General features: G+C 36.0%; 1 protein-coding gene across 1 annotated transcript; it reads left to right on the top strand.

The window, feature by feature from the left end:
• Positions 1–1,332: 1,332 nt before the first annotated feature.
• Positions 1,333–89,224, top strand: LOC129271992 (receptor-type tyrosine-protein phosphatase delta-like). The gene is made up of 45 exons (XM_064107137.1): positions 1,333–1,639; positions 2,936–3,187; positions 6,126–6,257; positions 9,768–9,920; positions 11,766–11,903; positions 12,830–13,135; positions 14,499–14,810; positions 15,433–15,759; positions 16,300–16,477; positions 17,388–17,500; positions 18,029–18,331; positions 18,807–19,103; positions 19,691–20,008; positions 20,528–20,818; positions 21,265–21,582; positions 21,866–22,174; positions 22,567–22,881; positions 23,550–23,840; positions 24,192–24,298; positions 25,240–25,365; positions 29,278–29,347; positions 45,225–45,331; positions 51,913–52,120; positions 53,960–54,056; positions 63,922–64,183; positions 65,144–65,183; positions 69,140–69,263; positions 72,825–72,877; positions 73,494–73,586; positions 74,284–74,510; positions 74,971–75,058; positions 77,126–77,202; positions 78,157–78,193; positions 78,707–78,804; positions 79,141–79,257; positions 80,123–80,277; positions 80,756–80,891; positions 81,310–81,459; positions 81,950–82,049; positions 82,765–82,841; positions 83,280–83,414; positions 84,357–84,485; positions 85,224–85,381; positions 86,052–86,187; positions 86,844–89,224. The coding sequence occupies exons 2-45, from the start codon at positions 3,178–3,180 to the stop codon at positions 86,916–86,918; spliced, it is 7,293 nt and encodes a 2,430-aa protein (XP_063963207.1). The 5' UTR covers positions 1,333–1,639; positions 2,936–3,177; the 3' UTR covers positions 86,919–89,224.
• Positions 89,225–144,179: the final 54,955 nt, after the last annotated feature.

Here is a 144,179-nt window from a genome sequence, read left to right on the forward strand (position 1 = left end):
TCCTAAAAACTACTCTGAAAACAGCCTAATAACACTTAATCACTTTAACGTAAGAAAAGATGACGAAAACAAGAATGATTTTCCGACATTCTATCTATTGCTTAATCATCTCTGATAAATCGCCCAGTACAGCTCACAATTTTAGGAAGTTTAGAATTTCCTCCATGTGGGCGGGGAATAGCTAGAAGTGGACTTTCAAGTTTCAGTTTCCATGGCAATGTGTAACTAAAGAGTCCTGCGTACACGGTTTAGTTGTTATCAATTTTCTTATATACAGTCTGTATGGCGCGATTGACGTAATACAAGAGGATGGAGACAAAATGATTTGATGGGGATGTTTCACAACTACGGGAATAGCTACACTTGTCAACTTTATCTATGTGTCAAGGTTACGCGATTCATGTTGGGCAATGCTTTAAAGTACTTTGTTCGTAATGTTGCTATATGAACAGTTAGATTTAGAATTTTACATGCTTAAAGATAAATGGAATTTAGCACTGGAATTTTGATTTTTTTTTTACAAGTCATGAAACAAGATATCATGACGGTAATCTTTACGATGATCTTTAACTTATAACAAGTTTCAAATTTGATTCACGTCCTTATAATGAGGATAATGATAATTAGTATTTATTTATTTATTCATATATTTATATATGTGTTTATTCATTTATTTATATATTTATTTATTTATTTATATATTCTAATATGTATTTATTTATTCATTTAATGATAATATTTTTTATGAAAACTATATTTGTAATAATGAAATTTTCTTGTAAACCCTTGAAACAAAAATGTCAAACAGCTATATAAATACTGTCGGAGGTTTCTATCAATCTTGGCCGAATACGATAGGCCTAAACATTTGACATTCCCCACTCCATGGGGAAGTGTTCCAGTCAGATAACGTGCATTGTGAGCGCCCGCAATGGTCACGTGATTTATGCCTCGTAAACTATGGACTGGATATCAGGGAGGCGTTTTATGAAAGGATCTGTCTGACGTTTTGTCCGACAAAATCTGTTTTATTAGATTGTTGAGATTGTAAAATTGTTTTTCAGCCAATCAAAATCAAGAAAAGTTGTTAGATATGACAACTGATGATAAAACACTCTCCTGTATGCTATATGTAGTCTCTCGGGATGATAGCGCCATATACGGTTGCGAATCGCTTTACAGACAAATATAGTTAGTCATCAGACTTGAAATATTAAAACGGACGGACTTTGAATTGATATCACCATTTGCGTATACCATTAAAGTCTCGTAGACGTTACTAAATAACTTTAGTAACTTTTTTTTATATTTCAATTGTATTTTCCAGGCAACCTATCACCACTTGCTAACTTCGTCTGCATCATCATACCAGCACTCAACAATCAACAAGTTAATCAACAAAACACACATTCAACAAGAGAACTTTTAGCTCTACGAAGCGGCGAATATATCAATTCAAATATCACGTTTGAAAGTTTAGTTACGTCTGGAGAGAGTAGTCTCGTAAGAGACGAGATTACAGGACAAGTGACCGGAGTAAGATTACGCGCTAATGTGACGTCAGGTCAGGCATATTCATGCGTGTTACAAAGTGGAGATGACACAACGAGAATTACATCGTTCGTACAAGCTTCAAATTGTAAGTAACGCTTCGTTTTGTTTATCCATCATCAATTCGCCCTTAACCGACCGTGGCAAAAAGACACGATTCAAATTATATTTTATGTCAAAGTGAACCAATCTGTCTACACAACTGAATTGCGATGAATTACTGTCAATGATAATCAGGTGATAATTTTTCACATCAATAAAGGTAAAATATAAAGCGCGCGCCTGTGTTTGCGTGTGTGTGAAAGGGGGGGGGGTGGAGAAAGAGAGACGAGAGCAGGGGCGGCGATCCAGGGGGGGGGGGCAAGGTGCCCCCACTTTTTGAAGCACTGACAAGTGTGCTTTTTTACACAAGAAAAACGCCCCACGAACGTGTACAGTGCCCTTTTCATAGGAAGAGGACCAGTTTTAGGTGTTTCCAAGTACCCTTTCTCGTATAAGTGCCAATTGTTTTCCCCAAGAAATGTCCCCTCATAGACGTGCTCTGTGCCCTTTTCACTTGAGAAGGACCCGTTTTATGCCATTAGCAAGTGCCCCTTTGCCTTCTTAAGTGCCCCCACGAACGTGCTTTGTGCCCCTTTCACATGAGAAGGACCTATTTTATGTGTAAACCAGTGGTCATTTGCCTTCTCATATAGGGGCCTGTTCTTCACATCAGTTAAGTTGTCCTGAAAAACACTCTTTTCATGCCCGATGAGCGTCCGGTTTCATTATTTAGATCCGTTCTGTTTCCTTCTGCTACTGCATAATGAATTAAAATTATTGTAAAAATAATCTTTCGTGCCTTAAGTTTCATGAGTCATGTGTGTGGGGGTAGAGAAGTCATTTTTTTTCTTTATTTAAAAATCATGGCCGTACGAAGCGGGGTTGCCCCCCCCCCCGAAATTTTGAAAATTCACATTTTTACTGCATATTTTTTACAAAATTCACCAAAAATATGCACAACATCCAACAATATCACTTATCAAAATGCAAAAGCGCCTCAATAATAAGCTCGGTTGCTTCGCTCCCTCGCTTTCGATTTTTTTCCAAAAAGTTTAAGCGGGCTAACCCCCCAACGAAAAATTCCTGCATACGGCCATGTTTAAGATAGTGTCCTTTTTCCTGTGCCCCCCCCCCCACTTTCAACTTCGCTCCGCCGCCCCTGGACGAGAAAGATAACATCATGAACATAGGAAAAAGAGGGAGCAAATTTACGCAAAGCGTTAAACTACTAAAATACAAAAAGAAATAATTTTTACACGTATAAACATGTTCTTATCATGATGTTCATTCTAATCCTCTACATTAATTTTTATTTCTTTACATTATCGCTTTTAATTTACAGTGCGTGTAACACCATTCAAAAAGACGATACGTGTAGGTTTAGGAGAGCCAATCAGGCTTTTGGGAGAAACACACAGCAACGCTCATGATAACGTGAGGTGGAGAAGACTTGGTGCTTCAGAAAACGACTGGAGGACGCACACATCTACCGTAGATATCGAACGATCGCAGGCGATCGATTCAGGACTCTACGAAATTGTGTTTGATGAACAAAACCAGGAAATTCATGGTATATTGGAAGTTATGGTCAGGGGTAAGTTTTTTGGGGAGATTTATCTGGCGGGTCTTAATAGGGCCTATAGTTTCTTTAGATTAGCGTTCTTTTCTTAAAAGAGGACTACGTGAAATAGAAATACCAATTGAATTGTTTGGTTAATCGTTAGCAAATGTTCAAAATAGTTTTCAAAAGTTCAACTCCTTCAGATATTTTGTTGTACGTCACTGATTAGATAGTACATTTCATACTTGAAATTATCATTTTGCTTGGCGATTGGTGAAGTGTATGATAGAAACATATATCCGATACATAACCATATTATATATGTATTAATCATGAAGCAAAGAATATTATTATCTTTTATCTGGTTTGTCTTTGCTTTGGTACATAATTATTTTCGTTTTTTCTTAAATTCGGAAATTTCCAAATTATTTTCGCTTTTTCTTATATTCGGAAATTTTCTACACAACAAGTAGTTTACTTCATAAAAATGTAAACATTAACGCCATTTGACAAAGAAGTTTCAACAAATATAGTGTTATACCACTATAGCACCATGCCCTCAATCTAACCCGGCCATGCCGGCTAAAACAGGTCGACTGTATGTATCGTTCCGTGCACTGATCTGAAGTGGATATTGAACGAGTACAGGTGTCCTGTCCGTCGGTCTGAGTTTGAGTCAGGGGGGGGGGGGGGCAACTTGAAATATGTGAAGATGGACATTTAAGGTCACATGCCAAGTATATTTGGTCACGTGTCCCCAGGGGCGGATCCAGGATTTTCCAAAAAGAGGGGGGGGGGGGCATATTTTTCGGAGGATTTTTTTTTTACAAGCCAAAAAAAAAGGTTCAACCACAAGTTAAGGATATTTCGTACCCAAAAAATTTGACAAGCAAAAAAAAAAAAAAAAAAAGGTCTTCAATTTCAAAAGAGGGGGCACACCTCGGTTTTAATGACATTTTTACATTACTAATTTTAATTTTGCTTCTCAAAGGGGGGGGGGGGCACGTGCCCCTGTGCCCCCCCCCCCCATCCCCTGGATCCGCGCCTGCGTGTCCCGTCCTTTGTAGTGGGCATTAATTTATCAGGTGACATTCTGGGTAATGAACTGTATGCTGGATAAATTACGAATGAATTTTAACTTACAATGGCTGATCGAGGATTTCTTCGGGCAGGGGGATCCCAAATGGGGACCACTTTTTCTTTAAATATATGCTTACATATTATAAAGACCCCATTCAAATCACACCCCTTGACATCTGGAGTGATATTTAGACACCTTTTAATTTTCCATCTATCATAAAAATGACTTATAATCTCGAGGTTAATTTATGAGAATACCACTCATTTTAACCGTGAGCCTGTGAAAAGGGTCGTGTGGTCTAGTTGTTAGAGCATAAGCCTCATGATCGTGAGTTTGTGAGTTCGAATCCCCGCTCTGCCATCGTCAGCACGATAAGAAGATCCGAGAGTAAGTTTTGTCGTATATAAGGTCAGTCATGTCTGATTAATGTTTCATATGTACCAGCTTAGCATTTACCAGCAAAAAGCTGCCTTGCCGAGTTCCTACGGGAGTTACCATAACAGTATAAGTACATTTAAAAGAGGATAATATATTTCGTGAAAGGTTGATGTACCCTTGAATCGTTAGCCACCCTAAATCCCCTCAGTGACTCGTATGAGAGTAAAGGCATTGGCTGGCTGATATCATCAGCATTGCACTTCTCGTTGACTCACCTCATTCTCTTGATTTGTCACGACAAAATGAAATCTAGGAAACGAAGTTTAGACGGATATGATCTGTTGTCTGGTAAATATGGTTGTAAGGGGTATGATCCATATTTTCCGATGCAGTAGAGAGAAGAGCAGAGAGGGGATGGAGAATAAAACGGATAGGCAATCTGGGGTTCAGGGACCCATTTCATTAAGAGTTAGAACTGTTGTAATGTTACCATTTAGGCAACTACCATGGCAACAGGGCCCAGCAGCCAATCAAAATCAAGGTTACCATGGTAGTAGCCGTAATGGCAAAGTTACAACAGTTTTAACTCTTTATGAAACGGACCCCCTGAAGGGACTGCAAGAAATCAAAACAACCTGCCAGGATCTTTGGTATCTAGATTCAGTCCACTTCAAAAGGGAAACAGATCTAATGTATACCCCATCACGGACAGTTCAAAGTGTTCGAAACCAAAGTATTCGACACCAAAGTATTCCCTGCCCTAACACAGTTTTGTTTTTATTCGTGGCGTCGCCGGTGTGTGTTTGTGTGGTGGATGAGGGAGGGTGAGTGTGTGTGTGTGGGGGGATCCCGTAACACAAAAGTTAGCAATTAATCGTACGCTTGATTTTTACGATTGATTGTACATCGTAGTCGATGCAATCAATCGTGGAAAATGTTCTACGATCATTGCTAAGCTTTGTGTTACGGGACACTTTAGATTATATAAAAAAAAACTATTACAAAATCATTTATTTATGTAAACATTGTCGATTGTCCAGCTGGTTCGCTTCATCCCATTGTAATTATTCCAATGCAGTGCACCACATCCAAAGCTCAACCCCCTCAAATTCCTTGCCTAAACTATGCCCTTGGTTTTATCTATTAGGATTGATATGAGTACAAGCTTTATACTGAGGAACTTTAAAATAAATATATTTTATTTCACACACCTCACATACTGACAAAAACCCCGAGCTGACGGTCTATGAATTGGGTACCTGTTTGTTGTTTCATGTGGTGGTTGATATTAGTACAACTTTTTGTTTTAAATGCACAAAAGATATCTCGTATGATCCTTTTAAAGTTTTATTTAAAAAAACGGATCAAGTTCTAATGTAACAGAGTGGCAAACGGACTCAATTACGATTATTCACTGAATATGGTTACCATGGTTACAAGTTACCAAGCATTTTGAGCTCCCCAAACACTATTGACATTGATGAGTTTTCCATATTTTTGGTCTCTCAACAGATTGCCCAGCTGGTTTCTGGGGACGAGGTTGCGATCAAGATTGCCCAAATTGCTTGAACGGTGGTATCTGTGATGACGTTACTGGGGTGTGTGTCTGCCCTCCCGGGTTTACAGGACAACTTTGTTCAAACGGTGAGAAAAACAGTATTGAATGTCATATAACATGGTCATGATAATATTTCAATATGTGCATGGCATATTTGGATTTTATGTTGACTCCTGTCCGAATTAATTCATAATCTTATATTAAAGGTAATGATTACTTGAAAGTAGACATCTAAGCTTTATTTTCTGATTTTAACGGAGAAAAGCATTAAGAGGTCGCGTGTACTAATATGATTTGTTTCAGTTTTGTCAGTAGAATGACGGGAATTATATATACCAGTGATTTGTAGAAGAAAAAAAATCAAAACAAAGACACTCGAAACTTCCCTGGTGTTATGGGGCTGTCAAGTTTGTGCTGCATGCACACATTACGCACCAACTTCCTAAAATTATTAGTGTTTAAACAATAATTCACAACAGCACATTAAATATTGATCAGTCTACAGTGCGTATCAAAAAAAAGTTTACACTTAGAAAAAATCCTGTAAAATTATACATTTGTAATATCCTGAAGATTTTTCCACATTTCAACATTGGTACAGATCCATTTAAGCAAATGACGAAATAACTGTCGAAAAATATTTCCGCTTGAGTGAGCACCACTTACTTTTGGAAAGTTAGTGAAAAATGATTTGCGCAGAATTTTGAAATAAATATGCGAATAATAGTAAACCTTAATCATGAAGAACACGTTGAATTTAGCTAGTAAAATTGATTTGAAGATATCTTTTACCTTTTTAACTTGTTTCCTTGCCCAAAACACTTTGAAGAGTGCATTGCGCCCCACCCCACTCCCCCACACACCGAGGCCATCGTGACGATATTTGCTTTACACTGAGCTGTGATTTACATGAAATGGCTTAGGCTTGATTTTCATTTTGTTATTCATTGTCAAGCTTGGAAAGGGTGTGGAGAAACAAGTATTAAATAAAAAATGAAATGTAAACCCACTTTAAATGATAACAACTTAGTCAAAAAATGCTGGAGGTGTCTGATATAAACTTTTGTTCAGATTTAGTTATGTCCTCAGATCCAGCTGGCACAAAAAGGGTAAAGGTTGTGCTTACTAAGTGTTGTAATTTCAATTTGGGTGGCAAAATTGTTACAAAATGCTTGAATGTATCTGTTTTATTTCAATTGACTAAAAGTGCAAGGGAAATGTGTGAGAAATGTTCGCAGGGTAAATTTGATTTCGCCCTTTCCCCTTGACACAGCGTGAAAACGAGCATTTCTGCGCAAACAGATTTCTGCGAGCTTTACAAAAATGGACAGTGCTCACTCAAGTGTAACATTCTGTCAAAACTTTTACTTTCATTGGATAGATGAGACCCAAACCTAAGATTATATGTGAAAGAATTACCCACATGTTGTATACTTTTTAATTTCCAGGGCTTTTTCAAAGTGTAAACTTTTTTTTTATACACACTGTATAATCTTACCTTTGTTATTTATTTGCTTCACCATAGACATGATTGAAAATCTGTCATCTGGAAGCCCAGTGGTTACACACAATTTTTTGTGTTTATCATTCATTTTTGTCAAATATTTATAAAAAAAGGAATGAAAAAAAAAACCTAACAATTTAAGTCGTTCGCCAAGTTATTTGATAAAGAATCCTAGTCATACTAGAAGGGAGTGATAGTGTTGGAAATATTCTAACATTAACCCGCACGATGAAGGTGTTCAAGAAGTGTCAGCCAAGTTTATAATCGTGTTCATGGCTTTTAAATAGCCTTGTGCATTAAATGAGTGTGTCAGATATTGAAAGTGTACGTGTCGTTAAACCATGATTTAATCACTATTTTACTTCAAAAGTAGTTTTTTATGAACAGTAAGACTATATATTAATTATTATGTGCTGTTTCGTACTACTGTAATTAACTGTCACTGACAGTAAAGTTTATGCAATGCTTGAACCGTTGTAATGTTATAACATGATGCCCCCTGGTAATGTATTTTGAATATCCCTCTATGTGGCAAAATGTGTGACTCGAAATAATTCATGCCCCCATTTTCAACATCAACAAGAGTTATCAACGGGCAAAGAGCCAGAGCTAATTAGGTTAATAGTTCTCTCATTAGTTACCATGGAAACGAAGTTAAGAATATAAATTAGAAAACATTAAATTGACTACATTCGTCTATCAGCGTGATAGTAGCGATTTCCTTAATCCAAACGCGAACGGTCCTAATCAAAGTAACTTGATCTATTTTAATCTCACATGTTTCGAAAGTCCTCTTCTCTGTGGTAAAAAAAGGGAAATCGCAACTAGCTATTTACCGTTCATTTTTGGAAAAGTGCCATGGTTGTAATTATCATAAAGAACATTAGTAATCGGGATAGTTATGACTTTGCCCTTGTTGTCGAGGGGGTCCCATTGCGTTTTAAAATGTCACAGAAGGAAAATACTATTGAAGTTCTGAGCAGTATGTGTTCATTGGTAACTCATTAGTCTCAATGTCCTGTAGGGGCACATCTAACACTTTCAAATTTCGTTAATGTACATGTATACTATTATGAGAAGTGGAAGGGGGCTGAAGCCCCCGGTTCCAGGACCCCTGGATAACAATATAGAAATCCATAACTTTCCCCCAATTACCCTTACCCTGCTAAGCTTTAAATTAATTTTAATACAATGATGGATAAATGGTGACGAGGCTTGAACCACGAACATTCCAATTCTGGCAACAATCCTCTAAGCCTCGACCGTCACACTTGCATGATACTATGTGTACAGTATATATAATAACACTATTAAACATGTATATTACACGTCGTTTACAAAGTAAACTAGTCCATATTTGGTAAAGGGGAAATACATAAACAGGTAAAACCCAAACAAACCTCATCTGGCCTCAGAAAATGAAGTTCAATTTAATCGGAAATACGTGTCTGGGGTCCGATCAAACGACGTACCCTCGCTCCATTTGAGTCACGGCTCTTATCTCTTCATAACTTCTCCCCCTTCATCTTCAACCATCAAAGAGTAATCAGGCTCTCTCATTAACCCAATGGATTAGGCTATAAATAGATAAATAGATTTCGTGAGTGGACTTTTCAGTCAAAGATAAATATATAAATCGTTCCAATTTCAAAACGATTTCTCTACAAATAATTGACGAGCTTAAACCATGCAAGGATTAGAGGGATGTGTATTTTCGAGTGCTAGACGATGTGTTCCAGTTTGCGTGGATTTGCCAAAAATATGACACAACTATTCTCATAATGTTCAGTAGAGTTTTTGCCTTCTGTAGAAAATACACTTGTATTTGTATCTTAAGTGAGAGAAAAAAAGATGAAACGAGGAAACTGAATTCATGAAAGAGGGTGGCCCTTATTATGTAGGCATACTCAGTGATGGCTTTAAGATGGGGAGGGATGTGATTGAGGGTAACATTTTAAATGGGGGGGGGGGGGGCACCTGTCCCCATGCCCCTCCTGATTAAAACTTATTTTTGTAAATACAGGCACACAAAAGTCACTTGGATTATTACATTTTAGAATAATTCATTTTCTTTCCATTTTTGTTGTTGCAGGTCTAGGAAAAGATACCTTTGGTCAGCTTGGCCAATTTCGGTGTAGTGAAGATATAGGTAACATCACAGATTGTAGAGGAGTTCTTGTATGCAACGGGCCTCCGTATGGGTGCTCGTGTGCCGCTGGCTACAAGGGTGCAGACTGTATGCAAGGTATAGTGATAATCACAGTTTAAAACCCATATTGCATTTACTTTTGATACAAATAATTGATAAGCTTAGATATATATTTTATTTATTTAGCATAATCCGCAGTCAACTTAATTTGTGCCTTTCATTTATTCAAGTAGGCTGGTTAAACTGTCAAGTCATACCGAAAAGTAACAACTGTCCGGGTATGTTGTTTTTCCGACATTAAAATGATAATGATCTATCCATTGTTACTATCATTACTATACTCTCGAAGATGGGTTAATCATCCTCTGGTTGATCAATAACCTCACTAGAGTTGGTATACAAAATTCCCACTCGCGGGAGTGGTTTACGGTGCACCGTGAGTTGAGTCCCAGAAGGACTAAAAATGGATAGAGATAGATGTGAAAAGGAGAGGCGAGAAAGTGGAAGGTTGTAAAGTATAGTTATTTTTTAATTAGTGTAGATATTCAATTAATAGATAGATAAATTAATCAACAAATAATATATGAAAGAAGTAATTCGTATTTTTCGTATAGTTTGAGTAAAATGGAATGCTTTATCTCAGCAGTTATTAAAGCTATATGAATATAGGTCGAAGGGCACAAACTTTGTGTTAATATTATAAACTTCTAATTAGAAATAAACGTATTCGTCTGATCACTTATAGAAGAAATTAGAACGAATAGCACCTGTTGGTTATCAACTGGTTAAAACAAAACTCAAAATTATTGCTTGTAGATTCACAAATACGATAAGGATAAGCCGTGAACACCTTTCTATGAAAGAAATAAAGTAAAATTATAGATGACTTGTTACGAGCTCCCGCGTAGATGTGACGTCATAAACTGACCATGACTTTGACCAAGGTGAACGTCAACGGGACACTGAGGTCAACATCTTCCTTATCTCTAATTTTGGCAATCTTATGGGAAATGTTTTATCAATCAAGAAAATTAAAAGTATCCTCCCCGTCTTAGATGGGTTCTCGAATTAACAAAAATGTTGACAAGGCTATGTAAATATATACCCGAATGATGAAAATAGATAATTGGGTGAAAATTAATATAGTCTTTAAGATAAAATGAATATAGTCTCTACGATACTACATAGAGTGTATTATCAAGATGCCAATAAATATAAAGAAGCGATATTTTTGTCATTTTGTCGGTAAACGAGTCCAAATGAGTGTGACATAATGCCTGGTGTTAAAATGCTACCTTATCGTGTCATTTTTCTCTGAAGTTAAAACAAATTGATATTTTCGTTTATATCTCTTTTTGTAGATTTCATTCTTTGGAGTACTAAGAAGATTAGTTTAATGCATATTTTGGTTATATCACACAACCTTGATTCATACAGATAGTGCAGACATGCTTTGGTTCACTATATACGTAAATCATATAAATTGAAGAAAGAATTCGAGCATTACGAGGGGTCTTGAAATATCAACTGGCTGTATATCGTAACTTTTTCAATAAAGGGACTATTGGAAATTATTCGTAAAGTTATGTATGATGTTATAATAAATACATATTGAATAGACACAACCACACAATAAAGTTGTAATTACAGATATTATTTTTCGATAAAAATCATGTATAACTAAGTCTTTATTTTTGGAACAATTCCAATACATTCACATTTTGTCAAAAATTAGGAAAATATTCAGGAATCCAGTTTGGCTCCCTAGTTTCACGTCGAGTCATTTGCAAATTCTGCGTAATTTTATGAATTTCACAAAATAATGTAATATGGAAAACTCCGACGGTGATATTTTCATACACAGAAATGTGAACTATCACTGGTCAGCCGTAATTTCATAGTTTCCATATTTCTTCCCCCATTTTTCTCCTTTCGATTCAGAATGCGAGGATGGATATTTTGGAGCCGATTGTGACCAGACCTGTCACTGTCTAAACAACGCACTCTGCGCTGGAGATACGGGACGTTGTGACCTTGCTGGTGGTTGTGAAGATGGTTGGGCTGGAGTCAATTGTCAAGGTTTGTTTCTTCATATTACATTATTTACAGGTCCGCTGCAATCATCAACAACCATTGTAAGTGTTACAGTCTTAGAAAATTTAGATCCTTTCTATGTTCCGTACTTTGAACCTTATAAGCTTCTTCAAAGAAACAGAAAAGGTTTCTGAACAGTCCTTTGATTTTTTATTCTACAAGAACCCTTAAAGATTCTTTATACAACCTGTGGGATTCTTGATGGTGTCATGAGCCCTGCCAAATTTAAATAGTAAGTATTCTTTTTGTATACAACCGATGTTTTTTTTTACATCAAGAACACCATAGGTTGTATAAAGAACCTTAAATGTTTCCATGTAGAACTAAACACAGTTCTAAATGAACCCTTTCTGTTTCTTTGAAAACCTTAAAAGGTCACAAATACTGCACAGTGAAAGATTTTTAAATTTATTAGAGTGTATAAATAGGCAGGAAAGCTTTGTTGGTGAAGCGGTGGTTTCGCTACCCAGTTTCGATTCCGAAAGCATTTATCTTCTTTGTCAGGTTCTCCAGAGTGGACCTGATGCCAAAGATGTTCTGGTCCTTACTGACACGACTTACTTCCTCCCCCTCTTTAGGAAAAAGTAACAACTGTCACATTAATGGCTACTATCCTGACTATACAAACAGTGATATGAATAAACCCATTGATATCGAAATCGATATTTGTTGTTAATGTATTTCAACTTTGGGTAAGTGTGAACTCGATTTTTTTTCAAAATTACATTCGTAAAAAGATAAGATTAAAAAGCATCCGTTTCTACTTCTTGTATATTGTTAGTCCAACACCCTGGATCCAACATTATTCAAAAGGTTTCTTGCTCTAATCGATGGTTCGAACTCTTTTAACTCTCACGGTGGGCAAAATGCAATCTGATGCTAATAGTACACGCCTTTATCTTTGAATACAGAACCCACACCAAGAATAACGTCATTCACCGCATCCCCATCCAACGGTTCCAACTTCGGCACCACCATCTCGTTCACCTGTACCGCCACCTTTAACTTCACCGACACATCGCTCACCCTTCAGGTGTACACCGGTACCCCCGAAGGAAAACAGATACCTTCTGAAGTCGCCTTGCGTGACGTCACAAAGCAGACCCAGACGACGGTTGTGGAGACAGTGATTACCCGCGCAGCTCAAGATTTTGAATGTCGTCTGTCGGCGGGCGACAATGTGAAAGATCAGGCCATCGTCAATGTCAAAGGACATGGTTAGTAAATCTAAGAGTGCTAAAATTAGCAATTCCTTTATATGTCTAGCTTAGAAAAATAGTCTCTTCACTTTAAAATGTTCCCCTATACGAAGTAGAAACAATATAGCACATATTGCAAAGTCTTCTCCAAGTTTTTTGCACATCTTGCAAATTAAATCGGATAGGAGGGGGTGGGTGGGCAGGCCACATATATAATAAGTACTGAGTTCCTAGAAGAGTTCCCCGCCCCGTCCCGTATATTAAAAATGTTCTTTTCGTTAATTTTTTGGACAGATGCATTGTTCTAAGGAAAAATTATATCGAAAATTTGTTGTTTTATCTGTTTCTTTGAAATATTACAAAGCAATCACCAGTATGGCATTTACTACACACGTGTCTTATTATGATAAGAACATAGTCACCCCTTTAGAAGACCCGCATTTCGTTTGTTAACATAGCAGTACTTGTGCTCACAAAACTTATTCATCAATAGCAAGTTGCAAGCCTCTGTTATCAAATACCGAAACAAGGCAGCTGATTGGACGAGAGTACATTTTGCCAAAGAATGGAATTTCTTGTTTTTGTCAAAATTAGTATCATGGAACATGGTTCCTTATGTCATGGATAAGAAGAGGAAAGTTGCCATCCTTGGTGTCTTCCGCTAACCCAGAGGCATTGAGCTATGAAGAAAGAAATGTCAGTCCAAACCTCCAAGGACAAGTTCACGGTGGACCAGACATGTTCCTATTCTATTTATAACCTGATTGTTGATATACTGTCTGGTCTGTCCATACAACCGTGAATATTGCTAAGGGAATAATATACATGCATCCGCAACAGCATGAACAGTGAGAATCATATCGGAAATTGTGACGTCAAATTATCACGAAAATGGGCTTTTCCCCGACGGCTACAGAAACATTTTAGTTGACAAGAAAATGAACTTTCTGACCATCCGTCAGCTCTTTATTAGTGCCAGGCAAATAAAATTAAGATAAAACGCCCAGATTTTTTTCAAACCCACAATAGATTCGCATTGACAAAAGTAATAGGTAAGAAAGAGGAAACATTTATTTTGCCTTTTAGTTCTAACTATCGTCAATTAAGATGGCATCGAATTATGAGGACAATTGGAAACAAGTCGAAAATTGAAGTGCTTTAGGATTTAATATGTGATCACACGGATCCACGGCTAAGAAGTGTATGGGAGTGGATGAATTTACACCCCATACCTTAGATGATCAAATTAGTATCATACCACCAACTTATTTTCATTTTTATGTCTATTTAAAAAGAAAAAATGTTCACCTAATCACGGAGTGTACAGTAATGTTTGAGATGTGAATATCAAAACAAATAATACAATTTATCCCTTTTCTAGAACAACCTTCATTAAGTCGACCGCCTACGATAGGAGTCGTTACCAGTTATTCGGTAGAACTTACCTGGGATGCTTGGAACGCTGCGGTTGATGCCGGGAGCGGTCCGGTCACGGCGTACATTTTGCAGTACAGAGAACATGGCCATCCCGGTTGGGAAGTCGCTGGCAACGTCACAGAAGAACCGTTCACGTATACAGTGACGTCACTGTCAAGTCGGTTAACCTACGACTTCCAAGTGGTTGCTGTTCGTCCCGGTTTGAATGGGGAAGGAGAACCAACTCCTATTATATCTACAACGACTCCGTGTGCATGTAAGTCTATTCAACCAAACATACATTAGGATATAAGAATTGATTTGATTTGATGTGGAATTTGAATTACACAGAATTAATCATTTTAAACTGACTATTCATGAATTTAAACACATTTTTAAGATCATGAAGATAAGGATAAAAATATGAGCAATTTTTTTAAAATTTAGATTATGTATTTCAAAAATATCTTAGTAATGCACAAGCCAGTCACTGTGTTTGACCTGTTTTTTCCCTCATAATTCATTACTTGACATTGCCATTGACACTGTCTTGACACTGATATTGCCTGTAATCATATAAAACAAAAGCCATATTAGTCTTTACAATGGTATTTTCACGAGTGTTCGGGGAATTATTCTACACCAGCTTTCTTCCTCTATCTTTCTTATTGCTTTCTTTCTTTCCTTCTTCATTTTTTTCTATCCTTGCTTCATGCCTCTGCTTTGTTTCATCTATCTTCACCAATCTTGACACCATTTACAAAATAACTTGTCACAAAAACAATTCTGTCTATCTGTCCAAGATTCTTGATAGTTAAGAATATGAAAATATTTAATTGCTGACTTTATCACGAATTGACTAAAAAATTCAACGTCTTTACTCTTTTTCGTTAACACAGCACCAGATCCAATCCCAACGTTGTCGGTCTCACCGACACCAAATAATCCGACTTCGCTTCTCGTGTCATGGGAACTGGATCCGAATCGACGATGCGATCCGTCATACTACATCGTCCATTATGACGTCACAAGTTTCGACCAATGTTCAGAGAGAAGAGCAACATCGGGGATTGAAGCCAGCCAATCAGGCACCTTCAATACGACCGAAAGAAGATTGATGTTAAATGGGCTCAATGAATATTCAACATACATCGTATCTGTGGCGCCGGGGTCAGAAGATAGCGTCGGAGAGAATATAACCCGCATTGCTTCTACTCTTGAAGATAGTAAGAGAAAATAGGTGCATGTACAAAAAAGCAACTACATCTACAAGAGGTTATTCCTTTAATCATTTAGTAAAATACAGGCACTTCAAATCCTTAGAACATTTGTTCCCGATTCTTTTCCTAAATGCAAAATATTCCTAAGTCTGTAACATCTTACACAGAGCTTAGTTGTCCAGGTACTGCAACCATTACAGTTTACTAGTTCTTGATGAGCTAGTAGGTGTTTCATAAAGTTGTTCGTAAAGTTAAGAGCGACTTTACGAACGACTTAAAGAAAATTATGTGCACCAAATGTTCATTGGTGTGGATTTAGCTCCTAAAAAAGGATCACCAGTCGTTTGTAAAGTCGCTCGTAACTTACGAACAACTTTATGAAACACCCATCTGGATCTGTGGACCACAAACCTGCTGCAAAATCATATTGGATGAAGCATGCTACCGTGTTGAAATAAAATACAATCAAATTAATTATATCAGCAAAGGGGATTGGCAGATGACTTATTACATGATAACTCTGTAAAGATTTTTTTTTCATCCTAGGGCCCACATCAGCTCCTGCTGCAGTAGAGGTCATCGACCTTTCAACCAACAGTGTGACCTTGAACTGGGGTCAAGTGCCATGCGGTCATCGAAAGGGATTGGTTAGTAACTATCTATTGATGCTCCGAGGAGCGCAACAAGGAACGCAGATCGTTTCTGCATCTCAACATTTTTACACGTAAGACTTTGGCTCCTTGAATTTAAAATCATGAAAACGGGGTAAAACATGGATATGATGTAGTGCTCATAAGTTGTAAATCGTGAACCATGACATTCATTAGATTTCACGCGACGTATGGATTGTTCAAGAAGAGAGAACATTTATTGTCAAATGCCTTTCGTGACAGAGAACAACCAAACAGTCTTTGTCGATACTTGGTGAATCAAAACAGCAGTTTCGTCCTGGACTCTGGACAAACGATATATTTAGGATGTTTTGTCAGCTCCAAAACTTAGAACAAGACTGTCGTTCCGGTTCACCGATTTTCGACAAAGACCTCCTAGCTGTTCTTCGTCATTTGACGGGCACTTAAGATACATTTACTGTGGTCTTGATCCCTCCGTAAGACGCGGAGCGAGAACTCCCTTTGATAACTGTGGACACGGGGTTATAGCAAGTGAAATAGGGGGTGTTTTATTCCATGAACGTGATGAAGTTGAGGTTAATTTAATAGTGGTAGATTTGCCATTTTGTAAGTTAAAAGTTGAAACCATAAATCTTTGTTTAAAAGGATCGTCCCATGGTGTATGTTATCAAAGTTGTCCATTATACTGAGATTGTCTAGTTTAATAAGGACAACGCGCCACAAATTCTATCCCGCCTTTAAACAATATATCAATGTCATCATCGCATGTATGATGGATTGCTTTAATAAGGCAAAAGAGGACGATCAATTGGAAATGTAATTTTAGTTTGCTTATGCACAAGATGATATTTAGTTCGTCGTTTTGTTTTCAGCATGAACACAAGCTCCGTTTTCCGATTGCCTGAGCTTCTCTTCATATGATAAGCCCTTTACTTATGACCTCTACATGACTAGATAATGACTTTTTTTCAAATCGATATCGACACCCTTTTTTGTTTCAAGGTTCCCCGATCTATCGGAGTGTGTTATGTATAACTTCACGGTAGCGGCTCACAACATAGCCGGGGTTGGTCCCGAGAGTCCACCTCTACCCATCATTATACCGGCTACAGTTGGTAAGTTGGCACGTCAACTAAATGTTTTTTTTTTACTAGTGTAAACATCTCGCTGAAAATTAATCACGTTATCTTTCTTTGTCTTTTACATGAAAGGGAAGAAAAATAATGTTGAATTTCTGGTCCTTGATCCAAAAGGAGATACCCGTAGATGGCATGCCTGTTTTGAGCTGATGAAGAAGAGTTTAAGAATTGTTATTAATTAGAATAACTTTACTGTTGGACTTTACTGTTGAAAAAAAAATCATACATGTATCAAGACTTTCTCATGTGGAATTTCTCCATGACATTGACTAATGCATTTTATTCTTCTTGTAAAATACGTGTAAATTATATTTAAAAAATCACAGGCAATAATGAATTACACTATTGCGTTCAAACATTAAGATACAATCACTGAAGAACGTTAGAGCCAGTGTTCCCATAAATGATTTGAAAAAAAATGACGACTTTTTCTGTAGTTGCATTAAGTACTCATTTTCCCAAGGGCCTACCTCTAAGTTTAGTCGTTCCTTATTCTGATGGCAGCACCCGGATCGGTTCGGAACCTTCGCTTCACCGCTACCCCTACCGAGATCCACCTCTCCTGGGAACCACCCTTGCAGTCTGCCTGTCAGCTAGAATACATCATCCGCTACACACCGCAGGTCCTGGACCAGTGCATAGTCCAGCTGGTAGAAGAACCCATCGTAGCAGGGAACACCAACACGACTACAGACTTCACTATTGCTGGACTGGTACCCTATTCGACGTACAGCGTCGAGGTTCTGGCGAGGAACAGTATCGGTTTTGGAGTACCGGAAAAAAGGACCATACAAACTGCCGAATCAGGTGAGATTTCAGGTTGTCAAACTAAATTAGAGTATGTAAAATCGAAATGAAATACGTCTTTACAGTTAGCATTTTAATCATGCTAATGGTGGAAAGGGAAGAGAACAGTATATTTTTTTTTGGTTGAGGCAACAGGAATGTGTAAATGATCGTTTGGTTTTAATTCTAAAGAAGCAGTTACGTTATATGGTGAGCGTGAGTGCGTAAGTTTGCCTTCTAAATGATGAAACGCTTCATTGACACCTCCTTTCTGTTTTATTGAGCCAAGTGGAAACATAGAAATGTATAAAAGAGTGATTTACCATTCTAATCAACCCTTTATGAAAGCAGTTGTGATTTAGTCATCAGGAATTCGATTTGGATTCATATTCATATTTTCCTTCTTATTTTAGGAATACGCCCTTTTAATCTTGAAATATATATATTCCCAATGTTTTAATCAATAATTTCGCATGTCATTTATTCGTTCATCCAGTACCTGAGAATGTGACCGACCTTGCTGTCGTGGAAACAACTGAAAACAGCATCTCATTGGCATGGGACTTACCCTGTGGACACACCCATGGGGGTGTACTTCTATTCCATTATGAACTGTCCAATGAGAACGTGCCTGTAGCTGCGCTTACCGAGGGGGATTCCCCTAACAATGTGACGTCATTGACGATCAACAATCTGGCTTCATGTACGCCATATGAGTTTAGGATCAGGGCTAAGACATCGGCCGGGTACGGTCATTATGCAAAACTCTACCATGTACGAACACAAGGAGGAGGTAAACATTAATAGAGGTTCTATTACAAATGAAGATGCGATAAGATTGATAACACGATTAATATTCTGTGAGTGTGGTTGGACAATTCATTTTAAGCTAATTTTTTTTTTACATTTTACATATTTTGGGCAATTGGTCAGTTATTCAAGTCTATATTAGTACATTTGTTATTTCGTCGAATTCGTATTCATAATAAGCCTCTTGTTCTAAATGGGTTTACTGTCTTTTTTGAGAAAGAATATAATCCACTCTTCACGGTAAACTCTTTAAGCTGTTCACATTTGTATGGTATCTGTTATCTGTATCGCGAGAAATTATTGAAGTTGTTTCAATAATCTTGAGGAAAATGTTTCAAAAATCAGTTTCCCAGTGATTATCACTACCATATTTATTCTGAACCTGTCAGTTACAAGTTATTCAGAAGTATGTAACAGCGTTGAATATGTTTGACAGATAGCTTCGTGGAATGCTGCCCAGTTATAGGAGAGTGGCAGCGGTGGGATATTACGACACGTCTTTGAAATGTTTCGTGTTTGGCTTGAAAATTCCGTTATAACTTCTTCATTTATGATCCTGTTATTTTCCAGAACCGGGTATGATAGAGACCATGTTCGTGCATACCTACGCATCCAGGCCATTTGAAGCCGACGTCACGTGGTCACCACCTGAGGTCAATGGATGTCCCATCATTCACTACCGGGTCACGTACGTTCTCACAAATCTCGGTCTGTGCGAGGCGATCAGCAGCAATATGCAGGTGCTTCAGTTTGCTGGGAACACTTCGCTTTGGTTCATACGATTGTCGAACCTGGAGCCGTACTCGAGATACGAGGTTAATGTCCAAGCAGTCAGCGATGCCGGTATGGCCCCAGTTGCAGTGAGAAGTTTCCAAACACAACCTGCAGGTATCGTTTAAAATTTCGTAAATGTTCATTGTCATTTAATAGGCTGTTCCCTCAGTTAATTACCAGACGACATGCTTTGGTCAGGTGCAGCACTTATGCTCAGTGGCGTATCTGGAAGGCCTCATCATTGAGGTATGGGAGTGAGAAAGTTTATCTGACAAATAAAGAAATATATCTTAAAAGGAACGCGAATGTTATCACCATATTGGGAAACATTTTCCTGTCAAAATAGTTTTGGTAACTTAAAAAATGGTCAGCAGAAATATGTAGGGGATACTCTCTCTCATTGCCCCCTCTTTCAAGTACGCTAGTGCTTCTTTCATTAGCAAGTATGTTCTATGAATAACATTAGCGATTAAACCTTTTACCCAGGACTACATGCTCTGGCTGAGACACTAAAATACTTATTGTAACTATAAAGACGATCGTTGTGTAGTTTCACTTCATAGATTAATTAAGAAACGGAGATCTTATAAAAGTTTGATTACATCTTTATTCCACCCTTGCCATCTTACACAGCCCCGGGACAGGTGCAATTCATCGACGTGACAGAGCGAACCCAAAGTAGTCTCAAATTCCGCTGGAACACACTAGAATGTGGAGACCGACATGGACCGGAAGTCATATACCACTACCGACTGGAGTCCCCTTCCGGGTTATACTGGTCCGGTCAGGTTCATGATCCTGTGTCCCTAGCCTCAGTGTACGGACTTCTTCCTTGTTTGACATACTCCTTCTGGGTCCAAGCGGAGACGTCTGCAGGATTCGGCGATCCTAGTAACGCACTTTTTGCTGACACTACTGCATCCCGTAAGTATTACAGGATGTCTGATTTTCATTTACGTGTGCATGATGATTGAATTTATTTTTCAAGTCCTGCAAAAGAAACTCCACTTTTAACAACATTGACAATATTGCTATAAGCTTTAACTGATAACCAATGTGAATCTTGCATTCTATTCAAGACATCCAACATTATCTACATCATGGTGAGTCGGTGACTTAATATGAAACGGATCTTAATAAGTATAGGTTTAATGTTCATGATGTTCGTCAATTACGAATTTATGACTGAGATTACCTTACCAATAATGAAATGACCTCCTGCAAGCATACCCCCCCCCCCTATGAACTTACGTCCATAAACCTCAGTGGCTGATATCAATCAATCATCTCGTAGTTTTTGCGTGCAGACGTTCTTGAATTATTCCCAAATAACTGAATGCATTATGTTCATATCTACCTCTGATCACAAGCTCCTGGTCCGGTGACGTCCCTCACCCTCCAGTCAATCAGCTCTGGAGAGATAAACATCACATGGAGCGCTCCTGCAGCTCAGCCGTGTCCGATTTTCAGCTACGGTCTCCGGTACATCCCAACCAACACCGACCAGTGTAGTGCAAACCTGAGACGATTGGCCGCAACAAGGGCTTTAGACGTCGAGACCCAGAGCACTTCTGCCATAGTGTCAGGGTTGTTGCCGTTCACTACGTATAGAGTGATGGTATGGGCGAGGACGGGTGCACCAAATGCCGGGCAGGAAGTGATGTCGACCGTAGTCACCCAACAAGCTCGTGAGCAAAATACTTCTTTCTTCCAAAAATTATTGATCTAAGTTCGCATTCAATTGCAGTCTGAAGATAAAAAAATAATCACTGATTTAGGAGGCTTTTCGTTTGAAGTGCGGGTTTTCTTCATGGTTCAGTGAAAGTGGATCAGTACGCTAAATGCAGTTCTGATGCAATATAAAGTTGTCTTTACTCATGTATTACATGTTCGAGCGTTCACTAACCCTTTCTAATACACATTCTCAATAAACCACCAAAAAAAAAACAGTACCTGTTCTTTCCTCCCCAGCACCGACTGCCTCACCCACTGTCAATGAGCCATCATCATTTCCACACAAACCTACCAAACTCAATGTCTCGTGGGAAGAAGTGCCTTGTGGACATCGTAGCGGAGACATCACCTTCTACGCCTACGAGCTGGAATCTCTTGATGACTCTACTCTCAATTCAAAGACAAGCAAGATTCCCGCGACACTTCGTTACGTGACCCTGGATGACCTCGAGCCTTGCGAAGTTTATCAGTTCCGGGTCAGAGCTCGTACCCGAAAGGGATGGGGACCGTTCAGCAGTTGGAAGAAACTCACAACAAATGCAATTGGTATGCTTTTGTCAATATAATAAGATATAAAATATCAGATGTCCAATGACATTATGTCATTTTCATGGTGTCACAAAATAAGATAAAAATGTATTTCCTATGAATATGAATTAAAACGAACTATGTCTCGTCGTGAAAGAACACAAGTTCGCTGTAGTTCCGAACGTGCAGAAAGCTAAGGACAAAAAGCCCTTTCGCGTCATGTTCTTGATGCATAGTCAACACACATATTCTTAGCATGAATGATCGCAGGTAGGAGGATCAACAATACTATCCATCTAAAACATTGAACATCTTTAAGCATTGCACCTTTGTACAACGTAGCTATAGATTCCTTTAAAAATGTTGTAAGTTTTAAAAAGGTTTGTTTTCTAAATTTTCAAATTTTTCAGTATCCGATGAGGTTAGCATTGTCCTCGCCGAAACAAGCAGCGATAATCCCACTTCAATCCGTCTATCTTGGAACGCGCCACCAAACCAGAAATGTCCAATTAACAACTACGTTGTAGCCTACCGTCTTGTGCGCCAAGACCGATGTCTCCTCGACGATGACTGGTCAATGCATGAGCTTGCCGTACGAGCTGACCATAGAGATGTCGAGATCAATTCGCTGATACCCTTTTCAACCTATGAGCTGAAGGTGTTCGCTGTGACGGAAGCAGGCAACGGATCGATGTCTGTGGTTGTTGTGCAGACGGGAGAAACGAGTAAGGATAAAATAAATCTTCCCTTCATTAGTTTAGTGCATTGTTTAAGTAGGCCTATCCATGAGGATGTATCTGCTGATTGGAACAAATGGAAAAACCTCATGGGTTAATTCAACATCAATGAAAATTTTGGATAGACATCTCCCAAGAAATAATCACCAGACGTGCGTAAAGTAAAGTCGGGCATAACGTAGTATGTAGGCACAGACCCTGATTGGAACTTTGATCAACAAGTGTGCCTTTACGCAAAGACTAGCACATACAAAACTTGCTGTTCCAATACAGAGGGCGAGAGGGCCTTCAGTACACAAGGCATGAGTAGGCTGCAATTCAGACCATTTACTCGAGTGAAGAGTTTTCCCAGCAGACTAGGAGTAACGTACGAAACGAACAGATTATATGAACAAATGAGAAAGTGCAAAATTTCGCACGGTGGTACTGAAATTACTGAAATCATAAAATCATAATTTTGATTACATGTTCAAAATTCAACGCAGACCTTTTCATTATCGATTTTATTCAAAAGTTGTCCAGACTGCATTTTTATGCTCTTTGTTATTCTATTTTGATTGAGTGCTTTTCGTCTGTTTAGATTAGATATTCCTTAATTCGCGTGTGAATTATTTAGGTTTGAAACCATATTTTTTTTCTCCATCTTTTCAAAATAGTACCGACTGAAGCACCAGACGCAATCTATGTCGACCTTGTAACTTCAAGGGAAATCGAGTTCTCCTGGCGGGAGCCCCCATGCGGTACTAGACACGGTGACATCGTTCACTACGAGTATCAACTCCTGGATACGAACACCAATCACACCTTGACGGCGACGACTACCGAGACGGTTGTACAGATCGGCTTTCTTACGCCTTACACGGAGTATCAGTTCACTGTGAGAGCTTCCTCGTTGAAAGGCTACGGTCCATTTTCAGAGCAGATTTCGGCCTCAACTCTTGTTGCACGTAGGTATTGATGGTGACGATGATGAACGTTGTTGTGCCGTTTTTGGTTTACTTATTTGTATTAACATTTAACTACCTGCAAAGTAAAAAAAAGTTGGGATTCTTTAAATAAACGGCATCGGGTTACGTCAGTATATTTTAAATGATAATCTTGAGGAAAAAATCCAACTATTTCTAAATGAATGCTAATGAGTATTGATTTTTCAAGAGCCCACTTTTTTACATTCAGTGCAGAATGAGCTTTTCAAAGGAGAAGGGGAATTAATGGAAAGGAAATTGTCTCCTCCCGAAATATTAAAGCTCTACTTAATGCAAGTGGGTTTTTAATTTTTTTTTGTTTTCAAATTGCAGCACCACCAAAGCCGACTGGCTTAGTAGTTCTTGGGATAGGGGATACCAGCGTTACCCTTCAGTGGATGCGACCCGATCCACCACATGGCATCATTAAGGAGTACAGGGTGAGATATCTTTAGAAATATTTTCTTTGATGGTATTTCCGTCTCTTTATCTATATGGTCCATGATGATGCTAATTGAATTGGTAATGAAAACCGTCATAATGTGTTGCCATCAAAGTACCTTCAGTCATGTCAGTATTGTTCGTCTGAATTTATTCTCATTATCGTCGTCGTCATCGTCGTCGTCGTAATCATAATCATTCCCTTCATTGTAATCATAATCATGATAATGATCATTGTTAGTGTCATCTTCATCATCATCATCATCATTTTCACCCTTCCTCCGAATGTACAATAGTTTTTTTTTTTTTTTTTTTTTTTTTTTTTTTAATAAGTGCACACCTAGTTACCACTAATGCATATAGCATTTCTATTTACTTGAAAGCAGGATAAAAGAGCATTGTAGATTAAAGACCTTGCTCACGGGCATGGGTGCCGCGGCCGGGGATCGAACCCGGGACTTTTTATGTATAGCCAGGCGCCTTAGACCACTCGGCCATAGCACATCCGAATGTAGTTGTTGCAATTAATAATCTAAATTTATTTCAGTCATTGGCGTCATAATTATGAGAAACACATGGTCGTCTGTGTATTGCCAACCGGAATACTCTACACGAGTAGATCTATCCCCAAAATTTAACATTGACAGTTATAAAATCCAAATCAGTAGGTCAAATGAAGCTAAAACAAATAAATAAAATGTATCATCTTCTATTATGATATATTAATTTCATAAGACTTTTTTGCGTTGAGAAAATATTTTATTTGTTTCTTATCCGGTTGCATAATGTTGGACGCGATATCCACCACATTGGTAAGTAGCCAAACGAGTAGTGTGTAGAATAAAGGATGGGCAAGCTAAACTTTGCTATTTCAATATAGACGTGAAAACGTCGGGAACATTATATGACTGAGATATTTCTTTATGATTGATATACACAGCTTCAGTACTGGAGACAGAAGGAACAGCAATCAAACTATAGCATTGAGGTCACCATCAGATCTGAAGATGAGATTGTGAATGGCACCCTCATCGGTCTAAGTCCGTATACTGCTTACGTCATAAAGGTAGGAACAATTTTACTTTTCAAACAAAATCAGGAACTCCTTCCTCTGTTTTGTTGTTACTAGCATCTGAAACGAGATTATGCTTTGTATGCAATAAGGTAGCGATGATATTGGTGTAGCTTGAAATGTTTTCATCCAAATCCAGCGAATTTGGATATTCTCGAAATTAAAATCATCGGGTCATTCATCGGTATTTGTGATGGATTAGTCTTGTCCATAATTATAGAGATTTTGTAGAAATAGTGGAATAGTATGTATGCAATTATGATGTTTAGCGTGTGAATTCTCACTCTTGAAGACAAATGTAGGGGCGCTTCACAATATATGTTAACGTGGTTACTGCATGTCCCATTTGTTTGATCGCAAATGAAGTAATTTTTAAAGTAATTTCTAATCAGATATTTTCGTTTTTAATTGTCTTATTCATCTATGCTCTCATTTTCCCTTTATAACCCACTAACGTCTGACCGCCCCTAAATGATTTTTCAAGTGGTAAAAAAAGAAGGGACACAAGAGGAAGAGCAAGCTGTAGAAGGAAAAAAAAGAAGTACAGACCCTGTAACTCTGCATTACCCCTGTAATTGAATTGAGAATAAATTTAGGTCTTCTTTTTCCCCATGACTTTGTGACAGGAACGCATAGTTCTAGTCGGGAACAGAATAACAGCAAATGATTATGATCAGGATAATGTTTAATGTGCAACATGTCACTGTATTCGAGTACTTCAATCATTAGCAGTCTTGCGCATTTTCTCATTTTGCTGTATTATCTTTTTTTATGTCACATTTTTGGACATGACTTAACATTTTCTTGTCCACATATCACGAAGTTTACTTGAAATTGATTCAATGACCGATATTATTGTGAAAAACTGGAACAGAGGAAAGCAGATAGTTGATTATCATACTTATAATGTTTGACATTTACATTTGATAAAGATGACGGGCCGGATAAATTAATGACGGATACAGGCCCCGTTTTTCGACACATTAACAGGAAAAGGGAACTATTTGACACACACGCCATGAGTCAGTATTACAGATTTTACCTGTTTGATAATGGTAATAACGATATACTGTATTTACATAGGGTTTCCTTATGAATGCTTCCAAGAGCTGCATATGACCTCGGCTTTGGCACTAACATGATATTTTGTTGGAACTGTTTAAACCTAAGCGAGTTATATAATTTGCACAGTTATAGTACTCAGTTTTGCTAGATTTAGCAGAGCCCTCACGAAAATAAAACTGCGACTTAAAACATAATCCAATGTAAAATAAGAATATTTGTGTACTTTCGTTTGATTTCACACGCCATGTTTTTTTTTTTAATCGTTATGCACCTTGGGCTTTATGCAAGATAGGGAATCGATGACGTCATCAACTCTCTTTCAATTTTTGTAGTCTATATCCTTGTGAATTAATTAATATTTTCCTTATTGCAATATAAAACATGGTTTGATTCCTCCTAAACATGTTGAATTTCCGCGTTAGTGTATTGCATTATCACTAAATGAAGAGCTTGTATTGTCAATTCTACAAAGAATAAATAATCTAAGTGATATTATGCAAGATGATTGTGTGAAATCATCAATTCTCCTATTTGCACATAATTATTCTTTATTGTTCGGGTCTCGCGGAACCGGGGGGGGGGGGGGGGTGGGGGAGGGGGGCTTCAGTCCCTCACTTTTTTCCTAAACAGTATATACGAAAATGTAAAAATTGACTAATTGATCGGTGACTTTTTGCATGATCAGCTGCCCCCTCCATTTTCGTGGCCCAGTGTTTATACACTTTTTAAATAGCAGAGTTTTTAAAGCTATGACCTTAATTTACATATGATTTTGATGGAAATTTTAGCAATTTGCTATTTAAAAAAAAAGTTTTTCTTTATTTATTCAACTATTTCATTTGTGAAAAGGAGAGTCAAATATCTTTGTCTAGAAAACTTTAAACGACATATTGATATTATATGTTCCAAAACTATTTCAAGATATTATGATGGGAATCGTTTTCCAAGAATCGAGGCATATCCCGACATATCGTATCAGTTATTGCGGTTTCTATTTTTAGGTCTTTTTGTGGCAATATTGACACTCGGACATGCATTCGGATCTATGTGATACAATGGTCCAAAATCTAAAGCATACACATTTCGTCTGCCCATGTTTACATGGCTTTCCAAATAAAGAAATGGTTTCGAGGGTGAGACTTTGTATGTTAAATTTATTCTTCAGAGTTAAAAAAGGAAAAATAAACCGTGGGAGGAGAGTCCAGAAATCAGAGATTTCCAGTGGAAATACGACGAAGCCAACAACTCGTCCTTATCTGAGACCTCTATCGGCAGGGTTGATGCAGGTGCCTTGATGACGTAAAAAATTATGTCCGCTTCGAGAACACGAACTCGCGCCAAAAGTGACTGGTTCCAGGTAATGGAATATGGAAGGGCTTTAGCAGACGACAATCCTGTAATTATAGAAACATGTTCCGTACTATCGATTGCAACCTGTGAGATCGTAATCGCGTTGGCATTTCGTCAAAATATCATTGGTGGACAAATTTCTAGTATAGCATGTTTAAAATGGCTGCATAGCTGAATATGAAATCATAAACTTGCCCGAGGTCCACAAATGTTCGACATTATGGTATCCGATAATGTACTTGTTTTTAGAATTGGGTCACCCCTCCCTTAACCTACATTTCTTATCTGGATCAAGCCTAATGTTTCCCTGATATCAGTTTATAAATAATTATATATGTGAAAATATGTACATGTATAAAATAGACTAAATGCACCCAGTGCGATATGACGTCACACTTATCAAACCGGGAAATAATGTGAAACCGCTTGTCAACAACAACACAGTTTTGTTCAAAAGTATAATGTTATTTCATTCAATTCATTTGACCAGAGAAATATGACTATACAAACTTTATAAATTCATATTAAGCTATGAACATAAAAATGTGACATGATCTTGGTCAACTTGTTTTAAATTGCTTATTTTCTACATGCAACTTTTGAAAAAGCGCTTAATAAGAAGTAATTATTATCATTGTTATTATTAAATCGTTAAATCTGGATCTACAACATGAATAAAGAGAGAAAATCGTATTTTGTTAGTTCCCCCATTCCTTTAATGCCCATCTGCATTATATAAAAGGCAATAACATTGATTAAAAGTCTGAGCTACAGGACCAACTTGTCACCTGTGTCTGTGATATGTTATAAAGATGGAGTCCAGAAAAATATCTCGCCCGTAAATCTTCAGGATAGTGAAACGTTATGGACCTAAAACATCTTAATCTTTATCCCCTTCATTAACATGTGTTTTAGTAATCTCTCTGGAAGATGTTTTTTTTTTTGTCAGTCACTGGTATCTTAAAGTGTCAGCATGGATTTTCCCCCTGGATGTTATATAAACAATATTAAAAACGACACAAATCGAAGTTCAATATATATATATATATATATTAATAAGACCTTTGTAATGTTAGCATATATGCCTTTATTTTTTTTGGATGTCTTTGACTTACAATGCAAACCCTGTGCATGAGTGAAACATGCACTCTAAATTGCAGGGATTTAAAATAAATCGAGATGGACAGTAGTTAGGGACCAATCGAATTCTGGATTTAGTTTGAATCCTAAAAATTGTTTTATAAACCTCAAAGGATTTGAATTGAATCAAAATTGAGATTTATTCTAAATTTCTGCAATTTAGAGTGTGATTTCTTGCTCAAACGAAAACATACTATTTTTGTGATCTACCGGGTAGCCAAAATTTGCATAATATGATAATCAAGTAGGCACCATGACAATTCTGGAATTGAAGTAATGTCATATTTGAAGGAAGAATGATAATATAGTATAACATTCGTTAATTTGATATTATATGTTTGATTTCGCTAGATCCGAGGGGTTACCAGTGCAGGTCCGGGAGATTGGAGTGATGAGATCAATGTCGGGACCAGCGAAGGACGTGAGTAAAAATTGAAATCACTGCATGGCTTATTGCAAGATTCCTAACGAAACAAGTAAATTTGTGATAAAAGACTTGAATAATCTTTAAATCCTAAATCAAAGTCGTATTTACTGCGGTAATTTGGTGCTCATTTATTTAAATAAACAAAAATTGCGATTATCTGGCCATAAACCAATGCTTTGTGGAGTAATTGAAGGATGATTTGATGTTTGATGGATGGAAAGCTAATAAAAGGACTAAAAATTTTTATCCATTCGAATGGGTCATGACATTGTGTCATCTTATTTCATTATTTTCATCTCAGACCAAGCATGACTCACAAAATGGACACGGATCCATCTTTCCATACAAATTTTGTCTCGACACCACAAATTAATGACAATAGTTGAGTCACGGGGTTCCTCAAATAATCACCAAATAGCGGTTTGGAAGCAAAAGAGCTTTAAATTACGGAATCTCACGCTTGAGTAATATTGATCTCAAACACCAAGGAAAAGCAAATAAACGCACAAACCCAGCGCGCTTTTCGCCGTCGCCCGCTTCTGATACGGCGCCTTCACAGTTTTGGTCAGCGGACGCCACGCACTACTCAGTTCTCACGTGGTTCAGAGATCGCGGGCTGTGATTGGTTAGTCGCTTAATGGAAGAATGACGGGCGCCAATCAGTAGACGATAAAGGCGCCATTACTCGTATGACGAAACATCTTAATAAAGTCAATGGAAGGGGACTGCATAATAATGGAGTGCATTTGGGATTTTTTATGGCATAATTCACAGTCAAGGACCACTAGTATTTTTTAAAGTTCATAATAATTATGCCAATTTTGCTTTTCTGCCTTCAATCATAGACAATTCGAGCAAAAGAAAAAGGTAAAAGACAGATCAAGAATTAGGGGTCATGGGAAGTTAAAGAACTGATGAAAATAAAATTCACCGTGTTGACCGAGGAAGATCCTTATTTCCCACTTTTGCCACACTGGTGTTTTCTAAAAATAGTTTATTGCTTGAGTTAATTGTCAGTATTTTAAACCTTATCAATAAGGAATTTAATAGCTTGTTCCGCAGATTATGTCCGGCTAGACCATTTTGTTTCATTGTAAAATGTTATTTAAACCTGTTTATCTGTTTTTCAAAATCTCGAAGACATAAAAGGGGGTGGGGGAAATAAATAGAGAGGAGTATTTATGTTAAAACAAATCATAACTGTTTAGCACGATTTAAATGTTTTACAGAGATCTTATTTAATCAGCAATGTAGTAATTTTATTATTCCTTGTCGATATAAAAAAGAATACATTTTTTCTGAAATGAAATCAATAAAGTTAACTGATACGAAACCTTTCCTTAAAATAATGCGGGGTTCGTGATGTACGTAAATTACCTAATCTTGATTGTGTGTAATTCATTTAAACCTTATCCGTGTCTATGTTGTTTATAAATTTCGATTGACCTTAAACATAAAACAATTAGCTGTATCATCGAGACATTGAGGCCAACATTGACGATAAACACATTCAATGAAATTCTCATACCCTCGTGATTTCATGAAAATCTAAGGACATTGACTGTTTAAAAATATATTTTTAAACAAGGTAAAATGGTAAAATTCCACATTCCGTAATATTAATTTTGACAAATTTGTGGTTGCTCTTGTTTCCAATGTGAAGATATGATAAAATACTTTGAAAGTGAAATGTGAGGACAGTGATGAAGGAAGGTAATTAATAATAATGTGTAAAATAAAAATGTATAATTCTATTAAGCCACTGACGATTTCAAAAGCAGTATACTGCAATGTTATTATGACGTTACAGTGTACTGATACATTACAGGTAGGCCTATTATGGATATATTACAGGTATATATACCGTATAAAACATAAATCGAACGATAGAGCACCCCATCAACAAAGAAAACAAGCATATTAATGACTATGAATAGTTCAACCAAATTTGGTAAGATATGAATATTTTCCTTTACGAAAATCTATGTTTCGTGCTTTTTGGTACAATAAGGATTATGTGCATGTCCTTTGTGAATGCATAATTATGTGTTATCACTGCGGTATTGAGTTTGTAAATTGTCAGGCATGGGGTAAAGTAGATTCTTAAGATGGTATCCTGGGGGAAAGAGTAATTAGTCTTTACTTAATTATTGCAATATAAATTGACATTTTAACACATTGAAGCGTCACTCAAGGTCCCTCAGAGCTGTCATCCATGGATGATAGCTCTGAGGGACCTTGAGTGAAGCTAAGCATCTATTATTCTCTCATTTTCATTTATTTCACTGTTTATTATTTACTAGAGAGTTGCCACAAGTTGTTTGTATTTATCTTATTTCTCTCAATATCTATATATCTATCTATATTAATTTATTTATAGTTACTTCTGGTTTTGCCAATTTGCTACGCTCATTTACTGGTTAAGCATGTTATTATAAAAGTTTTTCTGAGGTAAATCCATTTCTTTACATTCTTTTATATTTTCTACTTTTTAAACATTTTAAGTGGAATAAAAATGGATTGAACTAATCAACAAAGACTAACCCCAGAATGAAAGGAATCTTAAGCAATATCCGAGTCTTTAAAAAGCCCCGCACATCTCATCAACCACGTTATCATCACCCCTATAGAAGGGGGCGCCTCCCGGGGCAAAGCTAACCCCCTTTAAGTCGATTTCCGTACCCCTTGGATGATCTTAAATCAACTATGGAAGTCTGTTAATACCACAACTCCGAATTATATGCCTGTATGGAAGGCAAATTAAAGGATTCGTTATATTTCCTCTCTTATAATTCGCTTGCCTTAAACGTGAATATTCAGTAGCTGCATAGGTGACCCGTAGTATATCTGGGTTATCTCGGCAAAACGTCAACTCCAGTAGAATATTAAAGACCTTAGAAACACAACTTTCTTCCCTTTTTTTATTACCATCTTTCTTATTTTCATTCACAATCTAATGTAATTGTTTCACGAAATTTTATTCACATACAAGATATCTTGTTATAATCCTGGTCAGATCTTGGGGTGTTCATTACAATTAATTTCATAATTGTTTCAGTACAAACAGCTTCTAGACTTTCGCTGTTTACGACCAGTCGTGATTTTGGATTATGAATTGAATTGAATTTATTGGCACATCATTGGCATCTGCCAATATTCTGTAAAAACAAAAATATGAAATGATACAAGACAAACAAAGAACACAATTGAGAAACATTTGAGAAAAAACAAAATAACACAAGGGTAGACACGATATAACAAATTATTAAATATAAGAACATGTAATTTTGAATGGAACATAATAATGACATTTACATTAACATTTAAATGATCTATTCTACATTTATGGCATTATAAAACACATTCGCTCTTATACTTGAGCATAACATGATTTTAATAATTTTTCAATATTTTTTTTGAGATATGTGTTTATGAAGTGAGGATGTCTCAATTACGTCAATGATTGAAAGTAATGTGCTATCCTTTGCAACATAATGACGATTGAATATTATTTGATGACGATCCCTATTTAAAAAAAAAACTAATTTTACTCTAATCGACTTTGAATGAGTCTGAAAGCTATTACAGCTGTCGGTTATAGAAAAAAAGACCTGTGATAAAAATAAAAAAAACAATATTTTGTTTAAATAAACCAAGATCTGAAATATTTGTTTCCTTTTTAGAAGTTGAACAGATTAGAAAATCTGAATAATTTTATAATCACTTTCTTCTTTCGAGAAAAATACATTTTTCTATCGGTATCACTGATGGTAATCCTTTAACGATATCCATGTGATTTTATTAAGACAACTTAGGCGCCTGAAACATGAAACCCCGCCCTATTAACGTACCGGAAGCTCTTATTCATGTCACGACCTTCGGTTAACCTACCTCCACTTCCGGTTGTCATGATTGACATACGTATGCCTTGTTATGTCTCTACCACTTCGCTCCTTGGGTAGGTGGGAAGGGGGTCACCCCGTGATAAGAATTGAAGAGGAAGCCAACCCTGGGTGTTTCATGAGGTATCTCACAAAGTAACCGATGATTTTATGAAGAAAAAAAATGTATGTTAAGTGTCATGCACACTTCACTGAGGTTTTAGTATAAGACTGAGACGAAATATCAATATGATTTCATTAAATTGTGGCCAAATATAAAATTCTTAGTGATTTTGTTTATGTAAGTAGATAATCTTTTTTATATTTGTGTGATAAGAAGATAATCTTGAAAAAAGGAGAAGAAAAGCGAAATCAAATTTCTGACCTTCGGGCTTCATCATAAAATGATTAATTTATTAACTAAACATTAGCTAAAAATCATCATAGTAACAGTGCGAAGAGCGCAAAGCGTACAATGGAAAGCACTAAACTTAGAGCGTGAAGCGCGGAAAAAAATAAATTCGTCATTTCCTGATGTTAAGTCTCATGTTAAAGTCTACACTGAAAGTTATATTTCATAATGTAAAGAGCATGTTCTCTCTACGTATCCTTTTCAAGCAATTAAGATTTATTTGTTTACGTCTTACAAGTTAGATGCTAGATGAATGATATTGTTAACACGAAACAAGATAGATTGTGACCTTGTGACCGTTAGAATTTCTTAAAACTACAGTTTTTAGCTATTGCCAATATCCTGTGACGTAGAGTGACTTTTGGTGTCTGGACACAATGAACCATGCCCTTATATGGCATGTGGTCACTTTTGATAATTATGTCTGACTCGTCCCTAAAGTGACCTGCTTTTACATGACTTTATTGTCGGCACGACTTAACTGCAAATAATAACACTTTAACTAAAAAAAAAAAAACTTATATTTCAAAATTCTTAGGTAGATTTTAGCTCCCCCGCTAAAAATAATGTAAAATAGATACACAAAAGGGTTATATAAATCTTTGTTTTTCATTATCCATAAAGCCCATTTCACAGTTTGTGGTGCGACTGCTTACAACCATTGCGATTGTGTGAAACATTATATTGTGTTCAAGTGATAGCAAACCATCGCACGAGTAATTTTGAAATCCTTAGCTACCATTACCAAATCGTGTTTATTGTATGTTGCATCATTGCAATATAAAAAATCTACAGAATTTGTAATGTCAAAGTATGTTTACTAGTTAGCATTAACACATCAACCATTGTAAATGTGATATCAATCTCCATTGACGAAGAAAATTATACGCTCTTAAACGTTGGGCAACATACTGTCCACACAACAATTAGTTTAAAACATTATCCAACTCTGGGTAGTTTTCAACCAATACTGTAGTTTTCACCCAAAGCACACATTATTGGTTTAAAACTACCCAGAATGGATAAAATGTTAATCAATTGTTGTGTGGACAGTATGTTGCCCAACATTTTTAAGAGTATAGTTTAAAAATGGATATGATGCTCATTGTGGCTACTACCTAAATCAATATAGACGGGCAATGATGACTTTTATTCTAACAAGTCTTGGGCTACAGTCACACCAACGAAACCGACTCCAAAACAATAAAAGGTTTTATGCTATTTCCATTTGCATTCTTGGTCGATTTGGCACCGGTTTTTCTTGCTGTGACTGTAACATAATTATTGTCTTTCTCGATTTTAAAATTTGAAAATCTCGACACCAGACTACAATTAGGTACCACATGAAGAGCATTCAGTCCAATGAAACGAAACTATGCAATAGATTTAAACCTATTCCAAGAAAACAAATACGATCGAGAGTATAATAAAAGCGTTTTGTGAATGGTCTTTTCGCTATCCATTTAGCAACCTTGAGCAAACTATGATTATACTGTACTCTGTATAAATGAAGCGCTGAAATCTATGGAATCTACCAAAATCCACATTCTAAGTTGTTCAGCGTAATTATTAAGTATCACATATTGTCGATTTGTTATCAATCTTTACCACTGATATTAATATGGATGTTATGCTTGTTGATGGGGGCTTCGTGGGGCAATGTGAACGGATATTGATGAGTTCGATATTTTAACAAGCAATGAATGCAATCTTACATTAGTGCTTTGTTTCATGATTTTGAAATTGAAAACAATAAAAAGTTTTATGCTATTTCCATTTGCATTCTTGGTCGATTTGGTACCGGTTTTCTTGCTGTGACTGTAACATAATTATTGTCTTTCTCGATTTTAAAATTTGAAAATCCCGACACCAGACTACAATTAGGTACCACATGAAGAGCATTCAGTCCAATGAAACGAAACTATGCAATAGATTTAAACCTATTCCAAGAAAACAAATACGATCGAGAGTATAATAAAAGCGTTTTGTGAATGGTCTTTTCGCTATCCATTTAGCAACCTTGAGCAAACTATGATTATACTGTACTCTGTATAAATGAAGCGCTGAAATCTATGGAATCTACCAAAATCCACATTCTAAGTTGTTCAGCGTAATTATTAAGTATCACATATTGTCGATTTGTTATCAATCTTTACCACTGATATTAATATGGATGTTATGCTTGTTGATGGGGGCTTCGTGGGGCAATGTGAACGGATATTGATGAGTTCGATATTTTAACAAGCAATGAATGCAATCTTACATTAGTGCTTTGTTTCATGATTTTGAAATTGAAAACAATAAAAAGTTTTATGCTATTTCCATTTGCATTCTTGGTCGATTTGGCACCGGTTTTCTTGCTGTGACTGTAACATAATTATTGTCTTTCTCGATTTTAAAATTTGAAAATCCCGACACCTGATTACAATTAAATACCACATGAACTGCATTCACGCCGATGAAACGAAACTGTCTATCTATTCTATTCCTCGATGAGTTTCTTATTGCTTGAGCGTATCGCATCTTATCTTTGACAATAGTCTGTTCCCAGATGGGATCGTTTAAAACCATTAGAGGTGCATGCCTGGAAGGTACATGATGAACTGCATTTCGTTCGTTACAGCTTGGGAAAATTGAAGATAAACGGCTGGACCGAAAATTGTCTTTGACAGGATACTAAATGATTATTGACCTCGATAATGAAAGTACATCGGATATTCGTTCCAATATGGAGAAATGATCTTCGATTTTTCATATTCCTTTTCCATTTTATTTGTATTAAAACATAGTTGAATTCAACTTCAGTTCCTCTTTTCCTCTTCGCTTATTAATGCAGGCTGACAGAATTAAGTTCAATCATGTTTAAGCGGTAAAGATAAGCTACATATCAAGATAAACTATTTCTTTATAATAACTTTTATCAAGGCGAATTTCAATGAAGGAACCTACACTAAAAACCAAGGTTCAGCTAATTTGTAAATTGATTTAAAAAATAAAATTTTATCTATTCGTTTTATTGAAAACTGGCCGTCGTGCCTTTGTTTCCCTTATTCTGATGTAATTGTTAAATCTTAAATGATTATCATCATAAATTTCATATCTTCTTTTCGATACTATTTGATAAGATATAAATTGCGTCAATAAAAGTATAGAAATAGGGATAATACACGCACAACTACTTCACGATTACTTGCCACGACAACCTTACCACTTGGCCATGTTGGCATTAAAAGTTAAAGTCATTCTCCAATTACTGTAAGACAATGCCACCAGTTAGTGATGGTATGAATTATGACTTTTGTTGGAAAACCAAATAAGAAACAAAATCAATAGATTGGTAGTATGAAGACGGTCGGACATGATAAGGATTCCAACAATGCGAGGAAATTGTGAACTTGTATCGAAGTTGAAATTCGAGGTGGATTCTGTTTCGGATCAGGGAATCATTTACGTAATTCGCACGAATCTGGAGAGAAGTAAAATAGGAGAATCTGACGCAGAGGTTAAGGTCCGCGATTAAAAACACGAGTTGGAAAGCCAAGTTTCATTACGTACTTCATGTCTAGGCCACTCTGACAACGAGACTATTGAGTTGTGGAGTGGGAGTTTGCAGCATTCTGTCAGAATTTTATAGATTCTCATCGCTAATTACCATGCCTACCTGGGGTTATTTTATGCCAACCAATATGGTTTCTGCGTTTGATCTTATATCAGTATAAAGGTCGTTGTTCAGTACCTGCATTGAACATATATCTAGGATTTAAAAAGAAATTCATGTAAAGTAATGCTCACGATGGCGATGTTCATGGAAAAAATTTATGTGTTCGAAATTTTAAGTTCAACATTCACTCAATACTTCCTCGGATAGCTTTACTTTGATTTTACTTTTTTAATTATCTACAATATATCTATGACTGAGTAAAATGAATGTTAACTATGCAAAGACAATGGTTTAGAATTAAGCAACCAAATAATCCGAAATGAGAGAAAAGGCGCGATGGATTGAAAAAACTGAACCATTTTACCTTCGTATAACGCAAATGAAATGCTTAACGGCATTGTTCAGGAATAATACTACGAATAGAAATATAAACCTTTGGGCGTTGGATGGTCGATTCGTAGGAAATATATATGAATTGATGCGATAGAACGTGATGATATCCTAAAAGGCGCAGGATTACATAACACTTCTCTAATTTCCTCAAAAAGGCTAGAAAACTTCCTTTCACCCAAACAAACTTCAGATATTTATATTCAGGGTTGCGGTCGAAAAGAAATCTTGTTGAAAATTAATTGGATAATTATTAATTGGATGCCAAGGCAGTCTGCGGTTTTAAATTTCGAAAGATTTGTCTAACAGGAAGAATCTTTTAAAGTGTTTATAAAGTAAGTTACATGGTAGAATATCAAGAACTATTATTAAGAAACCCCTTAGTTGGTTACAAAGCTGTATGTGCAAAAATGAAGAAATTGTATGGTAGTCAAGGCTATAATATAATTATCACTTTATGGTCTGTTATTATCATTTTATAAAAAAACATTGTACTGTCTGTAAAATCCTAACACTTTATCTGATTTTCTTGTTGGTAAATTGGACATTAGCACAAACTAATGTAATGAAACACTTGAAGTGCATAATAAGCTCGATTTTTGTATTTGGTGAGTAAACTGATGCCTGCTTGGTAATAATTCCTGGTATTGATAGTATGATGGTTGGGACCCGCGATATGTTATTTCTAGCACCGATTATTGGTGTAAAGTAGATGCCAAATCGTGATAGCAATCTACATGTAGCTACCGCCAGTGCAAACTTTAAATGACAAATTATACTTTATAAGAAATGCAAACCTATCTACCGATGTCATTATTTTCAAATGGATTATAACTCAAAGGCAATCATTATCCTGGATGAATATTTGCCATGAATTGTTTTGTTATTTTACAATAGCAATATCAACTTTATTATACACTGAAACCAACATTAAATCGGTCACGTTAGAACACTCAATACATTCAATGAATATCAATTTGAATGTATGATGGATTTCCAGGCCAGAACATTCATAATATCAGTTTTTGCAAACAGATCTTATTGTTGGAAAATATTTTATTTCGCATCATTTTATTATTCATTTTAAAATTTACTTCATTATCGGGACTCCACTCGCAATTCCTCGGCTCGAGCCCCGGCGCTGAGTCACACCTATATCCGATGGTCTAATTAAAACTGATCATTGCTCAGGAGACATCGACGCATCCACAACACAATGCACCGACGATCAGCCAGTTTCCCTCACCCACCAAGCGATCGGCCCAAATCGGTTCGTTCGCCGAAATCGTGAATAATGAAAATTTATCGCTTTACCAATATCATCGGGCAAGGTGAGGAGAAGATTAAAAATAGACGATGACATCATGTTTGTTTGGATGATAATGATTATGGTGGTTGGTGGTGGCCGAGGCCAATTCATCGTCATGATTGGATAAACCAACAAACTGTTGCTTTTAGTTAATCATGATCAATACTATGTCAGATGATTGTCTATATTAGTCTGGAATGATTCTACGTTCAATGTATTATTCATTTTTAAAGTGTTCATTCCATGTTGGGATGATCCTTCCTTTGACAGTGAGGAGAATGCTAATCGAATTCTGCCTTTTCTGTAATGTAGAGCTGTCTCTGCTCACATCTTTGCTAACTCATCTCTTATATCTCTTTTTATTCATGTATATCACTTACACACACCCCACACACCTAATCTTCTCAACAATCACCCTTCAACACTGTTCAATGATTATAATAATTTCAATCATTTTCTCACACAAGCCACAAGTCATACACCTCAAGACCTAACACACAACCCACTAAACCACTCCCTCTATCTCCCCTACTTCCACTCTCTCACATACTCCTCTCCCACCCCACTCTATCCCCCACTTAACTCTCTTACGCACACTCAACACCCACACCACTTTCTTTAACCCACCCTTGTTGTCTTACACACACACACAAACACACGAACCCATATCTACAAAAGTATGCGCGCAGACACCACGGGTAAGTGCACCAGACACACATCAAAACTCCCTTACACACACACACACCCACCCCATTTTGTTTCCTCATCCTCCTAGAACTACACATACCACAAGTTCACCACCCTCCTCATCATTATCCAACTCCCGTAAGTACACACTTACCCATATTAAATTTCTTTCACCTTTACTCTTTTGCAAATACACACTCACACACCCACCCTCTCTCGCACACTCCCGCGCCCTGCTATCCATGACCAACACCAGTTATCCAGTCACAATCATCCCGATAAAATCACCACCTCTATCCTTGACTGTTCCTCCTGTCTGTCGGTCTGTCTGTCTGTGTCTCCCCCTCTCTCTGCCTTTCTCTCAAAGCACAAACGCACAAACCCCAACACAGAAAATAATCCCCCTCTCTCTTCGAATGTATCTCTCTCTCTCTATATATATATATATATATCTTGATCTATCCATACATCCGTCTATCCATCCATCCATCCATCCATCCATCCATCTATCTATATATCTATATATCTATCTATCTATCTACATGTATCTATCTATCTACATGTATCTATCTATCTATCTATCTATCTATCTATTTATCTATCTATCTGTCTGTCTATCTCTCCATCCTTCAATTTACTCTTTTTTATGAACATCTAGCTTATTATCTATATTTAGATACGGTCTACCTTCATTCCCTCATTCCTTCCATCTTTCCATTGCAAAGTAGTTTGAATCCAGAGATTTGATGTCAAACTGGTCATTGGTTTACAAGTATTTGCATGATATGATATACAGGGTATACATGGTATATGATATGCTTCTTCGCAGATAGCACGGTGGTCATTGGACTCATATGGACCGGTGTCATTTCTGAGATAAGCGATGACAAATCACGGATCAATATGAATTATTGACGCGAATCGGACTGGGTGAAGATAATATAAATCACGGCTGGTGGACGGAGAGGAAGAGTGAGAGGGAGAGAGGGGTGGAAAGATAAAGAAGTAAAGATACCCGGAGAGTGTGTGTTTGCTTTTTTTTTTAGTTTAACATACGTGTATTAACCATATACGTCACCATTCGAAAGACGTGGCCACGGTTCGAACCTCTGCATCATTTTGTAACTGCACCAATCATGCCAAACTAGCTTGGATTACAGGCATACGCCACAACGCCTAGACAGAAAGATGCCATAGATCTGCTATTAATATTTGAATTAAAAAATAAATATTTATTTACTTATTTATTTCACATCTTTATACAGGGTAACCAAATCAGCTATACACGATAAAAACATCAACAAAAATATAAAGTCCTGAATAATGTTCAACTTTCCCTGAAAAAATGTTTTTCGTATTTGCGTTGTCATCATGATTTTAGTGTCTGTAATGTGAAGGCAGTAGTGATGACCAATTTAAAAACAATCAATATGATCGCTAGATCAGGGGTTTCCGAAAGGAAATCAACAAAACTATTCACTATTATTAATTTCTTTCATGCCTGTGCACCGTTCGATAAAACGATGATCGAAATTTAGCATAGGAAATGCCCAATTTTATGTGATATTCAGACCGCAACTTAATGGCATTGGAGGATCCTTTTATACAATGTTGGGTGATGTACTCGCACTTTTATTCAAACTGCAAGGTAAAATGTGACGTATTAGTTTATTAAAGTTTGCTCAACTTTCACAGTGTAGAACATAGCACAAATCATGCATCATATACATTGCTTATAATTATTTTTCTTGTGAATTATTCATAATATTATGCTTTATTAACGAAGCTTGTTTTTAAAATATACTTCACTTGATCAGATTGATTTATTCTTTCTAATTGAGATCAAAGATAGTCTGGCTAACCTGGCTATGCCTACATTAAGACAATATCCAGAAAATGATATTTTCAACTCACACAGGCATAAACTTGTATTTCCCAAACCAGTCAATTCATGTTCATTTCACATCACTTTGCCCGCTGATTCCGATGTATATAAATACCACAACATGGTGATATTGATAGCACAGAATGATTTTGAGGGAAATTTAATATGTATATTTGGAAACAAATGTATTACTTTCCCGTGGTGTAGACTCTTTCATGGATACGCATAACACTTCAATTTAGAGTGGATATGTATGCAATCGTAAGAATAGACGGAAAATGCTGAATGGATTTTCTGAAGTTTTCTAAATCGTTTCTAGAGTTCTTAATAATAATGATTTGGTTTCATGTTAAATTCATCTTTGTGCCCCTTTTTCTCTAAATTCTATTCGTCTTCTTAATAATTAATAATAATAATGCGATTTATAAAGCGCCAAATCAATTCTACAGAGTGCTTAAGGCGCATAAAGAGCTAAGAATTAGAGTTTTTTCAAGATTTTTAAAAGTCTCGACAGAGGTACAGTTTTTGATGTCTTCAGGATGTCTTCACTGTATTGTGGTGCTTTGCATTATGTATGGTTTGCTAATTTCAGAATAAGAATGAAATTTAATGAAAGCACGTTTTATGACATTGCTGAATAAAATATTTTCAATTTTAAGGCACTATAAGATGTATATTCCTGAAACGTTGTGTTTATTCTTGAAGAAACAAAATGAAGCTAAAATGTAAGTTCAGATAAAAGGAAAAAAGGTATGAAGTATATAACACAGACTTCAGATCATTCATAAACATATTGAAAAACATACACGCTTTTTTAGTGTTTGAAAGTGGAAAATAACGGCGATGTTGTAGACTCGCTCTTTATAGTGTTTATATAACACAGTGAATTGACACAATCCTATGAATGTGATGTCATTATTCATTTTAGATTTGTCTAACTACATTTGAATTCCAGGCATGGTTTAGAATACAAAAAGTAAAGATACAATTCCTAAGTATTTGTAATATTTTGGGACTGTTTATCATCATGTGGTTTAGGATTTAATACACAGGTATATCAGCTACATTCGGTAAATCCCCATTTCTAACTTGCGCCTTCAATTATTCATAAAACTGAAGACAAAAATTAAAATCAAATATTTTCAGATTTATTCATTTTCATTCTCATTTCTCTCCAGTCAACAAAGCATCCATTATGTAACGCAAGCAGAAATCTGGGACAACTTTAATGTCCTCAGTTTCAAACATACCCAATGTACATAACGCACACTTGTTTTTCCCCCCGCCTTCGAGGAGGCGTATTCATAAAACTGAAGAAAAAAAATCGAGGTATATTTATTTTTATTTTCGTTTTCATATATTTTCAGAAAAACATCTTTCACAGTGTAACATCGGGTGGGGTAACCTTAACGTCCTCAGATTCAAACACATAGCTCGCCCCTTATAGTACACAAACACACTCCTGCTACTACTCTCCTACCGTTGCTATAATAGTCCCGGATATGGGATAAGTCAAATTGTAATTGTGTTAGTGCGCCGCGACTGCGCACATCTGCGTGAGTTTCTAGTCATTGCCGATACGTGGTATAAATATATACTTCTGTCTGCCACAAACAGCATACCTCGCAAAGTAACGACCAAACGCAGACATTCGTAGTATTCTATTGACACCAACTCTTTACCACGAAAGTATCATTGTTTGTGCATCTTATTCGCTCAGGGTGGATTGGAATTTTATAAATTTGGAGTTTCACTTTTTTACACCTTTCGGGACAGTGGTTATACCTTTTTTTTTTTTAATATTCAGGATATTATATTGCTGATGAAGGAAGGGTAAGTTGAGTTTGGGATGATTATATGCATGAAATTTGTTGACGACCTTATGTTTATTAATACTTTTTATCAGATTTTATTGATATTTACCACTACGACAACTTCAACAACAACTACTACAACAACAACATCTATTACTACTACTACTACTACTACTACTGCTATTACTACTACTACTACTAATACTACTAATACTACTTCTACTACTACTGCTAATACTACTCCTCCTCCTCCTCATACTACTACTACTACTACTACTACTACTTTTTCTACTAGTAATATTATTACTACTACTACTACTACTTCTACTACTTCTACTACTCTACTACTACTACGACTACTACCTACTATACTACTACTACTATTACTACTCCCACTTCTTCTTCTACTACTACTAATACTTCTCCCACTTCTAATACTTATATTATTACTACTACTTCTACAAGTACTACTACAACAACTACTACTACTATTGTTATTACTATTACTACTATTACTACTTCTTCTTCTTCTACTACTACTACTACTACTACTATTACTACTACTACTACTACTACTACTACTACTACTACTTCTACTGTTACTACAAGTAATATTAATACTATTACTACAACTCCCACTTCTAATACTTATACTACTACTACTTCTACTACTACTAATACTACTACTACTATTGCTATTACTATTACTACTATTACTACTTCTTCTACTACTACTACTACTACTACTACTACTACTACTACTACTACTACTACTACTTCTACGACTACCACTGTTACATGTACTACTGGTACTGCTACTGCTGCTGCTGCTACTACTACTTCTACTACTACTATTACCACTTCAGCTACTACTACTACTACTACTACTACCACTTATATTACTCCTACTACTACTGCTACTCCTATCGATTTTTTTTCACAACTACCATCATCTATGGTGTCTTGATTACGAAGAAAAATCAGAAACTATAATTGTCTTTCGCACACCTTATGCCAATACGTGAACACACTTGCAATCGAAATTTGTATTGGTCAAACTTTAACCAACATGCATTAATTCGTTTAACATTTATTTCTGCCCAATCAACGAACTACCACTCGAACTTTCCCCATGGCTGATTATATATATGACTTCTTGATCGCAGACCAAGCCAGACAGTACATCCCGTCATCATGTGGCCATTCTAATTATCATCTTTTCATGCAAAACAACAACAGACCCCTTGCAGTCTGTCAATGAAATTGATTCTTCTAACTAGACTTCATCAATCGAACCCTTTTGCTAAATGTACTTTGATTAATCGCACTAATAGGATACGTAACACTTTAATTTCCTCGCTTGTTCTATAATGTGTAACGGCTGCATACTGTTTTGAAGCGTTCATGAGACAATGTTGATGCGCTGATTACATTCCATTACAGACTTATTAAAGGGTGGAGAGCTTACCCAAGGGATTTATAATATTTTTGGTTTTATTTTTAACATCTATTGGGAAACAATGCTACCATTGATTGTCGTGTCGTTCTCGTTTTAGAAGAGAATGGTAGCATTCTTGTATACTGGACTAATCGAATTGCATTTCAAAAGAATATTGAACATCATATTTTAAAACAAAATAGGCTATAATTATAGATTTAAAGTATGTGAAATTATTTAAAAAGCGTTTATAACACAGAAGTTTGTCTAAGCTGTGGACAAAGGCGTCTCAAATGTAATACATAATAACAAATATTAATGTGGTTCTAGTATAAACCTGGTTTCTGCTAATTTCAAAATTAACAAGTTGTTTTTATTGTATTTAATTTTCCAGTTCCTGGCCCTGTTACTGAGTTACAGGTCTTAAACAGAACGTTGGATTCTATCGAATTACGTTGGGAGGCTCCCAAACAAATCAACGGCGAATTACTCGGATATACAGTAAGTATTAGGTTGGTTATATATGTTGATAATCATCAATGTTCAAAAGTGCGTCTTGCTTATATGCACTATGAAATTAAATGAACTATCGGCTTTATGTATACCAAACTGTGTGAATATTTCGTTTAAATAATTCTTTCTCGTGTAAATAACATTGTATCAACGCGTCCGTGATCAGAATATATTCATATAAATGGAAATATCGTGCTTAATTATAATGCTTCAAATAGTAAAATTCTCTTGATAATATGATATGATTATAGTACAATGCTAAGTGATCGTGGTTCATACTCCAAATTTAGACAGTACGGGGAACACGATAACTTAACCTCCAGAATGTGACGTGTATGACGTCACAAAGCTTGAAAATGATTACTGCTGCCTTCCTGTTTCTTCCGAAATACTCTAAGAAGTGAACCCATCAAACAACAGAAGAATTGGGAACAACAGAAAATATACCATGGAATTTAATCTTTTAATCCTGTTCGGTTCCTAATATAAAGCATCAGCCTCAATTAAATTAACGGCATTGCCAAGTAAGAGGTGTAATAGCGTGTCCGTATCCAAAACAACTAATTAAGTTTATTATCTACTTCTTTTTTTTGGTCATTGTCAGTCATGTCATGATGCAGTTTTAATTTCCATATCAAATCACATTCCAATGACAACATATAGGCCTAACTTGGCTCACATAAAATCTTTTGTTACATTGCAAAAAGGTTTCATTGATATTAGTATGATTAAAGTACTTTCAATTGAAACGAGCTCTAAACATAATACCATTGTACTTATAACGATATTTGCCTTAAAATGAAGAGAGAACATGTCATTGGCACGTTAAAGTCATGGATGGTTTCAATTTGATTGAGTTCACAATTGGCTTTATTTTCCATATTGTTCCTGATTATAACCTGATTGGGATATAATGCGTCTTTATTTAGAAGGGGTCGAAATAAAGTTATGGGGGTATATTCATGCCCCCCATCAGAGAAGATATTCCCCCATCGAGTCTGACAGCATATGTCTTGGAGCACGATGGAGATTGCCATCAGCACATGACACATTATAGGTTAATACCCTCTTGATGATTCATGAGATGCATAAAGGGGTATCATCATAGACCCTCTCTCTACCATGGACCTGGTAGAAGGGTGTCGTATAGGGGTAAGATTATCGGCCGAGGGGTGCTACCTTGTACCAAATCAGGAAAGCTGAAATGTACTGTCTTTTCGTTTCAAGTATAAAGATAGGTTCCTGTGTCGCTCTGGAAGAGTGCAGAAAAGTAAATGATAATAATCTTAATGATAACACTAAGAATGAAATAACGATAAAAGCGATGATGAAGATAATGATAACAATTTCAATAGTAGCAGTAATGATAGTAAACGTACAGTTAACCAGTGATAATGATAATATGAATAATCATGATAATGATGATAACAATAGTGATAATGAAGATTAAGGTAGTGATAATGATTATTTATAACTAGGCTTATTAGGCTTGCTATAAGTTGAAGTCTCTGAGCGCTCTTCAGTAATGTAACATAATTACACTGGATTTAGCAGAGCAGCTGTTACGCGCTCTGCTTTTCAAGGAATAAAAAATTATCTTTACAAATAGCAATGTTGATAATAGAAATAGTATAATGATAACAAGAACAATACCCACAAACCTGGTGTAATAATTGCATTCATTACATTCATTTTCTGATTTGAACAAAAACAAAATATGTGAATGAGTTTAATTCCACCTTCATTTAAGAAACCCAGATTCATCGAAGTGCCGTTTTTTTCCAGTATATCCAAACCTTCTTTCATATTTTGACACCAGTCCAGGATCGGATGTGGAAGAAAGATGACGAAAATGGATTAATGGTTAGCTAATGGGGTAGAGGGTAGTTTAGCCGTGGAAAGGATCGCAATGTGTGTCATTTACCCTAAAGGCAGCTGCTCATGATTCTGACAAGCCACATTTTTCTTATGAATCACTGCACACATGCGATACCAAACCATTAAATTTGACGTCATTGATCGCCATTGTTCTAAAATCCAGCACCATCACGACGACAGAAATACAGAAATACCATACTATCGCCCGGTTATAAGAAAAGGCTCTCCACCATCCATTATCCGCTACCCACTGCTGCGAGCGGGCGTTGTCTCATGTTCACCTCCTTTTAACCCCTCACGTATTCCAGACGATCCGCACGTGCCCCTTGCGAGTTCGGTTCATGTTACACCACTTTCCACGGGTCCTATCAATTTCACGATAGTCACATGAATAGCAGGCCAGGGGCTCGAAGAGAGGGGTATTAACCCCATTTTCCATCATAGTTTTGCACCCTTGTTCCTGTTCCCATTGTTCTCGTGATCCATTCTTACTCACCTTAACGCATTCAGAAGCCCCCCCCCCCTCCCTCACTCCCTCCGGGAACACTGGGTAGGGAATGTACCAATTTCTTTTGTTTAGCTGTGATTTAGGTCCAAATTGAGTCCGAGGTGAAATCTAAGCTTCGGGGTGATACTTTACATTTTGTCAGATCGGCCTGATTACATTCTTGATTTTTTTATTTGAGAATGTGAACTAGTTTAACATTTGAGAACACTTCGTTTAATGTTTTCGATTTCTATAGTCATGTAAATGTTCTTATCGACGAATGACATTATGTTGTCCTTTTTATCAATCATGTTGCAAATAATTAAAATCTACCCAAATTTAGTCGTCGCATAAATACATAGATTGGTAGCGACACTTTAAGAATCCCGCTTTTGCCGAAAGCAAATGAACCTGCTGATGATAAGCGTATAAAACCAGTAATTGATATAAATATTCCAATGTTTATCGAATACAAGAACCATATCATATCAATAATACTTTAAGAATAATGTAAAAAGGGGTAGGTATACAATGCGATGTAATTTTCCCCTTTTTTAACTTTGAGAATGATGATAATTCATATGGTTATATTTTAAAATAAAAAAATCGGAAAAGCACAATAATTGAAAAGTCTTTTTGATCGATCATTTTACGGGAAGGGGGCACATTAGAAACAGGCCTATGAATGAAATTTCTTTTGTAAATCAGGTAGCCTGCTGTAGGAGCAAATGTGTGTGCTTTTCACCTTAAATTCCAACGACCGACTGTGATTCATATGTTAAATGCAGATTAACATCATATATCATGTTCCGATTGTTGATACCCATCAGATGAGATGTAATATTCATATGGATAAAACCTGAGAGAGACACACCCACCCCCCACCCTCACACACATCCACTCACACATATACCCATCAGATGAGATGTAATATTCATATGGATAAAACCTGAGACACACACACACACACCCACCCTCACCCTCACACACACACCCTTCCTCACCCACCCTCACACACACATGGGAGGAGTGAGCGGGAGAAAGAGAGGAAAATAGAGAGTGACACTATTAGAGGGTGAGAGATAAAGAAAGACGGAGAGTTGAAAAAGAAGGGGGGTTGATGGGCTACTATACTACTGATGGGAGTACTTTAAAATTGACCAAAGTGAAATATCTGGAATATTCGTACCTGATGATATGATATAGCTCATGGGGAAATAATATTCATATAAATATATATTCTAATAGAATCGTGTAAACAGTATTCACAGCTATGCGCAGTTATCACTGATTAAGGCCAAATTAAACCACGCCTAAAACTTAATTGGACTCGATTGAGGTCAAGCGATTAAGAGATTTAATCATATTTTGAAACATATTCAGGTTCGGGGGATCGACTTTCTTCTACTGCAGTATAAATCTGCATTTCAGTTCAATGGTTGTAACTGGAGATTTCATGGGGAATTTATAGTAGGATCGAAGAAATGGTATTGAACGTTTAATCTCACAATAAGCAACGAAATCAAGGATACTACTAATAATAACCCACAAAGCCTCAAAGACCTTTCTTAAAGTTCTCTTATTACATTTCTTATTTTTATGTATTTGTATTGGCATATAATGTGATTATCATGTGTGATATACTTTGTACATATCTTTTTATCGAAATGGAATAAACGGAGTCAATCAATCAATTAAAGTTTCGAGTAGAATGCTGTTCTTTAAATGAACTTGATCATCATCACGAACAGTATCCCTTAGTTTTTGGCTTTTAGTTTGATGGCCCTACGATCTTATACGGAACTCAAGAAAATAATTTGCTATGTCCCGAAAAATGAGCCAAATATCGATGCCATATAAGATAAAGAAATATATTCATTTTGATCATACTTTTGTTGATTCACCTCAAAACGGTATGGGATTTGTGGGCCAAAAACACGCTTTCAGTTTTGTTCACGAGAGTTCTTCGAAATGATGACTGTATCCATGGCAGCGAAGGAAAAGGGCGCACTTTGGTGGCATCGAGGAGAGTCGCGAAACTTCGATATCAAGGGCATCGTCGGATGGCACCGGCGACCTTTTTTGGTTTTGATATCTCAAATAAAGCATAATGTTACTTTGGTCACATGGCTCATTTTGGTCACATGGCTCGTCGTTGAATCAGGGTGGCCAAATATGGCGGTCTTTGATCGTAGATGATCCCAATCTAGCGATCACATCCTCCGATAGCCCTATACCTTGGCTCCATCCTTCGTGATTTAAAAAAAAAAACTCATGAGATGGTTCTGCTGGGTCTAAACATAGATTCTGTGGAAAAACAAGCGACATGAGATCCGGGTACGGGAAAGCATGTGAAGAAGATACTAAGACCTGAGCTTGTCGACGTCATAGTGAGAGCGGAGATTGGCACAGTCTGCTTAGATCTTCGGTAGATTACCAAACCAAAACAAATCTTTAGGTTCCTTAGTCAAGCGTACAAGGACCCGGGCGAATGAAGGAACCATAAAAACAAATCATCGATACGCTTTATTGCATTCAATTTCCTCACTGTTATTGTGGTTTCTCAGTATCGCACGGCGGTACATATTTAGGCGTTACAGAACAGGTGGTTACATGCTCCAAACATCGAATATGTTAGGCTGGTAAACCTACCCTATCCGGGCAAAAAGTGCTGAGATTTTATCGCAGTAACCTGATTCACCTAGAACTGTTTGTAAACATATTGTGCACATATTGGCCTGGTATCCGACTTAGGCGTCGAATGAAACTTGCAAGCATACGTTTGGAATTTTCACTTCCATGTCTCTTATTACCATAAAGAATATGCACCACTATTGTAAAGTAAGAGTTTGCTATGATATTCAATACGCCTATGAGTAATTAGAATCGAATCTCCTCTTGTATTTGGGAACATTCACGTCTACTACCAAGGGGATGTATCATTGCATTCGATTTTCTTGAGGATATCAATTCATGTTCAATATTTAATAATTATCTTTAAAAAGAATCCCCTATTTGATCAAAATATTACATGCTTCTGATTTTAATTTATTCGTACTTCTTTTATTGAACATTTTCATGAAAAAACGCACAACTTTATTTCCCCCCACAGTGTTAAACTGATAGAAATATTATTTGACACACCCGTTAACTGAATCCTTGTCAATACTGTATATATCTTTATAAATTTTATATTTGTTATAAATAGAGCCGATTTTTATTCCTCCTATTCGAGCCTTTGTGTGGAAATTTACATCACACCTTAAAGTCGTTAAATGTACTTGTTATTTAGCAATGCAATGCACTGTAACGGTGAGTCACGAAAACGGGACAGTCCCATACATTCACCATTACACGTCAACATGCATGATTTTAGGAGTTGCCAATAACATTAAAAACAATTAATTTGGCGCGCCCAGACGTCTTGGAACAGCTGAATGTCTTCAAGTTCCTTTGAAGTAATTAACGCTTTAGCCACATTTACGGATTCGACATCTAACCGACCAATGATGTGCCATTGGAAACAACGTAATGGCCTTCATCGACCTGGGGAGTGTTTCATCAACATTTTCATCCGACAAGTTGTCAGATCTGACATCTTTCTCTGATGTTGATTGGCTGAGAGGTACTGTTACTATGGTAACTGTCGGATAAAATGGGACTTGTCGGATAAAACGTCCGACAAGTCCTTTCATGAAACGCCCCCCTGGAATCGAATTCGTTGGTGTGACTGTAACATTAGAGCCAATGAACATTCATGTCATAATGTGGTCAAAAGATCAGTGTTCATCAAATTTTAGTTTGGACAATCCTTATGGCTGGCAGTTCGCATATTTCAATTTGAAAAAGCAACGTAGTATTTAAAGTTTCACCAAAATGCTTGTCAGGTTGTCTGGCGAGTATACGAATACCGAGTTATTGGATATGTTGAGTCGTTTAAAGACAACAACATTCTAGCTTAGTTGGAAGACATCGACGTCTATTCGAATTCATATTTCATTAGAATATGTCCCTGAAAGCGATTTGGGTATTTTGGGAGAAAAACTCTTGATTATTCAAAGGCACTAACGAAAATTGTCTTGAAATGTTCAAAATAATGAGTTTGTAGATGACGCCATCGCTTCTCCAACTTGTGTATCGTGACCTGTTGGCAAAGCCTGTTTATTAAACGTGCTATGCTGTTTTACTTGCTGCCACTCCTCAGATTTCTTACGAGCCTGTTGCCAAAAGCGACCCGAAAGATGGCAACATTTCGTCCCACCGGCCTGTGATGGACATAGATAGCTCCAACTTGGCTCACATTCTCATATCCGAGCTCGATCCCGCAACCGAGTATATCTTTCGAATTTCAGCCAACAACCGGGTCGGTGACGGGACTGCCCTCGTCATCACAGAGTTTACCAAAGTTCCAGGTAAGTGACCATCTGACTTTAAAGAAGACCTTGGGGTGTTTCACAGAGATTTAAGTGTGGCTTAAATTCCTAGTTGCGTGCGGTAATAACGCACCACTGAATATTGGTCACTATGATATGGTCTACTCATGCGCAAGGGACGCGCATGCACTACCCCCGTATCCGTCAATCAGATTACACATTAAATATCATGTGCGCGTCCGAATTCAAGATTGACTCTAAATCACACTTAATTCTTTGTAAAACATCCCGCTGCACTTTGGTGTGGATGTGACCATGGGAACGATGTCACTGTAACATGTGCCATTTTCATCTCTCCTTGCAAGTTATTAATACATATATCCTTGCTCATTTGAATTAGGGGATATATGGATAATGTCCAAAAGTATGTGTATTTTCGCTTGTCCTCACAATCTCTCAGCTTTGCATACATTTCGTAGACAGCCAGAGCGGTCACTTTTAACATTGTCCAGGTTGATTCCTTTAGCATGCCTTGATCGATTGCCAAGATTTCCTTCCCATTGGCACTACATGGATTGGCTCTAATCAAATATTCTTGAAGACATTTGACAAACCTTACAGAATACAGGAAATGAAAGAATGACGATAAAACTCTGAACATGATAATGCTGTTATAATATGAATGCTCCTCGTACATACATTCTCCATGTTGTGGACCTTAATTATAAACAAAGTCATGTGTCAAAACTCTTAAAGTGATCATTTCACTTTGTTCTGATTTAAAAAATTCTCCTTTTGGTTCCTGAAAATGGGCTAAACATTAGGCTTATAGTGTAAAAATACCATCCCAAAAGTTTCAAAGTATTATATTTACAGGATCAATTTTAAGACCATGGAGATGTAAACCAAAGTTTGAAATAATTGGGAGTTGGTTTCAATGACTATGTGTATACAGGGAATCTGTGCACCACAACAACTAGATGAACACAGCATGACCTACATACAGTGTGTACAAGGTATACACTGAATGTACAGTGCAGCTAATAGTGTGTGTATAGGAGATACACACAATAGAAGGCAGTCAAAATAGCCAACGGACTTTTTGAATTGGAGAAAACTGGTCATAAGCTGAACCCGTCTACTAGACGGTTCTCAAAATCAGGCTAATAAATTGCTACTTGTATCTAAATTAGAGTTTTTTTAATCCTATATTGTGGTCTGTTTCAGGGTTTTTGAGGACAAATACAGGCACTCATACGCACGTTTCAACTCAGTTTGAGAATTTTTTTAATCAGCTGCTCACAAAGTTAAACGATCCCTTTAAGTGGTACTTTCAGAAGAAATATCTTTTATAAATGTTGTATTATTATTTTTCGATTTTCGATGGATTTCATGCGAGTTAAGTAAGTATTGGGTCATTCTGTCATGTCCGCCATTTTGATTTAATTTTCTATTATTCACTCTATACTGTCAACGTTATAACACCAACAAAGCGTTATATTTTATTACATTTTTTACTGCGTACTTCAAATCTGGGTTGATGAAAAACTTTTCATCTAAATGCTTGAGATCGGGGGCGGATCCAGGTTTTGGGGAAAGAGAGGAAAATTTTGACAAGTAAAAGAAAAAGAAAGGAAAAAAGGGTCTTCACTTAAAAAGGGGGCACACTTCTGTTTGAGCGCCATTTTAATGTTCCAAAGTTTAATTGTGCCTCTCAAAAAGGGGGGGGGGGTGGCCGGCTGGATCCGCCAGTGCTTGAGATAGTATTTTTACTTAAACATTCATTCTTTTTTTAATACGAGGTTTCGTCGCAAAAGCAGCCTTTAACCCACCAAAAAACCCATTTTTTTACAAGTCTTCACCCTTATCTTCCTTTAGCACCTATCAGTCCTAAAGCACCTTCTGTATCATCGGCAGTCACAGAAGACAACATGGTTACTATACAGCTACAACCACTCACAGAAAGCCTGGTCAAGTAAGCATTTCTTATACTCATTTACATATTTTAAAGTTTTCTTTAATTATTTATCGAGCAGACAGGCAGAAAGGGGGTCATAGATAGCTTCAATGGACAATGATCCATTACAAAAAAATGAATAATAGGCAGAAAGCTCACGAAGTCTTTTGCCTGGTTGTTGTTTTATTTTCAGTATATACATTTGGGACTCTTTGTGCTCTCTTTTATTATTATTATCATTATCGTAATAGAATTTAATTTTGATCAAATAAAAATGGTGAACATAATTTAGAACCACTCGTGGAAGAACGACAGTTGATATTGAATAGTGTGACCAAAGAAGTAGCGTGCATATCTGAGTAAAACAGTTGAGTACCATTTGCCATGGTAAACATTGATTATTATTTTCTGGTCTTTGAAATTTAAAAGTTTTCTAAAGGTGCTTCCTCAATGGTTACAATAACAGAGGCGCCTTAACCGTATGATTAGCACAGAGTATACACACTGACCACTGTGTTGGGTAATGTATGTTGGTAAAAAAAATATATATATATATAAAACCTGGGCAATTATTATCAATTGAGCAAATTTATTTTTCAATTGTCAGTTTTTATTACCAAATTAGACAGATTTTAACCAATAGTTGTGTGGACAGTATGTTGCCCAGTAATGGTTAAACATTTGGCGTTTTTGCCCAACCTTTTTAAGAGTGCAATATATGTATATGCATAAACGTTTGCATAGGTTAAACGCAATATTTTCACCAAGATGCGATGTGCATGTAGGGTATCAATATCATGTACCTTGTATTCTCAAGATTACGATGGCGGAAAACAAAGATTAGGCTGGCGGAAAACATGGCTGACGGTGAGATTAAAACGCCTGAAATACGCCAGATAGTACAAAAGCATCTGTTAAATCGGAGGCGACTAGAGCATTGCCCTGGTAGAAGTATCCTAACGCAAAGTGTCAACGCGCCCTGAACTTTTCGTATTATCTTACCTAATCCCTCGTTCGCTTTTTGGTTATCCTGAAGAAGCAGTGTTGTGTCTGCCGTTGAGGTTCTTTAGAGATCTTAATGCTGGACTATGTTATTTCTTTCAGTATCACGACGTCTGACTCATGATATCTTTCACTTCCACAGTCTTCAACTATACCTAGCAAGAAATTGCTTTTAAATACGCTCTTCCTGTATAACTGAACTTTTCATTTTCATTATTTCGACCTGAGCTATTTAATCTGCCTATCTCTCTCGTGTTTGATCTTGGCTTTCTCGCTCTCTCTGTCTCTTATTGCGTACCCCTACTCCTTTCACTTTATTTATATGATTGCATTTTGTAATTATGTACAAAGTATAGTTTTTGAATACTTATTTTAATTTCTTACTTATATTTGATGGATTAAGTGTTTCCGTGAAAAAATAAGGGTTTTGAAAGGATTAAATACTTTCAAACATTTAAAAACATAAGAAGTGAAAATAAAAGTTCAATCATCTATGGAGTGACGTATAATCCGGCAGCCAATTTCTGCCTTTAAACTGAACATGCCAAAATATCATCATGGCTACTGTCTTTAGCCTTGTCTTGTATTTTTGATATTATTATGACCCAATATCAAATAAATTATGTAGTGAAATTATTTATTAAATATCACTTTCGGGGGCCCTTTCACCTATTTCTAAAGGAGTTAAGAAATTGTTTGAATTCGCAATGTTCTCTTGTTTGAGTTATCATTTTTGTCTCGCCTGCATAGCAGAGCGAGACTATAGGCGCCGCTTTCCGACGGCGACGGCGCGGCGGCGTCAACATCAAATCTCAACCTAAGGTTAAGTTTTTGAAATGACATCATAACTTAGAAAGTATATGGACCTAGTTTATAAAACTTGGACATAAGAGTAATCAAGTATCACTGAACATCCTGTACGAGTTTCAGGCCACATGACCATGGTCAAAGGTCAATAAACTTAGGCCATGTTGGGGTAATTGTTGAATTGCCATCATAACTTTGAAAGTTTATGGATAGAGTGAATGAAATGTGGACATGGGTGTAGTTGACAAGTCTTAAGTCACCGTTCAAGTGTCATTTTTGGTCAATGAACGTGGTATTATGTCATTATATGAATGGTGTTTTTGTGAATGATTATTTTATAGTAGTTTTCAAAGTTAGCACTGCTGCTATATTAAATCGCGTAATGCAGGCGAGACTGCCAGAGTCGTTCCACTTGTTCTATCGCGCGGTCAGCTATCATGTATATGGTATTGTATTAAGAACAAAATGTGGTCACTTTCAAAAAAATTTTTTTTTGTCTTTTTTAACAAAATTAATTATCGAAACATGGGATATATCGGCCGAATTAATCTCGCTTTGTCCTTGCAGGTTTTTTATCGTTCTCACCTGTTTTTCTCTGACATTTCAAAAACACTACAGAAACTTCCACAGGCAACTCTTTATTGCTTCCTTAAAGGAATTAGTCGGAATGAAAGTATTCTTAGCTTAATATTGCCGCAAGATCAGTTCAGCCTCGATATAATTGGTTTTATCCTCAAAAGATAGATATATATCTTACAGAGTCTTCGGGTATAGATCCAAGGCCTATGTTTTACTTAGGTCAATAAACCTTTCATCAAGCCTATTAAACTGTGCATGAAGATGATTATAGAATGCAGAAACAGCTTCTCAATCATATCTTGGAGCTATTAAACACAACTCCATGATCATTGCATAACGATGTGGTCGTCTGTTTGATATCAATAAAATATTTTCCAATTGCCCGTCGTATTTGAACAGTTGGATAGTTCCAAAATGATGATAATGGTAATTGGTAATACATGTTGCTTTGCATTTCTTGGGTTTTGTAGTTTTACCAATCAAAACTCAATTTTAAAAAGATACTTGACATAGGTGGCTACTGAACATGATTTGTCCAATCTCAACTATTTTATTATTTTTTATTATTATTTTTGGTGATTATTTAATCCTGTACCCGATAGAAGCAATATACAAATACATTTTAAAATATTGGTGGACCAAATGAAAGCTCATCAGGTTAGTTTGGGTGGCCCAAAATAACATTCATAAGCGCACATAGTACGTAATACATAATACATAAAACATAATAGCTTTTGTCACCTGTTTTTATTTTTATTGCGTCTTGGTACTATTATCTACCAAAAGCAGCAATTAAGAGAACTTCCTTATTTGGACGAAAACATCAAATAAAACTTCATGAGGCACAATTTGTAACTGATCTTTGGATAGATATGAATGCTTTGTCCGTTGCTGCAGCGGATTGTCAACCATCCTTTTCTTGCTTGACACCCATTGCTGTCAATCCTGACTCGACACTGTTTTGAATTTTGAGTTGGATATGTTTTTCAGATCTGTCCTGCACTTTTTGACAGCACCTCACGATTCTGTCGTAATTTTTAATTGATTACGAAGGATGTGGTAATTTTGATGTTATTGTCAAAACATCAACGCCATCCCCCATAAACATTCGAAAGTCACGGCTGTGTGCCGTATGCAATGAACTGAAAAACAACAGCTCTCAAGAATAGGGAGTTAATATTTGACGTTTATCGTTGTCATTATGATGTCATAGGCTTTGTGTCCATGTGGTGATAAAGGAATGTTTTATTTATTTCAATTTTCCATTTATTGATTTCTGCAACTCTACAACAAATTATATGTAAACAAAGAAAATACAATAAATAGAGTATGTAACAAAATATTCAAAAAGCAAAAAAAAGGGAGAAAAAAAATTGTATTTTTTAATGAATGTTCGGTTAAACAACTTTGTTGTATAGGGGTTGTCATTATTATGTACTCATTTAGTTATCATATTTTGTTCATTTAGTGATTACAGTATTTCATATATTTATTGGTTTATTTTTCAATCAGTTTATCAATACTACTTGATTTATCTCAATGCAATATCTGTATTTCAGTTTACCCTTGATTTCATTTTATTCATGATAAATTGACAAGGTTTACCAGTCTTTAATCATTGTGAATACGAGGTAATAATTCACTGGATTAAACTTCATGTTCATCGCCCCTCTACGGAGCGATGACGATGGGGGTGATGTACTTTTGATTAATTTTCAGCGGTCAGTTTTAAAAATATAGTTTTAATCAACAATTTTTATCTCTAAATCTGCGGATAACGGTATATTAAGAATAAATCTTTAACTCAAATGCAGTCGGTTATGGCCCAAGCCAGGTAATTCCTCATCGCGACGAAGTCTTCAGTAATTCAGATGGAAAATATCGAGATGTAAAATTGCCAAACCATTAATCAAAGGAAGATATCTGATTAATGAAGGAAGGGAGTCATAATTTCGAAATTGATGACGAGTATGCAGCATTTATTGAACTGCATGGTATTTAGAATATCAACTTTTCTCGAGTGCCAATAACTTTGAAAGATATTCTCCTACCGAAGAACTGAGCCAGCCTCATTTCATTCCAATAGATTTCCGAATTTATGGGCTTTTTTGTTTTTATTACTGAGATATAATTCATGGAACATCGCTTATGTATGGCTATCATATACATTGAATGCAACTGAGTCATCAGTATAGTTGAATTATATTGCAAGATTACAATTGATGGAAATATTAGACTATGATTTAAAATTGATTCAAACAAGAATTGTAAGATGCTTCATGATTGGAATTTTTGTGGGGATGAGAGGGAAAAAATGATAATAATAATAATAATAATATAGGGTATTTATATTGCGCACATATCCACCTTGTTAGGTGCTCAAGGCGCTCCTATATTACCCGGCTAAGCTAGGCGTTCATAGCGCACACAGCTTTTTAAGGAATTACTTCCTACCGGTACCCATTTACCTCACCTGGGTTGAGTGCAGCACATTGTGGATCGTCATCACCCCCCCCCCAAAAAAAAAAAAGACGCCGCTATCCGATATCAACTAATCGCTTTTATGTATTTCTTTAGAAAGTTTTGAAGATTTGTTTAAGTGTCAGCATTTCGAACATCAGTGGAGTGTTTTATCAACTGTTTTCGTTCGACAAGTAAGTTGTCAGATCTGACAACTTTCCTTGATTCTGATATGCTGAGAGTTACTATGGTTACCTTGGGATAATGCATGCCTTGTGGGATAAAACGTTCGACAAGTCCTCTCACGAAAATGCTCCCTATAGATTTTCAAACACTATTTACATAAAAACAGACCATACCAAATTTTAGGCCCGAATTAACAGTTTTCCAGTTTTATTGAAAGAATCATTTCCAGTGTTCTTAGGCACATGTCGTTTTTTCCTTCGGAATTTTGTCATGTACGTCACCGTACAGAGTTCGAAATGTCACATTCACATTAATGCATACAGTCTTTGCCGATTTTCAGACGTTATTTATTAGCATTTCTGATTAATGAGTAATGATATTAGACGGGAAGTGCAATGAATGTCGGTCTACAAATAGATGTTTTTATCAAGAACACTCGCTCTGATGATGAAATCATTCCACCCACGAACACATTTCCCGGTCCTCAACACCCACAGTTCACGACAGTAAACAAAGATTGTTATTGAAATCGGAATACGTGAAATTTTTAATGGGTAATACCTGAGTATAATGGCTATTGGTGAATGTCATCATTTTTCTTAGTGGAAGAAAAAGCATTTTTACAGGACGTCAAGTGTTGATTCTTCATTCTGTATGGTTACTTTTTCTGGGAAGTAAGTTAATTAAGAAACGTTGAAGGTGTTGACATTATGTTCTGAAGGTGTCGTTCAAAGGAAGTTTGTTAAGAAAGCCGTGGGTTTCGTTCGCTCACTATGGAGAAATCTTGCCCCCCCCCCCAAAAAAAAAAAAATATATATATAAATGCTCAACATATTTTAGTACAATCATTGCTGGACAATGTACACGATTCAGTACAATTGCTTATAAATGAGTATCTTGCTTCTGTCTATCTTTGTTACACACTATTAATTGGTATGAACCTGATTTCGTTAGCAATATCAGGAATTATTACGATAAACACACTATTTTGTTAATGTTAAATGCTACAAATTCAATCTTTTGTTCGCTTAAACAGTTACGCCGTTCTTGCATACGGGTGGCAATTCTACCCAATCATGTCAATATAATGGCGTTATGAAGGTATAACCTGTCATAATAAAATCTTTTTGGATGGGTTTGCAAACAAAATTTGACCGTGTACTTACAAATCCTGACTAAACCACTACCACATGGGCAGTGGCGGATTTTTACTGGAACAAAATTATCTCGTTTTTTAGTAAAGAGTTTTTTTTGGGCTTGTCAAATTTTTGCTGTAAAAATGCCCCCCCCCCCCAGAAAATCCCGGATCCGCCCCTGCATATGGGCGAGCATGTGTCAATGTTCGTTGACTGTAACCATGACTGACACAGTTCGCTGCTCGCGTCTCAGCATTACACACATGTTGTTACCAACGTGGACCTATTTAATAGGTTCATTACACCAACGTGATCACTCATCCACCGTGACGTCTCTCTGACCGGTCATCTTGACCAGTCAGGTCTACCTGAACTCTTTGACGGCTGGCATAAAAGTTTTTTGGCGCTGACAGGTTGACTGACCCCTCCCTCTTTTAATTAATACATAATTTCCTTCCTTAGCTACCTGAATTCTACTCCAGTTTTTCGTATCGGCAGAGGGTTACCATGCACAGGGTCCCGTTATGGTTAATTTGATATACTTCATGTACTTTTGTTGAAGAATGTTTTATAGGCCTATCCCTTAAAAGTACTCATCGATCCTAAAATCAATTACTTTAACATGTGAATGCCCTAAAGCGCGGTAGTGTTAACGATGAAAAACAGAAGTGTTTTATCGGATAATTTTTTGATTGTTAGTTACAAATGACATTAACTTAATCTGAAAGCTGCTTTTCTAAAAAGATAAAAATAAAGAAATGAAATGTATATACAAAAGAAATTTATAAGAAAAATATTGTCAAATATGTATTGAAGGTAGCCATCAAGATAGACATTATAAAGCAACAGGTAACATACATTATGTTGTCATTTAATTTCTTCTTATTGTACTATTGATTTAATATTGTAATGAGACTATATGCGTGCATGATAAATTAACCAATTGCTTAGTTTATTGTATTGTTTAATACAACAGTTAGAATTATTTGGGGGACAAGCATTAATGTTATCCAAACATTTTTATTTGTGCCTGAGTGGGCGGTGATATTTACATATTTGAAACTTATCATTGAAAAAGTGAACAGGCGTGAAAATAATTGACATAATTGTAAATTTTCTAAAATAGATTAAACCAGTTGACCTTATAACATGGGCTGTCCGATCCAAAAATAAAGTGTAGTCTGTAGTCATTGCGGATTTAGTTACAAATCAACTTCTGGCAAAGTGCCGGTAAATTCGTACATTCCCTATTGCTCATCGCTTTGATTACTTCCAGACAAAAATTGGCTGAAAATGACATGAAATAGAATGATGATATCTTGATGAATGTATAAGTACCCCCTTTGGAATGGCCCCGTGTTGAAACTGAAGGAAATAATTACTTTGCAGTGTATTGTTGATTGGAGGGGGCCTCAGTAAGCGGATAAAGGAAGCTGATTAGATTACTTCTTTCCAGACTTCCAATAGTAGCATGGTCATCTATAATAATCATGCTTAGTTTGACCACTCCACATTTGAAACACGTGTTCTTGTCTTGCAGATGTATACATGTAGTGCAAATATAAGAGACATAGCCCTATTCACTTACCAATTGAACACGGGAATACTCTCCCAGAAGAGGATAGTCTATTTTTTTTAAATAAAAGTATTTGTTCCTTAAAGGGATTACATATACATTCTTTTCAAACATAAACTTTACGAAACAAAGATAAACTTTACGAACAACAAAAGTGTTTAGTGCTTGAAAGGTGGCTGCATTCTCGTAAATTAGGCCTATACTTCAAATATTCCAAAAACAGATACATTTTGTATTGAAAGAAGTTTTTTATTTTCCTTTCAAATAACATGACATAACATTATATTTTATCATGTTTATCATAATAATATGAAAAAATATAACGAATATTATTATTATTATGAATCGTAATGCACAAATCAAATTACCTACACTCAGAACATGAAGTAAAGGAAAACAATAATTCAGTGAATGGAAACCAAACAAAAGTGTGTGTGTAATAAACGTAAAATTAAATAAAAACAAGAAATAAGATACACTCCGGACAAACGATATTTAGCAGACGATATCCAACGATACCTCATGCTCGATACATCACATATGGTTCGTTTTTTTCCTTGTGTTAATTGTCTTTTGTTTGATTGTTTGGTTTTTTTTTTTCTCTCTCTCTTTTATGTGTATGTTTTTTTTTCTGTCTATTTCTCCTGTTTGTTGTTGTTGGTGTGTTGATTTGTTCAGCTTCGGGGTCTGATAGGGGGGCTCATGGGGCGGGAGAATGCTCAATATACATTCATTCTTTCAGTTTGCGTAGCTGTTACGTTACGTCTTTTTTATTATTTGCTTTAGCTGCATACATTAGTTGTTAAAATGTTATTTTTGCATGATTTCGGATTATGTCTCTGTTCTGATACAATTTGTCTGCTATGTTTATTATACAATGTTATTTAATTTGTGTATTCACAGATGCAATTATCATTTTGTTTTATATTTTCTTGATTATGTATGTATGAATGTTATTTGAATGAATAATAAAGATTACTACAAAACAAAACATATGCACATAGCAATCGTCTGCGCGCGTATAACGTCCATTTAAAAGTGATTACATCAGTCCGTTGTATCAAAACCGATATGATGAATGAAATGGGAATACATTTATCTTCTGATGAAGAAGGCGGCTCCATGATGAGCTATATATCGAGGTTGATGAGTTTCGTTACGATTCGATGATAACAATAATTGCTTTGGGGTTCCAAGGGAGATACTCTTCTGGTATATCCACTGTATCTTGATATCTTGAGGACTCATAGTTTTGTCAATCAATATAAGCATTCTTTAATCGTATCACAATATTGAGGAAAGAGATCGGAATAAACAGTACTACTTACTAAAAAAGCAATAATGCATCTTTTAAAATGGACCGCTATATGTTATCACCGGTTTACCAATTCGCTGACTGCAATGAAAGCGACGGTTGTATATCTTTGGCCCTGTACGTTCCGGCATGTGATTTCACGATGGAAGTCATGTTTTTGTTATGACTTTTTATGAAATCAATCGATTTTCTTCTGCGAATTTATTTCTCGTAAATATGCGAAGTCGACATCTACGGAAGATAGCAGTGAACTATCTTCATCCCTTCTTCTTCCTCACAATCTTTGTTCTTTCTCTTCATCACTCTCTCCCCTTTTCTATCGATTTCCCTTAATTTGATTCTTATTCACTGTGCCACTGTTCGTCTGTCCTACCATGTGAGGGATATTTCTAACCCACGGAGTCAAATTTGACTCGGAATGGCGTCAATTGGGAGTCAACTCATTTCCGGGTCGAATTCACTTAAATTGAGAATCTGTTTGACTCGGAACCCCTGCTTGCTACAAGCTGAAAATCACCATTCCGGGTAAAAGTAAATAGGAAATTGTAAATTGGTCAATTTGACTCGGAACAGAATTGATTGCCATCCGAATCAAATTTGACTCCGCAGAAATGAGAGTGCGTCTCTCTCTAGTCTCTACATGACTGTATAATCCTGCCTTTTTATCTCCTTCCACAACCTGCAAATTTCTCAATTTTTTTCCTTTAGACAGAAAATGTAACAAGATTAAAGCTGTCATGTATCTATTATAATAAATTAATTGAAAATAAATTACTATCATAATTATTAAAAGATCCTTTGTCTTATATTCATCCCAAACAGTGCCTATCGGGTAACCGTCAAACGTATGAACGAGGTGGCTAAACGCTCAGCCGACTACGGTGATTGGGCCATGCGCCCGGTCTACCCCGGCCATTACACCGACTCCCCTTATCATTGGATAGCTGCAGAGTTTGGACAAGGGGAACTCCCTAATGTTTTCACAGTGGGTGATAATAGGACCTACGGGGGGTTCCACAATGCCCCCTTAGCTCCCGGAAGCTCCTACGGAATTAGCATGTGCAGCGTCAGCAGGACCACAAGAGTGAGTCTCATATTTCATTGTTAGATTTAATTAGTTTCTGATTCCATTGTTTCTTTGTTACATTTTTTTCAAATTATCATTGTATATCAACGGGAGAGTACAGTCCGTCACTTTATTTCAATATATTTTATATATAAATAGATGATTGTTATAAGTTGTACAAAATGTGTAGGAAGGGTATTTTCGTTATTCTATATTAAATGGAAAGTGCATTTGGGAAATATTTTATTTTCTTTAATCTCTGAGACGGTTATTATATATATATATATATATATATATATATATATATATATATATATATATATATATATATATATATATATATATATATATATATATATATACATATATACTGTATATATATATATATGTATGTATGTATATATATGTATGTATATATACACTTATATTATAAGGATTTGTCTATTTCACAATGAATTAAGCAAAATATCATAAGAAATTCACCCCCTTCCGCGCTTTTTTTAATCAGTTCATATATCTTTTACCACGTTTTATTTAGTTTTATTTAATTGTCTATTTGTTTATTTCATTTATTGAAATATATTTCAACAGAATAGAAACAATCGGCACAGACGCTGTTTTACATTGCAGTCCTGTGACATAATAAAATGAATGAAAAATCACAATCAAGACATGTGCTGAAATAATGTACGATCAGCAATAATGTCAGATCAGGGATCTGATCCAGTAAAATAGAATGGATGCCCTATCGAGTTGACCTCTATTTATAGGAAAGGAAATCTAACAGCAAGCATAACAATTCAAGAACTAAAACAACCTGAATCGTAAACACTTATTGAACAAAAACTATTTAATCAAGCAGAAAATAGTTTTCTTTCAAGGGAAAAGCTGTTTGATCGAATGCACATTGTGTTAAAATTGATAATGTTTATTATTACAATTAACAGTTAGCATTCTTGTTACATATATTTCATATAGGACATGGCATCAAGTTGCAGTCAACCTATCGAAGTGAAAGGTTAGTTATTCATTCTTTAGTATTTCTATGTTTTAAATCCTGAGAATGTTGTTTTTTATGAGCATGATAAGACACACTCTTTGAGTATTTGGCTTAAGATATATTGTACTTTATTTCAAAACCACGAATAACATATATACTATTAACTGCCGCATCGAGTGAGGGAATCATGAAACTTTTGAGGCTCTCTCAAAGATATGGATGTGGGATAGAGAAGAGAGAGATAGAGAGAGGGGGGGGGGGAGGGTAGAGAAATTAAGAGAGGAAGGGTAGCTAACTGTATATGGGATAATTATGCAGGCGCATCCATTTTATTGCGGTTTCCTAAATATAAAGCATGTTCCTTGATTCGCGTTTCTAAATCATTCCATTCATTTTGACCACTCACTCGCATTATAACAAACGATTGGATCAAATAGATTGTTAAACTATCATGCCCTAAGCCAAGTTACCCTAGATACTGAATGAAAAGTCAGTCACATTGATTAATTAGAGCGAAATGGGAGGTGGCTACTTTGCCCCAGAAATGACATTTGATTTACATTTCCTGTCGGTTGAAAAGTTACACCGAGCAGCGCTCATGATAGAGGTTTTGTTTGTCCCTATGTTCTGTTTTGAAAGTGGACGGATACTAGGAATTTGTTGAAAGTCAGCCATCCCCAGGAGCGGATCCAGGAATTTTCAAAGGGGGGGGGACCACATTTTTCTGAGGAGAAATTTGACCCCCCCCAAAAAAAAAAAAAAAAAAAAAAAAATTAATAAAGGTTTTTAACATAAAATTGAGGATATTTCGTCCCCGAAAAAAATTGACAAGCAAAAAAAAAACAATAATAAAAAATGAATAAATGAAGAATCGCAATTGTGCCATTGGACATCTTTTTTGTAATTAGCACATTGTTGACTCTCATGAATTAGCCAGCATTAATTGGCTCGGGGAGCTATATAAGATAAGTTCATAAATTGATGAATAGTTAGCCAAGGGTCATGAATTCAACATAGAAATAAAACAATACTCTTTGAATACAAATTTTATAGCTGGATTAGAAATACAAGTGGATGAATTTGAAGACTAATATATATATAGATAAATCGATAAATTACTAAAAATGGTAGGCATACATAGATCAATAAATGGATACGTTGACATTTTCATCTAATAAACGAACAAATGACAAAGGTGAATACCATATATTGAGTTGCAAACATTTTCGATTTTCAAAGAATATACCTCACAGGGCCATGGGAACAATTTTATTTTTTAATAGGGGTGCTGGTTAAAAATTACAAAATTAAATAATGATTTTGGTCAAGCAAAGAAAAAAAAAGCTTTTCGCTTCAAAATGTACGTGATTTTGATTAAGTTTCTACTTTTTAAGCCTATCTACCGGATTTGATTTTCGGGAGGGGGTGGGGTTGCTGCCTATGTTATGGTGAACGTACGCAACACCGCCGCTTCCCAGGACTATGCCTAATGCTACCAACCCTACCAACTGGATACGAGAACTCATACAGGTTCATTAAAGGTCAATAAAAAAATTGATCCACATGAACTTTTACTGTCATAAAACTACTTGGCAACCAAACTGATATTCGTAGACTTCAGAATCATCGTGGTCAAGCATGGACGTCCCGCGCTTAGGAAAAATTAACCAATAATTGAGTCATTCGAGTGAGTGATTCACTCCCTGCTAGCCTGTGTCACACAGTGTGATCCCAGTGTGTTCACATTATGTGAAAATATTATTCAATGTTAACATGTTCAAATTCAACAGTGTGAAGATATTTTTATACTGTGGACACCTCGACAGTGTGACTGTTCACAGTGTGTTCAAATGGTCGACTATGTGAATATGTGATTCACACTGTTGGAATTTAGTTCAAATTTAACAGTGTGAAGGTGATTTCACACCGTGGAAACCTCGACAGTGTGACTGTTCACAGCGTGTTCACATGGTCGACTATGTGGATATTTGATTCACACTGTTAAAATGCTCAAATTCAACAGTGTGAAGACATTTTCGCACTGTGGACACCTCGACAGTGTTACTGCTCACAGCGTGTTCACATGGTCGACTATGTGAATATGTGATTCACACTGTTGGAATTTAGTTCAAATTTAACAGTGTGTAGGTGATTTCACACCGTGGAAACCTCGACAGTGTGACTGTTCACAGCGTGTTCACATTGTCGACTATGTGGATATTTGATTCACACTGTTAAAATGCTCAAATTCAACAGTGTGAAGACATTTTCGCACTGTGGACACCTCGACAGTGTTACTGCTCACAGCGTGTTCACATGGTCGACTATGTGAATATGTGATTCACACTGTTGGAATTTAGTTCAAATTTAACAGCGTGAAGGTGATTTCACACTGTTCCACACTATGACCACACTGTGACACACACTGTGGGACACTGTGTTCTTTCCGGTAGGGACTACTCTGAGGGAGTTAATAAAGTTTCACAATATTAAGTCTTTGTTGATTGAACTTCACTTTTTTGTAGTGAAATTTGTGTGAAATGTTCGTTTGTTCACTCTAAATTGACTCCTAATTGAGAGATCATTGATATCACCGCAAAGGAAAACAAAAAGCGAGTGATTTTGTTATTCATTCTTTTACGGAGTATCTGACCAATCATTACAGTCTTCATGTTTATTTGCCTCTGAAATTCTAATAGTGGTATGGAAATTTAACTTATCTTACGATGGGGATAACCCGATTTAAAGTTTTATTGGTAACAAATATCAGGTTTCTGATCAACGCAATTGTAAGATCCTATAAGCGAAGCTTGGGTCCAGAAAAACTCACAAACATTGAGATCAAACTAAATCCGGGATAAAGATGCCGTCTGATCCTGAAACAGAACCCTGGAATGCAAACTACCATGACTATACGTGATGTAGCAGAAGAAGAGTGGTTGAAACAATTCAGATTATCATTGGCTTGTTTTCCTGTTTATCCTTGGCGTCAATTTGATACTCTATCAAATCCAAGCGATGACTATGAGGAAAAATATGATGTTTGGATATCATAGATTTGAAATAATCAAAGATAGGAGAGGCGTTTTGTCCGAGAGATTGTCAGAGCAGTTGTGTGTATTCTCTTCGTTTGATGGTAGTTATACTTTGTGCTTAAAATCTATATACGCCCCTAAATGGTGAGCCTTTTAATGTCTTTTACTCAATTGTATAACACATGTGATTTCATTTGCTGTTTATTGATGCTATTCTATCATTGTCTATTGAACCTCAGAAATTGCCGTATTCTTACACTGTTAAAAATAATTTTAAACAACGATGTTTACTATGTGAATCGCACAGTAGTTGTTTAAACATTTTAGAGAAATGTTTAAAATCTTAAACAACAAAGTTTGAATTCAAATATTTAATTATCAATCATTTAAGCATGGTTGTTTAAGATTTTAAACACCTTTTTATACTGTTTAAACAACTACTGTTTGATTCATATAGTAAACAGCGTTTTTTAAATTATTTATAACAGTGTACGTGGATTATAAATCTTAGCAATTGAGGAGACTCCTTACTTTTAAATTTCACAATGTCAACCTTCCGGATATGTCAACAATCGAATAGTTTGGTTAATAGCGTAATTTGGAAAAACTGGATCTTTCATAAAATTTTCTTTGTTTAATTTTTATTCCTTATATGCAGAGTTCATATGGGACCAGTCGTTTTGGAGTGGGATTTGCATCTTTTGAGAGTGCATTGTAGCTCCTCCTGGAGTGAACTATGCATATTTTTAGACATATTTTCAATCCAGAAGGATCTATAATCCATTCTCAAAAAATGCAAATCCACTCCAAAACGACTGGTCCCATGTCTCACACTGAGAGGTGTGTGTGATTATAGACCAGATAAACTCTTTTGCATTTAGAGTGTATGTACTAATATATATCTCATATTTTCTTATTATCATCATGTCTTGACCACAGCCAATCCGAACCCGACGTCGTTGTCGAATGCGACTGTCTTTCCCAATGAATTAAAGGCTGCCCTCGGCGTCATCTTACTTGTGGTCATGGTCGCTGTCCTCATCGTAGCCGTGATCAGAAGAAGGTAGGGACTTACATCATATTAGATAATACAGTGCGTATCAAAAAAAAGTTTACACTTAGAAAAAATCCTGTAAAATTATACATTTGTAATATCCTGAAGATTTTTTCCACATTTTAACATTGGTACAGATCCATTTAAGTAAATGACGATATAACTGTCGAAAAATATTTCTGCTTGAGTGAGCACCACTTACTTTTGAAAAGTAAGTGAAAAATTATTTGCGCAGAACTTTGAAATATTTATGCGAATAAAAGTAGACCTTTATCATGAAGAACACATGAAATTTAGATAGTAAAACTGATTTGAAGATATCTTTTACCTTTTTTAACTTGTTTCCTTGCCCAAAACACTTTGAAGAGTGGATTGCGCCCCACCCCACTCCCCCACACACCGAAGCCATCGTGAGGATATTTGCTTTACACTGAGCTTTGATTTACATGAAATGGCTTAGGCTTGATTCTCATTTGTACATCATTGTAAAGCTTGGAAAAAGTGTGGAGAAACAAGTATTAAATGAAAAATGAAATGTAAACCCACTTTAAATGATAAAAACTTAGTGAAAAAATGCTGGAGACGTCTGATATAAACTTTTGTTCAGATTCAATTATGTCCTCAGATCCAGCTGGCACAAAAAGGGTAAAGGTTGTGCTTACTAAGTGTTGACATTTTAATTTTGGTGGCAAAATTGTTACAAAATGCTTGAAATATCCGTTTTATTTCAATTGACTAAAAGTGCAAGGGAAATGTATGAGAAATGTTTCGCAGGGTAAGTTTGATTTCGCCCTTTCCCCTTGACACAGCGTGAAAATGAGCATTTCTGCGCAAACAGATTTCTGCGAGCTTTACAAGAATGGACAGTGCTCACTCAAGTGTAACATTCTGTCAAAATGTTTACTTTCACTGGATAGATGAGACCCAAACCCAAGATTATATGTGAAAAAATTACCCACATGTTGTATATTTTTTAATTCCTAGGGCTTTTTCAAAGTGTAAACTTTTTTTGATACGCACTGTATAGTCATGCTAAACTTTGATGTTTTCGTATCCGGTGGGTGTTTCATAAAGCTGTTCGTCAGTTAAGAGCGACTTTAAGAACGACTGGTGAACATTTCGTATTCGCTAAATAATCACCAATGAACATTAAATGGTGAAAATCATTTACCACAAGAAAAGATTCACAGTCGTTCTTAAAGTCACAGCTTTATGAAACTGCCCCCAGGATTATCATCGTTTGATGCACTTTTATATTTCTCTTTTCCTTTCTCTTTCTCTGTCTACCAATTCTCTCTGCGTATATTTATCATCTTCCTGTCCCTTTATTAATTTTATTATTGTTTACAGGTTTACCACATCTTTCGCTCATTTTTTCAATCTCTCCCTACACCTATTTCCCTCTCGGCCACCCTTATACCTATTTGATTTTATCATTTCAGCACTCACATAAATAGGGGATATTGCTTCTCATCTATAATTGATCTTAAAATTCGATAAAGATTCACAGCATACATGATTGTATACTTATAGCATTTGCATATGCGAAAGCAATATTGTTGTGACGTCAGCTTTATATTTTGTATCACAAAAATCCATCGCGGGAAAGGCATTTTATCATACTTTGATTCTAGCTCCCCATCATGTTGGATCAGATTCATTAATTCAAGGGACCACAAAGTAGATGTTTAAGGGGGGAAATATCCTTAAAATAAGCGCGAATTTTAGTAGGCAGCAAGGGCATAGTGCATTTTAGACGTTTGTTTAGACGTGGGAGGGGGAAATACAGATGCTAGATGTAAATGATTTTCAAAATAAAAACGCTACTTGAAAATATCGTACTAAAGTTTGGAAATCAATCAAACTGGTTCCATATATTTCATAATTTTATAAGTCAAGGAAAGACTCGGGACTTGATAGCCATATTAATGAGTGAGACGATCGGAAAATATCTGATGCAGTCAGATTGGGCCACGAAAGGCAAAACATTCGATTTAAAACTTACTATCTTATACTAATTATGATGATAATTCGATGCAGTGATAGATTACTTTCCATCCAAATTAATATTCATACAAAAATAAAAGACGAACATTACTTGGCAATGATATGGGCAGGTGAGTGAAAGTCGATTTCAAAGCTTAACTTCGAGCAAAAGCTTAGACATGTTAGACGTAGTGGTGACGGAACCCTTTATCGTAATACTTCAACATGTATTAGATAAATTATTATAGATGAGTTCAAGAATTGAGGCCAATCTTGAACTCATCTCGAAGACTGGTTACCCACCATAGCTTGCACTCTAATGAGATACGTGATATACATTCTGATTCCATAGGGATTAGGTCACCAGGAAACATGGTATTTCACCAAGAACTTACAAAAAAGTGTCTTTCGTCGACTTCACAGACGAAATGAAAAACAGGAAATTCGGGATAAAAAGAACTGCTACTGAAACACAGGAAAACATTTTCAGAAATCTAATGAATGTGTTTACGCTACACTCTGTTTTGAAAGATATTAATTTAAAGGCAGTAAAATGACTTATGCCGCAACCTGTTTCTATTTATCTGCCTTCTTTGTCCTTAACTGCTGTTTTCTGAATTGTTTTTGTGTTGCCAACATCAGAATAGAATAACATCTTGATATAAGATAACAATTTATATTTTTTCTTTCGTTAAAATTGGAAGAAATATACATTAAGCCAGAAAATATGGAACAGCATTCACACATTTTCTTCGATTTCACGTCATTGCATATTACTTTGTCATCCTTTAAGAAACACTCTCAAATGTCTTAGATAACAAAATTGATTTGAATAGAAAGATATTATTGTAATTAGATAAACCAAATTTGTATTATTGCATTTTCTATCCGTTTCATTTTTATTGAAAAACGTAGGCCTATATTAGAGGCTTTCACATCCTATGGTATAGTAACATTATAAAAATCGTTAAAATCTTTGTTTGCTTAATATACACTATAGCAGATAAATCTCATAGGCACTTTCCTCCTTTGCTCATGTATATTATGTTCATTCGTTTAAATGATTTTTCATCTTTTCATCTAAATGATTTGTCATCATTAATTGATATACTGCATGGTCTAAAATTTGGAGGAGGATGATGATGATGATGATGATGATAATGATGGTGATGGTTATAATGATGATGATGGTGATGGTTATGATGATAATGATGAGGATGATGATGATAATGATGAGGATGATGATGATAATGATGAGGATGATGATGATAATGATGAGGATGATGATGATGATGATAATGATATGATGATGATGATGATGATGATGATGATAATGATGAGAATGATGATGATGGTGATGATTATGAGGAGGAGGAGGAGGGTGATGATGATGATGATGACGATGATAATGATGAGGAGGATGATGATAATGATGGTGATGATGATGATGGTAATGAGGATGATGATGATGATGATGATAGTAATAGCAACATAGGGTATTTGTATATATAGCGCACATTCACCTGGTGATAGATGTTGCAATTTGATATCATTGTTTACCGTAATTGATCTCAATTGTTCTAGGAAACGACTTCATACAACTCGTCCCAAAGAAGGCATCGGTCTGTCTGCTTTAGGTACGTAACAATCAATTTGCATTCGGATAAGGAGTGTCGATGAACGCCTTTCTCACGGAGATCATGCTTTGTTCTAGTATAGGCTATCCGATAATCCGACTATATAGTTTTATACTCAGTTTGACAGTGGGTGTTTCATAAAGCTGTCTGCAAAGTTACGCAGAACTTGGCGAACGACTGGAACACGTTCTTCGGTGCTATGTTAGCTACATGGGATATATCATCTCGCACAAGAAAGGGTCACCAGTACTGTCATTCGAAGCTTACAAACAGCTTTATGAAACCTCCATCTGATGACATGAACATGATAAATATAATTTCACTAAGTCTCATGCTCTTGCCTTCCTGTAACTTGCAAACATTATGAAGCATTCTGATAAGAAAGGATGGTAATCAATGGTACCAATATTCCATAGCAATTTAGAATAACATCTCAATCGATGCAAAAATAATTATCTTGAGGTCAACGAAATCAATGAATTCTCCAAACCTTTTTCTTTTACAAAATGTTATCATTATTGATGACAAGTAGAATTTACTGAATGACACATTTTTCATGATAATGTTTTATTAAAGTCTGAAAAATTATTATTATTCTTATTTTTTTGAACGGCAGAAAGCGGTGGGGAGAACGGTGGATCCATGTCTAACGGAGCTAGCACAACGCTGCCCGCCCTCTCACGGTCAACAGGTGTATACAAGGCAAAACGTAAGTGATTAAGAAAGCTACCGAGGGTATACGCCCGTGTTTTCCCTTCTATTCAAACTACAACGTGGAATGGGTAGAAAGGGGTTATCGCCCTTTAAAGGGACTGGGAAGTGACGACATCTTTAAATAATGTGGAAAATGTTTGCCACTCCTCTTCTCTTTCCAACTGTATACACCATTTCCCTCATTTGTATTTTTAAAGTTTATGTACTATTTCATGCACTTTAAAAAGTTCAATTGATGGGAACATCCCTATTCGTAATACCCTTTACTACAAGTAAAATTCACCCTCACAAAAGTGTAGAGTTTTATAAACACTTTCAATTCATATTGTACAACTTGTCACTTTATTATACCTCAATTATTATGTTTAGAAATCTTCTACTTCTTGAGAAGAGATGGGTTTTGTAATTTTTTATCGAAATAGCTAAGAGCTGTAGTCTGTCATTCCCTTTTATTACGACATACTTCTGATTCTTGGTTGACCATCTCCGGGGACCATCTAGCTGGTAAATCACCAAGCGTGATACGTCATATCCGATTCAAAGGTGAATAATAACCGTATCACCGTGATCATGCTCCAAAAAAAGAATTGAGTTTTTAACTAGATCTACTTAAGAATCATCTTAAAACCACAAAAAAAAATTGAAATACAGGTCAGTAAAAGATGCAAATAACCAAATACGTCTCTTTTTAGCAAGAGGACTATCAGTAAATGCCATCCAAAATGGTCAGAATGGACACGGTATCAAACGAGGTAATGGCGCCATGAGGCAACGCCCGAAGACCGCTCCAAAACCATCAAATCCTAGCTCAATCAGGGCAAGGTGGCAGGCGCCACCTGCAGTCAAGTTAGTAGAGCTATCAAGCTATGTCAAGGAGAAGACTGCCAATGGCGAGATGTGTTTCAAACTTGACTATGAGGTGGGTTTACTTTCGCAGATAATAAAACAATATTGTTTACCATCAAGTTTATTTTACAGATATCTTTTTACCTTTATTGGTTTTAAATCGTGTGTTTTTCATCCATTCATATTATTTTGTAAGTCGTCAAGAATAAAATTGTCTGCATTGGAAGCGAATATGAAAATTATTATTCTCATGAATATTAGAAGATCTTATTTTAAAATTTTGACTATTCCCCCCCCCCCAAAAAAAAAAACATTGGCATGCTGAATATGCCGTAACCAACAAAACTTTGTTTTATTAGTATTCGCCTAGTCGCTTTAAAGCAGGTGAGGGTGAATAAAAGAGGTCAGGAATTGACTGTAAAGTTGTAATGTAAAGTTACACAAGTAGGTGAAATATAATCTTGGATGATACAAAAAAAACTTTTGTTTCCAAGAATAATGAATGCCATGTTTTACTTCATTGATTATCTTAGCGGCTTCCTGATGGTCAGATGTACACATGGGAAGTAGCAACACGACAAGAAAATGTATCCAAGAACAGATATATCAACATCATTCCATGTAAGTATATGCAGAATGAAGGCCTTACTTAAAGGCCTACTTACACATGTATATACGCACCAGCATTACAAGAACAAGAGCTTTTTATATGAAATAATAGAATGTGAGCAGTTCCACACATACACACACAACCAATACGTTAATCTTCATCATCTTGAAGCAGCAATTACTCTGGAAGAAGGAGAAGAACCAAGACAAAATTTAGTCTACAACCCCTTCCACAGCCAAAAGCTTTAGTACAAGACTCTAACGTACCATTCCCGTCCCTGATGCTTACTCCCATCATAATTTATGATAACAGTGCTCAACGGTCAATGGTTTTACAGGGCTCCATTGATATCAAAGTTGGTTAAAAGGCTACTTTAGCTTAATTCTAAATGGACTCTAAAAGTCAACATAATCATGACTATAAACCTTTATATGGGGGCGTCGTGGTCTAGTGGTCAAGACTATCTTCTTTCGATCAGAGGGGCATGGGTTCGAATCACAACCATGGCGTGTTTTCCTTCAGCAAGAATTTAGCCACATTGTGCTGCACTCAACCCAGGTGGGTTGAATGGCTACCCGGTAGAAAGAAATTCCTCGAAAGCTTGGAGCCTATATGGAGGCTTAGCTACAGCCGGGTATTATGATACCAGCTGTTTAGTGCAGTAGAGTATATTAATATAGTTGCTGCGCTATATAAATGGTCCATATCGTTATTATTATTATTATTTAGTCCGTCCAATTGAATCATAACTGTATGGCATGATGAAGCGCTCAATCTATTCCATTTACCATGTTTTAATAATGCCCCACATGGAAGCAAGATAAAGTAATCCTATGAATCTTATGACAAACATTGCTATTGCTTGTAATATCCAATATTGTCATCGTATGAAAAAAGGTCAGCTATTTCTGTGCTATTTCCGTTACTTAATATTTTAGTAATCCGAGCTATTTTGACTACCCCATCATTATTATAACATCTATGTGGCAAGTTTTTTATTAACAAATATTATTGAGGGTTAAAATAATGTTTGGTATATATATTTTTTTTCTTCTCATAGGCAAATAAATGCATAGCAAAGCTGTTAAGTCACTTTATTATACGATGATACAATATCCGCTTAAAATTATTTAAAAAAACACCTGCTAGAAAACTACAAACATGTGTGCAAAATTATGTCCCTTTCAAAATCTAAAGATTACATTCGTTGAATGTGAAGTCCCATTAATTGAAATTGACGTGCTCAACCACAACATGTTTGGAACGGCTTCCGTTCGTGTTTGTTTGGGTGATTGGTTGCCAATTTGAGTGATTATACTGATTAGCTAGGGAAACAATTGGACCTCTTTCTGTCTGCAGATATAGGGCTCGTGGTTAGTACTGTCCATTTTGTTCCATGACTAATGATTCCTATCTAGGTTCATGTAGATCAATGATGATTCATGTTTGCCCACTCGGTTGGAATTACGCCAGTGTAGTTTCTACAGTTCAGTTATAGCCAAGTTTTAAACCTTGGATCTACATGTATTCAAGAAAATAAAGTGATCGATTGCAATCTAGTACCTTCTAGATTTAAACATCTTTCGAATTGTGTATAGTATTATTTTTATATCACATATTAACTAACTAAAAGAGAGGGCGTCAACACTGACTGCAAACATTATATTAATGTGTCCGTCTTCTTACAATAATTTCAGAGAATGAAGCCGAGTGGTGTCTCAAACGTTCATAACAGAATTTAAAAACCATTATTGTTTGGTGTAGGCCCAAAGACAGAGTGTTGATATTCTCCCTTTTTTCAAAATATATTTTCTGAATCTGAATCTTCAGATTTATATCGTTTGATTTGATTTGTCATGGAAAAGTTTAAAGAATCATTTAATAAATTGGTCTCTAGCTGTGATTGAAACACCATCCCCATTTTTTTTTAAACAATTGTTTAAATTCCAAGGAAAAATTTCAAACAGTACACTTCAACCAATTTCGTTACAGAAGGCTGTGGTCCGTCTCTTACTCAGTAAATTCTCATCAAAACTTACTGCAATACTAACTGTTATCCGTATATTCTTTTTACTCAGATGATCATTCCCGAGTTATACTGGATACAGATCTAGATGCCCCACACGAAGACTATATCAATGCTTCATTCGTCAGTGTAAGTTTCTGTCCCTGGGCCACATATGAGAAAAGGTTATTTTAAAGGAGAACCTTGATGACCACGCTTTGCCAATAAAATATTTTAACGTGTGTTATATCAGTAGTTTGTATATCGCCACTGAGAACGAATGTTACGGAACGTGGGTAATAGTAATAGCAGGGCCCGCTGGGAGAACAGTTTTCGGAACTGAAGTGGCTACCCTGGGTAAATATGCCGTTATTATTAACATACATGTACTCAAAAGAATACGATAACAATTGTATCGATTTTTACCTTGGACAAACTAAACTTATATTCTATGAATATGAAAAAAAGTGAAAATACATTACATCAAAGTTGCACCGGATGTTAATGTTCCTGTTTAGTACATTCTAAATTGATAAGTTGGTTGATAATTTTCTTAATACAATGCACAATCGCTTCCAAGATTTCTCTGATGCAGTTGTGCAAAAATGTTTACATTTATAAAATGTGTTTAAATTTATAAAAGCTTAATTTATACTCACATCCTTACTGGTATTTATCATGTAATATGACTACATTGTTTATATTGTGAATTATTTTGTTTATTGTAATTGTAAATATTTTCGTATTGAGTTTTTGAACGCAGAAATAAATGCAAGCAAACAAGCTAACAAAAAAATGGGTGTGGCTTAAACAAGAATGTAACTGTTTTGTGAAAAATAAGCTATTTACATTTTAAAATGTCATAATTTTATTTTTTTACACCTGATTTTGATGACATCTTGCTTTTTGATTTTCGCTATTGATTCAAATTAACGTGTTTAAGGGTTGACTTGACATTTAAAGTTCACTAGCTATAGTCGACCTTTAGTGTTTAAAACTTAATGATGTTTAGTAGAATTATCAGATTTCGAATCATTCAAGATTAAATAGAGATGTTTTCTAAATCGAATATAATAAATGAATTTAAGATTCTTATTTTTTCAGGGTTATCTGAGACCAAAGGCCTATATTGCGACACAAGGTGAGGAATTTTGCAATTTTATTCGATTTACTAGAGTTTCTAATAAATGTGTAATTATGCTGACAATTCTGGCCAATTAGTCTATAAATATGAGAAATGGAAGTTGCGCATGCACATTGCTTTTAACAAAAGTATCAACTATTGAATACATATAATGATTCCTATAATTGGAAGGAAAAAACAAATCAGACATTTACGATTGAACACCATCAACCCCTTAGCTTCAATTAAAAATTAATTATTCATTGAAACAATTCAGCTGCGTCTGACACTTTTCATATCTATCACATCCATGTATCGTAATGTGATAATGAAATCATGTGTTACATGTATATGCTGAAATTAGTTATTTCTGATAATATTCGTATTCAAAATTTGATACTATTTTCATGATTTGAGTTTTGTTGGAGGTAAAAAGCAGTCAAGGCAAGTATAGGTTGTCGCCACTGCCTGGACTGGGAAATGTGATTTATTCTTTATAAACAATAAAATTCATCTAATTTGTCCTTATAGGTCCTCTGTCGACGTCTGTGTTTGATTTCTGGAGAATGGTTTGGCAAGAGAGAGTTCCAATCATTGTCATGCTCACAAAACTAGTAGAAAATAAAAAGGTAAGAGAACTGTGAGAGAATTATGTTTACTGTTGAATATTTGTATCCTTATACTGGCCAAAATTTCCAGCAGGACAAGCAAGTACTGTGCCTAATTTACAACATTTGTAATATAAAATGAGTCTGCTTGGTTAGTGGGTAGGCCATGGTATTATTAGACATTTTAAAGGAAAAATGAACATAAACTAAAACTCTAATGCAAACCCCCACACTTTCACGTCGCCTGAAATGTTTCTGTAAGCATTGTTTTGACCGTGCTCCGTAGGTATCTTCAGTAGGGAAGCAATATTGTGAGTAAACAACTTTTCACCTGTATTTTTTTTCCCCTTAACATAGAGAAAGTGCGACCCATATTGGCCTGAAGACATTGAGACTTATGGTGATTTCACGATAGCGGTAGTAGCCGAGAGGAATTATCACAACTACACTGAAAGAACTCTGACGATAAGAAAGGTAATTACGAGTTTATATAACATCAAAGTTTGTTCCACCCCTTGATTAAGAAATAAAATCACGAAATCTAAGCCGACAAACGGTCATACTGAAGATCATGATACAGATAGCGGATGTGGGACAGTGTGGCATAAGAAATATCCATATGAAGTATTGTAGCAAAGATAATATGAGAAAAATATAATGGCTTTGAAAACATTGAAAATCCATATAACTTCTGTGACTCCCATAGCTTTTGGCAGTGGCATGGAATAGACAGAAAATATAAAATAGGTACTAAATAGAAGGTATATTGAACCGATAATCATTTTTTTTTTAAATATAATATTGATTTGTAATCGAGCCAAAATTAATATTTTTTTATGAATTATCTACTTTTGATATAAACTTATTCACATTTTATTTTTTATGTCGAATTTGTATATATATACAAAAATCTTTTTAGGTCACATTATATAATTTTTAAGGTCAACATTTATTTTGTTAGAGGGCTGGAATGATCGCCTACATTTCTTAAACCTGGAAAACTGTCAGTTGCTATGATCACAGTAGCATTTCTATAGGTTTTGGTGCACTCTTTTGTCACAGATCTGGAATTGCGGTTCTATGACATTTGCTCCAGCAACAATTGCTTCGATGGAAAATCTCCTAATACTTATCTTTACATTACTCTGAATCAAAAACTCAAATTACAATCCTAGCCCTAACCCTACACCCTCTGAGATATTAAGACCGGAGCAAATATCACAGGAGTAAATATCTTGTCACCGAAATTGCAAATACAGGACTATGGATTTTGCAAAAGTGTTACCCCCCTCAAGATCAGGTGTGGTGTAAAGGGTCAATGTATTCCTTTTTACGACAGGCATGGGATCCAGAGGAGAGACGTGTACAACACTTCCACTACACCTCTTGGCCTGACATGGGACTTCCCCTCAGTGCCACGCCCCTTCTAGAGTTCATCACCCAGGTCAAGGAGTTTGAAGCCAAGCCCAGCGGACCAACCATCGTCCATTGCAGGTATTATGCTTTTACTAAGATCAAGACGATTGTAAATTGTTTTGGAAAGTATTTTAACGCATATGAAGAATATTAACAACTGTAAAAATAATAATGATATTGACAAATAATTGATATGCTTTCATATTTGCATTTAGTGCAAGCTATTGATTATATAAAAAAGAATCTGGTACCCATAATTATTTTAATAGGCTTTTGTTTAAAGAGTTCCGACTCTCACTTGCAGCGAAGGATAAGTGGAATAATACAGAGGAGTTTCGTTATCACTCTTTCTACTACAAAAAAGTAAGAACATTGTGTGCCATCTAGTATTATCTCTATTGAAAGTACTAACTTGAAAAGCACAGAAACGATCATCATCGTCTTCAATATGATTTGAACTATTTCATGGTTACAAGCACTCGACCTGTGCTAAAAAAATCACTTATGACGCCATCCAATCATTTGTATCCTTATTTCTTATTTTTCTTGTTTTCAGTGCTGGTGTTGGCCGTACTGGTACGTACATCACAATTGATTCTATGATGGATATGGCGGCCAGAGAACAACAAGTCAATGTGCTTGATTTCATCTATAGAATGAGGACCAAGAGGGTCAAAATGGTCCAAACACCAGTAAGTCACATCTTAAAACATTATTTTCTAAAATAACAATGGCCATGGATACAATTTCAAGTCACGTCGATTTCAAGTAAAAAGGTCACCCATGAAATTAAATAATTTTTTAATATCGTTAACATATGAGAGAGAAAAAGAATGGACCAAAGATTGATCCTTGCAGAAGTCCGCTCTTAAATGATGTTAGACATGTTAGGAGGGAGGAATAATTATCATTAATTAATGAGGGGAGGGTTAAGCTATGATAATCCGCCGCCGATGTTTTGTGCTCGAACATTTTAGTGCTAGCCAACGAACTCGCCTAAAATAGACTTTAAGTTTTGACACGAAATATATGACTTCGAATTTAATTCAATATCCCATTTACATTTTTTCCAGTCGACTTTATTCCCTCTTTCGATTTACTCTTTTCTAGGAGCAATATGTGTTCATCTACGAAGCACTCCTTGAGTGCCTGCTCTGTGGCTACACATCTGTACCCACCAAGAGCATTGTACCTTACTTCACCAGACTTGAACAAACCAACCTACATACAAAGAGAACCTTCCTCGAGGAACACCTTCACGTAAGTAGAAACAAATAATTGACCAATGTTGCCATTCTTGGTGCTGTTTTATAAAGCTAAACGGTTAGTTACGCTAGACTTTATGCACGACATGTGACCCTTTTCTGCTAAATCACATTCCCCAAACTTTCCTTGATTACACATAGTGATAGAGAACATTAAAACATATAATTGCATGATATCTTGCAGGTATTCCAAGTTCTCATTTATGTATATTTATTCGCTGTATACCCCTCAAAAAATATCAAGGGATATTTCCACATCTCTAAAATCATAGTTACATCCAATTGTCAGTTTTGAGAGAGAGAAAAAAAACACCCAGTATTTCAGTCTGAAATTTGTTACAGAAGACAGTCCCGACGATGACATTTCTTCCCTCTGCTGTAGTAGCCTTAAACAGACAAAGACATTTCACGTGAATGTTGTTTACATGCATACTTTGTAACTTTATCGTTCTCTTCCACTTCTAAATTTCATGTTAACTGTCCAGGCTCTAGATGCAATGTCGATATTCTATAGTGATGTGAGTATGCAGGCTGGCAAGAGCGCTGAGAATCATCATAAGAATAGATATCCAGATATCGTACCTCGTAAGTAAAAAGCTTAACATTTAATGTTTATTCCTTGCCACAGTCCTTTTATTAATACAGACACCCATCTCGTTTGCCCTTCTCAAAGTCTTGCCTCTTGTACAAGAATTGCTCCCTGTCAGATTGTTCAGGACGGACATCAGATTTTCTGTTAGATTACTCAATTTTTTTTCCGTTTAGTCCGTATTCATTCCCAACGTCGATGAACAACTGAAATTATACCTTATATCTTAGTTTGATATTGAAGTATAAAACTATGTTTATTTAAGAATATAAACAGGTATACTATATTTTATTACGTTAATTATAAATTGAATTCTTTGACGCGGAAAATTAATTTCAATTCAAATTTAATCAGAAAAGATTATCTATTAATCTTTCATTGTTCTTTTTTCAGGAATTTTGCTGATCAGATTTAATTAGCTAGCTAACAGATCATTTTGCTGGGTTACTGGTAGAAAGACTTGAGAATTCCTTTCGCCTTACACACTATTTTATCAAAGTATATTTACCTGTCACCAATGCTATCTTTAAGATATTAGTTATAAATAAACTGACTCCACAAGTATCACGAAATAACGTTAGTGATATCTATAAACATGCTATTAGATGGGCTTATACAACTTACGTTTAAACAATAATTCGGTTGCTGGGCTTTTATGGATATCACTAATTTAGTGATAATCATTAATGTCATGTATTCTTCTTTGTCTAGTTGACAAGTATCGACCATACTTAATGACAGGCTGTGGAGAAGGACAAACAAACTACGTCAACGCAACGTTTTTAGATGTAAGATATATATTTTTACGTTTGATACTTTAAAATCAACTTATTACAAACTGAGACAAAGTCAGTTTGGAAAATATTAAAAGCAAGCATATAATTCCATTTTCTAATTTCTATCATGGTTTGATTAATTTTGTAACCAAATTTCAGACCACACATCTTTTCATTCATTTCAAATGAAAATCTACAAAAAATACAGTCTATTACTTACACATTTTTTAAATAATTGACCATACTTTCATGCAGAATATGTTGAAGTTGTTTTTTTTAGATCAGTCATTTTCGATATGATCATCCATGTTCGATTGAGGGACGATTTCCACCCTAGCTTAATAACAAGAGATATAATTGTATTTGTTAAATTAAAGAAATATATTGATATACCACATAAAGTGAAGTCTCAATTTGCTTGTATTTCCTATATTTATATTTATTTGATAGGGGTTCAGTAGACGTGATATGTACATGGCAACTCAGATGCCCCTCCCACATACCATCGAAGATTTCTGGAGGATGATTTATGATTACAACTCTAATGTCATTGTCATGCTTAATGATATCAACAAGAACGATCAGGTAAATAGCTGATTAAACATTAACTACCAAATTATTACTTTGATAACTGAATTTGAAACAGGAAATGTAATGGTATTGACTTGCAATTATAGTAATTTTGTCATTGTGGTAGCTTCCATTGTAACAGTGCTTAATAGCAGCCAGTCATGGTTTCCATGGTAATTACCATAATGAAAATGTTGCCACATTGTAAGCCTTTATGACAAGGCATCAGTTTCTCGTATTCAAGGGGTTAACGTATTTATAAAATCGTTCATAATTATAATAGTTTATTATCATATTATAAGATTAATGAAACATTATTCTGCTCATCTGTTGTCGTTTTAATGAACATTACAAAACTTAACATTGCTCATAACTTTGAACAGTGTTATAAGTTTCTTCATTGTGACAAGGATGTGGCAAATATGGTGATAATCATTGGTATAGTTTTTGGATCCTGCTTGTTGTGTCATTTGCTTTGTGATGCAATTTCTAAAATGAAGATATGACTTTAACTTGATTCTTATTTTAATCGTACTATTAGTAATACAGATATATATGTTATGGATGCTAGTTGCTCTGACATTATTTTGTTATGCCACGTTTATGATGATTACATGAGTTGTAACGTGATCTCAAAAAAGTGATCATAGTGAAATATAAAAATCAATAATCCCAAATTAGCTATCGAAAAAGAAATAACAATAATATTTGGTCAGTGTGGAGTTTGAGTCATTGCTGTGACTGTAGCGTACGTACTTTACTGTGAATAATTGATTTTTGCATTTTATCAGTGGGATGAATTGGTATCATAAGGCTGTAGAATAGGACCGTGCCGAGGGGACGTCCTAAATCTCGTGGTGGAAATAATATGGCGGGTAATGTGATCATCCACTAAATGAAAATGATTTTCACAAAGTTAATTGTTAATACTCTATTGGTCGTATGTTATTCCTTTAGACGTGTGCTCAGTACTGGCCTGCTGGGGACGAGTCTCTGATTGGTCCATTCGTTATTGATGTTTCAGCAGAGGAGAGGGAAGGTGACGTCATCATTAGGACATTCCTCCTGTCCAATACGAACACGGTAGTAAGTTTCATAATATCGTTGTTTCTTTCATATCCAGTTTAATAATCCAAGTAAAAAAAAAATAATAATAATACTTGCTTTTATAGAGCTTAACGCTTCTTTATCAGAATTCTATAAAAACTCTACAATAAATTCACTATTATTACCATGGCTATTGTTACGCACTCAGCATTTCAAGGTATAAATTTCTGCCAGGTGCCCATTTACCTCACCTGGTTTGAGTGCAGCATTTCTGGCTGGGATTCAAAATCCACTTGGCCATGACATTATATTGCCTGACATTATTTTAAAAGTTGTGCAATTTATTTCTTCTACTGCATCAAATGTCATATTCAGACAGATTTAAAGAGTTCCTCTATGTACTAAATTCAACTGCATTCTGATAAAAGAATAGTCCGATTCCCCCAAAAAAAATGTGGGATGTGTAATAAATTCCCTTTCTGCAAATTCCATGCATATTATGTAGGACCGCCCGTTGTAGAAACAGTCGCATTTGAAACGCATTAAAAAATAATATATGCACCTCTGATTTGTTGAAATTCATATTGCGTTTCATTTTTTGACTTGCGATTGATTGCAATTTTTTTCAGTAACGCGTCCGTGTTTACAGTTGAACGATTATGACAATAGAGACACAACAACATGTCTTCAGTTATACCGTAATTATATACTGTTGAAGAGTTTCTTCTGTAGGTGTCACGATCATGTTTGTGTAATTTCATACATTTCTTATTTCAGGCCACTGAGAGTTCGAGAGTGATCCGTCAATACAGCTTTGTAGGCTGGAAAGAGAGGCAGAAGTATCCTAAGAGTCTTTCATCCCTTCTATGTCTCCTGGAGCTAGTCGAGGCTGGTCAGAGGGATGTGGGCAATGGACCTATTACTGTACACTGCATGTAAGTATTCACCATCTTTATGTCACAGTCATACAGGTGGAATCAACTCCAAACCGATTGATGATATGTCATTGGAAACAATGTAATAGCTTTGGTCGGTTTCCGTAAGTGTGACTATAGCATAAATGAGTCGCAATAGTTCAGTTCGTAGATCGACGATATCGTATATTTAGTAATCGACCTGGGTTGCATAAAACTTGATGCCCCAGAGCCCTTATGTAAGGAATTGTCACTTTCCAAGTCCCTCAGAAAGGGCATTCAGCAGTCGGTCCTCTTGTTGCATACTTCCAAACGTTCACGCTCTCTTAGCAATCATGGATGTGTTTCATGAAAATTTTCAGCTCCGACTATTTCAGTTCAATCATTGGCCCGGATTGGCTGAGAAGAACTGCTCTCTGACTGTTACCATGGTTACTATAGGAGCTAACAGTCTAGTTAGTGCTGACAAGCTTCGTGAAAAGGAACCGTGATATGCAGTGTTGCTCCAGAGTAGGCCTATTTTGGTGGCAGCGGTGGGATTAATGTTCATCTGTTCATGATATCACTGTTACTTGTTTGTACACTTTTTTTGTTGCTATTCTTCTGCCTGTTGCTCCGAAGCTAAGTCTTTTAGCAGCTACTTAGAATAAATATTAATATAAATACATCGATAATTACTCTTGTTTTACAGGGATGGTGCAACACGGAGTGGTCTCTTCTGTGCTATCATGTCAACGATCAGTAAGCTGAAAACAGAAGGTAACATTGATGTCTTCCATGCTGTCAAGAAGCTTAGGAAGTGCAGTGGAAGGATGGTTCCTACAGAGGTAATTATCATTTCACCAATCTTCCTCTTTCTTTAGTAACCCCCCGAAAAAAGTATGAAAAAAATACACAGGCCAGTTGAGTGTAATTTTTTTTATCCAACAATGTATGTTTTATCAGCCACTTACCAACGCAACCGCCAGACTCTTGTGCTTCTCGGCAAAGCAACACTCAGGAAAGTTGTAAGATTGTCAGGCAACAAATGAAACTCTTTCTAGATGATCACATATTTGTAAATCACTACTTTCTAAAGATAGAATCCAAACCTGGAGACTATTTGTTGTTTGCACGTTGTAGGAATCCACCCTCTTGTCGCGTTTTATAAAGGATTTAGATGAAAATATTTAAATGAATGCAGACGATACTCATAATGTTAACTCGTAACGAGTAGCAATTAAAAATATAAAGACCTGTTTATAAAATGAAGAATTAGTTTATTATTAATTCATATACCAATTTTTATTTAATTTGAAGGAGTTATGCTACAAAACAATAAAATTATTGGATACAAGCTACATGTTATTTTCTACGAGAATATTGGCAAGAAAGTTTTGATTTTCACCAAATGGTGTATGTGACTGTTTTCTACATGCGTAGTAGAGGCGTGGCAGTTCCAAATAATACTTGCAATAATTGTCTTTTATTCTTCTATTTCCAGGAGCAATATTTGTACATTCACGACGTTGTCCGGGAGTATCTTGCATCATGCGAAATCTATGAAAACTTCAGGTAGATCCACCAAGAATTCCAATAAAAACTCTGTATTATCGGAGATGTTGCAAAGACACAAAATACTTGGTATAATCCAAGAGAATTGTCAGAGAGCCCTATTTTTCTGAAAAGAAGTGATGAAGATCGGATCGTCAGGACTATAATGACTTATAAGTGGACAAGTAGAACCGATGAGAAGTGCCACTGAAGATATCATCTTCCACTCTTCGAGGAGTTTGTTTTAAAGCTTTGCAAATGTATCACAAGCATCAAGGATGATGCATCCTCTTCAGAATTTGTGATGGTTTTAGTAAGAGCAACATAATTGAATGCAAGGACGAAGATAAGCTGCATTAAATGTAGGACCATTCAGTGGATAGAACGTTATATCGACGATAAACAGCGATAAGCATAGGACATGTTATTAGTCCATAGAACATTATATGGTACCCAGTATGCATATGCATCCAAGGAGACAGTCTATGGTGTGATTAAGTTTGGAGGCATCGCGATCACAAATTTCCAACAAACATCGAAGATCGGAGGAAACATTGGATAATTTTTTTAATGAACGTTGCTTATTCTTTCATTGTCCGTCTGCAATTTCCAGAGTTTTGGAGTGAAACCAACTTAATAGAAGTGGGACAAAGTGCCTTTGGACCGAAGTGAAATAGTAAAAACATCACACGGTGCTGTAAGCACTAGAGCTACATGAAATCCTGTGTCGGAGACGTAACGTTTGGTTGAAAGCCCAGTTCTTGTTCTTTAAACCACTTGTTTACTTTAATCCAACGATGCTTGTCCACACTATCAGCTGGGGATGCATTTAAGTATTCTGTCTTCAGTGTTCGGTAACATTGTTCTGGTTTTCTACACAAATTTTACTCTGACGACGTCAGAATTAATGTTGATATTCAACTCAACTCAAAACACATGTACATTTATTGTAACGGTTATACCGGTACATATTTTTTTTATCAAGCAAAAGATTATTGTCGATATTGCTATAACTTCAACCTATTTATAGCAACGATGTAGTATTTTGTTTACCAGCGCACTGTGATATATCAAAATACTTTGGCCAAGATGAAATCTATGCTTGAATGCAACCTCATTTTCTTCAAAATACAATTTAAAACAGTATTGAAGTCACCGACTATATTTATTGTACCGATACATGATTCTGGTTTTTCAGTACATTTTTTATGACAGCAACAACGTCAAAGTTAATGTTGATATTCCATTCAAAACACATAGCTCTACGCCTTATTTCTTAATGATTGTGTTATGTCAGTAATACAGTTACATACTAAATATACAATCAACGTGATCAATATTTACAGTAAAAATTAATAAAGGTATCAGTAATTATAAATCCTTCAGTATTTTGGAAGAAGAAGAAGAGGAAGAAGTTCTAAGAAGAAGAAGACAAAAAAGAAGAAGAAATATAAGAAAACGGAGGAGGAGGAGGAAGAGGAAGAAAAAGGACCGAAATAGAGCAATACAATATATTATCGATATACAAATATGATTTTGTTTGTAGAAAGAGGAAGAAAGAGGAAAATAAATGTAGCTGATATTCTCCTGGTATGAGAATAATGTTGTGTAAATTATGTAAACATTATGTATCAATGCAATGTGACGTAATAATTAGAATTTGTTTATTGATATGTTGGATGCACAATATCGACCAAATATTTTAGATAAGATGCAATAAAGCAGTGTAAATAATACATCATGTGCAATGGAACAGAAAACGATATATAATATTTTGTAAAATGTCTGTTGAGTATTGTAGAAAAACCATCCCTAGATAAAAGTCATTTCATATTTGTTGAAGTTAATGATTTTGAGAAATGTATATAAATGAAGTCGGTCTAGGAATGACCTATTTGTATTCCAAGATGTAATCTTTTAAAATCATTGGAGACATGCGGAAAGAACCTGTTTGTAATCTTAATACTTAATATAATTTTGCGTAACCAAGATAACACAAAATAGAGAAGCAATTTATAAACACTTGTTATTTATATTTAGTATGTTATTTAAAATAATTTGAGTGGTGCTATATGGATAATTCCACATAGACCAAAGTCAAATGATGTTATTAAAGAAAGACAAGCAAATAGTATGTGCCTTATTACCAACATCATACTTTCAAGTGCCTCTAATCGTCTTGGTTGCGCATGCGCGGCTAGTCAACGTTTAATATTTAAATCTGATTAGAATACGCGGAATACTGTTTGATATGAAGTGCAATTCAAATGTACAGTCGTCTTTGTCATTGTATTTTTATGATGATAAAATCAATAAAAAAAAAAATATCAATTTAAATGTGTCTTGTCATCATTAATGAGAGGTGGTACTTTTTTCCACCTACTGGATAAGATTGGCTTCATTTTTGCGCAATTGTATTCACCCTAGTCACTCAGTCAGTATTAAAATGCTCTCTAATTATTTTCTTTCTTTGTAATATCTTCAAAGTTTACAACGTTTCAATTGTTTAATGTTAATCTCAAACCACACAGACCCCCTAAAAAATGCTAACTGATTTTCAACGTGATAGTGGTATAAAACATACTGAAATTCATATTATTACTTTGGTAGTCATACATCACATTGATATGAAAATTATAAGACAAAGATTAAAGGCAAAGTCTAATCAAACTTCAGTTGATTTCAATCTAATAATATCTAAACCTAGCAGAACTTTGCAAACTTCATCAAGTCAGACATATCAGATGTAAAATATTATTTTCTAATAAATGGGGAGTCTGTGCAATATAGTATTTAACCCGTAGTTTTTGTGAAAGGCATTAGCTTTTACTAGTATTCCACAGGTTACTGAATTTTTTAAAGCGAGAATCAAACGTTCAATATTAAAAAAATGTAGGTATGCTCTTGCCCCGGGTAACCCCCCCCCCCCAAAAAAAAGCAGCGTGTGATTAAGATGATCTGAGCATTCATAATGTTCATAGACCAAGTGCATAAAGGCCTATTAGGTGAATCAAAATAACAGTGGGTGCTACAGACTGTTGAAATCATCTACGATTATCATACGATCTTGTTTATTTTTCATTTTAGAGGTACAAAACAGAAATCCGTACTGATGCTGAAATGACATCACTCGGATCAATAACGTAACCTCAGAGAAAAACATGAAAATAAGAAAAACATGTAAGAAGAGAAGAAATACAAAGAGCAAATGAGGGATGTGTGTGTGTGTAACTGAGTTTTGTCAGACGTGTATCAGTCAGATATGATTATTTATGTCTGGGACCAACCTTTAACCTCATTATCTGAAAGACGTTACCCAGGGCTCAAACTTCTGCATCAATTTGTAACTTCCCCACATAGCTTGGATTACAGGCGCAGGATTAAACAGTCCAGATTTTGTTCAATGAAAACTAATTTGCACATTGGTTAAAGGTGAGATGAGAATGATAAAAATGGGATCCTTATCGGGATTAAGAGTGCTTTATAAAAATATTATAGGCCATCACAAGCCACATTATAAACTTAAGAAAAAACGTGGAAATATTACAGTGATGCAAATTAACATGAAAATATTGCAGAAAGAAATTTTTTTAAATAATATTACAGATTATGTATATTTGGGAGATGATGCAACATTCAAAATTTTGAGCCAATTTCATATATGAAATACTTATTAGATTGTTATGGAATAAATGTGATTTAAAGTCTCCTATAATCACGATAAACGAATGAAATTGTAAAATGTGTGGGAAATATTGCTGCCCTTACTTTCCTCTTTGTTTCATTAACGGCATTGATTTGATCAATGTCATCAGTAACTCACCGTACACTTAACCTAAAGTATAGGGTATGCCTGTATTTTTTGTACAAATTAATTATCCCCCACTTCAACAAAGATATTAGTATGTGCCCCCCCTCCACAATCACGCCAGTTTATTCGAAGGATATTTTGATTGTTTTATGATCAAATTAATAACCACATTTAAAAGTCATTTGTATCATTCATTCATAAATGTAAGTATTATAACCATACTATGCAACCTTTGCAATAAGCTAAACTTAGGGATTTGTCATGGCCTAAATCTTGTGAGATTAGATGGAGTGACAGCGCGAGAAATTTAGCATTTTTAGAATGCAAAATTTTGCATTTTTAGAATGCTAAATTGACTACGTTATTTTGATTTTGAATAATACATTTTCCGTCATAAAATACCACAAATAAGAGGGGGGGGGCATTTTATATTGTATCTCCTCCCAAAAGTAGGGGGCGGGGACGCGTCCCCCTGTCCCCCTGAGATTTCCGACAATGTGCTAACCAATAAATCAGAATGACATGTTCGAAATGTTTCGGCCTCTATGTCGTATTATGGGAATTGTACGATCTCACTACAACACCCTTACAATCTCATTACATAAATGAATAAATAAATAAATAAATAAGTAAATAAATAGATAAATAAATAAATAGATAAATATATAAATGAATAAATAAATAAATAAATAAATAAATAAATAAATAAATAAATAAATAAATAAATAAATAAATAAATAAATAAATAAATAAATAAATAAATAAATAAATAAATAAATAAATAAATAAATAGATAAATAAAGTAAGTAAGTTGTGTGTATGCTGACCCGGAAAAGAACGTTTTATGCACATTTGACATGAAGGAAAGTAGCTGATAATTATTAGGAAATTAATACCTAAAAACGAAACACTGTGAGCACCTATCATAACCATGAGCATGATACAAATCTTACTAAAAGTAATAAAAGCTAGTTCATGTCATTTTGGAGCCCCTCAATTTTAACATCATGTATGACGTCCCTAAGTTTAATATCGGTTTGGCGCCGATAAATTTTAGACCACTTTAAAAAGGGCAAGTAAAAATTGGCATCCCTAATTTTTATTTTATTTTGGTCACTTTGGCCCCTCTTTTTTGAATGATTTGATGTCATCCCCTTACTTCAAAAAAAAAATTATGCCCCTTTCTTTCTGGTCAATTTGGCGCCAAATTGATCTCAAGTAGATCAATATGGTGCCATTAAGTTCAATGTCAGTATATTATTTTTGCGCCCCCGTGTTAAACTTCCATTCTCCTCACCCTTTAAGGTTAAGATTAAAAAAAAAAAAACAGATTTTTTTCTTCCTCTATCTCTCCTTCTTTCTCCTCTCCCTATCTTTAGATTTTGTTTCTAGTCTATCTTTATTTATTTCGTTTATTTATCTTTCCTTCCCCCTTTCCTCATTCTTCTTGTCTTTTTTTTCTTCCTCTCTCCCCCTTCCATTTATTTTATTCTCTCTACCTCTCCCTACGATCCGTTACTCTTCTTTTTCTCTGTCTCTTTTTTATTTCTCTTTTCTCTTATTCCCCCTTAATAATAATAATATAGGGTATTTATATAGCGCACATATCCACCTTGTAAGGTGCTCAAGGCGCTCCTATATTCCCCTTCCGCCTTCCCTTCTCATTTTCTCTCTCTCTCCCCATTTCTAGTGCCCCTTCACTTACCCGGGTGGGGAGCATGGAATCCAAAGCCCCCCCCCCTCTAAGCCTCCACTGGATACGCGCAAAAATAAGAAGACTGAGGAGGATGGGGCAGAAAAAGAAATAGTAGTTATAGAAAATGTCGAAGTATATAGTAGTAGTACAGAAGTAGTAGAAGTACGAGTAGTAGTAGTAGTAGTAGAAGAAGAAGAAGAAGTAGTAGTAGTAGTAGTAGTAGTAGTAGTAGTAGTAGTAATAGTAGTAGTAGTGGTGGTAGTAGTATATATAGTAGTAGTAGAGTGGTAGAGTAGTAGTAGTAGTAGTAGTAGCAGTACTGAGTAGTAGTAGTAGTAGTAGCAGCAGCAGCAGCAGCAGTAGTAGTAGTAGTAGTAGTAGTAGTAGAAGAAGAAGAAGTAGTAGTAGTAGTAGTAGTAGTAGAAGTAGTAGTAGTAGTAGAGGTAGTAGTAGTAGTAGAGTAGTAGTAGTAGTAGTAGTAGTAGTAGTAGTAGTAGTAGTAGTAGTAGTAGTAGTAGTAATAGTAGTAGTGGTGGTAGTAGTAGTAGTAGTAGTAGTAGTAGTAGTAGTAGTAGTAGTAGTAGTAGTAGTAGTAGAAGTAGTAGTACTATATATAGTAGATGTAGTAGTAGTAGAGTGGTAGAGTAGTAGTAGTAGTAGTAGTAGCAGTACTGAGTAGTAGTAGTAGTAGTAGCAGCAGCAGCAGCAGCAGCAGCAGCAGCAGCAGTAGTAGTAGTAGTAGTAGTAGTAGTAGTAGTAGTAGTAGTAGTAGTAGTAGTAGTAGTAGTAGTAGTAGTAGTAGTAGTAAAATATAAATCCTTCTAATTTTAGTATTTTGAAGAAGAAGAATGATGAGGAAGAATAAGAAATAAAAGGAGTAGCAGGAAAAAGGGGATAACGTACACAGGCCTATATGCATAAATAACATACAATAGCAATAAAAAATATTTCAGTCAAAGACATGCTTAATTAAAGTCTTTGTTTAAATAAAGACACTCGCAAACACAATCTCCCGATCACCTTCTATTTATTGTTCTAAAAGAGGATGAAATGATCCCACAACAACACTTCCTTATCTTTATATAGGAGGAATTCACATGCATTAGGAATTAACAAATTACATGACAATTTGGAACAATTATTATTCAAATCATTAATTTTGTATGGGTTTCTTCACAATTAATTCGTTTAATTCAGAGCTGGATCAAGAATATCAGAGACTGGAGGAATTAAACACTCAAAATGGTTGAATTATTCTGATATTCATTTATCATAAGAAAACAAAATCAGATTGCTCTTCTATAAAGGGGGCCTCGCCCATTTTTTTTTAAAAATCTATTGTATCAACACACAGAAGTAGGGACACAACTGGGGTGCTATTTCCGTAAACACTGGGTCAAAAAGTTGGGCACTTGCCTCAACTGGTATCCGCACCTGATAGTTTCATGAACTAGGTCCATATACTTTCCAAGTTATGATGTCATTTCAAAAACTTAACCTTCGGTTAAGATTTTGAAAATAATTTACCCAACATGGTCTAAGTTCATTGACCCTAAATGACCTTTGACCTTAGTCATGTGACCTGAAACTCAGGCAGGATGTTCAGTAATACTTGATTAACCTTATGTCCAAGTTTCATGAACTAGGTCCATATACTTTCTAAGTTATGATGTCATTTCAAAAACTTAACCTTAGGTTAAGATTTGATGTTGACGCCGTCGCCGTCGGAAAAGCGGCGCCTATAGTCTCGCTCTGCTATGCAGGCGAGACAAAAATGGTCAAGAAGTAAGAAAGTTATGTTCCCTCGAAACAATGCTTGTATTTCCATAATTGTATTAAATAAATGTGTTTTCACCGGTTTCCCACAGAAGCTATCGCATGGTTAACAAAAGACTTAACGCATGGCTGATCGTCAACAAAACGGAGTGTCGAGTGAGTTTGAACGCTAACCTGTAAAACCTCTTCATTTTATGAAATTATTGAAATTCAAGCCTTATTTCAAATAACCAAAACTTTGTTATTTCTTGACCATTTTCTGTAATTGAGGTATCAAATTAAAGAACAGATATTGAACTTTTTAAAAATGTGGTTTTCTTTTTGAAACCCAGATATAGCCCGCCAAATGATTTTTTGATATCCCCTCTTCAAATTGTTTTTGCTCACTCATGCGTGAATGAGAAATAATATAAGTAATTTCAGATGAAAGAAGAGATTCTAAGCTTTACAATGTTAGGTCATTTGTCTATTGTATTTGTGATTAAGTTATGATAAATCATCGATAAATCTCGGTTTCGTTTTTTGTGGGACGCACTGTACATATATGTAATGAGATTCCACTCATCCCTACGTCTTAATTGCGTTCAGAGTAAAACACAATAAACGGAGTTTTATTCATATGCTGATATGCTGATCATCGTAAAAAAAATATTGAGTAGATTACTCTCTATCAATAATCAAAAACCTTTCCACATACCAAAGATAAACATGTGTAAAATGCTAAGAATAACAAATGCTAAAATACAAGTGATTAACTAGATACATATCATGCAATTACATAATTATCATTGAAATCAATTTGTAATGAAATTCAACTTAACTACTATCATGACAATCTATGTCAACCAATATTCGATGACCAATAAACACGATTAATGAAATTGGTTATACAATCAGTGCCCCCCCCCCCCCAGGAAATAAGTTTTCATAGAAACAACAATTATCAAATATGTTTTGATAACAAAATTTAACATTAGTATTAAAACTGAATCTCTTCTCTGACGTGGAGTCTTGTGCTAAATATATCTATGGCCGTCTGCAGACTTTTTTTGCGGGGGGCAAGGCGCAAAAACAAATTAAAAGTGAGAGAAGTGACCGAGTTTGTCATGGGGCAACTTTTTCATTTTCTAAAGTGAAATTGAAGGATTTCGTGAACACTTTCGGTGGATTTTGTAAAAAAAAATTATTTAAAAATGTTATGATTGAATCCAATGAGCCTTATCAGAAACGATTTGCTCAGATTTTTTTTCTGGAAATCTGTTTTCACTCTCATTTAGCATATTTAGAGATTTATTGGAAGAATCATAACAAGCAATACAAAAGAAAATACTAACGAGCAATCCTCTTTAAAATATTGAAAATTTTCTTCTTTGCAACTTGATTTCGATATTGAAATTCCTTGTTTCTTATCTAGAAACGTGAACTTTAGCATCAAATTAAGTGTCATAATAATAGAAGAGAGGTGTAAGTTCGTGTTGGAATAAGTATCATAAATGGTTTTCATTAACTGGGAATCACATTCTATGTGATGAGAATAGGATTCTTCATTGTATATTGATTACTGTTGATATACAAGACCGATGTGGATACAAATTCAAGAACCCTTGATTTGTCTTACATTTTACATTTTTTTGTCGCTGAGTACCATAATTGTTAAACTATAAAATGCAAATAAATTTCTACACCTAATATGCATATTAATGAGTTGCCTCCCAATATTCTAAAATCAAAATACTTTTCACCATAGTATCAAATACCTTTTTCATTCCTGGATTAGTAAGTAGCTGTATTTATTTCTAAATATATGTTGTTCAGCTCATGTAAAAGATTTTAAGAGGGCACAACATGTTTGATAGGTTAAAACCTTTGAAAGTTGTGAGCAAGCGAACTAAATAATCTAATTTTATGACAGATTTTGCGACAACATTAAGGAAATCACTTTTCTGTTCCTTGCTCCTTTTTTCTTGGTCATGAGACATTTGTGAGTCGAGTGCCCTCCCTACCAAGCCCCTCCCCCTCTCTAAGCAACCATATATCTTATAGAGGGTTGTAAACTTGCGTCAAGGCTTTTGGTAAGTCATTTACATTGCCTGACATATGTACATCCATGTATTTTGTTTTATTATCCGATAGAAATTGAAACTTAAAGCCAAAATTGTAATCATATACCTTTCCATAATGGAAATTACCGTTTGCGTCTATGTGAAGCCTTGATCCTTCCAATAAAGGTAAAGTATGGACCTTTACCTTCAGTTTGTGTAGCAAGCTCTTGAGCGAACTGTTGAGTTACCTCACATCCCAGCAGTCCGACCGAATGAATATCCCCCTTTGTGGATTTCAAGACATGGGCCAGCTTGCTTGCTCCACCAGCGTTGCTAAACAGTCCATACCCCGTCTGGGGAGTCGAATGTTCAAGAAGCAATACCTCATTGTTTTGCTTTAGTATTTTCATAGCTTTTCCCGCCGCACTATCACTAAATGCTGATTTAGATGTGACTTTCACCCACTTTCCTTCCATTTGAAGACGACCCGCGATAACAGCGGCACGTTGTGTCTCCCATGCATTTTTGGTTGATTCGGTGACACTGACTGTGCTACCGGTGCGGGCATTTGGATTGTCGGTTCGGTTACTATCCCACTTCCATTTGCCAAAAGTGCTGCTTTGTTGAGGAGGCACTTTTAGCTCCCCTGTGCCGACTTGTTTGTAAGCCTGATACTCCATCGAATCTTTCGGTAGTGTCTTGAGTTGTTGAGCAGTCAGTCCAGTTTGTTCGTACAACCGCTGTTGCTGGGCTTTAAGTTTAGCGGCATTCTGCCCTGCAGTTACACCCAGGCGCGGATCCATGGGGGGGGGGGCCGAGGGGGCCTTGGCCCCCCCCCTTCGGCTAAAAAAAAAGAAGAGAGGGAAAGAAAAAGAAAAGAGGGGAAGAGGGGAAAGAAAAGAAGAAAGGAAGAGGGGGAAGAGGGGAAGAAAAAAGAGAGAAGAAAAGGGGGGAAGAAAAGAGGGGAAAGGAGAGAGGGAGAGGGGGAAAGGAAAAGGAGAAAAAAAAAGAGAGGAAGAAGGAAGAAAAAAGAGAAGAGAGAGAAAGGGGGAAAGAAAAGAAGAAAAAGGGAAGAGGGGGAAGGAAGGGAAGAAAAAGGGAGAGGAAAAGGAGAAAGAAAGAGAAGGAAAAAGAGAGGGAAAGGAGAAGGAGAAAAAAGAGAGAGGGGGGAAGAGGGGAAAGAAAGAGAAGGAAAAAGAGAGGGAAAGGAAAAGGAGAAAAAGAGAGAGAGAGGGGAAGAGGGGAAAGGAAGAGAAGAAAAATAGAGAGAGGAAAAAGAGGAAAGAAAAGGAGAAAAAAGAGGAAGAGAAGAAAAGGGAGGGGAGGGAGAGGGGGAAGAAAAAAGAGGAAGAGGGGAAAAGAAAAGGAGAAAAAGGAGAGAGAGGAAGAGGGAGGAAAGAAGAGAAGAAAAAAGAGAGGGGAAAGAAAAGAAGAAAAAAGAAGAGGGGAAAGAAAAAGAGAAAAAAGGAGAAGAAGAGGGGAAAGAAAGAGAAAAAAGAGGAAGAGGGGGAAGGAAGAGAAGAAAAAGGGAGGGGAGGGGGAAGAAAAAAGAGGAAGCGGGGAAAGAAGGGGGGGGGGGGGAGAGAGAGGAAAAGGGGAAAAGGAAAAGGAGAGAGAGGAAGAGGGAAGAAAGGAGAGAAGAAAAAAGAGATAGAAAGGGGGGAAAGAAAAGAAGAAAAGGGGAGAGGAAGAGGGGGAAGGACGAAAATAAAAAAAGAGGAAGAGGAGGAAAGAAAATGATGTTCGAACCAAAAGGGCGCCGAAATGATGTTCGAAGGAATGTCAAAATGATGTTCGAACTGGGGGCCGAATTGATGTTCGAACAGGGGGGGGGGGGGCGAATTGATGTTCCACGTAGGGGCGCCAAATTGATGTTCGAACTAGGGGGCGCCAAATTGATACTCGAGCTAGGGGGGGGGGGTGAAATGATATTTGAACTAGGGGCGCCAAATTGATGTTGGACCTACATGTAGGGGCGCCGAATTGATATTCGAACTAGGAGGGAGCCAAAATGATGTTCGAAGGGATGTTAAAATGATGTTCGAATTGGGGGAGCCATATTGATACTCGAACTAGGGGGGGGGGGGCGAATCGATGTTCGAGCTAGGGGCGCCAAACTGATACTCAAACTATGGGGCGCCAAATTGATGTTGGACCTACATGTAGGGGCGCCGAATTGATATTCGATCTAGGAGGGCGCCAAAATGATGTTCGAAGGGATGTTAAAATGATGTTCGAACTGGAGGCGCCAAATTGATACTCGAACTAGGGGGGGGGGGGCGAATCGATGTTCGAGCTAGGGGCGCCAAAGTGATACTCAAACTAGGGGGGCGCAGAATTGATGTTCGAACTAGGGGGCGCCAAATTGATACTCGAGCTAGGGGGGCGAAATGATATTCGAACTAGGGAAGCCAAATTGAGTTCGAAGGGATGCCAAAATGATGTTCGAACTGGGGGTCGAATTGATGTTCGAACGGGGGGGGGGGGCGAATTGATGATCGACCTACATGTAGGGGCGCCGACTTGATACTCGAACTAGGGGGGGGGGCGACGAATTGATGTTCGAACTGGGGGCGCCAATTTGATGTTCCAACTGGGGGCGCCAAATTGATGTTCGACCTAGGGAAGCCAAATAGATGTTCGACGTAGGGGGGGGGGGGGGTTGCACCGAATCGATGTTCGACGTAGGGGCGCAAAATTTATGTTCGACATCGGGAGCGCCGATTGAATGTTCGAACTAGGGGCGCCAATTTGATGTTCGAACTAGGGGGCGCCGAATTGCTATTCGAACTTGGGGCGCAGAATTGATGTTCGAACGAGGGGGGCGCCAAATTGATGTTAGAACTAGGCGGCGCCAAAATGATGTTCGAACTAGGGGGCGCCGAATTGCTATTCGAACTTGGGGCGCAGAATTGATGTTCGAACGAGGGGGGCGCCAAATTGATGTTAGAACTAGGCGGCGCCAAAATGATGTTCGAACTAGATGGGGGCGCCAAATTGATGTTCGAACTGGGAGGGGCTCCAAATTGATGTTCGAACTAGGGGAGCGCCGTATTGATGTTCAAACTAGCGGGGCGCCAAATTGATGTTCGAACTAGGGGAGCGCTAATTTAATGTTTGACCATAAGGCGACAAATACATATTTCAGAAGGGGGAGGGCAAAGTGATGTTTCACATGGCGCCAAATTCATGTTCAACCGAGGGCGCCAAATTGACCTTGGACTTAGGGGGCTCCTTGCAAATTCATGTTCGATCGGGGGCGCAACATTGCTCGTATTGCCTGTTTATAGTGAAATTTATTTCCTGCCCGAAAAGGCTAAATTAATGCGGCTGAATTAAAATATCCCGTTTTTACGATAATAGACAAAAATTAATGTGCTCGAGTTTGAAGTTTGTTTGGCAAGATAGGTATCCTGTTCAGGGTAAGAAAAGGGGTTAATATCAAATTCAGCTGGCGCTACGCGCTAGCAATATTTGAATAGTGAGGTGTGTATCCTCTCCATCGATCACACGTACATAAGTCCTTAAAATACTAGTGTTTTTCAAGTCAATATACATAGGCCGATCCAGGGGGCAAAATTTTTGCCCCCCCCCCATGGTGGCGCAAAAAAAAAGGAAAGAAAAAGAAAAAAAGACGAAGAGAAAAAGGAAAAACTTTAAGAATAGGAATTATACCCTAAAAGAGTCCTTCTTAAGTCAGTATAAAAAAATTGAGCTCGCGCTTCGCGCTCGCATCACTGTTTAGTTATATACGCATCCCGACCTCACAGGTTTTTTTTATGCGAACGAGAAGCACAGGCTGAAAATATTTTATATTCTAATCTAACAACTGAAAATGTCCTTTTCATTTCATCATTAAAAAAGTTTTCAGCTAGCGCTTCGCGCTCGCATTTATTTCTTAAAGGACAAGTCCACTCCCAAAAAATGTTGATTTGAATAAATAGAGAAAAATCAAACAAGCATTATGCTGAAAATTTCATCAAAATCGGATGTAAAATATAAAAATTATGACATTTTAAAACTTTGCTTATTTTTCACAAAACAGTGATATGCACAACTCAGTGACATGTAAATGAGACAGTCGATGATGTCTCTCACTCACTAATTCCTTTGTTTTTTATTGTTAAAATTATACATTATTTCATTTTTTACAGATTTTACAATATGGACCAACTTGATTGAACCATTTAGTATTAAACAATGCTAATTGCTCATGTTCAGAGAGGAATCAATCGTTGTTTCAAACGACCACGGAGAAAAATTGAATATTTCATATTTCATATACTAAAATACAAAAAGAAGTAGTGAGTGAGTGATGTCATCAGTCTCCTCATTTGCATACCGACAAGGATGTGAATATAACTGGTTTGTGAAATTAAGCGAAACTTTAAAATGTTGTAGGCCTACCTATTATCTTTGTGTATTTCATATAAGATTCTCAAAATATTCCTTTTCAGGTGTCTCGATTGTCAAAAATGAAGGCCTGTGAGCTAGCGCTGTGCGCTCGCATTTTGATTGGTGAGTTCTGTATACCTATACAGTGGCGTAACTACGGGGGGCATGGGGGGCACGTGCCCCCCCCCCCCATTCGGCTGCCCCCCCCCCCCTTAGTAAATTCCTATAAAGAAGCCTTAGAATGCCCCTCTTCAAGTCTGAATTTCATAAATTTTCAGCTCGCGCTTCGCGCTCGCAGTATTTGATTAGTGAGATGCGTATGATAATCATGATTACAATGACTACAAAAAGTGCTTCATATGTTTAGATGTAATTCAAACAAAATCAGCAAAGGATGGCACTATCATTAGATGACTATGCTGAGATATTTATACTCTTAATGGAACCTAAAATGTAGTCCTTAAAATGTCCCTGTTTGGGGTCAATATATACAAAAATTTCAGCTCGCGCTTCGCGCTCGCATTGTTTGTTTAGCGAGACAGGTACGTATCACGATTACAAAAAAATTGCTTATAATGTCCCTTTAAGGTCTGAATATCAAAAAATTTCAGCTCGCGCTTCGCGCTCGCATTATTTAATCAGTGAGATACTTATCCGTTTAATGGCATTGCATATCCTTAAAATTTCTCTATTAGGTCAGTATACCTGGCAACTGAGCGCACTCCCTAAGTGACACCAAATTTGTGGTGGTGCCCCCCCCCCCCCCAATGCCGTGACCCATGGTACGCCACTGTACCTATATATTCTATAACAAACTACTTGAATTCCCCCCATTTAAAAATTTCGTATCGCGATTTGCGCTCTCATTATTTATAAATGTATCAACCCATGAATCCTGTTCATGATTACAAAAAATATAAAATATCCAGTTTTTCAGGCCTCATGCACTGTCAACAAATTTCATGCACTCATTAGGCTTATTAGATTAATAAATATGAAATAGATTTTTTTATGAATTCATAACTAAATTGTCCCTTTTTCAGAAAAAAATATCGACAAGTTTTAGGAAGAGGAATAGAAAATAGGCATCATTGTTATATAATTACAAAATGTCCTTAGGCCTAAAATGTCTCGATCCTAGTTTAAACAATAATAAAATATCAGCTCGCGCTTCGCGCTCGCATCATTTATTAAGTGCTTACTACATTCACTTCACAATTCCCCTATACACTCAGTGCTTTAATTTGACCCATTTCATATCGGAATTTCAAATATTATTTCCAGCTCGCGATCCGCGCTCGCATTATTGATTTTCATGATGAAAAATGAAATGTATTCAGAATGCCCAGATTCTGTCTAACTCTAAAACACGTGCATGCATGTTTATTGAGATACACATCTTGATCTTATTCAAAACGTGCTAAAATTATCCAGTTTCAGATCAGAATATCATAAATTTGCGCTCGCATTATTAATGTAGAAAGATACCAAAAAACTACCCATCATTTTTCATGAGTGACAAAACATGAATCGAGTGTCCCGTTGGGGGTTTGAAATCTAATTTTTAAGGTTGGAATATCAAAAATGTTCAGCTCGCGCTTCGCGCTCGCATTATTTAATCGTTGAAATATGTATCGTCTTAATGGCTAACTGCAAAATTTCCTTAACAAGTCCCTTTTCGACCAGGCTAGAACGCACATTAAAAATTTCTGCTCGCGCTTCGCGCTCGTAGTAATTATCTAGTTACATACGCATCTTGTTCAGGTTCACAAACATTGCCCAGAATGTTCAATTTTCAGGTCAAAATACATGAAATTTAATTATTTTTTTATCTCACATAGGGCTTATGAGATTATTGCACATTAATGTTGTTTATAAAGTAAAGCTAGGAAATGATTGTTAGGACATGAGCGTTTTGCCCCCCCCCCCCAAAAAAAAAAATATATATATATATCGCGCTTCGCGTTATCATTATTTATTTAGGCCTTGTGAGATACCTCAATATGTTTTGAAGAATAAAATTTCGGAATTTCTTTAACTTCTACCCCCACCCCATTTTTTTTTTCTTGGTGCCCTCTACAAAAGTTCAACAAGCCCCCCCCCCCCCCCGTGCAACCCTGCTGAATAAATCACAGCTTTGCCACTGATGAGGAGATCGAGTCGATTGCTTCGAGATTGCATTATTCCCAAGAGGTTATCATTGATATTATTGAAGGCTATTCTAAACAACTAGTAAAGAAACTACAGCTCCCGTTCACACAATATTCTAGTAGGGCCTACTCTGGTAAAAAGTTAAACCAAATTGAGACCCCCAAAAATCGCTCGCGCTTCGCGCTCCCATTGATATTACATTATATATTCATGGATTTTTTTTTCAAGAACACATTAAAAAGTGGTCTTTAATTGCCTTTTTTTAAATGTGATTGTGTAATAAGATAATTCAAAATACATTTACATTTAAGTTAGCCTGGCCGGGAGGGAGGGGGCGCCATTTTTCGAAAAGTACACATGGGCGCCAAAAATCAGGTCAAATTTGGGCCCCCCTCCCCACGAAATCTTGGATCCGCGCCTGGTTACACCCGTGGTTATCCCTGCAGGAGCCCCTGTCCAAGAATATCTCCAAAATCTGGCAGAGGGACAAAAACATCATTTTCGTCCTTCTTTGAATAGATTGCATAAGATTTACGAGTCTTGCTGTCACATCTGATCTCGACAAATCTATATCCGGCAGCCTCCATCTTTCGTCTTGTAGCTCCAGAATGGATTTCTTTCGAGATCAATCCAGATCCAATACCTGCAATTGTTCCCGAAGCTACGGCCAAAGTGGCAGCTCGTTTTACACCGATTGTTCCTGCATTCACTAAAGAACCTGTGCCCTTCACAGTCCCTAGGGTCAAGAGCGAAATGCCAACATGAGGCGGTGCTGCACCATCCCGAGTTTGCTCAATCTCGAGATTCTAGCCCGATCGGCCCACTTCGCGATTAATCTCGAGATTCAAGAAACCCCGTCTGCACCATCGCAAGAAGAGCGATTCCTGCTCGAGCGTAGTCTAGTTCTAGACGATATTAAACGAATTTGTTTTCACCGATATATACGTTCTATTCCGTGCGTACGCCCAGCCGAGTGTGCGCGCAAAACCGAAAACCTGTACTCCGAGAAAAATATCGTCTAGAACAGTTGCTCAGCGGTGACGTCACTCCCTCAGATTTTTGAGGGAAAGTCGTTAAAAGTGGACACGCCTCCCGTTCAGCCGCTAGTCTTTGTTAACAGCAGGGAAGATTACTGGGTTGAGAAATATGGTGTGATCTACCGATAAAATGAATATTATTTACCTAAGAAAGGACTTTTTGTTGTAAATAATTTATAAAAGAAATCAAATTAAACACACAAAAACATCATAAATGAATCGGATCGTGTATGTTTCCCCTGATACCTACAATAAGGTTTTTGAGCGTAGACTATCGTATATAGATTACATATACAATACACACACACATAATCAATCGGATCGCACAAAGCAGCACAACATTAGCCATAGACTTGTGTACTGTACCGTCTGCCGTGATGTTGTATCAGGGAGACTCCCAACTCCCTGGTTGTATTGTGTACTGTAGGCCTATACATAATTATACAGCGCGCGGTTTTCAAATTCAGTTTCTTGCGTGTTTACCAAATCAGACAAGTCTTGATCACTTATAAATATCTTCGTTTTTTTCATATATGGTGTGATGGCGACGGGTAATTAACGTCATTCTATCAGAGATTCCATCCTGCATATGTCCAAACAGTTGGGAACAACGACTTTGAAGATCCAACAGAACAAAGCTCTCGAAAGTTTCCTCCGAGGCCACGATGTCTTCTTGAATATACCTACTGGGTATATATGGAAAGAGGGTAGCAACTTTATATCCTTCAAAATTGACACTCCCCTTGATTTGGGTTAATTATGTAATTTCTTCATGATGCCAGTTTAATTGAAGTCACATGGCCCCAAGTTTCCTAAATGGAGTCACTTAAAAAGCAAGAAATTCTATATTTCCACATGTAAAATGACAATGACAATTTTACACATTTCCTCATAAACTTGTTCCACAGAATTGCTTCTTTTGTTCGCATGACAGTAATATATAGCAGGAAAATAATGTCAAAGTCATTAAAGGTCAAGTCCACCCCAGAAAAAATGATTTGAATAAATAGAGACAAATCAAACATGAATAATGGTGAAAATTTCATCAAAACCGGATGTAAAATAAGAGAGTTATGACATTTTAAAATTTGGCTTATTTTTCACAAAACAGTTCTATACTCAACTCGGTGATATGCAAATGAGAGAGACGATGATGTCACTCACTCACTATTTCTTTTGTTTTTGTTTGAATAATACAATATTTCAATTTTTACGAATTCGATAATATTAGTGCCCCTTTGCTCGAACCACAAAATGTTAGAATAATGGAATTACATGTGTTCAGGGAGGAATGAAACTTTTTTAACAGACAATGACGAGAAAATCAAAATATTTCATAAAATAAAATACAAAAGAAATAGTAAGTGAATGATGTCATCGGTCCCCTCATTTGCATGCTGACTAAGATGTGCATATAACTGTTTTGAAAAATTAAGCGAAACTTGAAATTGTTATAACTTTCTTATTTTACATCCAATTTTGATGAAATTTTCAGAGTTATGTTTGTTTGATTTTTCTTTATCTATTCAAGTCAGTTTGTTGGGGTGGACTTGTCCTTTAACTGGCAAGTTTGATCTGAAATGTACTGTTCTTTCATAATATGGCTGACCAAACAATAATTGGAATTTGCAGTAGAACAAGAATACAGTAATTGTCTCCCTTTTGCATTTATTGAAGTTGACTGAGTAAACTCTCTCTGGAACAAAAAAATCCTAAAGAACCATGACCAAAACAAAACTCACAAGTCGGTCATATTTGTACGTACAGTATAGCACTTTAAACAGTGGCGTACCTGGAATTTTCCACAGGGGGGGGGGGCAAAACCGTCCGCCAAAAAAATTGACAAGCAAAAAAAAAGTCTTCAATCACAAATAAAGGACTTCGTACCTGGAAAAAAAATTGACAAGCAAAACAAAAAAAAGGTCTTCAAGCTCGTCAGGGGGCAAAAAAGGCTTTTTTTTCAAGCTCGTCAGGGGGCCAAGATAGTCCTTCGCCCCACCAATAGAAATAATTGGGGGGGGGGGCAAACATATCGTTTTGCCCCCCCCCCTCCTCCAATAATTCCGCATGTACAAAAATAAAATAAGATGGTAATGTTACACAGAAATCAGCAAGCGATATTGAGCTACACGACTCGTTCTTTGTTTAAAATCGTGCTCAAATTGTCCGCTTTTCAGATTGGAATACAAAAATTTTCAGCACGCGCTTCGCGCTCGCACCATTTCTGTAGCAAAACCCCATACTTTTCATGATTAAATAGGTGAATAGAATGTCCCGTTCTCAGTTCTAAACCTCAAAAGAAGTCCCGCTTCGATTTGCAATAATCTTTTGTTGGATATAATCTTGTTCTTTATTAAAAACGTCCATTAAACTGTCATTTTTTTTTCAGATCGAAATTTTAAGCTCGCGCTTTGCGCTCGCATGTTTTGTCTTTTTTAGATACCCATCTTAATCATAGGTACCAAAATGCAGAGGATATCAAGCTTTCTGGTCAGAATATAAAGAAATTTCAGCTCGCCCTCGGCACTCGCATTATCTGTGTAGTGAGATATGTATTCTCCTCATGAGTTACTACAAACAGTCTTTAAAAGGCACCTTTTTCCTATTTTCAGGTCAGTTTACTAAAAAATTTCAGCTATATATATATATATATATATATATATATATACGAGTGTGTGTGAGTTTGTTTGTTTTGTGTGATCGAGCGCCGTTGGAAAGTTGATTTATGATTTTGCCCCCCCCCCATGTGAAAAAAAGGATCGACGCCCCTGTGTATATATAGTAAAAAAAATTGCATCTCAATTAATATACACAAGTATTGGCCTCATCGCAATAAAAGGGTTGGGACACGAGATTTTGAAATCGCACATAACATGCATAATTTGTGTTACTTTTTGCTTGTTTCTTTCTTTAATAAGTTTTTCAATCTCTCTCTATATATGTCTAAGAAAGATTATATGTCTAAATTCATGTATATTTTATGTTGTAATGATATATGTTTAAGTGGATTTCAGGGAATGGTCGTACGCAGCAAGGGGGAAGGGGGGGGGGGCAAATTCCCGATCAGTTGTTGTGAAAACACATTTTTTCCCTTAACATTTCATGAAAACTATGAAAAATGTGCAAATGTGAGATGTGTACCAAATACTTTTATTACACTTTATAAAAAAATAATCGCCGCATGAGCAGCTCGGTCCGTTTACTCTATCGTTTTTATTTTTATTTTTCAAAAATATGTTCGAGTTTTGCCCCCCCCCCCCCCCGGAAATATTATCTGCGTGTGGTCATGCAAAATGGCATGACTGGAAATCCTACATTTTGAAAAGAGCATTTGACAGGGTCAGACTTTACCCCTTTTTCAACATTTTCTTTTATGGTGCAAAAATATGTGCGCCGCTCGGCGGTGCCCCCCCCCCCTTTCGCCAAAAGCTGGATCCGCCTATGCAAACTACATGTAAAAGTTACACTGCAAACGAATAGTTACTAGCAATTTAATTAACTGGCAAGGTACATGTAGATCTGAACATAACGCTCTTTCATAATGGCTGCAAAAAATATATTTCATAAATACTGTACTTCAAAGGTAATGAGAAAATGTGCCTTCAAGTTTATTTATAGATCCAGACCGGACCCGAAATGAAATTGATAAATTATATACCAATCGAAAGCTTATAAGCTACTAAATACAGCAAGGTATGCTATATTAATTTTCACCGCTTCCCAGCTGAGTAATTTGCTTAAGAATATTCCAATTATCGGCCTTCGAACCCCGCTTAGAAAATAGGCTTTATTGTGCTTTTCACCTGCCTCGAGACCGTGACGTCACGTTGTGTAAGAAGCGTTGTGATTCCATAGGTTTGTACACAGAAAAACAGGGTGATTTTTTTGCTTTCCAGATAACGCATTTCATTCTCTTCACTTCTATCACAGAGGGATATCACATATATTTTTACCCACAAGCTTGAAATTATGAAATCTACAGTTTTGAACTAGTTTTTGCCATATTTATTTCCTGCTTACTTGGCGCAAATTTCAATTCTATCTGCATTTAGATTATGTATAATAACTTTTCCTGACATAGCAATTTAGGCCCAATAAGAGCCAAACAAAGAAATCACAAAAAAGGTAGTGAATAGTTGTAGGTTTACAACAATTTGAACAGTGAATAATTTTGAGTGCCATTTTCATCTGAAAACGAAAAAAAAATGGATTCATAACATGGAAATGGAAGAAAATACCCAATGCTTTTGTACACAAACCTACAGAATCACAACCCTCCTGACACAACGTGACGTCATCATTTCCAGGCGACATGGGGGTGCTCAATCGAAGCGTACTTTGGAGGAGTAGTTTCTTTGATTTTTATTTAATATTTTTAACTATTGGAAGAATCATTACCTTTATTTTAATATATGATTGTTTTTACACCGGTCAGGGTCTTTATCGAAGAGGCTTCGTGTACATCATTGGCAATATCATTTCCTGGCTACCTGTAGCTAGATAATAATGTAGCTGAACAACAAAAAATAATTGTACGCATTATCTATATGTCCATGTAAAGTAAATAAATAAACTAAAAGTTCCAAGGACAATTGCAAAGATTTTCTTCCAAAATCTGATGCACGCATCAAAATCCGCATTTGTGAGATTAATCTACTTTTAAAAATCAATAATGATTTTTATTCTGTTTTCCTTATCCCTTTCACAGCTCTGTACTAATCTGTACAAAGTACATGTACTTCTCAACCCTTTTTGTCATACTCTCTGCCCATGGGTGTCGATCGGTATTCTTGGTTGGGGGGGGGGGGGTGATTGACACAAATGTTCTTGTGGATGGGGATCTTTCAACATTACCCCCACTAAAATCACAAGTTAGGACATTTGAGAGTGGTTGATATGCATGGTGTTCTTGGAAATTGCTTAATTGTTGCAGTGTACTTTACTTATATAATTTTTTTTTTAATTCAATTTGTGTTACAAGTAAGCTTATTATAAACCCATACGAAAGAAAAATGACAAAAAATGTCTGGACCATGTACAAAGTGATATGTTTATTGAGCATAATGTATACAACTTCTCTCTTAAATCTAACCCGACTGGCAATATCTTTTTTCTTCTTAATGCATGATGATAAAATGCACATTCGGACAAAAAATATAAGATTAGCACAAATTACAAACTGTGTGGCTTCTCGTGTGCCATCGGGCTTACCGTCATTCCTTAGACGATTTTAACCCTGGATTTTAACATGTTTTAAATACTTTATAAGTGCATGAAACAAAAACAAACATTAAAACAATCAAAACTCAACTGTCATGTCATGATATTTCTCCAACATTTTCTTGAACCATCAGCATGATCAGTGTGTAATATCAGCTAATATACATTATGTGTTACAATGAAATTTACGTACCACATGAGTGTGCTCATATAGAATGTAAAACTGCCATCCTTTTCCAAACTCAAAAGATATTTCTTTTTGCCAAAATAAGAAAAAAATAATCAAGTTTAGTTATTCAAGTCCATAACAATAACAAGAATAACATGAAAAAAAAACATCCGATGTTCATATCCTCATATCCGCTTTAGAGAGAATGAATGATTATTCTTTCTGAAACCATCAATTGATTTCACTTATTAAAACATTTGTAAAAATATGATCATATTATATTGAGCTCACTGAACCTCAATATTTTCATGAGAGGTATCTGATGGGGTCACATGATAAAATGTTTTAATATCAATTACATCCAACCGCATACAACAAAGGCACCATATATGAGCTACTGATCACCAAACGACTATATATTATGACTTTTTTAAAGTGAAATTTTTGCATTTGATGTGGGCTCACTCTTTCATGACTATAGGCACCTCATTTCCACATAGATAGATAATGAGGACATCGATGCTCTCCTGCAAAATATTATTGACCAAAAGTTATCGTTCAAGCATGGACCTACTAGGTCCATGGTTCAAGTCAAGGTATTTGGATATACAAGTAGGGGTGACTTTCGTTTTGTGCACATCTTGCTTTTGGTATATTTTCTTGTTCAAAGGTTTACTGAATGCCGAACTTAATATATAACTAACATGACATACATCGGTAAAGTGTGTATAACCAGGCAAATAAATGAAGTGATAAGCCTATACTCTATAGAAACGCAAAGGTATTTTTCTTTTTCTCTGAATTTTCTGGGAATGAATAAGAAAAAGGGTGAAATAGAACAACATCTATTTCAGGTAGTCTCAATAATGTCCGAAAATCTTTCGCCTCATGTCAGACCTCATTGCAAATAACTTTTTATGAGCGGCGATCCCTGGCGATTTACTTATTTTACATAACAAAAAGGAAGTGATATTCAAAAGGGTTGTAGATTAAATGGAACAAACATCATGCACTTGGATGTGGGAGGGGTAAATCTGAGAAAAGTTATTTGTACTTTTTCTAAATTTACCCCTCTGGGATTTACGTCCATTGGGTTTTCCCTGTTTATCTTGCCACCCTTTTACTCCCGTTTATTTTTCCACCCGTTTATTTTTCCACCCTTTTGAATTAATTTATTTATTAAAATGTATTTATTCACCACTACCTGGTGGGATAGAACACCCTATCAACAAAAGTTGTTTTTAGTTCGTCGGTGTCCTTTTATGTCATGTGTTAAAACTTACATAAACATTTAAATTTTTGTCATCTTGAACCTCCACCCATCTGTTTTAAAGTCCTGGAAAATAATGTTTTTATTTAATAACAATATACACACATTGCGACGGAAACAAACTGATTGATGGCATACTATAATCATCACTATAATTATCATGATCATACTTTTTCATTTTTCATCATCATTATTATAATTTTTCTACCCTAAATTATTGAGGGGGATGATAATACAGGCCATCCCCCACTTGAAATATTAGGGGGGATATATCCCCCCATCCCCCCCCCCCCCGTGATCGACACCCATGTCTTTGACAGTGAAATATGTGAAGAAGACTTTGAAAATGATATATTTACAAGTGCCCACAGTAAAATGTACCGTGATGTGATCCATTCACAAGAATGAGAGTTTAATTACATGTATGAGTCTGAATTTTCAATACCCATACTAAGACAAAATGCCTTTATGTAATTACATGTGTAGATGAAGAAGAATATAAAATATATCATTCAAACATGTACATTAATTATTCCATCTGAGTAAAGTGGAAAAACTATAGTCTGTATTGTTTTGAAGTTTGAAATTTGGTACATTAGCACCTTCTTTCATATATCATGATGGTAACATCATACCCACAGATTTAACCAAGATATGCACATAGAGTGAAATAACTATTATGCATGTAACAGTAATTTCCCAACAATGAAATTTCTATTTGTAGCCTTAAAAGTAATGAACTATCTCAAACTGTCGTATGATACACGTACATGTATTTACATCACATAGATCACGGACGCTCACGTCCCTGCATAGATATACTAGTGGGTTTTCGCCCAGCGTCGTACGACGCTATCTACGACGTAGAACGATCTCTTTGTTCGTGCGTCCGTCGCGCTCAACTCTCGCTTGTAAGCAGTTTCGCAAATCGCTGAACGCGGCCGGATCGACCGGCTGGCATGGTTGGCATGTAATGTTGACACGCCAACATGTGCATTGTATATGTTCCTACTATGTGCACACAACTGGCAGTGCCATGTGTCTTGCAGTCGCGTCGTCGACCGAGCCATGCAACGGCTTTTCAATCATATTTCAATAATCATACTCGTTTAAACTTCTACTGTAACATTTTGAAATTATACTTAGCTTGATTTTAGTATAATTGAAATGGTACTCACCGAAAAACTCGCATTCGAGTCCATGTTTTGAAGCTTTCAGCTATCAGTGTAGTCAGAGTAGAGTACAACATGTGCATGCACGCGATGGGCGAATGTGTTTACATCGATCGGCTCAGCTTGCTCGCTCTACAAGCGATCTGATTGGCTGTTGACGGCTGTTGACAAATCCTACGTTCTAATGCGGACGCCCGCTAATTTGCGGAAGAACCGTCCGTGATTTGAGCTCAAGAACGCTCGGGCCTCTGTTTCCATGAAAGTTGGCGATTTTTGCACACGTACGTTCTACGTCGTACGACGCTGGGCGAAAACCCACTATTACATCAATCCCACGTGCACAATGTATGCAAATAACGAGTGCAAAACGTAAACAACGGTTCGGCGCAGCGAGATTGACAAGTAACTCATGCATATTCATGAGCACTCGTCCGTTGACCTTTGACCTCTGACGTCACCGCTGAGCAACTGTTCTAGACGATATTTTTCTCGGAGTACAGGTTCTCGGTTTTGCGCGCACACTCGGCGGGGCGTACGCACGGAATAGAACGTATATATATCGGTGAAAACAAATTCGTTTAATATCGTCTAGAACTAGACTAGCTCGAGCGAGGCAACAAGCCCGATATTACGAGCATGCGCACTTTCGGATCTTGGAGTTTCAACGGCCCGCGCTTTTGAATAACTTCCCGCGATATGCAAGCAATGTACTCCTTTCACTAGCACTTTCGCCGAATTCAACCGGTGTTATGCAACAATCCTCTCAGCTCAGCGAGTGAAGAAGTGATGTATTCTTCGTTAAATATGATGGCGGAGTAGGAGGCAACGACAGAGAGAGAGAGAGAGAGGGAGAGAAGGAGGAAAGAAATGCTATTTGCTCACATTTTGCGAAGGAATAAGACAACACTGCTGTCAGTGTTGTTATTGAATATGACCATCGTCGATGAGCGCCTCCCCCTTCGGTCTGGTCTCTCCCAAAATCCATTCACTGGTGGGACACCATCGTTGCTTATGAACGCTATTCGCATGTATAAAGTTGACTTTCGCACGTGTTTATGTTTTGACCAAGGCGGAAGTGGAACGCGAATTGCATTATCGACTGACGTCATGAATAAATTACCCCGAGTCCAATCTCGAGTGCGTCTGCACCGACGAATTAGCGGGATAATTCGTAAAATAGCGCGCTATTTTGCAAATAAACCCGAGTTGACTTGGGATTGCAATCTCGAGATTAATCCTACGAACTAGCGCGATAATTGCGTCTGCACCGCCAACTATCTCGAGATTTTTCAGATCGGGATAATTTGCCGGATCAGAAATAGCGCGCTAATTTGAAAACTCGGGATGGTGCAGACGGCCCTAATTGAGTCCCACATTGCCCCACTCTTCTCCATGATCTATTCTCTCCTGCTCCGGACTCAATGTCTCACCGAAATCTTTTCTTATTTCGTTTTCAACCAGTTTGCCCGTGTAGGGTATGATCCCACCGCTACTCGCAGCACCTTTAGCTAGTCCAACTACAGTTTCCTTGCCCAACTCATCCCAGTCGACATGTTTTACCCCTTCTTTCGCACCTTTATCGATGACTTTGTTCATGCCTGCAGCACCTTCATTGAGGGCACCTGAAACCGGATTAGGGATACCAAGTGTAGCAATCTGGGCACCAATACCCCCGACTTGATATGTGGCAGACAACGCTGTAGCTCCAAGTTTTTCCCCCTTTTCGCCAGCCTTTTCAATTAAGTTGGAAGCGAGTTCAGTTTGACCGACCATAGCGGTGGCCCCGGAAGCAACAGTAAGTCCCACAGTTTGACCAGCAGTTCCAAGAACGCTGTCATCGGCCCAGTTCCTCCATCTTTCTCTCGCTCGTTCAGGGTTTCCAGTGACAGCATCACCGAGTGACTGAACACTTCTCACTACTTCATCTAAGATTGGAATTTTAAACATTTTTTCCCGGGTAGCTTATACCGAATTCAGGTCTAACAAATATCTGCGTAGTGCTATGTTTTACGAATTTGTGACAAACAGGAACCTTATATCTGGGTATATATAGTTTTCTATTCGGTCGAGCGAATAGTCCCAAATGCTGTCTATTGAAAAATACCAATTCATTATGCAAAGGGGGGGGGGGGGTTAAAGGGGAATCCAGCCTTGGCCATAAAATGTTGTGTTGGGAAGGAGAAAAATAAATTAAACAGAATGGTGAAAGTTTGAAAGAAATCGGACAAGCAATAAGAAAGTTATAGCTGCTTTAAAATTGAGATCACTAATAGTATGTAGATTTTAAATTGGCAACTGGGTAAGTAAATTATGACAAGGGGCAAAGGCAACTTTCCCATAGGCCATGTACTTTATTATCAGGGATTTGTGGTTTTCTCCTAAGTACCCATTCCCCTGGGGCAGTAATCTAAATATAACCTAGGTAGTATATTGTTTTATGTCCTCATGAAAGAAAAATATAATTTGAAATAAAACTTTTGGGATAAATGACATTTTAGCCATAATATGTATTGGAGTACATAGAAGAGTAGTCCTTGCCTTACATCACTATGACATCCCATATGCGGCCAATTTGAAGTCTCCATGGGTAAAGTGATTACCAATATTTACAACTTTTAAAATTTCATAACTTTCTTGTTGTTTGTCCAATATTGTTCAAACTTTCACCTATCAACTTGTCTGATTTTTCTCTTTCTTATAAAAACAAGTTTTTATTTGGGTTGGATTCCCCTTGGTGTATTATATTATATCATTTACCTTCCTGACCACTTTGCACCATCATTACGATTTTTTTGTCAAGTAGAATGAATGAAATTGTAATGGGTAATGATCACTGAAGTATTCTGTAACATTACCTAACTCCTATTGCAGAAGAAGACGAGTTAAAATGTTCATACAGAATACTTCAGTGACCATTACCCATTACAATTTACCATGTCCGTTCTCCTCCTACCGGACAAGCAAGAAATACCCTGAACCTACTTATTCTACAATTCTTGCACAAAATGCCTCTCTCTCGCACGGCCTTGTTAATGCATTGCAACGAAACATTTTCTGGACTAGATGTCTACATTACATTCAAATTAAGTACAGCTCTATACTCTATGGATCTCAGAAACAGCGGATGAAGGATACAGAAGAAGAAGAAGAATGAAAAAGCCAAGATCATGTACAGTGGCGTAACAGGCGGGGGGGCAGGGGGGGCAAGCTGCCCCCCCTGGCGGAGCTCACCGGGAAAATAAAAAAAACGGGAAAAAGAAGAAAAAAAAGGGGGGAAGAAAGGGAAAGGGAAAAAAAAAAAAAAAAGGGAAAGGGGAAAGGAAAAAAGAACAAGTGAGAAAGAACAATTCGCCCCGATATACAAACACATTAGCATGATTAGTAAGACAGGGAAATAAATTAAAGATGACAAAAAGGCAAACAAAAGCGGGAAATAAAGGCAGAATGGAATTAGCCAAAATCTAAATTGGAAAATAAAGAATAGGGACAAGATAACGTACACTACCGGGCTGCCGAGGATTGAGATAACGAGCGGGAAGAAAAATGGATGGTATATAGCATAATGTCGTATGAAAGTCTATCATAAACTTGCTAAATCTCCAAAGGCTCTGTCCAAGAGTCAAGACCCCTTGCAGTGGGGGCTCTTCATCTGTAACCTTTAATGAGTTCTATAACGGGCCCCTATATGAACCCTTCCTGCATTAAGCTTTACGTTGAAGCACTGGCGTACCGGGGGTGGTTCCACAGCCAAGGGGAAATAAAAGAAAATAAAGGAGGCAGCGAAATGAGATGAATGAAAAAAAATATATGACATGATATTTGCTATAATGATGTAAAAATCTATCACATAATTAGAATTTCATTTTAACAGGCCATTTTTTTCTAGCTCGCTTCGCTCGCTGGCGACTTTTTACAAATTTCCCCACATTTGCTATGGTGTGCCCCTCACAATATTTGGATGATTACGATACACAACTGTATTGAATTTATGTGTAGTGTTAAAGCTATATAAATATACACGCAATTTGATTAAAATAAGTGGCCATGCATCTGTAAGGTTTAAAATGGCTTTGATATCAAGAGGTTCCGGGGCTCTGCCCTGGACCCCATCCATAAAGCACTGTTATATGGATGAGTTTGGACCATGGCCCCCACAAGTTCTACAACCAAACAAAAAAAATGAGGAAAGAAAGGAAAGTGTATTATATTTTTCTGAATATCTTCATGTTAGATTCTCATGAAAAGGTGATTTTTTTTTATCTCGCTCGCTTCGCTCGCTCGGGACCTATATTAAGCTACTTCTTGCCAGAAGCGCCATACTCGGCCCCCTCGAGCATATAGAGCTTCGCCCTGCGGATGCTCATAATCATAACTAAAATCCTGTTCACCGTGGCGTACAAAAAAAGAGAGAAAAAAGGAAAGAGAGGAGGGTGAAATATGATCTTTTTAACATTATGTCAAAATCTATCACAAAATTTAATTTTTGCAATAAAAATGTCACTTTTTTTTGCTCGCTCGCTTATATATATGTATATATATATATATATATATATATATATATATATATGTATATATATATATATATATATATATATATATATATATATATATATATTTGCCCGTTACGCCATATCGCCCCCTCAAAATTTTTGCCTTATGACGCCATTGCCTGTTCCATGATATGACCGGGAAATTTTTGGCTCTTGCCCCCCCCCTGGCCACCGACCCCTGTTACGCCGCTGATCATGTACTTCTTTATCTAATAAATGACCCCCAACATTTCAAAATGGAAGCGCCCAACTTGATACCTTGTTGTTTCGTTTTCTAATTGGCTATACAAAAGGCGGAGCTCCCTGTAAAACCGCCCCTTGGGTGCAACTTACTTTATGCCGTTCAAAAGCATGACTGCAGTTTAACCCGAAAGAGAAAGCCCGTATTCATGAAATTGGTATGCATTTTGAATAGAAAGGTCATATCCACAAAGGTGTTCCTTTACAAAGAAAATCCCAACAATTATAGTACAAGTTCTTCAGAAATGTTTGTACATTTAGAAATGTTTGTACATTTTTTGCCATTTTCCCCAAACAAATGAGTTCACAATCTCGATGATACGGATGGAACGTCAATACAGATAAATGAATTTCGATCACTGAAAGGGTTCCTGTGATTGGTGTTATGGCAAGAACATGATGAAAATACTCGTTTTGGGTGAAACTTGCAGCCTCACAAGTGAAAGCTAAATTTCTCAAGTCAAATTAATTTAGAGTTTGATTTATAAAAATTACATTCATGTCATGCCATGTCATGCTATATTGAACAATATTTGTATTGATGATTTTTCTGATTTAAATGTGCTGAATTCATTATTTTGTACAGAACCCAAGTTGTATATATTGTTAAGTTATGTATACAGGACCATGCTGAAAAACAGTCAATCTTAGCTTGTTTTCCTGTATAAAGGTATTTTAATAAATGAATAAATAAATAAATTAAAAAAAATAATAATTAATTAATCAATTAATATCAAAAATTGTTTTGTGAAAATGACGGTTTTGGGGTCTTATAGCTCTAGTCCACTGCATGCCCGATCTGGTGACGGCCGACAATCGCTCCGGGTTTTATTTCGTCTAAGATATAGGCCTATAGGGTTAGAATTAGGATTGCAATGGGGTTTTATAAAAGGTTTAAGGTTTTGATAGGGTATAGTGTTAAACCCAGGGTTGAAGTTGATCATGCCGTTAGCGTGTGGAATTTACAGCGGAGCAATATTGTCGTCTATAAAGCAAACTGTCATGTCAACGCTTGGACTGCCCTCATGTTCGCCGTCTGAACACACTGTTAATCAAAGGACAAGTCCACCCCTAGAAAAGGTTGATTTGAATAAAAGAAGGAAAATCCAACGAGCATAACACTGAAAATTTTATTAAAATCGGATGTAAAAAAAGTTATGATATTTCAAGTTTTGCTTAATTTCACAAAACAACTATATGCACATCCTGGTCGGTATGCAAATGAGGAGATTGATGACGTCATCCACTCCACCCACGAGACAGCTAGAGGTCGTGTGGTCTAGTGGTTAGAGCACTGGGCTCATAATCGCAAGGTTGTGAGTTCGAATCCCCACTCTACCATTGTCTCCACTTTGATAAAAAGGCCCGAGAGTAATATCTGTCGTCTATATAAGGTTAGCCACTATGACTGATTAACCTACCGATACGTAAAATATTTCCGAGGTAATTGGTTATATACTAGCTGTGCGTTTACCAGCATAAAGCTGTCCTGCCGAGTTCCTACAGGAGTTACCATAAACAGAAACAGAAACTCATGATTTATTTTGTATTTTATTATATGAGGCATTCTAATTTTCTCCTCATTGTCAAGTGAAACCACGATTAATTCCTCCCTGAACATGTGGAATTGGCATTGTATGGTTCAGTCAAGTTGGTCTTTATTGTCAAATCTGTAAAAAATGAAATATTGTATAACTAAAAAAAATAAGAAACAAAAGAAATAGTGAGTGGATGACATCATCGACTGTCTCATTTTGCATGTCCCTGAATGGTGCATATCACTGTTTTGTGAGAAATAAGCGAAACTTTAAAATGTCACAACTTTCTTCTCCATTTATTCAAATTAACATTTTTCTGGGGTGGACTTGACCTTTAAAGGAGAATGAAACCCTTAGAGCATTTTAGCTTGCATGAAAACAGAAAAAGGGGAAAGAAACCAATCAATGAAAGTTTTAGAAATGTTAAACGAATAACAAGAAAGTTATGAGCATTGAATGTTGAGATTACTAAGACCTGAGGATATCATGTCAGTGGCAACGCGACCAACATGTATGATATCACATAATTCAACTCCCAATTTATATTACTACATATTTTACTTAAATAGTCTATTTTATCGATTCTATTCACAGATTGGGTGACTTTTTCATGGGAGGACATGTAGTAGATGTTCCATAAAATACATCATGGACAACGAGTTCGTATATAATCATTGCGATGGCCATGAATATGTGTTTTAAAGTATATTTTCAGTGCGCCAAGGGGAAGATTCTACTTCCGTGACACAAAATTTTAGTCGCATTGCCAATGTGAAGATGTCCACACCAAATATGTTCTTAATAAAGAGAAGATGGACATGACCAGGATGCCAATATGTAGCAGGCGAGAATTAAGGTGGTTGAAGTAGGTTGATGGTTCACGCGTCAACAGAACATTTAGCTCCGGTCCCCGCATTCTTTCTTTCTGAGAGAATGATTGCTTATATACGTGTGAAGTCCAGAACGGACAATTAGTATTCATTCAATAAAAAACCGACCCATCAATTATTTATGAAGTCCAGAACGGACAATTTAATTATAAATTAGGGCATCAATTTTCGGCTATCAATCATTTCATCAACCCTTGATCAGTAAATCAATTCATAAATCAATTTCATCAATCTAATAGTCACTCACTATTAAGCTTTTTCAATAAATTATTTCATAAATCAATCAAAATCAGTCATTTTTTAGTATTAATTCAATAAAAAACTGACCCATCAATCATCTGTTACTCGGACGTTGAGTTTTGAATACATCCAGGAAGTGTGAGGGTGTGTGTGTTTATGTGAGAAAGAGAGAGAGAGAAAGAAAGAAAGAAAGAAAGAAAGAGGGAGGGAGTTAGGAGGAATGAGTACATGACTTCTAAAAGAACTAGAAAAATAATGTCCTTTTAAAGGAGAATGAAACCTCAGAACAAATTAACTTATATGAAAAGAGAGAAATCCATGAAATGAATCAATGAAAGTTTTTAGGTAAAGTGAACTAATAATAAAAATAATACTATCTTATACCTCCCCAATGAAATGTTCATACCCTTTATGTGAGTGGGCAGTACTCACTGAAACATAAATAGGTTCCCAACTTTTGGGTGTCATTTAAAGGTCGAGTCTATCAGGTTGTATTATAGAATTAAGAGAACAATTTTTTCTCTTGCAACCCTCTAAAAACTTTCAGTCTTAGTTTTGGTTGAAGGAGAACAATACATATTCTTTTTGAATCGGTGAAGCGTAATCAACTGAAAAATGACGATTTGTTTCGTGAATAGAGCGGTATGCTATTTTCCAGGCATTAGCTCTAGTTTCGTTTCATTTTATCTCCAAATAAGTAGAACAAATGGATCAAATTTTGAATTACTGACTTGCGACCAACTGCAAAAATATTTCACATTCGTGAAGGAAAGGTATGCCAATTTCTATGCATGCATGTACAGATTTTATTTTTAGTTTCAGTTCTTTGTCATTGTTTAGAGAACAGTATCAGTGACTTTGACTAGGTATTTAGTTTTTATTCTTTGTTATTATTATTTATTTTTAAATTTAATAAAATAAAGGAAAGTGAACCGAAACTGGAACTAAAATCAGGGGAGTTATGTAAGAAGATAAATGGTACCCGATATTTAGCACTCTTTGTAATGATTTTAATGAAATATAACTGAAAAATGATGAATCCTTTTCGTGAATAGAGCGGTATGCTATTATCCAGGCTTTAGCTCCGGTTTCGTTTAACTTTATCTCCAAATACATGTAACTATAACAAATTCATCACATTTTTAATTTCTGCCTTGCTACCAATTGCAAAAATATTTGGAACTAAAATCAGGGGAGTCAAATGAGAAAATAGATGATACCGGATATTCAGCACTCTTTGTAGTGATTTTAATGAAATAGACTTCTGCTCTTCGAGATGGTGTTGATTCGTCTGTGCACGAATCAAATTGTCCATTAATTCGACATGTTTGATTCAACCAATTTTAAACACAAAAGCATATACTGTATATATAAATATACAGTAAAATGCAGTCTTTTGGGATCTGAATTACAACGGCTAATCAATTCCTTGAATGCAATGTGCGCTGAGCGATTATTACGTTTGAGACAGAATGATAACGAATGAGACGTAGATGGCGATCTTTAGTTTCCTTTTATTGGTGCGGGTGTTAAGCCATGCTGGCATTTATCAGACCTACATACCCGAATAGAATTAAATAAATTGAATGGAAATTAAAAGGCTTAAGTAAGACTTTTACCTATATACATATCGATCAAGTTATTTTAAGTTACAAAATATGGGATGAACATCGTCAGATATTAATTTTTAATTGCAAAAATAAGAGTGATCCTACCCTGTTATTGTTTTCTTTATATATATATATTTTTTTGTTTACTTTATTTATCTATTTTTTATTATTTTGCTTTGGCTGAAATGTCATTTTTTGTGCACAAGATCTATTTTTAGGGTCGTCAAAATAATTTTATCATAATTATTTTAAAAATTATTTCATGCACGCCAAGCACCCTCACCTTTTAAAATCCATTTTCATCAAATCGAAAGTATTATAAGCATAATTAGTTTTATATATAAAAGTACATACACATATAAACCATACTAAACAGTACAAATTGAAAACTTCCACGTTTGTCCATGGTATATCATCAGAAAAAAGGCTAACTCGTTAATGACAGCTTTAGCGATGATTACGCGAATTTATCAAAATTGCTATGTTAGAATTCAACTTTAATGTGTTAATGATTTCGAAACAAGGCTTCATATTATATCTGAATTGCACGCTTGCAGAATGATTTCAAGCAAAATATTAACGAATAACTTTCATTTTTGTTAAGTAAGTGCTGCTTTAACACGCTTGTAGGAAATGCTTTGATATACCTCGTTAGGCAGATCGAAATGACTCGTCGTCATGCGGGAGATCTTGACTGGGTCTGACTCGGGGGAAAGCGTATCTAGATCCCGGGATCTAGATCTACTATTATTAATTCTAACAAGTTAGATCTAGACCAAAAAACAGCGTTATCAACAAGTTATTGACAAAATAGTTCCACTGGTAAACAAAATATGTAAATCTGAATCGAGTAAACTTTTTTTATTTTCTTCTATAATTGTCATTATTAACAGTCTTCGTAATGTCCAGCATAATTATACACGCAAGTGAATAGCTATATACTCTAGCTCTTTGCCCTATCCCACTTCATGACGTCACGAAAAATCAGCACGTTTAGTGACCTGTTCGAAGCCGATTCTTCGAAGGGCATTTTTAGCTGTTTTAAACTTAGGATATCTACACTCCAGATTTTTGTTATTGAAATATTGGAATATATTTAATATGATCTCCATGCAATTATCTTTACATTGGTATGCATAAAGACCATTATTTATAATCAATTAATTTCTCCTTTGAACTGATATTGTTCATATATTTTGCTAATATGAAATCATCAAAATATAATCACTGATAAACAAAATTACATTATTGATAGCACAATGGTTGAAACTAAATACTAGCAATGAACCTGCTTAAACATCCCGTGCTTCTAATGGAAATCCAGACTAATTTTTGTTGGTATGGCTATCATGGCTATGTCCACACCTTTACAGAATGTAAAGAAAAGGGGTTAATCAGAAATGACTAACTAAAAGGCCCTTTTCACACGTAAATCTTTAATCATCAGTGTAATGATGATTGCTATTGTAATCGTGACTGTGATTAGCGTTTGTGATTCTAATCATGTTGTAGTTTGGTTTCACACCTGCTAAATATAAGTCATTAGCCTTATTTTTCACTGGAATCATCATTTAAATTACGATATGCGGATAACAGTATTTGTTGCGATGTTCCATTGCCGTAATCAAATGTAAGCGTAATCAAGTTAATTTTCTAATAAAAACGTCACAAAAGGGCCAATTCCTATTGGTCAATTTATGTAACCTAGAATATCATCACTTAACTACGAGAGTGGCTTCATTAAAAATAAATTCTTTAGACTTCGGTCCCGAGTATTATTTGCTTAGAAAGTAACAAAAATAAATAAATAAACGCTCCTTTGCATGCAGGCAAATCATTACGTTTGATTCGTGTTCACACGGTATCAAATGAAATAAAAGTTAAGATTAAGACTGAACTGTCATTTTCTGATCACTAAATATACAAATGATAATTTTCACTACACCGTCACCTAATGAAGATGTGAAAGTACTGGGGCCCGTTTCATAAAGAGTTACAGTTTGTAACTTTACTATATTATAGCAACTGTTTTAACTCTTTAAGAAATCGGCTCTATAGGGTTCCGTCTTATGTATGCTCCACCACCGATTACGTTAGTTTTCAACGCAATGGTTTTCTTCCAAGACCAACTACGTTGTTACCAATACATATAATCGGAATCGGTGCATTGATATAATTTCGAAGTGCTCATTGATTTTTAATATGCTAGATTTTTTGCCCGCCTGAACCTGTTGAATTAATGAGTTGATGCGTGAGCATGGCCAGTTTCAAGCAAGTTTTGCCCGTCACACAGGAGCCCCTTACATAATTTACTCACGATTATAGCAGATTTGCAATTGTTGAATGACCCTGGTAACAAGCGCCCAGCAGCCATTCGAAATCAAAGAGAATGGAAATTATATGGTTTCCATATCATGCATCCCATTGGGTTCTTGCGTCGGGTCGGGCAATCGCGTATACCCAAGCATTGGAGAAAAGGGCCCTCTTAATTCCCAAAACGTCGGGTTCAGTTTACCTTACTATTCGAGAATTTTGCTATAGTTTTAGAAAAACATCGGGTAAATGAATTGGACCTTATACATTTCGAAAATTTAGGAGGCCCTTTTCTCGAATGGTCGGGTAAACTGACCCGACGTTTCAGGAATTGAGGGGACCCTTTTCTCGAATGATCGGGTTTCGCGAGAGCCTGACCCGACGCGATAACCCGATGTGATGATGGCACAAGCCGAAATAATTATTTTATAACGGCAAAGTTACCATAGTCGTACTATCCTTTTTATGAAACCGTACTCGGATCCTATCGCTGGATAAAAGATGAGGTTACCATGGTTACAAACTTACAGGCAAGTCAAATATTTGATTTGATTTGTTTCATTGATTTGATTTTGTTACATTTGAGTTAGGTTGATTTTATTTGATTTAGGTTGTGTTAAGATGATTTGAGTTGAGATAAGTTGATTTCAGTTGAGTCGAGTTGAATGGATTTATATAGGCCTTTGTTTTGAAAGATAAGAGACTGGTATAAGTGATAATTTTGTTTGTCGGTGTTTGATAAACATTACTACATTGGTTAAAAAAAACTCTCAAAGGGCCCTTTGATTATGATAAAAAATATTTAAAAAAAAACAAAAATTGTATAGAGCGAGGGCGTTAGATATCCTAAAGGAGAACAAATTAGAATTTTTTGCAAAGACTTGATAACAATTTAAAAAAAATGATAAACCCAATTTAACGTCTTTTGACTTTTTTAAGATTGAACTGTTCGATGATTACTGAACATTTTACCAAGCTCATGCATGGCCCTTGGAAGCGGGGGGATGCTGCGTGTGTTATTCAACAAATATAGCAACCCCTAGATATCATGTAGACCTACTAAAAAAGAACTTGAACCAAAATCACCTTCATTTTGTATAAAAACCCGTTTTTTGTTGCTTGTAAAAATTTTCTTCCTAACCAGCCCCACCCCCCTACTAAAAAAAATCGTTCCCAGGGCCCTGACCAAGTTTTAGACAAGCCTTAATTATATTAGTAGATGTGTTGTACTTGTTGGTGTATTGAAGGAATTTGATGTCTATTTTTGCAGATTGCCTACTTATAAATACTAAATCCTAGTTGCTATGTCTGGTAAACATGGTAAATAGAATAGCCCGGAAGCAAAATATTTGTCACACGCCAAGTTCTTACTTGAACAACAATTGGGTTCGGTCTTACAAAAATTTGTGATTGATCCAATCAAACTTAGCTAGATGGAAATCCATCAATGTCATAATTTTCTTACAAGAAATTTGCACAATGTCCTTAGTAAACAAAGAGGAGCACACTGAATTATCAAGAAAACGATGCATGTATGAATACACATCATAGTTATAAAACTTTTTTTTTACAAACATGCATTATACATAATGGCGTTGCCGGCTTTCCATAGTTGTAGTTGATCGGATCAATCGCAATTCTATATAAGACGGAACCCTCGAGCCTGTTTCTTAAAGAGTTACAACAGTTACTATAATACGAGTAGTAAAGTTACAAACTGTAACTCTTTATAAAACGGGCCCCAGTACTTTCAAATCTTCATTAGATGACGGTGTAGAGACAATTATTATTTGTATATTTAGTGATCAGAAAATGACAGTAAGTCTTAATGTTAACTTTTATTTTGATACCATGTGAACACAAATCAAACGTAATGATTTACCTGCATGCAAAGGATCATTTATTTATTTTTATTTTTTACTTTCTAAGCAAATAATATACGTGTAGGTACGATTTGTATTTGTAAGAATATGGCTCGGGACCGAAGTCTAAAAAAATTATTTTTAATCAAGCCACTCTCTTAGTTAATGATTATATTCTAGGTTACATAAATTGACCAATAGGAATTGGCCCTTTTGTGACGTTTTTATCAGAATATTATCTTGATTACGCTTCATTTGATTACGGCAATGAAACATCGCAACAAATACTGTTATCAGCATATTTGACGAATTCGTAGTTTTAGTCTACTTCAACTCACCGCCCTTTCACACGGTAAAAAAATCGTAATTTGAATGATGATTCCAGTGAAAAATAAGGCTAATGAGGAATATTTAGCACGTGTGAAACCAAACTAGAACATGATTAGAATCACGAACGCTAATCACATGATTACAATAGCAATCATCATTACAATGATGATTCAAGATTCACGTGTGAAAAGGCCCTTAGTCATTTCTGATTAGCTCCTTTTCTTTAAATTCTGTAAAGGTGCGGACATAGCCATACCAACAAAAATTAGTCTGGATTTTAATTAGAAGCACGGAATGTTTAAGCAGGTTCATTGCTAGTATTCAGTTTCAATCATTGTGCTATCGATTGTCATTTTTTTTTATCAGTGATTGTCTTTTAATTATTTGATATTAGCAAAGTATAAGCTAGAACAATATTATTTTAAAGGAGAAATTAATTGATTATAAATATTGATCTTCGTGCATATATACCAATGTAAATATAATTGCATGAAGATCATATTCACTCTATTCCAATATTTCTTTAAAAAAATGGAGAGTAGATATCCTAAGTTTAAAACAGCAAAATATGCCCTTCGAATAATCGGCTTCGAACAGGTCGCTAAACGTGTGGATTTTCGTGACGTCATGAAGTGGGATAGGGCAGAGAGCTTGAGTAGCTATTCACTTGTGTGTGTATGCTGGACATTACGAAGACTGATAATCATGACAACAGAAGAAAATCAAGAAAGTTTCCTCGATTCAGATTTACATATTTTTGTTTACCAATTAAACTATTTTGTCAATAACCTGTTGATAATGCTTGTTTTTGGTCTAGATCTAAATGTTGTTCGTTAATAGTTTGCTTGAAATCATTCTGCAAGCGTGCAATTCAGATATAATATGAAGTCTTATTTCAAAATCCTAAACACATTAATTTTAACATACAGCAATTTGGATAAATTCACGTAATCATCACTAAAGCTGTCATTAACGAGTTTGCCTTTTTTCTGATGATATACCATGGTCCAACGTAAAAGTGTTTAACTTGTACTGTTTATTGTGGTTTAAATATGTATATACTTTTATATATAAAATTAATTATGCTTATAATACTTTCGATTTGATGAAAATATATTTTGAAAGGTGAGGGTGCTTTGCGTGCATAAAATAATTGTTAAAATGATTATAATAAAATTATTTTGACGACCCTAAAATAAGATCTTGTGCACAGAAAATGACATTTTGTCAGCAAAAGCAAAATAATAAAAGATAAATCAATAAAGTAAAAAAAATATATATATATAAAGAAAACAATAACAGGTAGGATCACTCTTATTTTTGCAATTGAATATCTGTCGATGTTTATCCCATATTTTGTATATCATACTTTAACTTAAAATAACTTGATCGATATGTATATAGGTATTTAAGCCTTATTTCCATTTAATTCATTCTATTCGGGTATGTTTGTAGGTCTGATCATATAGGTCCATGGTCAGATAAATGCCAGCATGGATTAACCATGGATACTCGCACCAATCATGGACCTAGTTGTAGTAGGTCCATACACCAATAAAAAGAAACTAAAGATCGCCAGCTACGTCTCATTCGTTATCATTCTGTCTCTTCAAACATATAATAATAGCTCAGCGCACAGTGCATTCAAGGAATTGATTAGCCGTTGTAATTCAGATCTCAAAAGACTGCATTTTACTTTTTATTGATATATACAGTATATGTTTTTTTTTAGTTTTTTTTAAATCAAACAGTCATGTCGAATTAATGGAAAATTTGATCAGTGCCCAGACGAATTAGCATTATCTCAAAGAGCATTAGCGTATTTTATTAAAATCACTAAAGAGTGCTGAATATCGGGTATCATCTATTTTCTCATTTGACTTCCCTGATTTTAGTTCCAAATATTTTTTAAGTTGGTCGCAAGTCAGAAATTCAAAATTTGATCAATTTGTTATTTTACATGTATTTGGAGATAAAATGAAACGAAACCGGAGCTAAAGCCTTGATAATTGCCTACCGCTCTATTCACGAAAACGAATCATCATTTTTCAGTTGTATTTCATTAAAATCACTACAAAGAGTGCTGAATATCGGGTATATGTTATCTTCTCATGTAACTCCCGTGATTTTGTTCCAGTTTCGGTTCATTTTCCTCTATTTTATTAATCTAAAAATGAATAATTATAACAAACAATCAAACCTAAATATCTTGTCAAAGTCACTGTTCTCTAAACAATGAAAAAGAACTGAAACTGAAAATAAAATCTGTACATAAATCGTAATTGGCTTATCATTCCTTCACGAATACAAAATATTTCTGCAGTTGGTCGCAAGTCAGTAATTCAAAATTTGAACCATTTGTTATACTTACATTGTATTTGGAGATAAAATGAAACGAAACCGGAGCTAAAGCCTAAATAATAGCATACCGCTCTATCCGCGAAAACAAATAATTTTTCAGTTGATAACGCTTGGCCAATTCAAAAAGAGCATGTATTGTTCTCCTTCAAGCGAAACTAAAACTGAATCTTTTAAGGGGGTTGCAAGAAAAAAAACCCTGTTATCTTATTTCTATAAATGACACTTCCCTGATAAACTCGACCTTTAAATGACACCAAAAAGTTGGGAAACTATTTATGTTTAAGTGAGCATTGCCCACTCACATAAATGGTATGAACATTAGATTGGGGAGGTATAAGATATTATCTGGAGGAATAAGATACACGGTGTTCCGTGAAACCTACTACACTATTCTTCTTCGCCATGGAAACCTTCAGAAGTTACGCGAGGAAGAAGCTTTCCAATTTTTTTTTAGAGAGAGAGAGGAGTCCTTTGGAACTTGCAAAGTTAAAGGTGTTATGAAAAATTAACGATTGATTGTGATCAATCTCGATTTCTGAAGTTATGAAATGGAAATTTGATGCATAAAATGTGAACAGAAATTGACATTTTAATGTAGCATTTTAATATAAAATGTGGATCTCAGTCATGTACTCATCCCTCCTCACTCCCTCTCTCTCTTTCTCACATAAACACACACACCCTCACACTTCCTGGATGTATTCAAAACTCAACGTCCGAGTAACAGATGATTGATGGGTCAGTTTTTTATTGAATTAATACTAAAAAATTAATGATTTTGATTGATTTATAAAATTAATTGATTGAAATAGCTGAATAGTGAGTGATTATTATATTGATGAAATTGATTTATGAATTGATTTACTGATCAAGGGTTGATGAAAATGATTGATAGCCGAAAGTTGATGCCCTGTGGAGCCGTGTTATGTGCAAACGCCAGGATATGTGCAAACAAAGGTATATGTGCAAAATTTCGCCGGGATTTGTACAAACGCCACGCCGGGAAATGTGCTAATCTGTCAAAATTGATCAACGGCATATGTGCAAATGTGACGACGGGATATGTGCAAATGAACAATTTTCACGGAAAATGTGCACACCTCCGGGATATGTGCAAATCACTGTTTTTATCAATATTAAGGCTATTTCTCATGAAATGTTTCATAACATTACTGTTAAAATGAGAAACATGCCTGCATAAGGGAGAAGCTACAGTGCCATCGGCAATGAAACGCTTTTCAGAGAGGCGGCGGGGGGGGGGGCCAGACTGAAATTTAAGGGACACTCAATTTCGAACACTGCCTGAGGCGCTTTCAAGGCGAATGGGGCACACGAGTATTTTTTTTGTCATTCGGGCGAGAGATGTTATACCCACAATGTAATAACACCCTCAAACGTATAACACATTACACACAAAACCATCTTCCAAACTAATAGTCTATAATAAAGATATATGTATAATATACACATAATTACACTGTATACTCATATGCTACATTACAGGGTCTTAATATTGAAGATGACGGGATTGAAGTTTCGAAGATTCTTGATTTTTTTCAACTAACTGGGAATACACTCTATATCCATATGCTGGGCGTTGTGGCGTGCGGCTGTAATCCAAGCTGTGGGGAAGTTACAAATTGATGCAGAGGTTCGAGGTTCGAGCCCTGGTCACGTCTTTCGGATGGTGACGTTAAAGGTCGGTCCCAGACGTAAATAATCATATCTGATTGATACACGTCTGACAAAACTCAAATACACACACACACACATGCTTGATTACATGGCAATGGTTTGGAAGATGGTGAGGTCTAAGTTTTAAAGTTTATATACATTTTTTTTATTCACCGGGTTATGTTCCCTTGCTTTATAACAGAGTCTTGGTTTGGGGTATTAATTATGAAGGTTTTTAATCACAGGTCTGGAGTAAAGACTACACTCTCAGTATCCATCTTTTTTCACAGGAACTAGACTGTGGGGTCTTGAAGATTTGTTTAAATAAACGGGACTAGAAAATTGAGAATACGTTATATACACGTTTTTTTATTACAGAGTCTTAGTAGTGGAAGATGGCGGGGATTTAATAGTTTTAAATTTGTTTAATCACCCGGTCTGGAGTAAGAGACTACACTTTATACTCCACAGGAATGAGACGGTGAGGTCTTAAATTTGATTTTTGTTTTTATTATTGATATAACAGGGTCTTGGGTGAAGACTACATTCTATATTCATTTTTACAGGGTCTTAATTTGGTAGACGGTGAGGTGTTGCAGTTTTTAAATATTTTTTGAAACACTATGCTCTTTACTTATGATTTAGTATAGGATCTTATTTTAGAAGGATCTTCAAATTGTTAAATAACCGGGTCTGGAGCATTAAAAGACTATACTCTATATCCATGTTTTTCCAAACGATAGCCTGGATAATGGGTCTTAGTTTTTAAGATTCTTAAATTTTTTTATATAACCGAGTCTCGAGTAAAGACCACTCTGGTATAACCAATTACATCGGAAACATTTTACGTATCGGTGGTAGGTTAATCAGTCATAGTGGCTGACATTATATAGACGACATATATTACTCTCGGGCCTTTTTATCAAAGTGGAGACAATGGTAGAGTGGGGATTCGAACTCACAGCCTTGCGGTTATGAGCCCAGTGCTCTAACCACTAGACCACACGACCTCTAGTGGATGGAGTGCATGACGTCACCAGTCTCCTTATTTGCATACCGACCAGGATGTGCATATAATTGTTTTGTGAAATTAAGCAAAACTTTTTCATTCATTTCATTTATTTTCCATTTCCAACAATTATTTACAATAAGTTTTGCTACATACATCTTGATATAATTATAATCAATAAAACAAGGAAACTTATTATGTATATCAATCAAGACAACCATGTATCAGGTCGAAAACAGAGGAAGCTGCTAAAAAGCGAAGCTTGTAGATTGCAGCCTTCGATTACATATTCGTATGAACAATATAAACAAAACACAAATACAACATGGTAGAAATTTGAGCATGAATCCATTTGAATGTATAGATTTAAAAAAAAGAAAAAAAGAAATAGAAAATGAAAAAAAGCGAGATCAATAGTCTCCAGATTCTTGCCCCGGCCGGTACTCACAGCGAATATTACGGATCAACAGGAAAACGAAAAATATCATAAGTCACGGTTCGTAATGCTGAGTATATATATGAACAAAATATAAACTATGAGTGATGAAGAGTTAAATAAACTAACGAGTATCTTGGAGAAACCTTTTAATTTAAATTTAAAAGAATTTAGGCTTGGGGAATCTTTGATAGTGCTTGAAATGTCATAACTTTTTTTTTTTACATCCGATTTTTGGTGAAAATTTCAGTGTTATGCTTGTTGGATTTTTCTTCTTTTATTCAAATCAACCTTTTCTAGGGGTGGACTTGTCCTTTGATTAACAGTGTGTTCAGACGGCGAACATGAGGGCAGTCCAAGCGGTGACATGACAGTTTGCTTAGACGACAATTTCTCCGCTGTAAATTACACACATGCACGAATGGAATGACCAACTTCAACCCTAAACCTTCATCAAACCCCATTTCAATCTAACCCTACCCATAGGCCTGTATCTTAGACGAAATAAAACCCGGAACAATATTGTCGCCAGTCACCAGTTCGGGCATGCAGTGGTCGAGCTATAAATAACCAAAACCGCCATTTTCATAAAACAAATTTTGATAGGGAATAATTTTTTCTAATAAATTAAACTTTAAATTAATTTGACATGAGAAATCCAGCTTTTACTTGCGAAACTGCAAGTTTCACCCAAAACGAGTAACATTTCGTCATGAAGAACTGTATTTTCATCATGTTCATGCCATAACACTAATCACATGACCCCTTTCAGTGATCATTCATTTATGTATTGACGTTCCATCCGTATCATCGAGATTGTGAACTCATTTGTTTGGGGAAAATGGCAAAAAATGTACAAACATTTCTGAAGAACTTGTACTATAATTGTTGGGATTTTCTTTGTAAAGGAACACCTTTGTGGATATTACCTTTGTATTCAAAATGCATACCAATTTCATGAATACGGGCTTTCTCTTTCGGGTTAAACTGCTGTCATGCTTTTGAACGGCATAAAGTAAGTTGCACCCAAGGGGCGGTTTTACAGGGAGCTCCGCCTTTTTTATAGCCAATCAGAAAATGAAATAACAAGGTATCAAGTTGGGCGCTTCCATTTTCAAATTTGGGGGTCATTTATTTGATACAGAAGTACATGATCTTGGCATTTTCATTCTTCTTATTATTCTTCTTCTGTATCCTTCATCCGTTGTTTCTGAGATCCACAGAGTATAGAGCTGTACTTAATTTGAATGTAATGTAGACATCTAGTCCAGAAAATGTTTAGTTGCAATGCATTAAGGCCGTGTGAGAAAGAGGCATTTTGTGCAAGAATTGTAGAATAAGTAGGTTCAGGGTATTTATTGCTTGGTGGGGAAGGGATAGGTCCGGTAGGAGAGGAGAACGGACATGGTAAATTGTAATGGGTAATGATCACTGAAGGATTCTGTAAAATTAGATAACTCGTCTTCTCCTGCAATAGGAATTATGTAATGTTACAGAATACTATAGTGATCATTACCCATTGCAATTTCATTCATTCTACATGACAAAAAAAGAGCGTAATAGTAGACTTGTTAAGAGGTTGAACGCTGCATTTTTTTAGTACAAAATTGTCCCACTTGACACAAATGTTCCTTGAGTCAAAAGAAAAAGATTCATCCAAAGAGACACGCTGTATCTATGCAAATAAGCAAGTAATTTGCATATTATGTCGATATAGTGAAAACAAGTATTTAAGAATATAAATTTAACCAGAACTGCCCTAAAATTGGAAATAAAGACTTAGGGTAAGACAGGGAAAAAAATTGTCATAAAATCATTGGGATATCCTTGTTTATTATTACCTAATTTACATGAATTATGCAAATTGTAATTTAAAACAGAGTATTTTTTCATGAACCCTGAACTGTTTTATAATAATGCACAATGTCAACATTCTACAGGAAAGAGAATATATTAGCGAAAACATAGATATGTTTCATGACAGTATTAGTGTCTTAATTTGCTTAGAAAGAGGGAAAATATGTCAAAATGTATTACGTGATATTGCGCTAAAACGAGGCAAAAACAAACCTCTATGTCACAGTCACACTCACGAATCCGCTATAAAGCGATCAATGGTATGTCATTCGAGATAACACAATCCCAACACAACAGCTTCCATCGGCTTCTCGTATCGATTTTATTGGTGTGTCTGCCACAACGTAATATATGGTATATACGGGCAAAATGCATTTCGGTATCGGTAAAACACCATTTGTTTTATTTGTTTCTAGTTTGTTTCTCTTGGAAAATTTAGAGGAAACCTTGCTTTGTAGGTTACTTTAATGAAGCTCTGGCACATCAAAAATATAAACACATGAGTCATGACGAATGTACCCCCACCTAAATCCATATTTTAATTTTATTAAAATATCTATCTTTTGGAGACCCCGAAGTGGCAAATCTGCATTCCCGCTACTTTACAAAGTCAGTTTGAGATGTATTATCGACTTGGAAAAGACAGATGTATGAGACATCAGTCAACATGTTTCCTGAAGAAAGTTTTTGGTTTATTTAAGCCTACGCCCACGGCAGCCCACCGAATTTACTCCCACCCCTCTCCGTATTTCGACACTATATAAAAATATCGTGTTTTAAAGCCAAAGGCAAGGCAAATGGCGTTTTTGGTAAAGCAACTTTTATATTTAGGGAACCTCTTTTATTTAGAGGGGATATTGTTCTGCAGTTTGTAATAATGCTCTAGCACAGTAGATGCTATAACCCAACAGGAGCATGCCTAGGATACCCTTTCCCCTTTTTGTTTTATGTATTTAAAAATAATTTATTGTCTTTAGAACTCCAAAAAGATTACTTTTGTTTGTATTGATATCTTGGAATAGATTGAGGAGAAAATACTCTACAAGTAACATGTAGAGGAGCTGCGGTACATTGAAGAACAGCCACACGTAAGCTCTAAACTACTCAAACCCCTTTATTGATTCCACTCTATGTTGAAATAAAATATTTTTAGTGCCCCATCGGGAGAAAGATGCATTTCTACTACACAGTAAAGCCGCTTTACATTCTCCTCTTGGAAAAAAAACAACAACAGAGAAGGCATTGTTTTATATCGCATGGAAATAAGTCCCTATATACATGACGGGGCCTGTCGAAGTTGCCCCACCCTTTATTTTGTTTTGACAATATATATTGAAAATATCGTCTAAATGAAGCCCTCGTCTGGAAAAGGGCACTTATTAACAGCAGCATCTATATAGAGGAGGCCCTGGCACTGGGAAGCGTGGGTTGAAGCATCCGCAATATTTTCGGGGGGGGGTGCTGCGTGTATTATTCTTCATAGACAGCACCCCCTGGAATTCCGGCAGATGTGACAAAACGAAAACAAATTACCAAAATAACCTTCATTTTGTAGCGCAATCCTTTTTGTTTCTTTGCTTGTTAAATTTATTGGGACCAAAATGACCTTCATTTTATATTGAACCTTTTTTTGCTTTTCAAATTTACATCAGCACCCCCTGTAAAAATCGTTCACAGTGCCCATGCAGGAGGAGGCATTGTTCTAGTGCACAGGCTATATAAATAAGAAATTCAGGCAAATTAAAGCCTACTTCTAAGGGGGCTATTTCCCCATCCCTTTCCATATTTTGACAATATTGAAATATTGTATGTGTTTGTAGCCCCCACGGTGGCAAAAAGGCGTCTTTAACACCTAGTAAAGCAAAGTTTAGTTTTATGGAACCTCTGTTTGATAGATAGAGGAGACGTTGCTCTGTCGATTTCATGTTATTAAGTTCATTAGATCCTATATTCCACAAAGGAGCCTGCCTGTCGAAAGTATCACATCTCATTCCGCATTGAATCTATGTTTGAACTAGCGTCCTTTTAGAACTCTCAATTGGGACAAAACGTCATTTTTTCTACATGGAAAAGCCACTTCCATTTATTTATTGATTTTTTTAACATAGAGGGGACACTCTGCCTGTCTGCCAAGTTACAGGTAGAGAAAATCCGGCACTTTGAAGCATATCCAACATTGTGTGCCTGTCGAAGTACCCCCTCCCCACAATTCTACATATTATTTTAGGTAAATATAGGACGAATCATTTCACAAGTTGCATGTAGAAAATTCATGGTACAGAGCGTACCTTCATGGTTCCCCACTCCTTTTCATACTGCACTTTTTAAACCCCCTTTGGGGCCAAAAACATTCCTCTTACTTTTTAATATTTACCATGGCTAGCTAATGTATAGTAAAGGCACCTTTTCCAAAGGAAAATCTTCATATTTTGTATTACATTACAAGAAGATAGTGGAAAATGTATTAATACCCATCTAAATGAAATAATACATGTTACGAACAATAATATATTTTTATGCTTGATCGTGTACTAGAAATGCCATGGGGGCTCCCATTGGGAAAGGCTTTGATGTTCCAAATGTTATCTAATGTAACCACTGGTTACATGCTCTACTGGTTACTAACCAGTAGAGTAGGGTCTTCTATTTCTTATCCAAGAGAACATTAAGTATTGAAGTGGTTTTACAGTGCAGCAGAATTTGCAGAAATGTAATTAATAAGATAATTAGTCGTGCAACTTTTTATAGGTTTCGATGGGGAGAGGATTTAATTTGTCAGGATTTTTCTTCACTTAATCCTTATGCCTCCTTTATCTTAGAACGTTAATGAAAATAGAAGCTGATTTAATTTTCAGCAAAAGCGCCCCTTTTACAGAAGGGGCGTTATCAAAAGGATATTTTAAATAGAATAATATAGTCTAAGGAAAGTGATGGGGCCACTTTGACAAGCAACGTAAAATAGTATAGGGTATAGGCTTCAATGTACCAGGACGTCTTTTAATGCAACCTTTAGAACAATGTATCCTCTGTCTTTTTCAAAAGATCGGTGGAAATTATAGCGATAATTTCGAATAAAAATTATATAACTCTTGATATTGAGAAAGGGGTGTGGAGTACCTTCGAGAGGCTCCCATGAGGTTAGGCTTTGGATACCAGAACGTCATTGCATGTAAAATGCATAGCATTTTTTTATTTTTCTCCATGCATAACAAGAAATAAATTGACTGAATATAATGTTACATATAATACAAAGTAGGAACTATTAAAGCATAAACAAGAAAATGTTTGAGGTGCAGAGTTCCTTGAATAACATCGTATGTAAGTAATTCATTTGACTAAACATGGCTCAAAATACGCATTCACAGAAACCAGAACAAAAATTAATTCAATACTAAAACTACAATAATACCCTTTTCCGTCTTTTTATAATTTTACCGAGAGCAGAGGAGGTTTCATAAATATAATAGTTGTTTTGCTAATTGTGGCATCGCAGCATTTAGGAAAATGTAAAAGTTTCAGACTATGAACTGAATATAATGTTACATATAATACAAAGTAGGAACTATTAAAGCATAAACAAGAAAATGTTTGAAGTGCAGAGTTTCTTAAATAACATCGTATGTAAGTAATTCATTTGACTAAACATGGCTCAAAATACGCATTCACAGAAACCAGAACAAAAATTAATTCAATACTAAAACTACAATAATACCCTTTTCCGTCTTTTTCTAATTTTTTCCAAGAGCAGAGGAGGTTTCATAAATATAAAAGTTGTTTTGCTAATTGTGGCATCGAAGCATTTAGGAAAATATAAAAGTTTCAGACTATGAACTCTAAAACTCTAAAATTTTCTTTAACTGTGGGACCAATTTTTGTAAATATGATCCCATGTATATGTTAGAAGAGAATCAATTTAGTTGATACAAGCAATTAAATAACACTGTCTGGAACTATATAATTATACCAATTGTAATAAGCATGATATGAAAAGTTATAGTTCTACACCCAACAAACTATTTCTATCTGTATTTACTTGTCTCTTCATGTCATATTGAACTTTTGTTTTAATTGTGCCAGAATTTTGATTGGGAATCAGGTATTAACTGCGAAAATTAGCCATTTTATGTTTGCATAATTTGCATAATATGTGATAATTTATGCATAATTTATACATAATTTATGCAAATTAGACGACAATATGGATGCATAAACGGCTCGTTGGTAAATGTTTTCTTTTACTCCATCCATACAACGTTAGTACTGATTAAAATGCCTCATTTTTTACACTACTCATGGAATTAGTATAGGTAAACTCATTAATACGTATTTATGGTAATAAGTGGTCAATTGATGTAGTGAATTATTTGTGCCCGAATACTTTATAATAATCATATTTAACACATATATAATTATTTATTAAGTTTAGATCATTCAAAATCACACAAAAGCTTAATATAGTACTAATTTGCATAATTTATGCAAATTATGCACTGAATATCACAAACAAATGAATTTAACGCAAATATTGAATATTACACTGATATAGTTTTCTCATGTATAGTTTCTTTTCCTTTCATCATCATTAGATTGTCACGAGTAAGACATGTTTTACTATTAAAGCGGTTTTTCTAATGTTTAGAGCATTTTGCAGTTTAATGCATAAATTATGGTAGTTAGGGATTATTTGCATATTTTAAAAAAGTATATCTTTCCCAGACCCTAAGACACATTTCTACTATTCATTATTTACATACCACATTTATTGATACTTTTATTCAATTCAGATTATCCAGAATCATTTGAAAAAGGGGCACTTTTGATTGAAAATGTGTATAATTTATGCAAATTAGGTAATGAAATGTATGGTTACTGCATTTTTTTTTTCATTAGTTTTCTTTTGCTACTTCCACAAACGCTTTGCATCAAATTTGACATTTCTATGAAGTAGCTTTACAGTTTTACAAGTGTTTTTAGTAAATTACTCATTTTAGAGGCTAATTTACATAATTTATGCTAATTAGGGTTATTTTGCATAGATGCAGGGTGTCTCTTTGGATAAAAAGTTTCCAATGGGTTAAAGGAATATACATGCCAAGAGGCACATTTGTACTAAAAAAATGCAGCTTTCACCCCTTTTTTTGCAGTTAAAAAGTCTACTATATAGGTAAAAGTCTTACCTAAGCCTTATTTCCATTCAATTTATTTAATTCTATTCGGGTATGTAGGTCTGATAAATGCCAGCATGGCTCAACACCCGCACCAATAAAAGGAAACTAAAGATCGCCATCTACGTCTCATGCGTTATCATTCTGTCTCAAGAGGTATCACGGGCCTAATTCATTTCCCATATAGACTCGTGTGTTAAAGTGGCACTTTAAAAAATTCATAAAAAATAAGGAGGAAATTCGAGGGTTGAATGTTTACTACCAGTGGACAGGATATATGTCTGACATTCCATATCTGACCATAAAAGGGTACCTCGACCGGCTCATCTTAAAAATAAATCGGAATTTATGAAGACTACACCTGACAGGATCAAATTCATCCATAGAGAGCGTTATTAGTATATATCTCTATGAATTCATCAGTTGAGAGAGTAAAATGGCCCTAATTTTTCCGCCAGTAAAAAAAATAGTTCCAAAGTAGTGATATATCTTTCCAATTTAGAAAAAGGAAGTTCAGTAGGTACCCTCCCTAGAATCAGTGTTAGATTGTCAATCATATTCATTTATTTTTGTCAATCAGCAATATCAAATTTAAAAATATTGAGCTATGGGTTGGCTCGAATGAATATCTCTGGCGCTGCACAGCGGCTGCCGGGCCCACGATCAACTGGGCAAAGCAAATTTTCGGAGTATTTCATTTCATGTCTATTTCGAACAATAAATTATGGATTTTCATTTTTTTTTTCAGTTGTAGTGAGGCCTGTGTGATCTCAAACATAATAATAGCTCAGCGCACAGTGCATTCAAGGAATTGATTAGCCGTTGTAATTCAGATCCCCGGTTCAGTTCCCAACAGACTGCATTATACTGTACTCTTATGTATACAGTATATCCTTTTGTGTTTAAAATTTGTTGAATCAAACAGTCATGTCGAATTAATGGAAAATTTGATTAGTGCCCAGACGAATGAGCATTATCTCAAAGAGCAGAAGCGTATTTTATTAAAATCACTAAAGAGTGCTGAATATCGGGTATCATCTATTTTCTCATTTGACTCCCCTGATTTTAGTTTCAAATATTTTTGCAGTTTGTCGCAAGTCAGAAATTCAAAATTTGATTAATTTTTTATTTTTATATGTATTTGGAGATAAAATGAAACGAAACCGGAGCTAAAGCCTTGATAATTGCCTACCGCTCTATTCACGAAAACGAATCATCATTTTTCAGTTGTATTTCATTTAAATCACTACAAAGAGTGCTAAATATCGGGTATAATTTATCTTCTCATGTAACTCCCATGATTTTGTTCCAGTTTTGGTTCATTATCCTCTATTTTATTAATCTAAAAATGAATAATTATAACAAACAATCAAAACTAAATATCTTGTCAAAGTCACTGTTCTCTAAACAATGAAAAAGAAATGAAACTGAAAATAAAATCTGTACACTCTTAAAAACGTTGGGCAACATACGGTCCACACAACAATTGGTTAAAACTTTATCAAATTCTGAGTAGCTTTAAACCAATAATGTGTGCTTTTGGTGAAAACTACACAGTATTGGTTGAAAACTACCCAGAGTTGGATAATGTTTTAACCAATTGTTGTGTGGACCGTATGTTGCCCAACGTTTTTAAGAGTGTACATGAATCGTAATTGGCTTATCATTCCTTCACGAATACAAAATATTTCTGCAGTTGGTCGCAAGTCAGTAATTCAAAATTTGAACCATTTGTTATACTTACATTGTATTTGGAGATAAAATGAAACGAAACCGGAGCTAAAGCCTAAATAATAGCATACCGCTCTATCCACGAAAACAAATCATTTTTCAGTTGATAACGCTTGGCAAATTCAAAAAGAGCATGTATTGTTCTCCTTCAAGCGAAACTAAAACTGAATCTTTTAAGGGGGTTGCAAGAAAAAAAACCCTGTTATCTTATTTCTATAAATGACACTTCCCTGATAAACTCGACCTTTAAATGACACCAAAAAGTTGGGAAACTATTTATGTTTAAGTGAGCATTGCCCACTCACATAAATGGTATGAACATTATAATTGGGGAGGTATAAGATATTATCTGGAGGAATAAGATACACGGTGTTCCGTGAAACCTACTACACTATTCTTCTTCGCCATGGAAACCTTCAGAAGTTACGCGAGGAATAAGCTTTCCAATTTTTTTTAGAGAGAGAGAGGAGTCCTTTGGAACTTGCAAAGTTAAAGGTGTTATGAAAAATTAACGATTGATTGTGATCAATCTCGATTTCTGAAGTTATTAAATGGAAATTTGATGCATAATATGTGAACAGAAATTGACATTTTAATGTAGCATTTTAATATAAAATGTGGATCTCAGTCATGTACTCATCCCTCCTCACTCTCTCTCCCTCTCTCTCTTTCTCACATAAACACACACACCCTCACACTTCCTGGATGTATTCAAAACTCAACGTCCGAGTAACAGATGATTGATGGGTCAGTTTTTTATTGAATTAATACTAAAAAATGAATGATTTTGATTGATTTATAAAATTAATTGATTGAAATAGCTGAATAGTGAGTGACTATTATATTGATGAAATTGATTTATGAATTGATTTACTGATCAAGGGTTGATGAAAATGATTGATAGCCGAAAGTTGATGCCCTGTGGAGCCGTGTTATGTGCAAACGCCAGGATATGTGCAAACAAAGGTATATGTGCAAAATTTCGCCGGGATTTGTGCAAACGCCACGCCGGGAAATGTGCTAATCTGTCAAAATTGATCAACGGCATATGTGCAAATGTGACGACGGGATATGTGCAAATGAACAATTTTCACGGAAAATGTGCACACCTCCGGGATATGTGCAAATCACTGTTTTTATCAATATTAAGGCTATTTCTCATGAAATGTTTCATAACATTACTGTTAAAATGAGAAACATGCCTGCATAAGGGATAAGCTACAGTGCCATCGGCAATGAAACGCTTTTCAGAGAGGCGGCGGGGGGGGGGGGGGGGGGGCAGACTGAAATTTAAGGGACACTCAATTTCGAACACTGCCTGAGGCGCTTTCAAGGCGAATGGGGCACACGAGTATTTTTTTTTGTCATTCGGGCGAGAGATGTTATACCCACAATGTAATAACACCCTCAAACGTATAACACATTACACACAAAACCATCTTCCAAACTAATAGTCTATAATAAAGATATATGTATAATATACACATAATTACACTGTATACTCATATGCTACATTACAGGGTCTTAATATTGAAGATGACGGGATTGAAGTTTCGAAGATTCTTGATTTTTTTCAACTAACTGGGTCTGGAGAAAAGAATACACTCTATATCCATATGCTGGGCGTTGTGGCGTGCGGCTGTAATCCAAGCTGTGGGGAAGTTACAAATTGATGCAGAGGTTCGAGGTTCGAGCCCTGGTCACGTCTTTCGGATGGTGACGTTAAAGGTCGGTCCCAGACGTAAATAATCATATCTGATTGATACACGTCTGACAAAACTCAAATACACACACACACACATGCTTGATTACATGGCAATGGTTTGGAAGATGGTGAGGTCTAAGTTTTAAAGTTTATTTACATTTTTTTATTCACCGGGTTATGTACCCTTGCTTTATAACAGAGTCTTGGTTTGGGGTATTAATTATGAAGGTTTTTAATCACAGGTCTGGAGTAAAGACTACACTCTCAGTATCCATCTTTTTTCACAGGAATTAGACTGTGGGGTCTTGAAGATTTGTTTAAATAAACGGGACTAGAAAATTGAGAATACGTTATATACACGTTTTTTATTACAGAGTCTTAGTAGTGGAAGATGGCGGGGATTTAATAGTTTTAAATTTGTTTAATCACCCGGTCTGGAGAAAGAGACTACACTTTATACTCCACAGGAATGAGACGGTGAGGTCTTAAATTTGATTTTTGTTTTTATTATTGATATAACAGGGTCTTGGGTGAAGACTACATTCTATATTCATTTTTACAGGGTCTTAATTTGGTAGACGGTGAGGTGTTGCAGTTTTTAAATATTTTTTGAAACACTATGCTCTTTACTTATGATTTAGTACAGGTTCTTATTTTAGAAGGATCTTCAAATTGTTAAATAACCGGGTCTGGAGCATTAAAAGACTATACTCTATATCCATGTTTTTTCCAAACGATAGCCTGGATAATGGGTCTTAGTTTTTAAGATTCTTAACAATTTTTATATAACCGAGTCTCCAGTAAAGACCACACACTCTCTCTCTATCTCTCTCTCTCTCTCTCTCTCTATATATATATATATATATACACACACACACACATAAATATATATATATATATATGTTTATATATATAAACACCGAAATCTCGCCTGCTACATAATAGCATCCTGTTCATGTCCATCTTCTCTTTATTAAGAACATGTTTGGTGTGGACATCTTCACAATGGCAATTCGACTAAAATTTTGTGTCACAGAAGTAGAATTTTCCCCTTGGCGCACTGAATATATACCTTAGAACACATATTCATAGCCATCGCAATGATTACATACGAACTCGTTGTCCATGATGTATTTTATGGAACATCTATGAAAAAGGCACCTAATCTGTGAATAGAATCGATAAAAGAGACTATTTAAGTAAAATATGTAGTAATATAACTGGGGAGTTGAATTATGTGATATCATACATGTTGGTCGCGTTGCCACTGAGATGATACCCTCACGTCTTAGTAATCTCAACATTCAATGCTCATAACTTTCTTGTTATATTCGTTTAATATTTCTAAAACTTTCATTGATTGGTTTCTTTCTCCTTTTTCTGTTTTTATGCAAGCTGAAATGCTCCAAGGGTTTCATTCTCTTTTAAAGGTCACGTCCACTCTAGAAAATGTTGATTTGAATAAATGGAAAAGAAAGTTGTGACATTTTAAAGTTTCGCTTATTTGTCACAAAACAGTGATATGCACCATTTGGGGACATGCAAAAATGAGACAGTCGATGATGTCATCCACTCACTATTTCTTTTGTTTCTTATTTTTTTAAATTATACAATATTTCATTTTTTACAGATTTGACAATAAGGACCAACTTGACTGATCCATACAATGCCAATTCCACATGTTCAGGGAGGAATTAATCGTGGTTTCACTTGACAATGAGGAGAAAATTATAATGTTTCATATAATAAAGTACAAAATAAATAGTGAATTTATGTTTCTGTGTATGGTAACTCCTTTAGGAACTCGGTAGGACAGCTTTATACTGGTAAACGCAAAGCTGGTATAACCAATTACCTCGGAAACATTTTACGTATCGGTGGTAGGTTAATCAGTCATATAGGCTAACCTTATATAGACGACAGATATTACTCTCGGGCCTTTTTATCAAAGTGGAGACAATGGTAGAGTGGGGATTCAAACTCACAACCTTGCGATTATGAGCCCAGTGCTCTAACCACTAGACCACACGACCTCTAGTGGATGGAGTGCATGACGTCATCAGTCTCCTTATTTGCATACCGACCAGGATGTGCATATAATTGTTTTGTGAAATTAAGCAAAACTTTTTCATTCATTTCATTTATTTTCCATTTCCAACAATTATTTACAATAAGTTTTGCTACATACATCTTGATATAATTATAATCAATAAAACAAGGAAACTTATTATGTATATCAATCAAGACAACCATGTATCAGGTCGAAAACAGAGGAAGCTGCTAAAAAGCGAAGCTTGTAGATTGCAACCTCCGATTACATATTCGTATGAACAATATAAACAAAACACAAATACAACATGGTAGAAATTTGAGCATGAATCCATTTGAATGTATAGATTTAAAAAAAAGAAAAAAAGAAATAGAAAATGAAAAAAAAGCGAGATCAATAGTCTCCAGATTCTTGCCCCGGCCGGCACTCACAGCGAATATTACGGATCAACAGGAAAACGAAAAATATCATAAGTCACGGTTCGTAATGCTGAGTATATATATGAACAAAATATAAACTATGAGTGATGAAGAGTTAAATAAACTAACGAGTATCTTGGAGAAACCTTTTAATTTAAATTTAAAAGAATTTAGGCTTGGGGAATCTTTGATAGTGCTTGAAATGTCATAACTTTTTTTTTTACATCCGATTTTTGGTGAAAATTTCAGCGTTATGCTTGTTGGATTTTTCTTCTTTTATTCAAATCAACCTTTTCTAGGGGTGGACTTGTCCTTTGATTAACAGTGTGTTCAGACGGCGAACATGAGGGCAGTCCAAGCGGTGACATGACAGTTTGCTTAGACGACAATTTCTCCGCTGTAAATTACACACATGCACGAATGGAATGACCAACTTCAACCCTAAACCTTCATCAAACCCCATTTCAATCTAACCCTACCCATAGGCCTGTATCTTAGACGAAATAAAACCCGGAACAATATTGTCGCCAGTCACCAGTTTGGGCATGCAGTGGTCGAGCTATAAAT

Source organism: Lytechinus pictus, chromosome 11 (genome assembly GCF_037042905.1).
Source record: "Lytechinus pictus isolate F3 Inbred chromosome 11, Lp3.0, whole genome shotgun sequence".
NCBI classification, from domain to species: Eukaryota; Metazoa; Echinodermata; class Echinoidea; order Temnopleuroida; family Toxopneustidae; genus Lytechinus; species Lytechinus pictus.

What these genes read in the sequence shown, in the direction of transcription:
- LOC129271992 (XM_064107137.1), top strand. An exon ending in TTTCCAAACACAACCTGCAG is followed by an intron (nt 20,009 to 20,527) that starts GTATCGTTTAAA and finishes CATCTTACACAG; the next exon opens with CCCCGGGACAGGTGCAATTC. An exon ending in TCAAAATGGTCCAAACACCA is followed by an intron (nt 80,892 to 81,309) that starts GTAAGTCACATC and finishes ACTCTTTTCTAG; the next exon opens with GAGCAATATGTGTTCATCTA.